At 34.7% G+C, this 144179-nt stretch overlaps 1 protein-coding gene across 1 annotated transcript; it reads left to right on the top strand.

Annotated features, from left to right (window-relative positions):
- Window positions 1–26214: 26214 nt before the first annotated feature.
- PCDH17 (protocadherin 17) lies at window positions 26215–132963 on the top strand. Its single transcript, XM_089899473.1, is given in 7 exon segments — window positions 26215–31288; window positions 63427–63485; window positions 63619–63791; window positions 127953–128631; window positions 128817–128832; window positions 128835–128877; window positions 128880–132963. Coding segments are annotated over 7 exon segments (3618 nt in total). The 5' UTR covers window positions 26215–28717; the 3' UTR covers window positions 128957–132963.
- The last annotated feature ends 11216 nt before the right edge of the window (window positions 132964–144179 follow it).

Here is a 144179-nt window from a genome sequence, read left to right as displayed (position 1 = left end):
TGTAAGTAACTTCTCCAAGGTCAGTATAGCTAGGAAGAGTAGACCCAGACTTTAACCAAGGCACTATCTCTGGAGTCCACGCTCATACCACTATGCCAAGAGGAGAAATCAGCAAAGAAAACTGGAAAAGAGTATCATCACAGGGACAGTAATTTGGAATGTTTAAAATATATATTACCAAACTGTATTTATGAATAGAACAATAAACACCAATTAGTCTGTTATTAACATAGTAAGTTTGTGGAAAGCAATTTTGAAGAAAAAATTAATATATGTAGCAAGGTTCTGTATCACTAAAAACACACATTAGAAATTATCCAGTCATACAACAGAAGGATCATGGAGCAACGATTTAGAAGATAATGTTTCTTTCTTTATTCCTCAGCGGTGACAACATCCACAGGTTGGAAGAGATCAGAAAAAGTCATGTGGACCATGTGGTAGCTTCAGCTACCACAGTTCTACATACACCTTTTTAGATAACTATTCTGAGGCAACCATCTAAGTAGTGGTTCTTTCCATTAGATGAGTCAACATCGTCTGAGCAACGTGTTTCAATGGCTGTCAAGATATTGAAAGATAGTCAAGAAGCTGTTCTTAAATTATAGCTTACTGGGCACATTTTCAGATAATTAATGTTCAGAACATTATGATTTAGCTAATTATTTCTGAAAATAGCACATTTTAATGTATAACATAATCTCATATCTTCTTGACATCACAGAACACTATAAAATCATATTGCTGACTTTTTTGAGTAGTTTTGAGAACAGTCAATTTGAAAAGAAAAAATCTGGGACTGAGAGTAAAATATAAAATAATATTTCATGCAGGATATTTTTGATCCATTAGTATTCAAGTTCTTGGTCCTACTATTCTTAGATGTCATGACCTTTTTGTTTCCTATTCGTCACATGCATTGTATTTAATATAATATATTATGACTTAATTTGAATTCATTAAACTATACAATTAACTGTATATATTAATATTTTTGGCTGCCTTTTTCCCCAAAATGATTCTCAGAGATTTACACATTAAAGGCAAATGAAATGTCCTTGAGAAAGATTCAGTAACTGGGCCTTAGTAAATATTATAAAAACAATAATTTCTTCATCAGTATGGGGAGCCAGTCTCAAAAAGCCTAAAGAATATGAATTAAATGTTCTCTGGGAGAAATGGAGAAGGTTAAAATTAATTTTAACTGATAGGCTTTCTATGGGAAAATAAGCGATGCAGAGAATACCAGATATAGTTTTACTTTTATAGTCTTCCCAAATATGTCTTCTAACGGGAAAGTAATTATTTCCATTGTTAACTAGCTTCTTATAATAGTTATTGATTTTATATTTAATTGTCCTTAATGAGATATATATGAGTTTAAAAAATATTAAATGAAAAAATCTAGCAGCTTTCTTTTAAATGCAGTACAACCCATGAATTGCAATGTTTTTTTTTTTTTTTTTTTCAGTACGCGGGCCCCTCACTGTTGTGGTCTCTCCCGATGCGGAGCAACAGGCTCCAGACGCGCAGGCTCAGCGGCCGTGGCTCACGGGCACAGCCGCTCCGCGGCACGTGGGATCCTCCCGGACCGGGGCACGAACCCATGTCCCCTGCATCGGCAGGCGGACTCTCAACCACTGCGCCACCAGGGAAGCCCATGAATTGCAGTTTTAACTCTTTCATGTTTGATGTGCTAAATCTTATGCTTCAGTTAGGTTTGAGCCTGTCTTTCATGGGTACAAGGAATAGAATTAAATCTTAAGCTTAAAATATCAGTCTTCTAGGGAGCATGAAATCAGATTTTTTTTAAACTTCAATTATTATTTTAGATTTTCTTTGTTTGTTGGGGAGTAAAGTAAGAGAAAGTTTAAGGTCATCATCAGTCTCCTGGTTTGATTAATAAAAAAGAGAAATAGTAAAATATGACACCAAGATAAAGAATTTTTCTTAGGTTCCAACCTTGGTCTGACTAATGCCATGCCAAAGATTGTTCCTGTCATAGAGAATCTCTGGCTTTATTCCCTTTACTTAGAACAGAAATAAAAAAGTCCTCACTCCAAGACTAAATATTGTACTATGGATTAGGTACAGACAAGAGGAGTCTGAGAATTGGTATACTGAATAGGCATTTCTATTGAGACTTTGCTCATCTTGTCTCTTAGTTTCTCAAGGTAGCGGTCAAGAGGACCTTGAAGAGGCCCATGAACTGTGTTTCTAAGCTCAGCAGAAGAACACAAATGTTCTGAAAATAGTTATGGAGAGGGATGTGACCTTATGGGGTACTAATGTAAAATCTTTGATTTTGTTTAAACAAGGGGAACGTGCTTTGGGAGCTTGTGAGACCTGGAGGAGGAATTGAGACAGCAGGATTGACATGAGTATACAAGGATATAGATAGAATTCCTTATGTTTCGGGGTCTATATTTAGCCAATTTGAGTTGTAGGATTATTTAAGGGTGAAAGAAGACCAAGAAGTTTGGCTTTTACAGAAGTATTTGTGTTTATGTGAGTGAGAGGAAGAGAGATTTGAGAGAACATACGTGATTCTGATACTTGGACAAAAGCCAAAGTGAATCCCAAGGGCTAAGGTTAGCCAGGAAGTACTGAAGCAAAGTTTGGGAAGGACAGATTATGCTTAAATACACAGGTGGATACTGAGGGGAGGAATCCTTGGTCTTACTTGTGGAACTTCAATGTAAAAACATTCCCCGTGCCTGTTTTATCCCCACATTTATTCTTCTTGCCCAATATTTTTCTATCTAGCCTTTCATATCTTCTGTGATATCTCAACGTTTAAGAGAAATGGAATCCACTTATTAAAATACCAAATGGAGCATTCAAACATAAACTTTTTCTAATCTTATTTTTAAACCTTAGATTTGTCTTCCAGATATGACTATGATTTAAATATTAACTAGTCCATTACGAACTGTGTCATCTTGGGAAGTTTTTTAGCCTCTCTGCATTTCTCATTTGTAAAATGGTGATAATCATCTATCTAAATTTTTTTGGGAGGACTAAATGACATTATACATAATTAACTGTCTAGTAAAAGTCAGCAATAAATAAATAATTATTATCAACAACTGTAAAGTTCTAGTTCTATTCTCTTAATTTTGCAGTTCTTTAATTCTGCAGCTTGCTAGGAAACCCAAGCTATAATTTCAGTTTTAGTGACATTTGGGGTATATAATCATGGCATAGTCAATTTTCCCATTTATCTTGGAAAATTTGGAACTGTAACTGCTGTCCTTAGCTGTGGTGCCAGATTATTTTATTCCAGTACTGGAGAAGATAGGAGTGAGGTGGATAAAATCTCCTCACCACCCTCAAGCTACTTACCATTATGAGCAATTAATTACCACTCTTGAATGTTTTCATATTAAGTCTCCATTGGACATGAAAATAGCATAAAATATGAACTGGAAGTGTTAGCTAATAAAAAGTCTAAATAAATATACATCTACAGGCAACATAGATTATCTCCTCCTATGAATTTATAATTTTTATTTTAATGGAAATTGAAGTGGCCTGAATTATTGATATTATTTAAGTAGTTTTTACTATTGTGAGAGATTATTATCTTTAAGTTACTTAAGTACAATTATATCAAACATAGCTTAGCTGACTAGCTTTTACGCATGGTCTAATAAAGGCAAAATTAATCACAACATGTTCCATGCTCAGTAGTGCATATCTTTTGTTCACACAACCATGTATTTATTTTTACTTTTTTATTTTTTGTGGTACACGGGCCTCTCACTGTTGTGGCCTCTCCCATTGCGGAGCACAGGCTCCGGACGCGCAGGCTCAGCGGCCATGGCTCACGGACCCAGCCGTTCCGCGGCATGTGGAATCTTCCCGGACCGGGGCACAAACCCGTGTCCCCTGCATCGACAGGCGGACTCTCAACCACCGCGCCACCAAGGAAGCCCCAACAATGTATTTTTAAAGTTCTGTTTTATTATTACCATGTCTATTTAACTTAGTTGGTTAGCGTGTACTGCTAATGAAGCTGAGGGCATGGGTGACATCCATGTTCAGGGCAATTAGTTTTACTCTGTCCACAGACCCTAATCCTAACCTAAGGCAAGTTGTACTAAAATTGAATGTCCTCCATTACAAGGCAGTCACCACAGGGAAATATGTGGTTCTCTTATCCCAACTGGAAAAATAATTTGGTTTCTATGTCTGAACAAGTCAAATCACTGTATCTTACATAAACACAGCACATCATTAGTTTTAAAATTACCTTTATACATATAAGTTCTTTTTTTCTCAAATTGTTTTAAAACAAATTAGTTCATTGATATTAAATCCTTTTATTTTGATTACCCCTTGCATATACTATACTCTGAATCACAGAGAGATGAATGTTGCACTTAGAGTCATCATCTTACAAAAATAGTCTCAACTTTCATTTTATTCTCCAAGAGTCTACAAATAAAAAATATCATTTGAACATTCTGTTTTAGCATTAAGTTTGATCAATGACCTTTATTCATTGCAGTGGTGTTTTTTGAGTTTGGTTTAAGTTTCCCATAAGGGTCTTGAGCTTTTAGAACTGCGCATATATCTCCTACCATTAGTTAGCCCCTAAAAGTGTGGCTGAATATTTTAAAAGAGCTTATAAATCATTACAATTAACAACTTTTCGAACTGTCCATCCAAAGCAAATGGCTTGACATGCCATCTGTTATTTTTCCTTTAACGCCCTCTAGTCTGTTTCTCGAAGGCAGCCATTTAACATTTAAAATGATGTTCCTTTTTAAGATGTGTGATGGGCTGAGGAAGACAAGCTTTTGTTTTAATTATCAACAATTTCTGTGATGCGATATAATTTTTTCAGTACTCAGGGCCCTTTACAAATCAAAAAGAATCCAAGTAAAACAGTAATTAATGTCAAATGACTAGTCACAAAAGGCCCTATTTAATTAAAAAGTTCTAATCTTTGATTAAACCTCATCACACATTCTCCTGATTGCAAACTGTTGTTTGAAAATGGAATGTAATTGCGTACACAGTCTATTGTCTCTCTAAAATGACACCTGCAAATTATATAAAATGACTATGGTTTGCTTAAAGTTTGAAAATTATTCTTAAGCTATATTTTTATATTGATTGTTTTTCTCCTTTTGCCACTATAATTGGAAGCCTTCTTTTTCATTGAATAACATACCAGCTAAAAAATAGAGTCAAGTAAATTTACCTATGATTTATTAAAAATCTGTTGACAAGGATATTTTGGACCAACTATTTTTTGAAGTTGAAATTAAAGAGAGTAACTTTATTCTTATAAATTCAATAGAAAAGCTGTGAGAAAAATGCAATTTTGGGTCAAATTACTATGACATATTTTGTGCTTATATCTAGAAATATTTAAAAACCTAAGTGATTTTTTAAAATTCCCACTTTTTTTAATACTTCTCATATTGTAAGACATAGTATCTGTTATTGCATATTGAAACCACTGATTGCTAATTCAGTTTTATATATGCTTTCCATTACATTTATTTATTTTGTGATCATAGTGTTAGATTTAATTACAGTTCTCCTAAGTTTGGACATAGAAAATGTATTATTTTAATTAGATCATTTAAAAATAGGTATAGGCAAATTCCCTGGCAGTCCAGAGGTTAAAACTTGGTGCTTTCACTTCTGGATCTGAATTTTATCCCCAGGTTCCATCCCTGGTCAATGAACTAAGGACCTGCAAGCCATGTGGTGCAGCCAAAAAATAAATAAATAAATAAGTGAATTTGGTAAAGTTGCAGGATACAAAATTAATACACAGAAATCTCTTGTATTCCTATACACTAATAACAAAAGATCAGAAAGAGAAATTAAGGAAACAATCCCATTACCATTGCATCAAAAGAATAAAATACCTAGGAATAAACCTACCTAAGGAGGCAAAAGACCTGTACTCAGAAAACTATAAGATACTGATGAAATAAACCAAAGATGACACGAACAGATGGAGAGATATAGCATGTTCTTGGATTGGAAGAATCAATATTGTGAAAATGACTATACTACCCAAAGCAATCTACAGATTCAATGCAATCCCCATCAACTCACCAATGGCATTTTTCACAGAATTAGAACATTATGGTTTAATCACAAGATAGTGAATATAGTCCCCTGCGTTATACAGTAGGACCTTGTTGTTTATCTATCCTATATACAATAGTTTTCATCTGCTAATCCCAAACTCCCAGTTTATCCCACCCCCACCCTCCCCACACTTGACAACCACCAATCTGTTCTCTGTATCTGTGAGTCTGTTTCTGTTTTGTAGATATGTTCGTTTGTGTCATATTTTAGATTCCACATATAGGTGATATCATATGATATATGTCTTCCTTTGTCTAACTTACTTCACTTAGTATGTTAATCAATAAGTCCATCCATGTTGCTGCAAATGGTATTATTTCATTATTTTTTATGGCTGAGTAATATTTCATTATATGTGTATATATATATATATATATATATATATATGAACACCACATCTTTACCTGTTCATCTGTTGATGGACACAGGTTGTTTCCATGTCTTGGCTATTGTAAATAGTGCTGCTATGAACATAGGGATGCATGTATCTTTCAAATTATAGTTTTGTCTGGATATATGACCAGGGGTGGGATTGCTGTATCATATGGCACCTCTATTTTTAGTTTTTTAAGGAACCTCCATATTCTTCTCCATAGTGGCTGCACCAATTTACACTCTCACTAACAGTGCAGGAGGGTTTCATTTTCTCCACACCCTCTCCAGCATTTATTTGTAGATTGTTTAATGATGGCCGTTCTGACAGGTGTGAGGTAATACATCATTGTAGTTTTGATTTGCATTTCTCTAATAATTAGTGACAACATCTACACTCTAAATAAAAACTTATTTTGTATAGTTACCACATGAATATAAAAATAGAATATGTAAATACTTTTTATTATATTGATTAAAACCATATAAATTGTAATTGAAACTTTAACAGCAAGCTGTTGTACTTATGATAGTTTGTTATCTCATAAATTATTTTTAATTCTAAGATCAAGCTAATGACTAAAGAAATAGAAATGCTGTCTTGAGTTTTCATCTTAAAGTAGAATTAAGTTCTTGATTATTATCATAACACATCTTAAACTATAGCATCAAGTCATTTATATGCATGATACATATGAGTGAAGCAGTTTGCTAAAATTTGTGGAGCTGACACTTCAGTAAAAAATGAAATTAACTTCATAAAGATAATTGAAACAGTAAAGCAAGCTGAAAGGCATATAAAATAATTCAAAAATTAATGCTGTCAAGTATTTAACATACGGTGTCAAAATTGATAACTATCTATGGAAAATGAAAATATAAATATAAATTCTTATTGAATTTTGATGGCTTTCTTCTTTGAAAACTTAACAGACTATTATAATTCTTTTATACATAATAATGTAATAAATTGTCTAATTCTGGAGACAGTTCCTGTGATAAGAAAAATTCTACTAGATCAGTTAAACCGGCAATGAGACTTTATTAAAGACCTTGCAATAAGGGAGAAAGACTGAACTCAACTCCACTGAAAAAGATTGCAGGAGAGTTTTTAAATGCTGGGATGAGCTGGTACAAAAGGACTAGAGGACATTAGTGGGGAGGTTTGGTCACCGAGGTTATCTGTATTTGCTCATTGTTACTATTGAAATTAGCTGGAAGGTAGGGGATTAATTACCTTTAAAAGAGATGACTACCAAGTCCTCCAGAAATGTATTCCTTGGTTGTCGAATATTTACATTTCAAAGAGGCAGAGAAAGAATTTACAGTTGCAAGTTTTTTAAGTAAATACCCTATGAAAAGTCAGAGGCCTGGAGTCAGGAACAAGTCTGTCTGCAGTTTAGTCAAGCTAAGGGGAATGTTAAGTCTTCTTGGTCAGATGATTTGTTTCACATTTTACTTAAAATGAACATTTTGTGAAGAGGTGGAGATGACACTAATAATAGTTTGTCAATTTTTTCTATTGCTCACTTTGGACTCCAATGTGTCCTTGTTAATTATTATATCTTAAATACCAGGATTTTAAAAAATATTAGGCTTCTTCCAAATGCGATTCCTATGACACCAGCACTGAACTGGATCATGTGTTATATCATCTGTCATAGACTCATTTAATGTCATTACAGCACCCTAAAGTAGATATTTCTATTATCTCCATTTTATAGTTGAGGAAATGGAAGTACAGAAACATTAAAGTAACTTGCTCAGGATCAAACACCTAGCACTTGCTTGAGCTGAGATACAAACGGGAGCAGTGTTATCTGAAAAACTGGTTCACCTTTTGGTGGGTGTAGAGTCAAGAGACACAACCAAGGCAAAGAGTAGAATGCTTGCAACAAGAAAGGAAAACACAGGGAATCTTTCCCGAAGCAGTGTCTCCCTGAACAGCAAAATTCGGGAAGTTTTAAGCTAAGGGCACATGCATATCAATGAATGGGCTTGAGCAGAAGAGAATTCAGCATAGAATTGGAGCAAATGTCGACAGAGCCCAAGCTTTAGCTTTAGTCCTGGGTTTCACATCCATGGATTCAACCAACCAAGAATGGAAAATATTACAAAAAATACTAGAAAATTCCAAACTGCAAAACTTGAATTTACTGCATGCCAGGAACTATTTACATGACATTTACATTGTGTTTACAACTACATGCATAACATTACATTGTATTAGGTATTATAATTTATCTAGAAATTAGTTAAGGAATACTGAAAGATGTGCATAGGTTATATGCAAATACTACTCCACTTTATGTAAGGGACTTGAGAATCCACTGATTCTGGTGTCTGTGGAGGTCCTGGAACCTATCCCCACTGGATACCAAGGGATGACTGTACAAGTAAACAAGTACATTTCTGGATTTAATTTGAAAAGCATCTTTCAAATGATGAAATTAACATCACCTGTGAAAAGAATTGGGACCTAGTTAAATGTAAAAGGTTTTTCACTGCAGAATAAACCATTGACAAAGTGAAAAGATAACCTACTAACTTGGAGAAAATATTTTGAAATGATATGACTGACAAGAGGTTAATAACGAAAATATATGAACAGCTCATACAACTCAATATCATAGAAAAAAGAACCCAATTAAAACATGGTCAGAAGATCTTAATAGACATTCTCCCAAAGAAGATATGCAGATGGCCAACAGGCACATGAATAACTACATTGCTAATCATCAGAGAGATGCAAATCAAAACCACAATGAGATATCTCCTCATACCTGTCAAAATGGTTATCATCAAAAAGCCTACAGATAACAAGTGTTGGGAGAATGTGGAGAAAGGGGAATACTATCCCACTGTTGGTGGGATTGTAAATTGGGACAGCCACTATGAAAAGCAGTATGGAGGTTCCTCAAAAATCTGAAAATAGAACTACTATATGATACAGCATTTCCACTGCTGAGTATATATCTGAAGAAAATGAAAAAAAAACTAACTCAAAAAGATACATTCACCCCAAAGTTCATACCAGCATTATTTACAATAGCTAAGATATGGAAGCAACTTATAGTGTCCATCAACAGAAGAGTGAATAAAGAAGATCATATATACAAAATGGAATATTACTCAGCCATAAAAATAATGAAATTCTACTATTTGCAACAACATGGCTGGACCTAGAAAGTATTATGTTTAGTGAAATAAGGCAGAAAGAGAAAGACAGACACTTTATGTTATCATTTATATATGGAATCTAAAAACAAAAATGAATGTATACAACAAAACAGTAATGGACTCACAGATATAGAGAACAAATTTGGGGTTACTAGTGGAGAGAGGGAAGTGGGGAGAGGTGAGATAGGAGTTTGGGATTAAAGAGACACAAACTACCATGTACAAAATAAATAAGAAACGAGTGTATATTATACAGAACAGGGAAATATAGCCATTATTTTGTAGTAACTTTAAATGGAGTGTAATCTAAAATATATTTAATCACTATGTTGTACACCCAAAAGTAATATAATATTGTAAATGAGCTATACTTCAATTAAAAAAAAAAAGAATTGGGGCTTTTTGTTTTTTGGCCTTGGAAAACAGAAAGTAGAAAAATCTAAATAGCACTCTGTGTATGTAAATTTTTCCTTTATATTGATTTGACATTTTACATTAGGCCATGTCATGTACCTTTTCCTTATAAGATGATTATGATTATGAAAATGATGATGATAAAAACTGAATTTATTATTATAACTCCTGGGCTAGGTAATTTGCATTCAGTAGCTGATTTAACATTGAAATATCATCAAGAGCTGTTTTTTTTCCCAATAGTGTTGATTTGATTTATTTCATTAGATCAATACCACTTAGTTTTATTTTATATTACAATAATAGTAATAATAAAAACATTTATTTGTCACTTATTACTTGTCAAGACTTGTATCAAACTTTTACATCTAATAGCTCATTAACTAATTAACACACAGTCACAGATAGAATAAGAAAATGGCCTGCAGTAACACAGCAAGTAAATGGTAGAAACAGGATTCAAATTGAGGAAACCTTGCTTTGTAACCTTCACCCTCAAATGCAAAGCTCAGCTGCCTCATCTAATATTCCCAGTTTTATGTTATTAATACACAGTGAGTAAAAATAAAATAGATTCAAAATGTCATGAATTCTTTCGTAATATATCTGATAGCTCTGTGACCCTGGGGAAGTTATTTGATGTCTCTGATCCTCAGTTTCATCTTTGAAAAATGAGAATGATAATTTCTGACATACCTATTTTAGGAGAGAATTGCATAATTAAAATAAGCATAAAAGTGTTTTATGAACTGAAAGATAGAATACAAGTTCTAGTTAATATCATATTTGTCATTACCTTCTCCTCCAAATGTAAATATATAAATAAAAATAAAAATGAGTCTGGTAGACCCAGAAAGTTACAATTTAACCCCCAATTTTCAATTGAGGAAGAAATGCTTCATTTTAGCCTTAAAAAGTGAATAAGTGCACTTAAACATATATTTAAGTTAAAAAACTTATTTTTGAACCCTTTAAACTTTTCCTACATTTATTTCATGTTTTTAAGCTCAATAGATTTATTTATTTAATGTAATATATTTATTGTTGTATAAGCAGAGCATTTGATTTAAGCTGTGGTTTGCTGCTTTAACAAGGTACTCAGTCTTACATAAACAAAAGGTTTTACTAATAAAAGAAAAGCTTCCTAAAAATCAAGCATACAATTAATCTTTGGAAGTGCATGCCTTTATAAATAAAAATATAAATTATACTAATTATCAAATTATTTCTAATTTGTCAGTTTGTCAACTGACAAAAATATTTGATAATATCCACTAATGGCAAGATCCACAGAAATAGACAGTGCATACTGGTGAGATTCTAATTTGGTCCTGCTTTATGTCTATAAATGTTGACAGTTTCAAATGTAAAGAATAACTGCAAAAATAATGCAAAGGACTTTCATGTATCCTTCATCCAGAAAGCCCAGGTTTCCCAGTAAAGTCCTTTGTAGATCCAATCTGGAATCATTATAAAACCCAGTTATGTGTCACTGTCTTTGAACTGGGAACAGTCCTTCAATTTCTCCTTCACTTTCCCAAGTTTGGCATGTTTGAATATTACAAGTCAGTCACTTCTTAGATTTATTTGTATGACTTTCTTATTGTCACTGTAACAAATTGCCACAAGCTTAATGGCTTAAAGAAACACAAATTTAAAATAGTATTTTACAGTACTAGAGGTCAGAACCAAATGGGTCTCCCTAGGCTAAAACCAAGGTGCCAACCTGACTGTGTTTCCTCCTAGAAGCTCTAGGAGAGAGTGCTTCTTTCCTTTTCCTTTTTTTTGAGTTAGAAGCCACATTCATTTCTTCTTGTTTATTTGTTTGTTTTTTCGGTACGCGGGCCTTTCACTGTTGCGGCCTCTCCCGTTGCCAAGCACAGGCTCCAGACGCGCAGGCTCAGCGGCCATGGCTCACGGGCCTAGCCGCTCCACGGCATGTGGGATCTTCCCGGACCGGGCCACGAACCCGTGTCCCCTGCATCGGCAGGCGGACTGTCAACCACTGCACCACAAGGGAAGCCCTGAAAGTAAGTTTTATATACCATAGCCATTTACTTCTAAATATTTTAATACATATTTTTTCAAAATAAGAATATTGCCTTACATAACCCCAAGTACAGTTATTGGCATGAAAACATGTAACATTGATACTTCTTTTACCTGATTGACTATGTGTATTCCAATTTTGTCACTTTATCCAGTAATGCCCTTTATGGCATTTTTTAAAAGAACAGGATTCCGTCTAGAATCAGATATTACAATTAATTGTCATGTTTCTTTAGTCTGCTTTAATCTGAATTATTTCCAAAGCCTTTCTTTGTCTTTTATGACATTGACATTTGTGAAGACTATAGTTCCCTTAACTTTCTAGTACATTATGTCTATTCATTATTAAAATATGCATTTCTTTGGACATAGCTAATTAACTTCTCATAAATTAATTTTATGTGAAAATATTTCCACATGTATAGAAAAATATGTTAATAATTGTGTAAATTTCAACATTTTAAAATAAAACATAAAAAGAAATCTATATCTCTATTAAGAGAGAATTAGTTATACACATGATTATGTGTCTACACAATGAAACTCTACATATTTATTCAAAAGCTTAATGTTTTAGTATGGAAAGATGTGCTTGATTTGTCATTACTGGGAGAAAAATAAATTATATAAAAGAGTGATTAGTACCGTAATTACATACATACCCTACCTATGTGGTATATCTTACCTATGTGGTAGGGTGCTGCTGCTTTTACAAATACTATGACTGAACCACATTTTGAAAAATTTTATATTACTATTATTTTGTACTAAAAACTGTTTCATATCAAATACACAAATGTAGAATATTTTTCAAATTATATTTTAATTCTAATCTAAATAATTAAAACCTCTCTTACTAAAAAAAATTTAGAAACTTTACTATTCAGCAGTTTTCTGACATTAGATATCTACAAGAATTTTAGTGAAATCTAAAAATACTATCAAAACCTCAAATATTTTATGCATCAGGGGATTTCTAATAGCAATTCTCTACAAATTCAGAAAAAACTGTATCCACTGGCGTTTTGGAATATGTAAGGTTATTATTAATTAATTTAACTGAAAAATTTTGGCAACATGTCCAGTATATAGTCCAAATTACATGCTAAAGATAAATGTCTATGTGTTAAATATCCAAATAATGTGTAGAAGTTATCTTTTGAATCAACTTGTAGACATTCAGCAGAGAAAGCCCCATGTAGAAATGCCCTCACACAATCAAGAAGCATGACAATTTCCCCCCCACACACACCAAAATCATGCAAGAGGCAACAGAATATTGCTGCTAATTGGTATATGTTTTTCTTCTAAAAGTGAAAATTCTAACCTTTTACTTGACAGATGTTTGGGTAAAATGCCTGTAACATTTTGAGAGCTTATCTGTGCTCTTTACAGTTGTGTTTATACTTCTACACATTCAGGAGCAAATAAATGAAAAAGTAAACAAAAGTAAAAATATGACCTAGTTAGCTATTTACCGATAAACATATAGATCAAAAGCCAGTTAATTTCAAATATGTAAAATATTTAGTAGATTAATCAAATAAAATAGCGACCTAGAAAGCACATTTCTAAACATCTGGAACATTTGAGAACAAATGGCATGTAGGATGGTCAAGAGATTAGTAATCGTAAATAAACAAAATTCTGTATTTTTAAAACAAATATAATTCTTTTTTTTTTAACATCTTTATAGGAGTATAATTGCCTTACAATGGTGTGTTAGTTTCTGCTTTATAACAAAGTGAATCAGCTATACATATACATATATCCCCATATCTCCCCCCTCTTGCGTCTCCCTCCCACCCTCCCTATCCCACCCCTCTAGGTGGTCACAAAGCACCGAGCTGGTCTCCCTGTGCTATATATGGCTGCTTCCCACTAGCTATCTGTTTTACGTTTGCTAGTGTATATATGTCCATGCCAGTCTCTCACTTTGTCACAGCTTACCCTTCCCCCTCCCCATATCCTCAAGTCCATTCTCTAGTAGGTCTGCATCTTTATTCCCGTCTTGCCCCTAGGTTCTTCATGAGCTTTTTTTTTTTTTAGATTCCATATACATGTGTTAGCATACAGTATTTTAAAACAAATATAATTCTTAAATGCTCACTATACCCTTTTTTTATAATTTAGCTACAAAATGGACTAATACTATAATAGTTGTGAGAACTGTTTTTTAGAGTTAGTAAAATCCTTCCCAAATATCATCTGGTCCTCAAAAATTTGGGAAGGAGGAACATCAGATATTTTACTACTATTTCTGAGACGATAAAATTTAGTCTCTGGGAAGTTAACTGCTTTGCATACTGGACCAGATGAAACCAAAATCTCCCAGCAACACTTTCAACATCATTAATGATGCAGCCTATGCTGAACAGCCCACCCCTACACCACACCAAGGATCTCAGAAACTTTTAGGCACATTTAAGACTGCCAATGATCCTATGTATTTTATTATTCACTTTGGTTATATTTATGAGTGTTTTGTTGAATAAAGTTATTTATTTATTTTTATTTATTTATTTTGTGGTACGCGGGCCTCTCACTGTTGTGGCCTCTCCCGTTGCGGAGCACAGGCTCCGGACGTGCAGGCTCAGCGGCCATGGCTCATGGGCCTAGCCGCACAGCGGCATGTGGGATCTTCCCGGACCAGGGCACGCACCCGTGTCCCCTGCATCGGCAGGCGGACTCTCAACCACTGCGCCACCAGGGAAGCCCAATAAATTTATCTATTAATGCTTTTGTTGAAAATGCTCACTAAGAGTACATCAAGCAATTAGCTTTGTTTAGTTCTTTTGTCATAGATATCTTAAACCCATGAAGATGAATGATAGGTGTATTTAATAGGGCAGAAATGAAGACAACTTTGAGTTTCAATAATTTAATCCGCACATTTATTTAAAAAATAGTATTTTATTAATGTGGCACTCATCTAATTGATTCATTAAAGAAACCTATCAAATATTGGACCTTACACATACAACAATATTGAGACATAGCAATTAGGATGCCTTATCTGAAGACTAAAGTCACAAAAATAAAAGTGGAAGGTACTAATAAATCTTTTCCCTTTGAAATATTATGTTACAGCATACCAAGTCAATGGCTTCTTATTTCATGTACCTATAAATTAATTCTTCTCTTTAATGTTGACTGGTTTCCCACAATACACTAAATTAAAATGGAATATTTGTCATGGACCTACCCCAAGGATGATGCTTTTCTACTTGAAGGATACATTATAAAGAATGTAACAATAGAAAACAAAAGAAAGTAATTACAAGCAATCAATTGTTTCTTGTGGAACTCCAGTGTTTTGGAAAACTGAGTGATCTCTATAAGTAAAAGACTTGCCAGGTGGGAAGAAGAGCAAAAGCAAACATGGAAATTAATATTGTGTATATGAGAGAGAATGAAGTGACTGAAATTAAGACACTGGTGAGGGGAAATGGTACTACTAGGTTATTAATGTATTTTCTTTAACATAAATTAGTATGTTTTCATAATAGAAAATTTATAAAATTGATGATAGTAAGAAGTCACCCACCACCCTACCACTCAGACAAAAATGCTTATCTCCCCACTTAATTTTATGTACAAATGTGTATATACAAGTTTTAAGAAAGTTGTAATATTATATATACTGCCTTATTAAATGCTGTTTAATGTAAGTTTTTGTGTTGTTCTATTTTATTACTTTTTCTTATACTAACTTTTGAGTAGAATGCTAACATACAGCTGTTCTGTAAATTATTTATCTAACCCCATTGTATAAATCCCTTTGGCAAAATGCTCTTCCCAAAGATGTTCACAACCTAATCCCTGGAGTCTGAAAATATGTTACAGTTTGTGAAAAAGGGGACTTCACAGGTGTAAATAAAGTTACAGACTTTAATTGGTAGAGATTGTCTGAATTATTTGAGTGGACTCAATCTAATATGAACCCTTAAAAGCAGAGGATTTTCTCCAGCTGGAGGCAAAAGAGATGCTGCACAAGAGGAAGTCAGAGAGATTCAAAGCTTGAGAAGAAGTTGGCTTTGCTACTTTGAAGATGGAGAGGGCAATTTGACAAGGAATACAGAGAGTCTCAGGGAACTGAGAAGAACTCTTGGCTGACACTAGCAAGGGAATGGAGACCTCATTCTCACAGTCACACAGAAGTGAATTTGCCCAACAACCCTAAATCATGGACAAAGGACTTTACTTGTCTGCCTTCTTCACTATTATGATTCCAGAACCTAAAATGTGCATCTCGTTTGCTAAATCAATGAATGATTATATTTCTGCATTTGTAGATTGTTCTTTAATATCACTTCTACAATTTGTTTTGGCCTCTTGTGAGATGATTCTTTTATATATATATATATATATATATATATATTTGAAGGAGCCAGAAGTTCTGTATTAAATATGTAGTATTGTTAGAATGAGAAATTTAGAAGAGGAATCTATTTTGTAGGAGGAAAGAAATGCAACAAAGTGGTTACTAGAAATAAAAAGAATTCATTTAGTAAAATCAGGAAAGCACTGTAGTGTTTAGCTAAACTTACAGAAAGAGAAACAAAATAGGGAGAAGAAACATGCAGACTGTGGAAATTGCCCATTTACTCTGGTACAGGAGGGAAGAAGCAAGAATGCAGAATGGCGAGTAAAAATATATGGAGTCAAGGTTTCATTCAAGACTGAAGAGTCACTCCTGGTTACAGGGAGGAGTGTAGAATGAGTCTGTGTAATAAAGGAAGTCACGAGGAGAGAAATGTATATCATTTGTAAAAACTTAAATTGCGTCCAAATGCTGAATAGCTTCTGGGATGCTGTAGAGCTGTGTTTTCTACTACCGTTGGGCTACAATATTTGCCTACAAGTCAAGGAATTCTGCTTTCCATGCTGTCTTGCTCCTCTTCCCATCAGCTTGCTCTCTGAAAATGTCACTTAACCTAGAAATAGCAGAAGCCCACCCTTATGTTGAGCAGTGGGTTTGGAACTTGAACAAATGTAGCAGCTGCTGCTCATTTGCTCTCTTAGCCCACAGGGTGGAGCCCACCCAGAGCAGCACGGGGGAACATCACTTGGAGATAACACTTAATATATTTTCATCATCCTTGAAATTCAAAAATTAAAGGACTATTTCTGTGTTGGCTTTTACATTTTGCTTGGTAGTCAATAAGCTATTTTAATTAACAAAACTGGGTCTTTGTTTACCCCCAAACTTTTTCCCTCATATTTTTATGGTTATAGATCTTCCTTGTTTTCCCATTCTATTCTGTTCTCTCTTTTACAAGTTCTGTTATTTATTATTGTGTTCTGTTAATGGATACCCTGCACCTGTCATTGTATTTAGTTTTCTCTGATTTTATTTCTCTCCATGGACCCCTTTTCTCTGAGTTACAGAAAAATATCTGATTTTTTTCATGTATTTCTTTACATTTTTCTGCAATATTCTTTCTGCTGTTGACTGCACCTACTGTAGTTTTACATTTTGCGGTTGTGACTTTTCAAATTTTATACTATTTCTCTTTCATGGCTACCTCTTCAAGTTTCTTGGATTCACTATCCCCAAAAACATTTTTGAGAATATGAACTAAAATTTTGGAAAGACTTTCTGCATTAATTCCACTTCACAAGAGAATATATGCTTCCTGAATGTGGTCCTGAAACTGCCCTCCTCAGTACCTATCTTTCAGGATGATACACTTACCCTGTTCACCTTCAAAGAGGGAGATGATTGAGGGTAAAGACAGTTTCCCCAAGAGAATGATCAGATTCTCAGATTTTGATCAGATCCAGAAAAAAGTAAAGGCTCAGTCATCTGCTGCACATCCCAGAACTACTGATAAAACAAAATATGCAGCCACCCTCTCCCCACAGCCTACTCTTTTGGCTTCTTCTCTCCAGTGTATAAGATATTTATATTTTTCCTAAATCTCTTCCTCTTACTCCCAGGGAAGTGGCTCTGGGGAGCTAAGATTTGAGAAGTTTCCTTCCATCTAGTTCCATCTCAACTGTATCCATAAAACACTCCTCATTATTCAAATATGTCATCATTGCCCTTTCCACATGATGCACAATTTTCTTTATTTTTCCTTTATTTTTCTAATGAATTTTCAATGACAATTTAGCAAGGTTTGAAGCAAGGGAGGGATAAGTGACATCTGCACATGTCACCAATTCACTTTGAAACTAATATTTCCAATTAAACAAGATTTTAGACTTGGATTAATCAGAATATTTATTTCTCTTAATGTATGTGTGCATTTCAAACAAAGTACTTTGATTACCTTTTCTTGAGTGTTTTCATTCTTAACCGAAACTACTTGGAGTGACACACTATGCTGTCCGCAGTGCTCAAGAGTCTTCTAATCTGGGGTCCATGGAGCACAAGGAATTCCATGGGTTGCTTATTCATAAATGCTCCCTTAAAAATTGTATTCTATTTTCAGTGCATGTTTTTTTATATACAAATGTACTGGAAATCAGTTCTAAAGCATTCAACAAATTCTTGGAAGGGCCCATGACTCAACAGTCTAGTGACCACTTTTGGAATATTGTTAATTTATACTTGTTGAAATGGCTGTCATAAAATAAACTTTTAAATCCTCACTATGTACATCCCCTTCTCTGACTGCTTTTGGCTGTTCACAGAAACAGTGCCTTTTACCTCTAACTAGACAGAATTATATGTCCATCTTTCACCAGTCAGAGTGAGAAAGATCTCTATATCTCAATGGCCTTTTGGTTGCTAAACCTGAGTAGTAAAATGAAGAGGCTGCTCCCTAGGCAACTTTTTACTTCCCTGCTGCTTGTGAGATTCAATTGTATCACAATAGTTATAATCAACTAAGCTTTCCACTGCAAATGAGGCTTCTGATCAAAGTACAGGAAGCTTTTTCTTTTAAAAAATGGATTTTTCAATTATTAAAATATATCTCATATAGTGCCGTGCATCACATACATTCATCTCATCTCTCTTAAAACTTTAATTTTAGCAGAGCAAAGCTGCTTTTGGATCTTTTTCCAAAACAGAATTATTTCAATATTTGTACACAGTGAGTTTGCTAATCACGTATGTAAAATTCCTACAAGTGTTTGTGAGAATATTTGTGCAAACCAAATTTATAGATCACCATCAAACTTATTGGAAAGGGGTTCTATAGCATTCAGCAGATTCTCGAAAGTATCCTTGTCACAAAAGAGTTTAAGTAACACTGTACTTTATTGATACACCTTCAGAATATAGTTGATTTATATTTGTATAAATGGCTGAACAGTGCAATCATTTTAAATTCTTTATTTTTTATGCTTTTCTCTGGTTCCTATGCCTCAATCAAATCATTTAGAAGGAAAAAAAAATAGATAATCTCAACTCAGCTAATTATTATAGCCAATACAGTCAAGAATTTAATCTGTACATTTTCTAAGATGAGTTGGCCAATATTTAAATAAGTACTCAAGCATTTAAATTCCTTTTGTTTAATACTATATTTATGTTTGTCACATAACAAACTTATACTGTGATAACCAACTTTAGTGAGAAATAAAGATATATTACTCATTTACTGCCAAAGTTGGATTTAAGTTGTTCAATGTTTAATTAAAATATTGCACATCATTATATTCCTATTTTAGTATTGGCAGTTTGTAAGTGACCATGGCCTTTTTTTCTCTCATCTTTTCTAGAAACAGTTAACACTGACTCAGAAAGATGTGGACACTCTCTGAGAATCTGAGGTTAGAAATTAGGTTTCAGCAGCTCCAAAAATCAACCCAGCCATGGTAATTTTAAAGATGATTCATCCCAGTGATTCCTCTTACTTAACGTTTAGCATGATTTCAGAAACACCGCTTGAGTAAGAGCAGAAATAATTTTATTGGATGTGTACTTGTTTATGTATATTTAGGAGGGAAAAACTAAACAAAGGTGCTCTACTTAAAGCAAAAGTCTGCTATTTCCAGGGTGACAGACAATAGCTTTTTAACAGTGCTTGATTTTCAATTGAACTGCTCAGAATATTTAAAAGATAAGAGGAAATAATATGCCTAGCTCACTGAAAAGAGGCATTTACATAAGTAGATCATAATTATCCAAGTAAGACCTTGTTGCTGAGACGTGGGAGGGTTAATGATTATGATGATAATTAAAATGCAGAGGATTTGTAGAGCACTTATTTGCTTTCTGAAGAGCTCAGGGTACTTCTCATATATTCTATTCTTCTCATTGATCTCTGTGTGATAGCTATACAACAGTATGTTTAAATACCTCAGAATAATGGAAGGAAACATCTGACCTGTTATAACCATAAATGATTATAATCTTTTGGGTTTTGTCTCACCTGAAAGGCAGGACCTCCAATGACATAGCGTTTTGAAATATCACTTCAGGTCATCACAGCAAAACTGACTCTGAGGAAAGAGTGCCACCTACTGAATCAAATTGCCCAGGTTCCCTCCAAGGGCTGGTCTCTCAGTTTTAGAATTGTCCTAACATGCTCAACTATAAGAAGTAATGGGATTGCTGCACCATGCATGAAATACTTATTATTTTTGTTTCCAGCTTCAGTCAGTTTATTTTAACAATCCACCCATCACATCTATAAATTAACCATTTCATTCAGAAACTTTCCATTTGTTTTGAAAACTAGTATACAAAGACTGAACAAATCTAACTTTGTTATTTAATGAAGGGAATTTCCAAAACAAATACCTGTCTTTTTTATTGTCGAAGTGGCCACAAGGGGGAGCTAGCATGCAACTTCTTATGGGGCAGGAGAGTTGAGGTTTCATAACTAATTGGACCCTTTTATTCCTGGCTAAGGCAGGAGAAGATACAAATATGCCATTTGAAATTTATGAAGCTCAAGATAATTTTTCTCAGAATTACATTTTGCACAATGCAATCCAACTCCCCCTTTTAATATATGCTAATACATTAGATATAATGTAACATTTTTTAGTCTGACAATTCCTGTTTCTGCATGGCCTAACTCTCAGGCACTCTACACACAATTACATGCACACAGTTTGTTTAAACCACACCAAATAATTTTCAACTGTAAAACTTAAATACAAAAATTTTAAATTACCTGAAATTTGTCTCAATATTTTATTTTATTTTTAATTTTTTTTTTTTACTCTAGTACTTGGTAGTTTTATTAGTTTATTTATTTTTTTGTTAAAAGACAACAAAAACAAAACAAATAGTGTATGCAATCAATTAAATTGTTGAAATCTTTAAGTGATTGCCTCACTGATTTTCCATCATTGGAAACACATACACAAACAAACACACAAAAAATGAGATGAGAATTAGTGATAAGAAAAGTCTGGAACATATTATCCGGCAGGAAAAAATATATATATGTTGCAAGCAGAAATATTTCTAGAATAACTTTTAATATTTTAAAATAAACATCCTGATATGTGTCCCAGTTCAAAAGTTGATCATTGGTGACTAATTTATGAGTGTTTCCTTCCGACTGACATATATTTATAATACATAGCACCAGTTGGAAATTTAGTTTATTTATTGTGTGAATTTCAAATTAATAGAACTTCCATGTTTTTGTAGGGCTAATTCTGTATTTAATTTTGACTGTTCATTGGGAACTCACTTCCTATGTGTGGGAGGAAGGAACATGTATATGAACATGTTATATTGTAACATAACATACATATCATATAGAAGGGACTTGAAATATATCATTTCCTGAGAAATATTTTTTAATAGCAAGATTTAATAATTTTAATAAAAATGAGAAAAAAATTAACATTTAATTTAATATACTATTTATTTATGGATATAGTTTACACTTTGTCTTAGTTGTTATATAGGAGAGATTTAGTTCTCAAAAATATTTTTAATTATAAACCATTTCTCCTGAAACTTAAAAATTATAGTTAATTTATATTACTTTATTAAAATTCATATTTATCATAAAGGGGAAAGATATGTTTTAGTGATTGTCCTGTTAGTAGTGTGAATTTGTCATTTGTTAAAAGGGGAATCTTTGATTAAAAGACAGCAGTTGGCTAATAGCTATGTGTTAGAAGTGAGCCTCAAATATCTCTGAAAGACAATGGAGACTAGAACTAGCTGTGAATGAAACGCTATCCTTCACCTGTGGATTTAAATATGATATGGCAATCTTTGATACTTATTACATCTAAAATGTTTAGCTGTTAAAGTTATTTTTGAAAATTCTCTGTTAAATAAAAATCTATGAAATCAAGTAGTGAAATAATGGTAAAAATGATGGAAAAGGAAATAGTGGAGAGAGAATTTTTCAGTCATATAAACAGTGGCTGTGTTGAAAATATCAGCAACAGAAATTTCTCTTAGGAACTGTATCTTATTGAATTCAACAATACAACAAACAGGACAAATTTTGGAAGAATGTTATAACTGCTACCATTTTGGCTACATACATAAACTCTCGGGGCTACATGCATGAACTCTTGGAACTACAACTACAGCTAGTCAATCTGAATTTTAAAGAGTCTCTCAGAGACAAAATTAAATACCTTATATAAAAAAAAGTCATAAAATAGCATTTTAAGATTATTAATGATATTCAATTATTGATTTAATGTAATAGCATTAATCAGCCTTTATCAGTCTATAAAAATAGACCTTAATAATTCTCTGTTTGAAACTGTTCCAACATAATCAGTTTATTTTAAAACTCACCTAGAATAGCATAATATCCTATTAATGAAATAATGTTATGTTTATATGAGTATTTCTCAGTACTTTTTCTCAATGAGTGTGCATATATTTATATTTTGATGGAATCACACAAGATTTTTGGATGTTCAATATATGTATAATAATAAAGGAATAATATAATTTTGGTTTAAGGTTGAGACTATCATTTGTAATTACAACTCATGATTATCAACCAGTCTTTTCTTAGAAATATGAGATTCTAGGTATCGTGAGCTACACTCAACTCTGTGGTCCTCTGGATTCCTCAGCTAGAACGCTTATGTCCATAGCCTTCTATGGTATAAAAAACAATAGGATCTTTGAACTGTTTAACAATATTTATATCATCTCTTTTTAAAAAAATTGAGCTCAATATTTTAAGGATAGTTTAAAAAAATTACTCAAAAATGGTATCTTAAACAGAAAAATTGTTTGGGGAAAAATAGAATATAAGAAAGGGTTACAAATTAGGAGCGATTACAGTTTTAAAAGTTGTATCTGGCTAAAGGGAAGTCAAACAATTGGAAGCTGATTTCATTTCCTTTAAAAATGAAATAGGGATGAGACATAAAGATTAAAATTAATTATTATGGGTACATGTCGATCTTTAACAACAGAACTCAATACTTCAAATTAATATATGAGTAAGGTATCTAATATGTAGTAGTAGTTCTGTTTTGCTCCCCTTGGCTGAAACCCTGGGGTATTCACCATAATCATGGTAGTTCTCTCTATATACACTAGGGGGAGGTGTTACAATTACTCTGGAGGGGTGGTGGGCAAATTGGTGTCTATCAGTATGTGTTTCATATCTCTCACTGGTCTCTTCTTAGACACTGTGGTTTTCCCCTCGTTTGCATAACAGCACTTCTAATTAAGAATAATCAATAAGCCATATTAACCTTTCCTTGGAAGTTTTTCATCCTTTTGTTTTTGCTTTATTGTAAACCTCAAGTAAGGATGTTTTATGACTTTCCTTGAATTAGTATGTATTGCAAAAATAAAAATCATAGATTTTTCATATTTAAAAAATAATGAGGAGCTTCCCTGGTTGCGCAGTGGTTAAGAATCTGCCTGCCAATGCAGGGGACACGGGTTCCAGCCCTCATCCAGGAAGATCCCACATGCCGCGGAGCAGCTAAGTCTGTACGCCACAACTACTGAGCCCGTGTGCCACAGCTACTGAAGCCCGAGGGCCTAGAGCCCGTGCTCTGCAGGAGAAGCTACCGCAATGAGAAGCCCCTGCTCCCGCAACTAGAGAAAGCCCACGCGCAGCAACGAAGACGCAACAGAGCCAAAAATAAATTTTAAAAATTTAAAAGTAATGATTAAAAATGAGTGTGCATTCTCTACTCTTGATTTAAGTTAACGGCTGCTTTTAAAGCCTCTACACTTCAGATTTCAAGGTACATGCATTAGAACAGAGATACTAACCCCTTCCTGAGAAATGTAACGGTGAGGTTTCATGCGACGTTGCGGTTAGGCACCCACTCAGCAAAATAATCCAGATGTCAACAAAGCTGTAGCTCCCCTGTTTAGCAAAAGTATGTGCATGACAAACTATTTAAAAAAATATAAAGACAGTTTAGGATTTGAAGGTCTGGCTGTAAAGAGCACTTCTTTGAATTTTTAAACTGTTAAAGATAGCCTCTTAAGGGAGTGGCGAATTTTGGATCCAGATCACACTGCAAATTCAGACTGTAGGTTATCTCATTGAATCCTCTGGGAAATAAATAGCTCCTTTACCTGAATCTTTAAGCAATTATCCCAACAACAATCATCAGAACTTTCTTGTAATTGGTCTGGATTTGATTTTCTTTGAATTTTGAATGATTTATGTTACAGACTTATACGTTAGTCATTCACAAGTTATAAATGGCAACTTTACTTCAGTATTTATGAATTGCGATCAATACTCTAGCAATCAAAACACTCACCTTTTCTATTTCAATGCTTCAATTTTCTTTGGCGTTCTTTCCCAGAACGGCTGGATCACGAACAAAGCAGTCATCACTTGTGGATGTTTGTGATAATAGTTTGGGGAGAAAGAATCTCTGAGATTAAGAACTGCAGAAGAAGTAGATGAATCAGGAGTCTCTCTCTCTCTCTCTCTCTCTCTTTGTGTGTATGTGTGTGCGTGAGTGTGTGTGTGCGTGTGGTGGTAGTGGTATTACTTAGAAAGCATAAATCTTTTTTTTTCTTTCTTTATTAAGGTGCATTATCAGTAACTACCAAGTTAGAAAGGATGAATCTTAGCAGATCTACCACTGATCGGTCTTCACGGTTATGGTTCAGTTTCTACGCAAAGAAGCTTTGGCAAACGTGGTCATCAACACTTATTTTGTCTTAAGGATATAACATTCAAATTTCCATATGGACCTTTAATAATAAGGTCGAGGTAAACAAAACCCCTCGAGAACTATTATGAGTGCGTGTATGGATGTCCGCTTTACTTTAAATCTGGGCTGAGAATGCTGGAGACTGAAAACGGTAAAGCTCTAAGTATTATTTAGCCAGATTTGAGTTTTAACAAGCTACAAAGCTTTAATTGACCGTAAGCCTTTCTCCTTAGAGGAGAGGCGCTTTTCCTCTGGGGAGACACGGTCTCTCTTTCACTGGGCTTTTGCTTTCTTCTGAAACACTATATAATCAAGTGACTTCCCTTGCCGCGGTGCCTGGGGACAGCTGATTTTTCTCCGAGGATAAAGAAAGTTACATATTGATTGCTGTTGCTCGCGGTGTAGCGCGGGGCAGAAGCGGGCGCGCTAGCCCTCGCATTTACACACACTCACTGAAATACACAACACACACACCCCGCCTCAGAAACACACACACACCCCACGTACATACACACACATCCCTCTGCACCTCATTTAGATGGGTCCGTGCGCAGGCAGAAGATCTGCGCCTCCCTTGGTGTGAATGAGTGTATGGTGCGCGCGTCTGTGTGTGTGTGTGTGTGTGTGTGTGTGTATACAGAAACCTATCAGGAAAACCGCAGCTACCCTATTCTGCAAGCTCGCTGCGATTCCGGTTTCCGTGTACACCGGATAAAACAATAAATAAATCGCTGCCAGACTTTTTTTTTTTTTTTTAATTCTCTCTTTTCCAGAGGAAGACGGTGGAGGCGTTTCTCCCGGTAGTTAAAGACTCAGGAGACCCTGCGGCGAGGCCCTGGGCAAAGCCGCCACAGGACACACGGGGCTCGGCTAGCCCGGCTGGTCTCCCACGTAACTGATCTAATCAATGGCTCTGAAGCTCTGAGGCTCCGGGCTCCGCCCCCGCCAGTCTCTCCTCCTCCTTCCATTGGGCGCGGGCCGAGGAGGCAGAGCCTTGCTCCTCGCGCGGATTGGCTGGCAGGAAATCAGTATCAATGTTTAAGCGGCGGCGTGAGGTGAATAGACTCAGTCAGCAAGAGACGCTGGGGAGAAAGCAGGGACTGCGAGCCCCGCGGATGCGGCAGCGCGGAGGGCGGCTGGGGAGACGCTACTCCAACTGTTGAATTTTCACCTTTCATTCCCACCGATGCTTTGCTTGCGGAGATGGATATATTTGCTTTGAAATCTGCACGTCTTTCGCAGGCTGTGAGCTGATCGTGACAGGCACCAGACTGAGAGACCACCCGTGACAAAAAAGGAGGACCCCCCAAAAAAAACACAAAAAAGCAAAAACCTCCACAACGGACTGCACATTTAACTACGCACACCGGTTTTGGACTTTTTGAATAGAGAACATTGAGAGGAAAATCGTGAAATATGATGCGGGACTAATCTGTGAACAGTCACTGTAATCCAGAATTTTTTTTTCTTTTTTTTCCCCCAAGACTCTGAAAGATTTGGGGGTTCCTTACGCCTAACAAAAAGGGAAGGTTTTTTTGTCGTTGTTTTGTTTTGTTTTTGTTTTTAAATAAATACACCTTGCAAAACAGACGCCTTGCTATCCAGAGCCTCGGACTCCGGCAGAAAGAGGTAGAGTAAAAGTGCTGCTGGATTCAGCTTCACCTCCTTCCTTCCTTCCCTCCCTTTCTCTCGCTTTTTCTTTTTCTCCAAAACATGAATCTGGCTTTTCTTTCTGTAGAGTGAGTCAGAGAAAGCGTTAGGAAGAAGCCACAACTAATGTCTGTGAAGGGAGGACGATGAGGCGAGAGTGAATACGATTCGTTCCGCTACTTCTGACTCATCCGGCAGATCGGAACACCTGCATTTCTGGATGTGTCATTCCCGTTTGTCGAGGCGCCTCGACAACCCGAAATAGTGTGTAGACAGACCCGTGCCTAGCATCCCCTGGGCGGTAGCTACCCGGGGAGGGCTCCCCTGGCTGGACCGCCACGGCCGCAGCTCCTCGCCCGCTGCCCTCGCTAGTCGCCCAGAGAGACTGCGAGAGCGAGACTGCAGAATGCATCACGCCAAACCTTGATGCGTTCCTTTCATCCAGCCCACTCCTCCTACTATAGAAAAAATTGAAGAAAGAAAAAAAAAAAAAGCCCGCACTTTATTCGCTTCAAATATTCACCACTTTTATTCCTCGCCAAGGTTTTCCTTTCTAGATGAAGAGACCTGGGAGGCAGGGCCATTGGAAGGAGATGCTGAATAGAAAGAAAAGAGAGGCACTTGACAGCCCAGCCCTGTGAATGCAGAGACTGTTTTCCTTCTAGCGAGAGACAGGGAGAGTGTGTGTGCGAGGACTGGGAGGGTGACTCCCCCTTCTTTTTTATTCCGCCTCTCCCTTCCCCTTCAAATCTGCACATCCAACCATGAGTTGCCTGTTGATTTCCTTTCTCCTGGGAAGAAAAGCAAACTGGAATTAAACTGCATCGAGAGAAGTCCTTGATTGTGGGGAGAGAATGGGATGGTAGCGGCGGCTACTGGCTCAGCGTAGAGAAATTAGAGTGTGTTCTACCAACAGAGGCGGAGATACATCTATACGTTTTTTCCCCTCCCAGTAGACTCAAACCGCAAATGCTGATCAGGCTGTGGCTTTCTTGACTTGGGGAAGAGCCTTTTCCGAGGAAGAGAGGGAGGAGCCTCGTGGAGGGAGGAAACTACAAATCGGGACACTAGTTCTTTGCGCTGCATTTCCTCCCCTCCCTTTGGCTGCTCGGAAAGGAGAGAGAGAGAGAGGAAAAAAATATATATCCTTGGCTGGGAGATGCAGTCTGCCGCCACCGCTTCCTCAGCCAGCAATGCAAGATTAGATCTCTAAATGCAGCAAAACACCGCCTGAAAACAGACCAACCCGCGAAGCAAGCAGACAATTCACAGGGCTCCGGCTATTTTGAAGCTTCAAATATATCTGACTGTCTCTTCGTTGTTCCTCATCCCCAACAATTTCATCACAAGAGAGGAGAAACAAGTAAGGATTTCACTTTCTGATCTGCCTAGAGACACACCTCCCCGCTCCCTCCCCCACCCGATGTGAAGAGTATTCCGGAGGCAAAAAGCTGGAGTGGATTTGCAGCGCCCTAGCGGGAGCGAGGAAAACCTACGGATTCTTTAGCTCATTATCATCCTTCCCAAACGCGATTTCTTTCTTATCGCTGGTCTCATCGCTCAAGTTTGAGTCGCCCGAAGTCCGGGCGGGAGAGACAAAGCTCCGGGCTCGCCCCCAGCTGCAGGGAGCCGCCGCCTTGCTCAGTGCCCCTGCAGCTCTGCTGCACCGCTGCTTCTCGCCCAGTGCGGATGCTGTAGATCAACAGGTTCAGGGAACTTGAGCGGAATAGAGACCGCCGGGTGCCGCAGCCCGGGAGCGGAAGGAAGGAAGGATCCATAGACTTGTGGCTTGGATCGGGGTCGCACGCTGCGCCTGGGCCCCAAGCTGGCGCGCACCCATCCACTTGCCCCTCCAGTCCGGCTGCTCCTGACAGCACCCCACCGGTCTGGGATGTACCTTTCCATCTGCTGCTGTTTCCTCCTATGGGCCCCTGCCCTGACGCTCAAAAACCTGAACTACTCCGTGCCCGAGGAGCAAGGGGCCGGCACGGTGATCGGCAACATCGGCAAGGATGCTCGACTGCAGCCGGGGCTTCCGCCCGCAGAGCGAGGCGGCGGTGGCGGCGGGCGAAGCAAGTCGGGTAGCTACCGGGTGCTGGAGAACTCGGCGCCGCACCTGCTGGACGTGGAAGCCGACAGCGGACTCCTCTACACGAAGCAGCGCATCGACCGCGAGTCCCTGTGCCGCCACAACGCCAAGTGCCAGCTGTCCCTCGAGGTGTTTGCCAACGACAAGGAGATCTGCATGATCAAGGTAGAGATCCAGGACATCAACGACAATGCTCCCTCCTTCCCGTCGGACCAGATTGAGATGGACATCTCAGAGAACGCGGCCCCCGGCACCCGCTTCCCCCTCACCAGTGCGCATGACCCCGACGCGGGCGAGAACGGGCTCCGCACCTACCTGCTTACGCGCGACGACCACGGCCTCTTCGCGCTGGACGTCAAGTCCCGCGGCGACGGCACCAAGTTCCCAGAGCTGGTTATCCAGAAGGCCCTGGACCGCGAGCAGCAGAACCACCACACGCTCGTGCTGACCGCTCTGGATGGCGGCGAGCCGCCGCGCTCGGCCACCGTGCAGATCAACGTGAAGGTGATTGACTCTAACGACAACAGCCCCGTCTTTGAGGCGCCGTCCTACCTGGTGGAGTTGCCCGAGAACGCCCCGCTGGGCACCGTGGTCATTGATCTGAATGCCACCGACGCCGACGAGGGTCCCAACGGCGAAGTGCTCTACTCTTTCAGCAGCTATGTGCCCGACCGCGTGCGGGAGCTCTTCTCCATCGACCCCAAGACCGGCCTGATCCGTGTCAAGGGCAACCTCGACTATGAGGAGAATGGGATGCTGGAGATCGACGTGCAGGCCCGAGACCTGGGTCCCAACCCCATCCCGGCCCACTGCAAGGTCACTGTCAAGCTCATCGACCGCAATGACAACGCTCCGTCCATTGGTTTTGTCTCCGTGCGCCAGGGGGCGCTGAGCGAGGCCGCTCCGCCCGGCACCGTCATCGCTCTGGTGCGGGTCACTGACCGAGACTCGGGCAAGAACGGGCAGCTGCAGTGCAGGGTCCTGGGCGGAGGAGGGACGGGCGGCGGCGGCGGCCTGGGCGGGCCGGGCGGTTCCGTGCCCTTCAAACTTGAGGAGAACTACGACAACTTCTACACGGTGGTGACTGACCGCCCGTTGGACCGCGAGACACAGGACGAGTACAACGTGACAATCGTGGCACGGGACGGGGGCTCGCCTCCACTCAACTCCACCAAGTCGTTCGCCGTCAAGATTCTGGACGAGAATGACAACCCGCCTCGCTTCACCAAGGGACTCTACGTGCTGCAGGTGCACGAGAACAACATCCCAGGAGAGTACCTGGGCTCGGTGCTTGCCCAGGACCCTGACCTGGGCCAAAACGGCACAGTGTCCTACTCCATCCTGCCCTCGCACATCGGCGACGTGTCCATCTACACCTATGTGTCTGTGAACCCCACCAACGGGGCCATCTACGCCCTGCGCTCCTTTAACTACGAGCAGACCAAGGCTTTTGAGTTCAAGGTGCTTGCTAAGGACTCCGGGGCGCCCGCGCACTTGGAGAGCAACGCCACTGTGAGGGTAACAGTGCTAGACGTGAATGACAACGCTCCGGTGATCGTGCTGCCAACGTTGCAGAACGACACGGCTGAACTGCAGGTGCCGCGCAACGCCGGGCTAGGCTACCTGGTGAGCACCGTACGCGCCCTTGACAGCGACTTCGGCGAGAGCGGACGCCTCACCTACGAGATCGTAGACGGTAACGACGACCACCTGTTTGAAATCGATCCATCCAGCGGCGAGATCCGCACGCTGCACCCTTTCTGGGAGGACGTGACGCCGGTGGTGGAGCTGGTAGTGAAGGTGACTGACCACGGCAAGCCCACTCTGTCGGCGGTGGCCAAGCTCATCATCCGCTCGGTGAGCGGCTCTTTGCCCGAGGGGGTTCCCCGGGTGAACGGCGAGCAGCACCACTGGGACATGTCGCTGCCGCTCATAGTGACTCTGAGCACTATCTCCATCATTCTCCTAGCGGCCATGATCACCATCGCCGTCAAGTGCAAGCGCGAGAACAAGGAGATACGCACTTACAACTGCCGCATCGCAGAGTACAGCCACCCGCAGCTGGGCGGGGGCAAGGGCAAGAAAAAGAAGATCAACAAAAATGATATCATGCTGGTACAGAGCGAGGTGGAAGAGAGGAACGCCATGAACGTCATGAACGTGGTGAGCAGCCCCTCCCTGGCTACCTCCCCCATGTACTTCGACTACCAGACCCGCCTGCCCCTCAGCTCGCCCCGGTCGGAGGTGATGTACCTCAAACCGTCCTCCAACAACCTGACTGTCCCTCAGGGACACGCGGGCTGCCACACCAGCTTCACCGGACAAGGGACTAATGCGAGCGAGACCCCGGCCACTCGGATGTCCATAATTCAGGTAGGAGACTCTTAGCATAACTGGGACTTTACATTTTGCTGGGTTTGGAGCTGTCCTGAAACCTTTGGAACAGGACTAGCCACACTGCTAGTAGCAGTGAGCAGGGAACTTTTTTAAATGAAAAGGATTTACACTTTTGCCACTGCGTGTACAACATATTCTATACATAACTCCTCCCATGTAAATAGTCAAAAATCTACAAGATGTAAATGTCTTATTTTTGCATTTTTAAAGTTTATTTTTATAGGTTTTAAAATGTTACCAGGGTTCAGTATTTCATAGTTTATTTTACTTTATTTGTTGGTCTACATTTCTCTCCACAACAGAGGATTACTAGAGAGAGAAAAAAATTGTTTCAGTTAATTGACTTTAATTGTCTTTTATTTCATTAAAAAAAAATCTGATGGCAAAAGAAAGAAATGTATACCCCAATATTAAGAAGTAAATTACCTGAAGCACAACATAGCAACCGGTCAGAATTCCAGAGCCTGAATCAATTTGATATAAGGTTTCACTCCCCACTCCCGGAAAAATATCAGTTTTTATATTTAAAAAGTGTTTTATATTTAAAAGTGCTCATGAATCTCATTTATTCTTCAGCTGAAACTGTAGCACAATGCATTAGTGTAGCTTAAGGTTTGGAACTGTGAATTATGCTCTGAAGATCTTTCAAAAGTTTGAAAAAATATAGGCTCTGGATAATGACTAGTATCTATCTATGAAAAGTTTATATTTATTTTGTCCTGTGATTTTTTTCCTGGTGTTCTTCCTTGGAGTCATTGAGGGAGGAACAGAGTACACTAGAGGGGTGTGCTCGCTCTGTGCTGTTGAAAACAGGAGGCAAAGTTGCACTAAAGACCCTTGTGCCAAAAAGAATTCAAGGATGCATTTAGTTTGCATACTATTTTCAGTATATCTAGGTGATATTTAATATATATTAGATAGTATAATTTAAGGTTATTGGCATATGAAAAAAACTGACCCAGCATGGACACTAAACTCTAACAACAGCAGGTGACTATACTGTGTCTAGTTACTACCTAGTTTCTTTTCTCCACATACTGAGTTGTGTTATGAAAAAAACTTAATTCTTGCTTATTATGAATGCATGTTGCTACGAATTACTCTGGATGAACAATACTTGAAATACAAAATTGAGTTTAACTAAAAGTGACATTTTGGGAGGAAGATTAGTCTGGGACAAATGAAAATAATTTGTTCACAGTTTTGTGCTTTGAAAAAGTAAATACTGTTTTTATTATTGAAACAGAGTAGTACGATTTCATAATCTTATACTTTTTAACATAAGTGTAACAAATACTAAAAATCAGTAGAACATTTTCTTATAATAGGTTAACGTCCTTGTAAAACAGACTCGTACTTGACGCTACCGAATACTAGAATATCCACTGTAGTATTAAATCACACTTTTTACAGTGTTTACTACACACCAGTAATCATGAATTTTTGGAGATCTATATAAAACTGAACAAGATATTCCTCCCATAAAAACTGTAGTTTCTATGAAAGTCTATGAGTGTGTAAAACTGGTATTTATGATAATTTATTTAGAGGGATATATGTTAAATATATATATATAGATCTTTTGCAGTCATTTTATAAATACACATTTGTTATATACCTTTCTTATATTTTTACCATTGACAGTTAAAAAGATATCACAGAAGGTTAATGCTTAATCTTTCACTTCAAGTACTATGAGTTGAATTCTTATTTAGGGTCCAGTAAAAATGAAGTTTGTGCAGTAGAATTCTCAGCAAGCCTGAATCCTGGTCAGATTAGTGAGGAACAATGTTGGATAGAAGTATCCAGGAGGTTTTGAGGGACAGGGGTCCCTATACAGTGTTTACACCTTACTGTTCTTGAAGCTGGTCATTGCCCAAGGGATGGATGATGATGATTCCTCTCATTAGCAGTAAAACTTGAGCCAAAGCAAATCTCACACACACACACACACACACACACACACACAAAGGGAGAGAGAGTTTAAACAGCAAACAAAGGAGACAAACTTCCTTGCTATTCCCTTTCTTCTGGAATCTTAATTCATGCCATAAAGACACAGAAAATAAGTTTAAGTTCTTGAAATTGTTTCCATAGTGGCTCAGTTGCCCATATTGCTTCTGCCCTGAAAATATCCTCAATATAAAATGTTAAAACAGGCTCTTTTTTTTTATTGAATTTTTGTTGTCCTATAAGGGATGCCTTTTAAATTCTTAGTATGTTAATTTCCTTTTAAATGTGTCAGGTTTTTCTCAGTGCCTATTATGGAGAAAAGAGTAAGCTGACTACAGTGACCTTGCTGTCTTTCTTTTTTTTTAAACTAGTGTGCTGCACTTTGTGTTGACGTGACATGCCCAAATTAAAATGTTCAGGTATCCCATATTCTTGTTTCAAGTGCATTTATTAGCATGTGTTTATTTAACACAGCCTGCTGAGGGAACACACTATTAATCTCGTGTATATTTCTGAAGGAAGAATTTTAATTCACAGTGCAACTGGGCTGGCAGCTACTAGGTCTGGTTTATCTTTATTTTCCAGCATCTTGGGTGCTGTTTAGAATATTCCCAGAGTATTTCTATTGATGGAATGCAAATAATATCATAATTGTTTTGAGATATAATGGTAAAGAGTGGTGATATGAAACAGGAACTTTAGGACTTAAAAGACTCATGTTACAGCTCAAGTTCAAATTTCTCAAAAGATTTTGTGTGAATCGCAGGGTCTAAAATTTTAAGATTAAGATATATAGGTTTGGGAGCATAAGAGTATTTTTATTGAAAATGGGTACAGAACAGTCATGTAAACTGGTGTAGAAGCAGTGGTTCAGGAGAAAGTATTTTATGGCAGATTTTCTTCAAGTTTCTCAGTCCAAGTAAAGTCAGTCTATGAAGTGTTTAAACAATTGACTAGTGATTAAAATATCCTCAGTGGTGTGAATCATAATATAGCATTGTTATAATGAGATATTTTATTTATTTTAAAGCTACAAAAGTGATTTGTGAAAAATAGGAACACAGATTTTGTGATAGGTAAGGCAAACATATTATTAAGCAAATTTATAAAAGCACTCTTCATAGGAGCAATTTCCATGTGAATTATTTCATAGGTTAATATGAGAATCTGAAATCAAGTAGAGGTCATTACTAATTGTCACGAGTAACTGCTAATCGTGGTTTATCAAGAATTATTTGTCCCGGGGTAACTTTTCAACAGGTGTTTTCAATGAAGGTCATGCTGCGAAGAGGGAGGAGGCTGGGGACTTCTCACTGGTGGGAGAAATTTCCAGTTTTGTTGGAACATCTGTATTTTCAGATTTTTTTTGGTAGCACGTAAAATGTAGTCATTTTAATATGCTGTCATAGAAGAAAATATATTGAGCCAGCAGAATAAGATCTATTGAAATACATTTTTAAAAGGTATACATTCTTACACAGTGTTTTACAGTTCAGTTTTAAAAGATTCACATTTTGGTTGACTTTAGATTTTTTATGCTGGAAGAGGAAATCCTTTTGATATAACTGGATGGCCTTTTCAATAAAAGCAAATTAAACACTTATAATCAATACAGATATATAAAAATGAGATTGAGGAATAGAGGGCTAAAGTATCATACTGTAGACAATAAACTCAGTATTTTAGAATGAAAAGGTGAAAGAAAAAGTCTTTCCTAGCAACATTAACCATTGTCTGCCTTGTTACTACTTCTCTAATACAAGAGATTCTTGGCTTGAAACTCAGATGAGTTTTCAAGGCCTTGATCTTCAAAAATTCATACTCTAGTATGTTAGTGATTTCAGTAACAAGCACAAAGTGTGTGAACAATTTTTTCATTTACGATTTTAAAGAGTTTTTACAGTGTTATTCCAATACGGCACAGTTTGATCAATTACATGCATTTATTTCCATAAACTTGATATACGTCTCTATTTCTAGGGGTTTGGTGGGCTGAGAAGGAAAGGGATAGCCCTTTCTTACTGCATGCCTCTAGTACTATCTTGTCCACTTTTCTTTTTTTTTAAAGTTTTTTAAAAGATAGGATTAATTTCTACTTCAAATTAACATGAGTACACAATCATAAAACATATATTTCTGTTTTACCATATATTAAAAGTAGCACAAATAAAGTGGAAGCAAGTTTAACTAAAAAGACAACGATTAAAGTGGTTTGAGTTTCTTTGGAGAAGAGTTTAAAATCCAAATTATTATAATCATTCTTAATATATTATTTTTATTCTTAGTTTTGTGTGCACCCATGAAAATCTCAGCTTCAACGTAAATCTCTGTACATTTCTCTATTTTATAATAATATGAAAACACAAAACACATAACTTTTTTACTATATGAATTAGAAACCTGAGAATCTCATTTTTAATATTAGTTGATCTAACTACTCATGAGGTATTAACTTCTTTACCGATTAGTTTTTAGTTTTCAATACAATTCTCAAAATATTAGCTAGGTAGTACTTTATCATCCTTACAGTCTTATCCTTACATTCTTATCAGTCTTTTAAAAATGTAAGAGTAAGATGATTTTTAATTTTACTTAAGGTCTTTTAGTGAGTTCTATAATTTTACTTGAATTCTATGACTGAATTTTATAATATCAATAAATATTGTCATATAGAAATCTGCACGTATGACTTTGAAGTTTTATTCTTGGCCTCATCACGTAATTTAAGGCTGTGTGCGATCATGAAAAATATCAGATCATAGAAAAGTATGCCCTAAAATTCCTATCTCAACTTCTTGAACATATTTTCTAGTCAAGAAAAAAATTGTACATGTTCTAAAACATTACCTATTGCCTATAACTATATTGGTCAAGCCGCACGCAAAAAATAAACTAAAAACATATTTTCTAGAAACTTTTCTTTATAAAGTTGATATTATAATGCATATTATTCTCTGTTTTATGGTACACAGATACACATTTATATATGAGGCTAAAATAAATGAATTATTCTTAAAAGAGTCCCAAATATCATCCCCTAAAGGACTAAGAAATATACATGTTTTAAAAGAAAAACTCCTTAAAAATCTCCAGATAAATATTTAATATTGTTGAAAAATACAGTGTTTATACTTTATCGTGTTTCACTACCATTGTCAGGTTTCAAATTTTACACTTATTGCTGCTTTTGTAATATAATGCAGTAAAAATATATCTATAAAAGATGTAAATTAAGAAAATATTTAAAAAATTTTAATATTAATAAAGGTTTACATGCATTTACTGCAGTAAAGGTCATCTCTGCCCATATTTATGAAAATGTGAGGAATCAAACTTCCTGGCAAAATTAACATATGCGTATATGTATATATATATGCCTTTATATTTTCAGTATAATATACATAAATACTCAAGTACAAATATTAGCCTATTTTTATACTTTTTTAGTTCAAAGGTAGTTCTCCTCTTATTAAGGATGAACTCAAACCTTTATTTTTCTTTGAAAATATTTTAAAACTTGATGACTCACTGTTTTAAAGCTTCAAACATTTTGAAGTTCCTTAAAGTAGAGCTAGTTATTCCAGAGCAATTAAGGAACACCTGGTCTTCAGTGAACAATAGGTTGGAGCTTATGTAGATTAAGAGAAAAAAAAAATCATGCAAGTTTCTGATTCTTTGGTGAGGATGGTGGGATGGCTGGAGGCACTGTGAGAATATATGCTGGGAGTCTGATGATGAAACAACAGGACGAAGGTGAAGCCACTAGAACTGGGTTCATGCCAGTCGGGAAGTGAAGCTTAACACCCCTATGCTGAGAAGTCTTGCAATACACTCAATTCTTACAGATGCACCTGCTAATTATGATATTAGTCATTGCTCCAGAATGTGTTCCCTTCAGTGATGCTTCTGTTTAATAAATCCCACAGGGCATTATCTTAAAGCCATATTTTAGTAAAGCCATTAGGGAATTTTTTTTTCTATTGAATTCCTTCAATCAATGACTCTATATTTGTTAGAGAATAGCGTCAAGGTAATTTTGCCTATCAATTTGAAGATAGTGTGACTTCTGCCACCCACCTACAAAACACTTTTAAATCTTCATCAGACCTACACTAATTTATTGTCAACCAGTTTAGAAGAGGAGACGCTGACAAGAATTTCCTTCAGTGGCACACAGTATTTTACAGTTAGTCATAGCTTTCACCAGTAGCTTTGATGGTGATATATTGCTTTCCTTTGGTCTCCTGAAATAAAGAATCTATAATAAAGGAGTCCTTAATGACATCAACATTCCCTACCGTGACTATGCAGAAGCCTGCTCTCACCTCCTTGCTACTGCAGAAGTATAAATTCAATATTTTTAAGGTAAAGCAAAAAAAAATGTAACAAAATACAAATGCAAAGTTGTGGCAGTGTAGGTGGCATTTTTCACTTGTGTGCCCCATGGTCTTCCAGTGATAGACTGTAAAATTGGTTTCAGACAGTGTTTGAGAAAATCTATTGATATACATGTGACACACTGCTATTTGTTCTGGTCCTAGTGACATTCTGATTACTGGTATTCGGAGGCTCTGCCCTGGATATATTCCAGGGAGCTTTATTGTATTGAAATGACTCTTACAGTTCATTGAGCATCTAGCATAAATGTACTAAATATGATTGGCACGTTTGCATATATTTATTCAAAAAATAAGGCAGTTAAGCAGCATAATTATGGGAAAACGAATCATAACAATAAAAGACCATTTAAGTTAACAAGCTTTGTGATCAAAGGATAAATACAGGTTGGATAAATTAGACTTTAGATGTAACTAATCTACATAAATAGACTTTGGTCTGATTAGGGGAAAGGAATATATTAAAATAATTTAATGGTATTAGAAATGCATTTTATTTCAGACATTATGAAATATTCAAAAATGAGTTATTTTCTTTATGTTTCTATTTGATGAAATGGTCATGAACCATATTTGTGTTGAATGAAAAATGGGCAAAGTAAAGATGACTATTATCTTGTAAGCTTCTGTTTGGTAGAATACACCCTGTCTGAACAATATTTATTGTCTTTTAGACTTTTAATGTTTTTGATTGATTTTTAATTAGTGGCACACATTAAAGGGACCATTTAAAAGACAGTTTCTTGTTTACTTCCTTTATCAGCTAAAAGCAACCTTTGTAAAATATGAAAGTGTGAGCATTAAAAGTCTATGTCAAGTTTTCAAAGCTATATATTCATAATTGTTTTGTAGGTATATACTGTTTTTAAGAACCACTAGATTCATGTTTGTAAATTATATTAGTACTTAATGTAGGCAATGACTTTATGTTCTCAAACTTTCTAATGCTATTTTGATGGCATATATATGTTTAAATAACAGATTTAACTTAGATGACTCAACTAATTTCTTTCCAACAACTGTGGTGCTTAGGTATGTTTTCTTCAGCTTCATTTAGTGGTAACTTTTTAAAAATGTAATTTAAGCATAAGTCATCAATTGGTATACTTCTTTACAATATTTCTACCTGAATCCTTAATAATCATTGCTAAGCAATGATTGGGTTGGACTTATACCCAGAATTTTTATGTCCTCCAATTCAATAAAACTCAAATTGAAATATACACATATATCCTAAATTTTGATATCTTTCTTTTATAAAGCAGAAACACAAGTATTTTATTGTAGGCAGACATGTTCACAGGGTCAAAACTTCTTTTTTTATTTTTATAATCCAATTTTAGACAATGTCTTAGAAAAATTCTTAAATTTTTATTTATTTGCAGTACAAACACTTGTATCAGTTTTGAAACCTAAAATTATAGTTTTCATTCTTAAGATATATTAATTCCTTTTCTCTTCACAGACCCCAATATAAATACCTTTGCTGAAAGCTCTTCACTTCATTTACCACAGAATATTTTACCAGAATATACTGAGATTATTTTAGGACTGCATATTTGGTAGACTTTTGTTATTTTTCCACAACACCAGAGCAATTGCATATACAGAGCTGATACTTATAAAGGCAGTTCACCTATAATTACCATGAGAAGGATTATCTAACCACAGTGTAAAGTGACCAAAATGCACTTTTACTGATGTCCCCATTTCAGTAGATGAGGTAACAGTAAGAAGTTAGAATGCTTGAGAAATAATATGTTTAAAATCTTAGCAAAACTTACTAAGAAAAAATGTTATCCTTTAGTATTTGGAAAAACAGGACTTAACTTTAAAACGGGATATTTTCCATTTCAAACTTGATAATTGCTTAGTGATACATCTTTATATAAATATGAGGCATAAAAGTTTTCTGAAATTTTGAAATTTGAAAAATAATTAGCTTTGATTTCAATAGTTCTATCAGCAAAAACCCAAAAGATTATCTAAATATTGGTGAATTCTATTACTGTGTCTTCTTGAGGCACAAAATTCTCTCTATTTTGCTTTAGCAGTTTTGCATCTATTTAAAAATAGTTTATCCAAAATTAACTTATTGAATTAAGAATGTGAATAAGAGGAGTTATAATTCATGCAAAATGAAAGAGAAATCAGCCATCTATCATTACTAACATCCCCATTAAGACAGAATTAAAGATTATATGCAAACTTGCCTTCACATAGTTTGAAGGCAAGACACTTGATTTCTTTATTTTTATTATTATTTTAGCTTTTCATGACCTTGTGTAACATTAATGAATTGCTTTTTCTTTTTATTTTAAGCCAACCCTTACTCTCTTATTTTAATCTTCATTGATTAAATCAGAAATTTCTGATTAATGAGAAATTTTGGAGGTACAGTTGACTCTTACTTGGCATGGTATATGCGTGGAATGCATTTGTAATTTTAGGAACTATGAAAATATTTTGGTGCTAATGCATGAACCTAAATGTAGATAAAGACAGGATGACTGAGAGCAGATATTGTATGAAAAATAGGAAATACTTTAATACAACACATATATTGAAAAAATAGTTTATAACCTTGCACTTTTAGTGTTGGCAGATGCACGGATAGTAATTATTAGCTAAATTTCAAGATCCTGAACTTTTAGAAAAGCCACTATTTATTCCTAGATAATAATAAGGCAGGAAATAAGAGAACTATCCTAAACAAAAGAGAACTATACTAAACAAATCTCACTCACAGGCAAGATAAGGGTTATTGACAAAAGCCTACTCTGCAGTGTGGCCCTGATATCAGATGTGCCAATACCAACAAATGAAGCAAAATGGCTAAGTTGGGAGAAACTAAATGACAAGAAATACATTTAAGGAGACATTTTTTTTTCTGATTTTGAGCAATAGACTTTCCATGATTTTTTTTTTTTTATAATTAAGGCAATTACATATTTATTTGGGTTAGAATGCATGCCCGGTTCCCTATCTCAAAACGCTATTTGTTACCACCTGTGGCTATTTCTATTTAAAAAAAGAAACATAATTACTATGAGTCTCAGCAGTCTTAGAGTAAATTTTTGCAATTACAATGCTTCCCTTGGGCAGATGTGTGAAAATGGCAGATTAATTCCTGCCAGGATCTTTCTGTTCCTCGTGCATTTTTAGGTTTGGTGTTGCCTGCTTATTAGAGTGGCTCTGTTTGCTCTGGTTAAAGGTTATGTCAGTGTTTCCATAGTAAATCTCTAGAAATGAAGATCCACAAGTCAGCCATTAAATTTTGCCTTAGGTGAAAAGTTGACATGTAACGTCTCAGCAAAGGAGTAGATAATATTTTCCATCGCACTCCTCTGTTGTCTGGTTAAGTTTGAAGTAAATGGTAGTAGGACCATTTGGCAGTGTCGAGAAAGCAGGACTTAGACTAGCAGGCAAAAAGTGCACTCTTTTGAACTATAAAATAATATCTAGTCAACAGTAGTGGATGGAAGTATTTTAATTCTGTGCTTGATCTTAAAGCTACTTAATGCATAAGAATTTTAAAGGGCCACAATAAAAATATTGAGGCTGGATAGCTAACGAGATTTAACATTCTATCAATTTCCATTCATTCCTTCTTTTGATTGTGATATGTTAACTCTATTCTTTTTTTTTTCTTTTTAATTGGGGTATAGTTGCTTTATAATGCTGTGTTAGTTTCTGCTGTACAACAAAGTGAATCAGCTATATGTATATATATATATATCCCCTCCCTCTTGAACCTCCCTCCCCCCACCATCCCACCCATCTAGGTCACCACAGAGCACAAACCTGAGCTCCCTGCGCTATACAGCAGGTTCCCACTAGCTATCTATTTTACACGTGGTAGTGTATATATATCAATCCCAATCTCCCAATTCATTCCACCCTCCCTTCCCCCTGCTGTGTCCACACGTCCATTCTCTATGTCTGCGTCCCTATTCTTAATAAAGATCTAATTGATCTACACACAAAATAATGTTATTAAGTCTGAACAGTTTTAAATCTCTGGGTCAGTGTTGTAACTCTTTATTAGTAAAGTTAATTTGTCACAAAGCAGTCTAGATAGGAGAATGCTTGAGGACAGTGACCACATCCACCTTGCTTGTCGTTATAGTTTAGAGAACCTAGCATGGTTTCTATTGCATAGTGGACACTTAAAATATGAATTATTTGTAATGTCTTGTGATCACTGATCAGATATGAGCAGGAGCTTGGATTCAGAATTAGAAATTACTAAGGTCAAACCTAAGATATTACATACAGAAACATGCTGAAATAAGGATCTGTTGCTAAATAATCTATATGAAGGTGGCCTATTTGACAATTTTTATTTATAGTTGTTACCTTTTTAATAACTACAATGAAAATTCCTATACAGTTCTATTGATAATATTACCAATTCATGGAAAAAAAACAGGTGATCAAGGTTCACAATTATGAGCAACAATCTTTTCAGAATGTGTTTATATTTATGCGTGTGTATGTTACTCCATATATATATCCATAAATATATTTACATTGTATCAAGAGAAATAGTGTTGGTAAGAGAGTACCTTTCATCATTTGTTCTGTTCCTTGGTATGGTTAATAAAATATTGAAACTATGCAATTCAGTTGTTATATTAAGGCTTTGAAAATCACACAGCTCTAGTAAATTAAGAAACTAATGTGATCCTTTTTTCTATGTTTTAATTAATTTTAAGGTAATTATATTTATAGAGAGCATAAAGTATACACTTATTTTCTACATGAATTTTTAATGAAATTATAGATAAACTGTAAATAGTAATTTTGATTACATTTATTTGTATTTGTTGACAAATACATTTATTTGTATTTCTTATGACTTAATCACTTTGGTACCAGCAATTTGCCATTTGATGACAGGAAAAGAAAATCACCATGGGCAGTTATCAAATGTATGTAATAATACAAACTCAACTTACGAAACTTTTCTTGAAATTTCAGAATCTATCTTGCATAGGTAATGTGAAATTTCAGTGCACATTTTGGGGAAACATAAACTACATGTTCATGTAAACAGTATTTTCCCATTTCAGTATTGTTATTTAAAATACATCCACAACCTGCAAAGTTGTTCAATCCATAATAATTAATTCAAGAATAAGTAATGAAATAATTTAAAGAGCACTTAACTGAAATACTTTACTACTTTTAAGCTACTGTAGGACTTAATTACTATTTATCTGAATTTTAAATTTTGATAGCAAAATTCAAGTCAAACAATAAGGAGGCTTGGTAGAATAAAGGCTTCAAGCAGAATGAGCTTTCAAACCATATTCAAAATTTAATTATCCTCATTTGCCAGAATAGCTGAGATTCAAAATGATGGGGAAAAAAAACAATAGAAAGGAGCATAGAAATATAAATTTAATAAGTTTAGGATTCATTGTCAATTACCATTTATAAAGAAGAGAAGGACTTTTGGAAAGCTTAAACTAATAGTGTCAAATATTATGTAAGATTAGCCTACAAATAACAAGTTCTCAATGGAGACATATATATCCACAATTATCTAAACATTATAGTTCAAGTCTATCTGTAAATTCACCCTGGAATATTTGGCATTTTGGGGAAAGAAGGCCCATCAGCAGTCAGAGCTGCTCTCTCCAGAAGGAAAACCAGGGTGGGTCTTGGTTTCCTGGCACTACAAGAGGCCTGTGTATCGGGGGAAGATATTCTTTTACACATAGTGGATCAGAAACTGGACCTGTAATACTTCATAATCTGTCTGAATTTTAATTCTTTCTCAGAATGTGCTTGTTCTTGAACTATCATACATGTGTTGTTTTTTTTTTTTTTTAGAAAAAGAATACAGCTGAGAAATCTTCTGGAAAGGTGGCTTCCAGATAATGTTGGTAGAATTTGAATGTTTCGCAAATATACTAGTTTTCATGAGTTTAGTCTTCACATAAAACCGTATAATCTAAACACATGTATCATCTGCTTAAATTTTTCAAAAGTTGTTTATATAACTGAAAAGTATCATCAAAACACATAATTTGAGTGAAGCAAATGGAAAGGAATTATTATTTTGTCTTATACTGACCTGTTCTAATTCTTTTCTTCCTATCTTTGCCGTCTGGTCTCTTTTCTGTGATATCCATCCAGAAAATTTATTTTTACAGGGATACCTTAAGAACGTTGCACATTAGTATATAGCTTAAATATTTTAAAAGAATGTAGATATATAGGTTGATGAGACCATGGTGGTATTTATCACCAGATTAATATTTAACTATAGAGTTTTCCCTCAGTATTTGTGAGGGATATGTTCTAGGACCTCCGTGGATTCCAAAATCCAAAGATGCTCAAGTCCCTTATGTAAAATGGCATAGTATTTGCATATAACCTACACACATCCTCATGTATACTTTCAATTATCTCTAGATTACTCACAATACCAAATGCAATGTACATGCTATGTAAATAGTTCTAAATACAATGTAAATGCTAGGTAAATAGTTGCCAGCTTGCAGCAAATTAAAGTGTTGCTTTTTGGAACTTTCTGGATTTTTTTTTCCCCAAATACTTTCTGTCTGAGATTGGTTGAATCTGAGGATGTGTAACCTGAGGATACGGAGAGCCTGACTACATATACATTTGGACTTGAGATTATATAGTTATTTTACATAGTGGAGCTATATGGGGTGGGTTGGATTTCAGATGGGTTGGATTGATAGTATTATGTTTAACATTATTAAAATGCATTTAATAGACAAGAAACATATTTATTTAGTTAAAACTAAAAAGCTTCTTGGATTTCCCTTAATCTAGACTTGAGTATATATTTTAAGAAGTAAATTATTGATGTTTTTTTTGTGTAAAAACAATAAAATAAACCTCTCCACATGACTCCCTCTTTTTGTTCTTCAGGCAAGAGTGTTCTCTATTGAGATAGAGTAGAGAAAGAATCCTCCATCTGCCACTCCCGAAAATAGAATGCTTAGTTTTTTACCTCTGGATAAATCTTCTTCATATATTTATGCCTATGCAGGTCAGAGAAATAGACTAACATATCAGTTCATAACATAAGGAAAGTAAATTTATAGTTAAACTTTGTCAACAAATTCATTAAAATTATTTTCATTTGAAATTTTCCATTAAGCCTCAGTGAACCTCATCTTTATTTAAATACTCATTGTTTAACTAGAGAAATTAAATCTCCAAGGACACATCTGTTTTTTAATGACATTATAGTTTGGGTTTTTTTGGTGAAAGCATGGGATGGTGATGGAAAGGCACTAGGGGTCGGAGAAGGAAAGGAGCTCTAATTCAATATCCCCAGGTAATATGATATAAATAATTGGAAAAAGGAGATATTATTTCAGTTGATTAATTGTAATAAACCTATCTTATTAGAGCAATAAGGTAGAATCAACATGTTGGGAAACAGATAAAAGGTGCATGAAAGCATTTAAAATTCAATCATTATGTTTTATTGCACCTATCTGCTCCCAGGAAATGTAATTGGAAATTTGATTCATTGACCTTTAGTTGCCATTTTGGATCACAGTTCCAAAGCCTAATGTTTTCAAGTTGGACATTTGAAGTTAATTTGATAGAACCATATTCAGTACATTTTTAACCCAATTATCTTTTTGAACAAAATTTCAAAAAATAAAATCAGGCTTAATGGGCTGGTGTGTATTTGACAAAGCCTAAGCACAGTTATTTAATCCTGAATCTGGTTAAAGCAACTAATGTTCAACTTAAGGTTTCTATTAACTAGAAGGACTGGCAAACTTTTTACTGTTGTTTTATTCACAAACTCCTGCTTCTCATTAATTATTTTCTGGATCTATATTACACTACATTTATAGTTACAACATCCAATTACACTAAAATTTCTTACCATGACATAAGAAAAAAGCAGTATTTAGTATTACAGGTGATTATCCTTAATTTCAAAAATTTGGGCACTCCCCCACCCCTTTCACCAACATAAGTATGATACCACAGGACCCTCCTAAAATATTTCTTATGTCTTCACTCAGAAAGGTGATATATGACAAAATTATATGCCTAACAGGAGAAATACATTATGTAAATTGACCATGATTTCTTGTCAGCGTTTGTGTACTTCTCTGCTCACTGAAGTCCATGTAACTTGGAAAAGAATCATGATTAGATGGGTGTTTCTTCAGCCTATGAGATCAGATTTCTGAAATGTTTATATAGTGATGAGCCAGATGTACACAGCTTAACCTTATAATCCCATTTCACAGCTTTTCCAAATACTTGGAAACTTGTTAAGTATGAAGTTGATTATTTTGGCAGCGTAGTTCCATTAATAGGATTCGGATCTTCCTTATTTACAATCCAGCACTGTTAAAATAATCTAGTATGTTAAATTGACATGGAAACTGAAAAAAGAATCCATTTAAGGGCTCATTGACAGGGCAACTTTTCTCTAAAGCTTTTTAATTTTTTTTTTTTTATTGACCATAATATTAGAACACACATGGTGCAGGTGAATGATGTAAAAGTTTTAGATACTGTGCTACCACCACTTTGATGTGAAGCAATTAGTACTCAGATTTCTCATAATTCTATCGTAATCTTGATAAGCCATATAAGACCATGGATCTGCCCTTTACAAATATTCCTTTCAGCATTATCTCAGTTGCAAGGCCTTGCATGTCATTTGACATGTGAACGTATTTTAAATGCACTCATCCTTTTTTTTTTTTTAATGAATAGAGGCAATACAGAATAATGTAATAATGTGTCATGATTTTCATTATGCTTATTTATAGGTTCTACAGTAATAGATGGAGAGCTTATTGTTATGCTTTCAGTTTGAGCTATTTATGCGCCATGCTACTAGGTGCACCATTTCATATTTTTGATGTTCTGTCCTCTCAAGAAAAAGAGTATCAGGATCTGTAAATCAAATTAGACTGGGAAGAGTTTCATACTTTGTCTTTTTTATATTAAGTTCATAGTTTTATAAACTACCTGACTCTGGTTGAATAAACTCATGCTCCTTCAGAGAAAGGAAAAAACTATTTTTCAAACTATATATTACAACCTGACCCTCTGTTTTGTAAAGAAGGAAAAAGAAAACAATCACTGATGAGAAAAATTCTTCTTTTTTGGGAGAATTATCTACTTTGTGTTTTATATTTACACAAAAATGTGTCTAATGGACCCAAAATAAGGAGACATAATATTCTTAACATCTCTAATCATTGGGGAAAGGCAAATCAAAACCGCAGTGAGGGGGCTTCCCTGGTGGCGCAGTGGTTGAGAGTCCGCCTGTCGATGCAGGGGACACGGGTTTGTGCCCCGGTCCGGCAGGATCCCACATGCCGCGCAGCGGCTGGGCCCATGAGCCATGGCCGCTGAGCCTGTGCGTCTGGAGCCTGTGCTCCGCAACGGGAGAAGCCACAACAGTGAGAGGCCCGCATACCGCAAAAAACAAAAAACAAAAACAAAAATACAATGAGATATCACCTCGCACCCGTCAGAATGGCTACAATCAAAAAGAACACAAATAACACATGTTGGCAAGAATGTGGGGAAAAGGGTACCCTTGTACACTATTAATGGGAGTGTAAATTGTTGGAGCCACTGTGAAAAGCAGTATGGAGGTTCTATGACCCAGCAATTCCACTCCTGGGTATATACCTGAAAAAAAAAAAACAACACTAATTTGAAAAGATATATGCACCCCAGTGTTAATAGCAGCATTATTTAAAATTGCCAAGATATGGAAGCAGCCTAAGTGTTCATTAACAGATGAGTGGATAAAGATGTGTTTTATATAAATATATATACACACACACATACAATGGAATACCACTCAGTCATAAAAAAAATGAAATTTTGCCATTTGCAGCAACATGGATGGACTTGGAAGGCATTATGCTAAGTGAAATAAGTCAGAGAAAGATAAATACTGTATGATGTCACTTATATGTGGAATCTAAAAAATATAACAAACTAGTGAATATAACAAAAACGAAGCAGACTCAGATACAGAGAACAAACTAGTGGTTACCAGTGGGTGGGTGGGGGCAGGATAAAGGTGGGAGTACAATCTATTGGGTGTAAATAGGCTCAAGAATGTATTGTACAACATGGGGAATATGGCCAATATTTTGTAGTAACTGTAAATGGAAAGTGACCTTTAAAAATTGTATTAAAAAAACAAACAAACCTTACAGGTCTAAAAATAATCAAAAGGACTTGGAAAAAAAAGAAAATCACTGTTTCTACCAGGAGAGGCACCTAACCATTCTTCATGGCCGAAGATACTGAAAATTAATTTCCATATTAATTGGCACAAGTCTGAAAACAGGTATTCTGAAAAGCTAAGGAACTTGTATTTGTCAAGGTAAACCAGAGAGTATTTGTCCAGAAAACCTGGCATACCCAGACATTATTCAGATAATGACATTAAATAAATTTGTAAGAATAATTATACATTTTAATAAAATACTCATGCAAATCCCTACCAAAAAACCCACATAGAATTAGGTAACCACTAAAGAAGAGCTCTTCAAGGACAATTGATATGTAAATATGTATTGAATAATAAGATTTTTGGACCCTTATTTTTTGTGTGTGACATATTTCAAAGATGAAGTTGCTCCACTGAGACTGTGCCTCAAGACCTGTGTGGTCATTGCTGGTCTAGTGTCTTTTGGATTTCAACTACTGTACTATCAAACTGGGAATTTATAGTCAGCCTCCAGGGATGAATTGGCTACATTTGACCACAGGGCCAGTTATTCCCTTCCTGCTTGATTTTAAGCAAGTTAACAGTTTTCTTAGAGGAAGATACTTTACCCTTGGGAAAAACAGTTATATACAAAAGCCTGATATGCAAAAATTGTTTTATTCATTAAAATAATTTCAAGTTATTTTCCAGTATATGTGACTTTGAGTTTCTCTTTTCATTTTTTTTTATACTGACTATATTTTTTCCCTAATTTTAAGAGGAATTCTTACTTATTGCAAAAATTCCACTAAAAAAGCCATACCTAAAACAGTGTCCAGTATATAGTTAGAACTCATTATACACTTGTGGACTGAAGATAAAGTTGAATTTAAAAAGTTATAATTGCTTATAATTTAGAACTCAGAGGTAGCTATTGCTAACTTTTTTGGTTCAGTCCACAATCCCTTCTCTAATTTTGAAATCTAAAGGACTCAGGCCTGAACAGATTTAAGGCTATTTAAATTTTTTATTTATTACACTTAGTGTTAATATCAATATTTTTTTTTTACTGGAGAAATATTAATATGTTTAATTTTGCAGTGTTATACCAGTCGCCGCTGGGATGAGTAATACGTGACATACACACACACACGCAAACACACACATAACTAGATTTTTACAGTAAGTGGCATATACTACACAACATTGTAGCCAACTATATTTCAATTTTAAAAAGTGGTACATACAGGGCTTCCCTGGTGGCGCAGTGGTTGGGAGTCCGCCTGCCGATGCAGGGTGCGCGGGTTCGTGCCCCAGTCCGGGAAGATCCTGCGTGCCGTGGAGCGGCTGGGCCCGTGAGCCATGGCCGCTGAACCTTCGCGTCCGGAGCCTGTGCTCTGCAACAGGAGAGGCCACAACAGTGAGAGGCCCGTGTACCGCAAAAAAAATAATAAAGTGGTACATACAAAACATAATATATTAAAGTTGCTTTTTCCTCAAAATTATATAAATGTAGCATAGATATCTTTCTATGTCAATGATGTAGTTTCATATAAATGGTGGAATTCTTGGCCAATTAATGGATATCTTATAGTTCATATAATTCATCCGTCTCTGACTGACAGATTTTTTACACTGAGATTCTGTTCCCAATGACTTGGTTTTAAAAAAAACAAAACAAAACTTGCTTTTCAGTCCAGAGCAAGTTGCTTAACTTCTTTTTTCTGTTTTCTTATCAGGTGTAATAATATTTGTTACTCATAGGGCTGTCATAAGTGTCAAGAATGAAATATGATTGTGCCTATAAATAATATTGATGATGCTAAATTCTGAAGAAATATTAACATATTATTATTTTGTTAACAGCAAAAGACAAAATATTCTGGAGCAGTTAAACTTTAGGGTGCTGATATGTAGACATATTCCCTGTAGAAACAAGATTTCAGTTGGCCTCAACGTTAACATTTGCACAAGAGTATAGTTTTATCCCAGATTACTTATGCTTATAAAAAAGTAATTTTCCTGGAATGCAAATGTATTTTACTGTACATTTCTATTTTGACTTCTCGGAACCAGAAGTGATCACTTTTGTTTTAATGTTAAATAGATATTTTAAAATGTGACTGATTTTTGATAGACTATCTTGTCAAAATTGATTTTTAGATGTCTAAACATTTTCCGGTACGCGGGCCTCTCACTGTTGTGGCCTCTCTCGTTGCGGAGCACAGGCTCCGGATGCGCAGGCTCAGCGGCCATGTCCCACGGGCCCAGCCGCTCCGCGGCATGTGGGATCCTCTCAGACCGGGTCACGAACCCGTATCCTCTGCATCGGCAGGCGGACTCTCAACCACTGCGCCACTAGGGAAGCCCCTAAACATTCTTAAACTACGAAAGTTAACTCTGAAGTTGTAAGATAGTTTTAAGTCTTCCTTAAGAACTGTGCATTTTATGCAGGGAGATCCTGTAGGAAGAGAAACTCACAGTAGGTAGAAACTGAAGAGAATTTTCCACAAAAGAACTGTTTTAAGGCAATGAATACTAGAAAGTTAGAGACATTTGACAGCTCCTGATTTCATTTACACTTCTTTTCATGTGAGAAAATTGAAGCACAGAAATGTTACCGCAGCTTGCCAGGAATAGAGAACTAATGTCATCTGACTCAGAGTTTAGGGTTTTTACTCCTACACCAGTTGGGATATCATATTTGACATTCATTTCTATTGAGGTATCTATAGATTATGGGAACATCTTATAGCATGAAAATTGCTGCAATAAAGTAATACAACTTAGTCCCTAGACTGCAGGTCAATTTAGAAGAAAATTCTTTAAGGCTTCCACATAGGAAGCGTCAAAAACTGCTGGAGCCTATGTACAACATGTTGTCACAGGTTCTTTCAAATGGGAAACCAGCAGTAGTGTCAAGAGGTTCTGTAGTTGTTCCTATAGTATTTTCATTTGTAGTGAAAATACTTCCAAATTTTGGAGACTCCAGAAGCAGCCATGGATTCTCAGATTTGATCACAGAACTGGTTTATGATTCTTTTATTCTAATCAAAATTGTCCAGTAGATGTCATTGCTTTTATTTGTGTTTAATTCAGAGCTGCCCATTTATGGGAATAAAGCTATTCAAGGGGCTGTGACCTGGTATTAGAATTCTGTAGGGAGTGTTGATTAACAAGCATGATTAGAATGAAAATAATCTGTAAAACACAACAGACAATTATAAATAGAATAAAATAGAAAGCAAAGGACAATACACACAAAAGCAAGATGAATCATATAGTACTTGCAGGTTTTTTATTTGAAAGAGTGCAAAATGTTGAGTCAAAGTAACTCGTTCATATTACTTACTCATATTGGAACCTCCGGCTAGCCTTTCATGAATTCCACAGGCCTCAGCTTCTCCATACATAAAATAGAAATAATTATAATGGCCCCATCCAGTGAGGCTGAAAGGAAATAATACATTTGAAAGAGTTGAAATCTGTGACGACATCAACCTCTAAAATATGTAAGGAAGCACAGCAGACAGAGTTCTCAGAACTGAAGAGTTCTTTTCTCTGGGAATGAATTAGTTACTCTTATTCTAAGTGCACTCTAGAGGAACTTGTAATACAATTCAGGAAACTTCATGCATCTGAGTGCATTTTGTTTTAGGTGTTCCCATGATGGTACTGTTTCCGCAGTTTTAAGTTGTTTGGAATTGAATATAAACATGCTATAAATCACCTAAAACCTAAATCACTTAAAAATATAAATCATTTTTCAATCAGGTACCTTCCAAGTGCATACTCTGTGAGGAAATCTGTGTCCTTCAGAGGATGAAAATGACGTGTTTTTTCCTAAACCATGACCTAATTAAGCCTAGTGCATATGTGAAAATGCCTCATTACTATTTTATCTACAGGAGTGAGTAGAGTAAAAAAAATATATATGGTTAAGAAGTGAGACTTCGTCTTTCTAAGTCAGGAGCCTGCAATTTTTTTTTTTTTTTTTTAAATGAAGGGTCAGGTAGTATATATTTTAAAGTTCGGGGATTGTATGGTCTCTGTCACAACTACTCAACTTTGCTATTGAAGCATGAAAGCAACCATAGACAACATATAAATGAAAGGGCATGGCTGAGTTCCAATAAAACTTTATTTTCAAATACAGAGAATGAGCCCCTTAGCCAGCCAGGGTTCACCAACCAATTTTGTAAGTCATTACTAACTGTTAATAATATTTAATTTTTTTCTATTTGAGTGTTTGCTAAAAAACTGCACTATGTAGACTTTAAATAGCTTCTAACAAATTCAAAATGATTATCTGTTATTTCAAAACCAGTTATTGGAAGAATGCTGGCTTATTGTCTCATGAAGTGATTCTCTAGATAACATTGCTTCTTTCACTAGAGGAGAAAAATTCTTAGAATTAAAGTCTTCAAGCAAAGAAAGAACTGGGGATTCTTGAATTAGGCATTAAGTGACAGTCTGATAAAGAGTGGAGATATTTCATTTCATTTTATGCTAATGTTTAAAAATATGTTAACATCAGTAAAGACACTTAACTTTATTTTAATTTCAGGTACGAACGCCAACCTGAAATAGCTATTTCCACTGAATCATGCATTTTAAATGTGATACTTATATTTCAGAGGGAAAATGAAAAATATTCTAGTAATCTAATACTTACAAATTTGATTAATAATTAATTTTTCCTCAAATTTAGGAATCTCTTTTTCTTTTTAATATTCATTTCTGAGGACAAGTCTTCTAAATTCCTTGTATGTTATCTCCTAAATCTTCATAACTGTGCTTTCAAAATACTCTTGTTTTTAAGACAGAAATTCAAATCTAAAGGGTTAATTTTTTAATTTATAATTTTATATAATTTTTATTTTTTGGAAGGGGTTAGTAAATTATCTTTGAAACTCATGCAAAACGTTGGGGACTCAAAATTCACCCAAACTATATACTAGTTATTGTAAAATATATTGGCTGTTTATCTGGTTGGCTGAATCGTTACTTATAAAGAGTTAAAAATTCTCTATGCTTATCAAGATTTAGAGGAAGGAAAACATTAGAAAGCTGCTGATTTATTCAATTTCACCTTGAATTCCTCCTATTTTTTCTCCTATTAAGAATTGGAATGCACCTGGACAGTTGATGACTTGAAAGGCTGATGCAAAATCAGATAAGAAACAGATCTTGTTGATCACTCTTTGTTGCATTTGCAAAATGTAATCATTATTTAAATAATAATTGACTATCTTCTGATCAACAATTTAATATTTTGAGCAGCAAGACTGGTGAATTGTGTTTACCAAAATCAGTGCATTCATAAAGTTTTTAATTTTAGTGTATTGTGAAAAAATAAACTGATGAAATGGATAGCAAGCATACAGTTTGATTTACTTTTTAAATTAGTTATTTGTCTTTTAGGAATTTCACATGATGATCGACTGAATGTAATACCTTAAATTTGCACTTTAAAAGTGAGTGTTCAGAAATGCCTATTTTGGCAATTGATAATATATGACTATAATTATTGTAATTATACAATTAAGCCGAATGTATGCATTAGTATATTTGATAATAAATGGCCATTATTACCTTTTTATATTATTGACCAAAGGAAAAATCTAGTCATTAGCGTTAAATATAATATTAAGCATATTAAAATAATTTAATGTGAAAGTATAAAAGGAAAGGTAGAGTGCATAAAGAGCCATTTTGTTATTAGGGGTATAGTAGTACTATTTTGCTTAGTATGTAACAATAATTTTTAAGATCATTTCAAGGCAATTCACATTAATTTCTCATTAACTTATTTTTGAAAATATTGATATGGATCATTATATTTCTCAGAGAGGCAGTATATCAACTGACTTGTCCTGGCAGTCTCTGGCAAGTGTTATTGTTCTACAATGAATTGGGTATATTACAAGCACTCCTATGAAAGTCAGCTGTAGTTTCTCTGTTTAAAAAAAATGTGGACAGTAATAGTATTGTGTCTCCTAGGGCAACTGAGAAAAATGAATAATAAATATCAATAATACCGCTTTGTAGATCCTAATGTAGGACAGCATACTCCAAATCTCCAAGTACAGTATAGACACAGTTATACCATTTACATGTATTTAGATTCAGTGAGGTATAGTGTGTCAAGGCATGTCCATATTAGCTAAGTGAATTGGACTAAAGCTGGCTTAAATCTAAATAATTCAATTTTTTAAAATTTCCATATGCTTAGTAGCAAGTTTCTTAAAATTAATAAAATAAGATTTTAAGGAAATATATTTTGCAGAAAGGAGCATTCAAAAGAATGTGTCACTAATTTGTCTCCCTCTTTTTTCACTCTTTCTCTTCATATGTGGAGTATTCCAGAAATTCAGGCTTGTAATGAATTTTTATTGGCAATGTATAATCTTTGAGTTGTTAGTCTTAGAGGCCCAAATGCAGAGAATGTAGTTTCAGATATTCCCTCCAGGGGGAAAATCCTTCTGCATTCTTAATAGAGATGGGAAAAGAATATGATAGGAGGAAAGCAGAGGAGAGTTTCCTAAGACTAAATGTCTGGCAAAGAGTTAGCAAGAAAACAGAAAACAACTCCAAACTTCCCCCGCCACTTGGAAGAAAAAGGGAGGACTGGGTATTGGATAGGGTTGAGATGGAGAGGCTTACCACCTTGAAGAGAATGGATTAATTAGGGATGTTGAAATTAGCAATCTTCTAGTAAGTTTGGATTCTTTTCCTAAAATATCCGCTCAAGGCATAATGTGCTGCTTTTGCTAGTGGGAAAGTACATTCAGTGCTGCCTCGGTGGCCTCTGGGCTCCACCCTTCAGCAAATATATAAAAAGAATGTGTAGCATTCTCTATTTTGTATGCTTTTATAGATAACAAATAGCTCTCATCTTACCTTTTGCGTACTTAGATTTTCTTCTTTCTTGTCAAAGATGATTTTCTTTAAGATTCACAGATTATGTAATTAAATTCTGGCACACCAGTTATTACTGAACTTATCAGTGCCATTTATAAAAGGGTTAACATTTGCAAGAGGTTTTCAGATACAGCCACGTCACTTAAAAAATGCATCTAAGTCATCCTAATTGGGCAGTAGACTTGCAATTCTCACTTAACAAGATATGGCTGTTCTTGTCCTCCCATTTTTAACTTAATGTCAGTTTTTGCTAAATGTGGTAAGAATTTCTCACTTTTTTTCTTATACCTTTAGTACATAAGTGTGGACCACACTATATTTGTATAAAATGTATCATTTTGAAAATCACTGATAAATACAGTTATTGCCATACCTCACGCACTATAGAAATTTCAGAGCTATAGGTGCTGTCAGATAATTTTATAAGTGGTGGCTTAAAATGCTGTTGGCTACTTCAGCAATGTGGAAAAAACCACACCATATATTCTGTTGAAGGCAGAGCTATCAGAAGCAATGTCGGTATGAAAAAGCTTAAAGTGAATTATTCACCTCTTAACACTCCCTTGTGTTCAGAGTGCTGCAAAGAGAATACTGTTATCAATGGGAAAAGCAGTGCCTTTGAATTAAGGGAAAAGTTCAACTTGTTTCGTTTTGTTTTCAACCCAGTGGCATCAATATATGCAATCAAACTTCTCTCCCTAATTCAAAGGAATTTTCAAAATTTCACTCCCCTGTTCCTCTGGATTAGGAAAACACTGATCATCTAAGTATAACTGAAGCTATAATGATGTGATTCAACACCATGACTACACATCCGACCCAAAATTAGTCTGTGAGAAGTTTTATCTTAATGATGACTTCAAAGAGTCAAATATACACTTTCATTTTGCTTCAATAATTCCAATTCTAGATCAATACCTCTAGAATGAAAGCTTTCTTCATATTTGTATTGCAACCTCTGGGAGAGCCTTTTTGTATTTGACATATCTGTCTGCTCTCTTATATATTACAAAATTATAAACAGAATGTTGACTCAAATATATAAAGCTTATACAGATAAACATAAAGTAGAAATTTAATATTAAATATATAATGTTGAGACAGGTGCTTCTAGAACTTGGTGCAAAATGCTACATCTTTTGTCCCTCATTGTCTAATCTGTTGTCAGTCTTATTCATTGTAATTTTTTTTTTTTTATTCGGTACGCAGGCCTCTCTCACTGTTGTGGCCTCTCCCGCTGCGGAGCACAGGCTCGGGACGTGCAGGCTCAGCGGCCATGGCTCACGGGCCCAGCCGCTCCGCAGCATGTGGGATCTTCCCAGACCGGGGCACGAACCCGTGTCCCCTGCATCGGCAGGCGGACTCTCAACCACTCTGCCACCAGGGAAGCCCTTATTCATTGTATTTTTAATTTCAAATATTATAGTTTTCACTTTTGGAAGTTTCATTTTGCGTCTTTTGGGCCATCTATTTCTCACCTTCAGGCCCAAGATTGGGATACTGCAAGGGAGGTTCTTGGGGCTCAAAATTTGAGGCACTTACTCTCAGGGTCATGCTTTTACATTCCTGATCATATTTTCAAAATTCTAATAGATTTTAAGGTCCTTATTGGTTAATTCTGTCATCTTTTTCATGCCTGGGTCTGTTTTTATATATTGATGGGTTTTATTGATTGATGGGCTATAACCTAGGTATGGGTTATGTTTTCCTGGTTTACTTCATGCCTTGTAATTCTTGATAGAATATCAGATACTGTGAATTTTACATTTGTGAATACTAGAATTTTTATATTGTGCATGGTTTGAACTAAATGTGTGTTTGTGGAATGAATTTACCTGCTGAGTCTCTGTCCCAAAAGTCTCCTCTTTGGTAAAGAAACAGATGTAGTAAAGCAAAATAATATCAAGAATGCCAGCTGTTTATAAACTACTGTCTTCTGTGTTTACACAACAATGATTCTGGAAATGCCAGAGATGTTTTGTTTGTCAAAATTGTTCTCTCCATAGGAAATTTCCTGACTGTCTCATGACTCTATAATGGGAAATATAAAATAATCCTGTTAAATAGAACCGAGGTATTGTGCATATATTTTTCACAGTTATTGCACTAACCACAGATTGAATTCTAGAAACATTTACTTAAACAGTATCTGTGATGGTGAAAAATAACTATAGAATCCAGTTTCCTAATGCTCACAATATTTTTCTCTGTTCCTTTTGCAGGGATACATTTGGAGAATAGTACTCTGATATTTTTCTTAGAAATTCTTTAGAAATGAGATTCAAAAAGATGAGGTCTTTGTTTTTGTCATCCCATAGTTATCTCATTTTTTAGAAATTCAAGTATTGTTTTACAATTTACCAGACTTTCATCCAGTTATTGTTATTTCATGATCATTACAGTGCTGCTTATAAGATTAAAAAATAATTTAAAAGTGGTAATTCCCTGGTGGTCCAGTGGTTAGGACTCTGTGCTTCTACTGCAGGGGTCCTGGGGTTTGATCCCTGGTTGGGGAACTAAATCCTGCAAGCTGTGTGGTGCAGACAAAAATTTAAAAAATAAAAAAGTAAAAAATTTAAAGTTATAACAGGAATTGTATTTTATAACTAAGAAATTTTCATATATTATCTCATATAAAATATAAAACCACACAACTTAAATAGTATTATCCTAATTTTACCATCAAAGTTGTAAAATTATTTTGACTATTCTGTATATGCTTTGGTGCATCTTAGATGCTAATAATTTCATATTCAATGTATTTAGTCTTTACAAGGATATTCTATTCACTTACTTACAAATGTAGAATCAATTTCATGAGGTATTCTCCAAATTAAAAAACTCACCATTTCTAAGGATGGTTCCCAGTTCTTCATGATATAGCCACATTTTTTCATGCATTGAAAGAAAAAACTACTTCTTTGCAATAAATGCAGTCTGAAATCTTTATTTAAAGTATCTATTTTATGGCTGGGTAAATGAGAACTGCACACAAGGAAAACATCTTTGAAAAAATATGAAAATTGAGCTAAATAATTCATATTTAAGACGACTGTCTTATAGAGTGTTGCTTGGGTTTGTTAGTGTGGCTAAATAGAGCTTTATATCTCAAATCCATTTGTAGTCTGTCCAAATGAATATGGGATTTCTAAATAGTGTTTTGAAAGTTGGCTCTGTATAATTTTAAAAGACAAAGTTCAGAAATACTCTTTATTGAGACTAATGAAAGAATTTGTAGTTTTATAAACCTCTGTGAGACAGAAAAAATCCTCAGTGTATATGAGATGCATATGATCACCTTATATGTATGTTTGGAATTAATTTTTATTAGCATCCAGTAAAATGAACCTTTTTTGGAATGTAGAATTCTGTGTTTTTTGTTTTTTGTGATTTTTTTCATATATATCTTCATGAAACTAATACCACAACCAGGACAGTTCTATCACCGTAAAAAGCTTCCTCAAGCTATATCTCTATAGTCAACCTTAACTCCTGGCATCTACTGATCTATTCTTTGTTGTAATAGTTTTTGCTTTTTTGAGAAATCTTATAAATGGAATCATACACTGTGCAACTTTTTTGAGACTGGCTTCTTTCACTCAACATAATGCTTCTGAGATTCATCCAAGTTGTTGCCTCAGTAGTTCATTATTTTATTGTTAAATAGTTTTTCACTGTGTGTATGTACCACAGTCTATCTGTTCACCTATTGAAAGATATCTGGGATGATTCCAGTTTTGGCAAATAGAGCTCTTGAAATACTCATGTACAAATCTCTGTGTGATCATAGTCTTCATTTATTTAAGGTAAATACCAAATTATTGGGTTAATTTTGGTCTTTTTTTTTTTTCCTATGAATGATACTTTTGGTATCATGTCTAAGAACTCTGCCTAACATTAGGTCACATAGATTTTCTGCAGGGTTTTCTTATAAACTTTTATAGTTTTATGTTTTTCATTTAGATCTATGGTCAATTTCAAATTTTTATGTTTTTGTTTTGTTTTGTTTTTACAAAGTGTTCATTTTTGTTGAATTGCCAAGTTTCATTTCTATTGAATTGCCTTCTGCAACTTTGTCAAAAATTAGTTGGCCATATTTCTGTGAGCTTCTGAACAGTCTCTCCTGTTCCATTGATCTATGTGTCTCTTCCATTGACAATACTACACTGTCTTGATTTATGTAGCTTCATAGTAATACTTTAAATAGGGTAGTGTGATTCCTTCAAATTTAATCTTCTTTTTCAAAATTATTTTGGCTATTACAGTTCTTTCTGTTTTAAGTTCTAGAGTCCTCTTGTCTATAACTATAGAAAATCATGCAGTGAATATGAATGGAATTATGTTACATGTATAGATTATTTGAGGAACATTGATGTCTTTACCATGTTGAATTTTTCAATCCATAAACATGATATACCTCTCCATTTATTTAGGCCTTCTTTGATTTATTCCATCAGTTTCTGTAACATTCAGTATACAGATTCTGTACTTATTTTTAAAAATTATCTATTTGCTTATGTATTTGACTCTTAGGGATATATTATAAATGTATTGCTTTGGATATTTAAGTTTCCAACTAGTTCATTGCTAGTATATAGAAATATGATTGATTTTTGTGTGATGACCTTGGAGTGGCAACATTGCTTAACTTATTTACTCATTCTGAGAAGTTTTGTTTGTTTGTTTTTGTTTGTCTTGATTCTTTCTTATTTTCTGTTTGAACAATACTATTATCTGAGAATACAATAGCATTGTGAAAATTTTTTTCCTCCTTTTCTAATTTGTATGTCCTTCCCTTATTTTTCTTGCCTTTTGAACATATTAGGACTTTCAGTGCAGTGGTGAATAGAAGTGGTGAAAGCTTTCAGTCTTTCAAGTGTGATGCTAGTTATACTCTTTTTTGATAGATGCTCTTTATGCAGTTGAAGAAGTGTCCTTCTATTCCTATTTACTTAGAATTTTTATCATTAATAGATGTTGAGTTTTGTCAAATGCTGGATATATTTTAAAATGTTCCATTTTTACTATTCTAAGAGTAAAAAAAAATCTATTTTGACTCTTTTTGCTATCCATTTTCAGATCAACTTCTCTAGATACATGTAAGTGGTCATGTCAAATTAATCTACTTCCACAAATAGAGCTTTCCCAATTTCAGGCAATGTGGTTCAGCTTCAGTAGGTGCTTTCTTTTGGTCTTTTTCAGAGACACTCGTTTTTAAAATCATGATTTTTTTTAGAGTCCTAATAGATGAGCAAGTAGTAGAAGATTGCACATCTTAGGAATAGTTTATTATTGACTACTGCTGATAAAAATTATGATTTCAATTATCATTTATAAATTTACTACAATTTGCTGAGTACTAGAAGAGAAGTGCATAAAGGTAAATAATCAAAGAAACCATATCATACAGACTTTTCCACTGTGTGTTTGTTTACTTGCTTACTTGTTTATTTATGTTTTCTGAACAAAAGAAAGAATATCTAAATTTTTATCTTCATCCAAAAACTAACCAAAAAAAATCAAACTAGGAAGGCCATTCAGTTTTATAAGTTAGTTCATATTTAAGTGATCATTATGAGCAAATGATCATTTAAAAAAACAGCAAAACATTTGTCTTTTTATTTCTGAGTGAAATAGATTAAAAAGATAATCATATCCTACAGTTTATTTCAAAGTGTCTGCTTTAGAACTTTTTTGTAACTAGCCATCAATTCCAGGGATCCATTTTTTTAAATAATAAACAAATGATATGTTTTAAAAATAAAAGTTAATAGTTCCTGTGTTCAAGTTGTGTTTGAAGGGAAAACATTCTAATTTTATCCTTGTATGAAAAAGGATAAAATTTTCAAAAGTTATATTTTAATTACTCATATGAATATTTTAATTACTCACATGAATATTTTAATTACTCTGCTGAGACCTAAAAATCTACAAGTGTCTGACATCAAATTTTACTTTCTTTCTAGACTTAATGGTTAAGAATTATAAATGTACAAGATAGAATTTGATTTTTAGAATACAGTGTTGGAAAATAGCTGAAAGCCCTTATATTTCTAAATTAAATGATGCTGTAATACATTCAGCTTTTTTGTCTATTTTCTGTTTGTTTTTCTATGTAAATACTGTTATTTTATTTCAGATTATTTGAAATGAGTTTTCAGACATCCTTGGAGCCTGGATAATGAAAATGTTATTTTCTATATTAAAACTAGTGTGTTTTTTATAGTGAATTAGTCATATGTTTATTAAAGGCCAAATGACTATTTCATTATGGTAATTATAAACAGACACAGCGTCTCACATTCCTACCTATTTTAATGAATGAATGCTGGCAGACATTATTAATAAACTCTTGATACTCTGCTACTGATTAAGTTGCAGACTTCTAAAATTGTACTTTGTGAAATTCTACAATAATAAACCAACTTTCTTTAGCCTGTTTTTACCACCCTCCACCCTCATTTCTCCTCCTTTGTATATCCTTTTGTTTTTCTCTTCCTCCTCTCTTTCTATTTTTCCCTTACCTTTCTCCCTGCCTTTCTTTCCTTTCCAAAATTCTTCTTTTCTAACTTCCTATTGTTTTCTTTCTTTCATCAGAACAATATTTGGTAGCATTACCATCACCCAGTGCTCATCAAACACACTGATACATACATAGAAACATGCATAGACACGTGTGCACACATACTCACATATAATTTAAAACAGCTCTTCACTCAATAGGAACTTAAAGTATCTTATTTTATAAGAACTGCCCAGAACTTTGATATTATGCAAAAAATTTTAGACACTGTCCCTATTAGAACAAGGGAAGAAAAGTTTTCCCAGTCAGTCTCCCTGTGTCTAACTGAATAGTGATCCACATCCTATGAGGTCCCACCTAATCAAAGCCATTAAATTCACAAGATTACTTATAATAGCCCTTATATTTTCTAACTAGAGTTTACACTTTCACTTTACATTTTACTTGCTCCTTAATACCCCGGATTCTGTTTTTCTGAAGTGTTCTAAGATACTCAGGCTTAGCTTTTAACTGACAGCAATAATGAGTTGATGCATGTTTTTGACCAATTCAAAAAATGAACTAGATGATTTTAAGTTTAAATGTGGAGTTTCTAAGTAATTTTAGTTTTTAAAATTGGCAAAACTCTTTTGCAAACATTTTTGCTCTTGGTGTTGGTTTCCATTATTACTTTTACTAGAAGATAAAGTTATCCTTAAAGATAGATAGTTTGTTATGGAAACAATTAATGTGCTTCACAGAATCTGGAAATTAGTAAAAACATGTTAATAAAAAATGTCTGCTACCAATTACTAGTTAAAGTGGATTAGAAGTGAGAAATTAATCTACCTTGTTTACCTTCATCTTTGCATTTATTTTGACAAAGGTCATTTGAACAACAGCAAGAAAAGATTATAGATTAAGAAATTTGTGAGGGTTTTTCCTGTCCCCCAACTTCTAAAAGACAGTGAAACTTAGACAGTAGTTTAAGCTATTACTCTTAACATGTTTTTTCCAATAATAGTTTAAAAAGCCAGATAATTTAAATTATTACATGGGATAAAAAAAAGAGTCCTGTTAGTTTAAATTAGCCTTATTTATAAGGAAAATACATACTGCTCTACATTAAACCTTACCTTGGTCCCTCTGCTTCATGAATTGTACGCTCCTGTGTCACTGATACTTGCATGCTGGATGATCTTGTAGGAACCCATAGCTGCTTCAGAGCACAATGGTGTGACATGAAGTGAGGCAGAAAACAGGAGAACCTTTGTCGCTGAGTCAGCTGCAAGAAGAAGTAACGTGTATGAATGTACAGTATAGGGAAACCTATGAAAGATCTACTCTCTTTTTCGCAAAAGACTCTGTTCTACGGTACAAGGAGAATTCAGTTCTATTTGGCAGACATCCATGTCAGTTTGGAAGCAGCAAAAACAGACACAAAAGCAAGCCTCGTTTCTCAGTGTCTACTCCCACTGCTTTAAGTAACATTTTAATTCTTATTTTTATTTTACTTTGTTTTTAATAACCAGGAAGTAATAGCCCTTTCCCTTGTATTGAGTACAATTTCCATAGTAGGGATACAGATAAGGATGCACTATAGAGATGAGTCTGACCATAGGTGCCATGCCTGTATTTGTTACTGGTAAAATTTGAAGGAAAGGTTTTATATCCCTTAATTGAGGAGTGGGTGACTTTAAATGATGTTATATCAAGAAAGGCAAAGAATCCCAGCAGATGATGTAATTATGCTTAAAAATGAGTATTATTAAATAATTCACACTTTTAATATGGAGAAATTAGGTCATTTTTCCACTCCTCCCACAAATATTCAATCTTAATATCTAAGTAATGAAACAACACAGACAGTGTTATCCATCCTGGTACTAACAGAGAATGCCAGTTATGACAGGCTCATTGTTTACTTTAACAGGTAATTTGTGGACCGGAATCATTTAATTGTTCTGAGTACATGATTACATGTCAGCAATTTCCAATTTAATTAAAATGTACAAATTTGAAGATTAAGGGAATTTTTGAATTATTAATCATTTTTCCACTAGGAAGTCTTGTTGCTCTGCAGGAGATTTGTCCAGTGTACAACTATACGTATTTTTTTCCTTCTCTTTCGCAGACAGACAATTTTCCCGCAGAGCCCAATTACATGGGCAGCAGGCAGCAGTTTGTTCAAAGGTAAGGCCTATTAAATAACTTTCTCAGCTTCCCCATTTACATTCATGTCAAAATTGCTTTGCTAGAGATTACACTTCAGATTCAAACTCGTAGAGACAACACTTTCTCTTCTTTTTCTTTATATGTATTTCAGTAGCTCCACGTTTAAGGACCCAGAAAGAGCCAGCCTGAGAGACAGTGGGCACGGGGACAGTGATCAGGCTGACAGTGACCAAGACACTAACAAAGGCTCCTGCTGTGACATGTCTGTTAGGGAGGCACTCAAGATGAAAACTACTTCAACTAAAAGCCAACCACTTGAACAAGGTGAGTGAAGTCTTCCAATGCTTACAAAGTGTAAAGCTTAAGCAATCATTTTAAACCTCATAGTACTAGAGTTGTAGTTTATCACCTTGGAATGGACCATTGACGATATAGCAAAAGGAGCAGCAAATTCTGAGGTTGCCCCAGACAGAAAGCAATTATTTAATACCTCAGTAACCACAGAAAAAGGAAGGCCATGGATTTTGGTCTGTAATCTTCTTAAGATGAGAGCTTGGCCAAAGTCACTAGATTGTACTTATCTTTATGAACATTTTCCAGCCTTTGCTATTTTGCATTTTATTAAAGGAAAATATAGCATATGTTAGCTAGATATGCACATTTTAATATACTAATATACAGATTAAGATGAATAAATTCAACGCTTTTAGGTGAAATGAAAACTCGATTGGGATTGTATAGCTCTTATCAGTGTTGATGTATTTTTAGTGTGGATTTTAGCTTCAAGATAGTTTTTCAAGAGTCAAATAACAGCTAAACCAGAGTTCTGGCTCCTTTTGATTTATGTCTAAGTCTTCCTGGATAGCAAATAAACATGAACTTGTTTACCCTGATAGAGTTAAAAAAGAAATACTTCTTCATAAATGCATATGTTTTTTGCTAAAAGCCTATCTTCAATTTATTAGTTTGATATGCCTTTTTAAATTAATTTTGATATTTTTATTGTTTCAAACACAATAGAATATTTACTAATGATTCACCCAAAGAGAATTAAGCTAGTCTTAAGTGTGAGACTTAGATGTTGTGAATAAGCTTTTTTTATGTCCAATTATAAGAAATGAAAAGAACTGTTGTATAAAGCGAATTTCAGAATTACAAATGCATATTATATTAGTTAATATTAGTTTTCAAAATATTAATAGTATTTAAATATGTTTAATATTTATTTAAATTTTTATGAGAGACTACATTTAAGCTATATGGACATATTTATGTATTCTTCTAAGTCATTTAATGATTGGTGATTCATAAAGAGTAAATTTTTGCCTCTAGTGCAGTCAGTCCTATCACATATACATCAGCAGATAGAATGCTTTTTAATTTCTCTATTCATGTTGAAATTTGAGTTCAAACACTCACACACATACATTCAATACAGAAATAAATTCATATATATATACATATATATAAAAGTTTCTGCACTAAATATAATTATGCTGGCTTAATTTTAAGGATAACCTCGCAAAAGCCTTCTTTTCTAAGTAATAAGTGCCAGATATGTCTTAGCAACTTTTTACATAACAATGCAATATTGTTTTAAAAATTATTTTAAACAAAAGCTATTTGAATACTTATCTAATATTCACAGTTCCTGCACAGTTGAATGTTTACTTGAAGTGAGTTAAGTGGTCTTGATGGGTTTGACTATGCAATATTATAATATATGAATATTTTAGGCACATTTTAAGTAATGGGTTATTGGATCTTGATATGTGAATGCATAGCCTAACAGACTAATCTATGTGTGTGATAAAGTGATTTACAGGTAATTCACTGGCCACTATTTGTAAAGCTGCATAGAGTAAGTAAAGAGTTTGCATTTTGTCCTATCTTCATGAGAAACTTTGTTAGTTAAAAAAGCCTGCTGCTCACTATTAACTTTTTAATTCCTTTCCATCTGCTGACTGAGCAATGTATTTGATAGGAATGAAAAAAAGACCCCTATAGAAAAGTGAAATATATGTCTGAAAATGTAGTTTATACTGAAAAGCTGTTTTTTCCTATTTTGATATCAAAAAGTAATATCATAGAAAGGTGGCTATTGTTCTTAAAAGAAAATGCGGTTGACACATATTTTAATTAATATTACACATAAAATAATTGCTAGTCTATAAGTGAGAATGCCAATAGATATATCTCCTGTAAAACAAGTAGTTTCCACATATCCTTATTAACAAACACGAGAAAGTTATGAATCTGAAAGCCATACTTAGAAAGTAATCTCTGAATTTATAGGAGAGAGACTGACTTCTACTTTAAAACATGATTTTGAAGGAGTATTTCATTGATTGATTGACAGATTTGATTCATCAATTCATTTATTTAATAAATGTTTATCAAATGCTTTCAATATGTAAGGAAAGTTAGATTCTTTGGGAACATCAAAAATAAATTTGACTTGAAGCCTGCCTTCAAGAAACCGTATGTAACTAGTTGAGATGGGAGACCTTTCTCTGTTTGGCTCTCTCTCTCTCTCATATCTCCTCTCTCATCTACCTTTATCTGCCATCTATCTCCCTATCTCTCTGTCTACCTCCAATCTGTCTTTCTCTCTCCATCATCTAGATAATCTTTTTGTCTCCCTCCTTCCCTCTCTCTCTCTTTCTTTCTCTTTCTTCTATGTATATTACGCATACATCTATCTATCTACCTATCTAGATTCAGAGGAGGAGACTAGTATTTATTGAGTTTTTCCTACTTACCATAACTGTGCCAACTTCATTTCAACATTAACATATTTAACCTGCAAACTCTAAGATAGTTATCATTTTTATCTTACATGTAAGAAAACTGAGCTTATGGGAAGTTTATTAACCTGCCAAGCAGGTTGGAATTTTATCTTAGGTCCAGATATGCCCAAAATTTGTGTCTTTTCTGTACAACTTTATCCCCAAATGGGAGAATTAGCTCAAATATATTTTCTGATTCATTGCTATGACTAGATATCAAATAAACATTGAAGGATAAGTTAAAACTTAAGTTCATGTATGCGAACCTTGAGGGAAAACATCAAAATAGGTTATATTCATTGAATTATTCAGTGGTTAAAACATAATATCCTATTTAGTTTTCATTGCACTTATAGATAGGTGACTACTGTTACTCTCACATTTAATAGTTGTTAAGAAATTTTCTCAATGTTCTGTGCTATAAGTAGTGAAGTCAGCATTAGAAATAAAATAGCATGCCTTCAGGGTCTGCCCTCTTAACCAACGCTTTATACTATTCACATAATGAATTGTTTACTCAGAAAAAAAAAATTAAAATGTTTGAAGAAGCAATCAGCCATTGTCTTGGTCAATGTCCTCTATTAATTTATTTGAAAAGCATCATGAGAGCCAATGCCAAATTAATTTAATGCACACCTACAAAGAATAATTTTCTTTACAGGTGAAAGAAGATGACAGCCATATTCAAACAATTATCTCATGTCCAAGTTTCATATGTTAACCCTAATTTTTAATGCCTTTTAAAATATCCTAAAAAACATAAATAAATTTCCTTTAAAACAAAAGCTAAACAAAAAGAAACTTGTTTATCAGTCTTTTGCTTGTCCTAAAAATTTATAGTAGTGCCTTAATAGTTTTCAATTAAAAAATCAGTAACATAATTATATTTTATATTTTTATTAGTATAATTGGCTTCTTTCCCTGTTTAAATTATCTCTATTAAGAAAAATAATGTTCTGTTTTAAATTAAAATACTTCTTTAAGTTAGAAATTAAAATAAACTTTAAAAATAGTCTTCATATTTTCAATGGAACTTTCTATGCTAATAATGATTTTCCTTTGCAAATAACTTAGTCCATTTGAGATTTTATTTTATTAGCTCAATTTTTACTGTTTTTCTTCTCTTTTGTGCTGATAGATTTTTTCCATTTGTTCTGTTCCTGATATTTGTGTATTTTTGCTATCATCAGTTTAAGCATCCCAAATATACAGCACTAGTATGTGTTGCCCATTATTTTAGAAAAAAATATTTTAAAGGATTCAGTAGTTAAATGAAGGTGTGATGTACTGCACTACAGCTGAAGATAGCTTTAAGGATTTTATATTAATAAAACCTATAATAGAAAGAGGTTATTTTAGCTTCTCTTAGTGTGATTAAAAAAAATCTCAAAGAATGTGCTTAGTATTTTCTTTTTCTATTTGAGTTCAGTTTTGTGCTCTGCCTCTCTGTTTGTCAATTAGATTTTTCCCCATACATTCCCCATCAAATATTAAATGTAGGTAGGTAGGTTAGTGGGGAGAGAGAGAGAGAGGGAGAGAGGGAGATAATAGGTAAAACAATCCATATGTTTTGGAATGTGTATGGTGCCATAGTAGCAAATTCCTTAGAAAGGCATATATATATATATATATATATATATATATATTTCTATTTAATAAGTCATTATTTATCAAAAAATGACAGAAAATTGACCAAAATGCATTTCATCTTATTCTTCTGATTTTGTATTTTGGAATGACAAAAACTAATTTATATCAAGAACTAATAAAAATACATAATGTTACTTCTGTAAAGAAGAGTCACATACAGTTTTATAAAGAACAAAAGTCTTTCAAAAATTTTTGCAGGTAAATTACTCTTTATACCTCAGAATACTATTTATACTTTGACTTCTTTATTTCTATCCATCAGAAACCTTGTAGAGTATTTTGATTGTTAGCAATAAGTGTTTTGTTTTTCTTTTAAAAGACTTAATAAGCTTTCCCCAAAATTCAGTAGTCTCTGTTGATTCCCAAATAATAAATGTGCAGTCTTTGTAAATGCTGACTGGTAATTTTTCTGAGCTTGTTATTGATAGCTGTGTGACTGTTCTCAATTTTCCAAGGATAATCAGTCTTCTGATATCTTTATAATTAATTGAAACCAAGTCTTTGAATTGAACTCTGAAGCTAGTGGAGTAGCATTGTACATCGTGAGTACTCACATCCTGTGCTAGAGATTGCAGTGGATGCATCACCAACACAGGATGTAATGCCCCGTGGGGGCCAGATATTGGTCCCTTCCCTGGTGACTGGATTCCAGGACATTTCTGAGCCTCAGGAGTTGCTCCAATCAAATTCTTTTTCATTTCTCATCTTATTTAATTGCCTTATAATTTGTTTTATTCTCTTCAATTTTGTGCCTCCCCCGTTCTCTCTACTGCTAGAAAAATCTGACTTCTTAAATTACATTCTGGGTCCAAGACATTTCGCAATGGAATCCCTGATTAAAATCTAATAAAACATAATCAATAGAAAGTTGAGAATAATGGAAATGACAAATAAACTAGGTTTGCTCCAGTGAATTCAGTTTTAAAAGTAAATTGTGTTCTTAAGGGGTGCCTTCACTCTTCCCAGAGGACATTCTAGAAAACTACAAAAAATAAAGCTAAAGAATTGTTTTTTGCTGTCGTTCCTTTTTTTCTTTAAGTCAGTGTTTGAATTTTGCTTGTGGGCTCCATATTCAAAACAGAATTAGGCTAGTTGGAACGACTTTAGTATTTGTTATAGGATTTCAGAGTTTGGCAAGGCTCTGAGCCCCACTTCTTCTAATTTTCCTCCTTAATTCACTGCATAATGACTGCAATTTCACCATATTTCTAATTATGTCTGGAAAGGAAACAGTTTAATGTTTGTACAACCTATACTTTACATGAAGGAGATATTTACGAAAGCAATAGTAGGGAAATGGGAGAATGGAAGTTGAGGTCCTTGTCCACTGAAGTGAGGGTGGAGCCATACATTCAGGATTTGGGAGGAGGTTATTGAGACAGAGGGCTGGGATGCTGAACACAAACTTGACCTACCTTGCAATTTCCCCTAGAACTGACCCTGAATAGAAAAGTACTAGCATAGTACTTTTATATTCTCAAGCTTCTGTTCTGTTTTCTCTTCTGCATTATGGTTACTGCAGTCTGAATCTTCCAATCAAGCAGTGTCTTTTCCCAGGCCTACCTGTAACAGGCAACAGCAAATCCACTTCTGTGGAAGCAAGAACATGAAGGAGGTGACCGTGTCCATCCTCTCAGCAGCCATCTGGCGATCTATGAAAATCATTTTTAAAATAAATTTTGCTATAAACTTACTAATAGGAAATTTGTCTTAGGAAGGAAATGGGAAATTACTGCCATATATTAGGGGTGGGAAGGAACTTTGAATATTTAATGCCAGAGAGGAATCATTTACAAATTTTTAGAAGCACTGCTGCTTTATGATTTGCATAAGTGGTATTTAAGAAATTGTATTATTTGCCAAGAATTCATATTATTTTCAAGTCCTGTAAGCTTTTATTAGGCTGCATCTATCCAAGAGCAGGGTAATATCAATTTTATCACCTCCCTGTGCTATCTTTTAGGGCATTCCCAATTCATCTGGCCTTACATTTTACTAGACAAAATATTTCTCAAACTGTGAGCAGTTTCACTTTGTTTTTGCTTACCAGGCTTTGCAACCGTCCCACAGTTCACCTAACTTTAAAAGTTTCAATGACATCTCTTTTCTCGTGTGCAAACATCTGCTTCCAGAATCCAGCATCTGGTATCATGAAAATAGAGAGATTTTATCACCCTCACATTTGTTGCTCATCGTAAAGCCTCTCTAACAAGTGTTGCATGATTTACTATAGACTCACTGTGATTTTGAGATTCTCTTGCTTTTAGTAAGCACAGCAATGACTTTTCCTGAAAGATTCCAATTAGGAAATGTTGGAACAGTATTTCCCAAACTTTTGACACTCATTTTGCCTTATACTTGGGGCAGGGGAACCCTCCCCAGCCTTAGAATTACACACTCTCTCAAATATTCCCAAAAAAAACAGAGGATTTTACTTTTTGTGTTTTTTATAATGTAAATAATGACAATTTCTTTTCATTTTTATAAATAAAATTCTATACTAATATTACATACATTTTTTATGAAAGCAGGAATGTGTCCATAAATTCTAAAAATATAAAATAGTTATCAGCTCATCTGTTAATTAAGAACTGTAAGAAAATAATGTTATTAGGTCTAAAACTTCTCCCAGCAATTTCCTGTTATTTCACTTTAATAGCATGTTTAATATTGCAGGTTCTCTATTCTTTTGAAAGCCATATTACAAAACATTAGGGTAAGAATCCTTGAAGTATAATTCCCCTATTGTGTAGATAAGAAAACAGATTAAGTGATTTCCATGGGGTCTTCAAGTTAGTGGCAGAGGTAGCACTAGTTCCAGGTTTATAATTTTCTGTCTAGAGCCCTTTCCATCCTTCCGTGTAATTTCTGTGACACATTAATAGAGACCTCGAAGCCTCTGAACAGGTACTTCAGATTTGTCGTCACACTTCTTTTCCTTATTAACTTGAAGATGTCAACTGCCAAGCTTCAGAGCTTCATTCTTGATTCTTTCATATATATTGAATAAGTATTTCACATATTCATATATTTAATATATATTGAATAAAAGCTCCAAAAGGTCAATTAAATGTATCATTCCAGAAGTTAGATACTGACACTACTGGATTATTTATCACTAAGCACTAGGATGTAAATATTTCTTCAATCTGGACACAGTACCTATACCTGTGCTACCTGTGAGTACCTGATACTTTCTTAGTGTGCTGAGGAATGGTGGTGCCAAGAGAGATTTTCAGTCATTCATTCGTTTATTCAATCACTTAAGTTTTCTTCTAATAAATGACTGTGCCCGGGATACAAAGATGCACTAAAGCACAGGCTGGGTCCTCAAGAAGCTCACACTGTATTAAATAAATTGGACATACAAACCATGAGTTTGGTGCAGTGAGAGAGAGATATGTCCTGAGTATTAATGGAGTCAGGAGAATGGAAACCCGGCCCAGATTTGGAGGCTCAAAGAACATTCCTGGAGAAGAACACATCTGAGCTGACTCTTCAAAAAATGTTTGGCTTACTTGGCAGAGTGAAGTTCGGAGAGGGAAGATGATGGGCACTCTCAGAAACATAGGTGAAAGGAAGCAGTGCATGGCAAGCTGCTGTTAGAGGCATGTGAGTAGTGATGTTAAGAGTGGGAATGGCAGGTAGAGACTGGGGAGGTAGGTAGAAGCCCAATGATGGGACCACTGAGAGGCAGCCCTTGGAGGTTCAGGAGGTGACAGTTCAAACTTTCATTTTAAAGGGATGATTTTTATGACAATGTCTTGGGGGATGGGAATACAATTAGGAAGCTGGGCAAGTAATACATGGCAAGGCAAAATGAGGCCTAGAGTGGTGAAGAGGTAGTAAGAATGGAACAAAGTGAAAGATTAAAAACTTCTTTTAATACACACCACTACTTTTATGATTCTAATGAATTGCTTAGAAAAAAATCATTTGATGCCCAAGTAAATGTAATAGCACTTGAATTATTTAATGCATTTAAGTAAGCTTTTATGTAATATATACCACATATATTAAGTTAACACATAAATATTTGAAACTTTTAGCATTTTCTCTAAATGACCAATGCTTATTTCTATATAGGAATCGATTTAATAAAGAAATTTACCATTCAAGTATGCTGGGGAAGAAAACAAACAAACAAGCCAAAAACTTCAGTTAACCAGATCTTTGAGAAAACTTTCAGAAAGCAGTAAGGTAGTATAAAACTTGCTGTGATAGACATTAGGATTGTGATTTGGATAACTGAGTTCAATTTACTAAATGGTAAAAACAGGGTGAGGTCATCATGGGGAAAACATTTGGGAAGTAAAAAGAGTTTAGATGAGTAACAGAAGAGCCAACTGAAAATTACAGTTTGGTAATGGGAAGAGAGGTGGGGGGTATAAACATAGAAGCCATTGATATGGGATCATACTTAAAGTAAACTGATGACAGGGATTATTGGGAGAAAAGAGAATAGAGTTCAGGACAGAATCCTTCAGAACACAACAGTAAGAAGTTGGAAAGGAGAAAAGTTCAACAATTGTTCAATTTGAATGAGACATAATCAGTATGTTGTGTGACAATCCAAAATCTGGAGACCAACTAGATGAAGTATTTGACTGAAGCCAAGAGTTTTCAGATTTCATTTCCAGACAACATAATTGAGAGCCAAATTAAATCAATTCGTTAAATCAATCTGGACAACTCTGTTTTTATTTAAAACAAAATGATACTGAGCTTGGTTCTGTTTTATGGTTCACAAACTAGTTCTGAGAACAGTCCCAAATATGTGATCTGGCATCACTGGCATTAAATGTATGACTTCCAGAGCTCACTACTTCAAAAAAAGGAACATTTACTTGGAATCATATATTTTTTTAAAATAAATCTATTTATTGCATTGGGTCTTCGTTGCTGTACGCGGGCTTTCTCTAGTTGTGGTGATCAGGGGCTATTCTTTGTTGCGGTGAGTGGGCTTCTCATTGCATTGACTTCTATTGTTGTGGAGCACGGGCTCTAGACGTGTGGGCTTCAGTAGTTGTGGCTTGTGGGCTCAGTAGTTGTGGCTTGTGGGCTGTAGAGCACAGGCTCAGTAGTTGTGGCACATGGGCTTAGTTACTCCGCGGCATGTGGGATCTTCCCGGACCAGGGCTCAAACCCGTGTCCCCTGCACTGGCAGGTGGATTCTTAACCACTGCACCACCAGGAAAGTTCAGCAATGTGATTTTCATTGGTGAATTGCAGTGCAAATTATTTCCTCTTATGTTAAAACTCTGTTTATGAATAAGAGAAAGAAAGGGGGAAAAAGTAGCTAAAGAAGGTGGTATTATAGATGGAAAATGCTTTAATTATTCAAGGTATCTGAGTATTAATATACTGAGGTAAATGATCCACCTAGAGGAATTATTGAAGGATTGGATGAGAGAGATGTTATTCCAGTATAATGGGGATGCTAGCTTTAAAGTGAAGATAAACTTTTTCTGTAAAGGAAAGAAAGGAGAAATAAATTTGAAAAGATAAACAGTGATGTGTAGGCAAAGGGAAAATAGTTGTAGGTTCTGAGCTTCTCTATCAAATGGAAAGCAAATTTCATCAATCTCATTATTTCACAAAAAACACGTATTATATAAATGACACTCAGATTTGCAAAAAGCCAGAGGAGCTCATACAATTACCAAGATAATCTATTGCAAGATGAACACCTGTCAAAAACAGATACGGCTATTATTTCGTATTTATATTTGTTAAAAAAATAAGAAATAGGAACATATAATGTATCAAACCAAATGCATTAACATATTTAAATTAACTCCTCTTGTACTTCTCAATTTTATAGCTCCCAAGGAGTCTTTAAAGCTGATGTTTTGATGTGTAGGCCTATAGTATAGATGTTTTCTAGAATTAAAAAAAATTTCAAATTTTAGAAAGATGATGTATTGCATATACCATGTATTATGTAACATCCCCACTGGGAGCTGTACCAGTACTCACAATGAAACACATGATCAGTTTTGTAGAGAAGAGTCTATATATTCACATTAAATTGAATAAATGAATAATATAGATAACCCATGTCAGTTCAAGTCAATTTTACCACTGAATGAATAGCAAAATAACTTCCAGACCTGAAAATTTTTGGATTTCAAAATGGACAAGAGGGCTTCCCTGGTGGCGCAAGTAGCTGGGAGTCCGCCTGCCGATACAGGGGACACAGGTTCATGCCCCGGTCCGGGAAGATCCCACATGCCGCGGAGTGGCTGGGCCCGTGAGCCATGGCCGCTGAGCCTGTGCGTCCAGAGCCTGTGCTCCATAACGGGAGAGGCCACAACAGTGAGAGGCCCGTGTACCACAAAAAAAAAAAAAAAAAGGACAAGAAATTTAAAATTTTACTTAATTTGCATATTGGAGCTTTTCCTTCCTTAAATTCTTGACAGTTAGTTATACTAATGATGATCCCAGCAGTAACATGATGAAAAAAAAATTATCTACCAACAAGAGAAATGATTTAATCCAGTTTCCTATTAAGTCATAATAGAAATCTGCAGTGGGGGATGTTTTATATCAAATATAGACAAAAATATTCTATCACCCCTGTAATCATTTTAATATGATAAATATTTACTTTGGGAAGATCACTCAAATGTTTCATCCTGGAACATTTAAATGTTTAATCATGTCATAAGAACATTTTGAGTAGTACTTTTGGGATTTGCAGACAGGGCACAAATGCACTCCCACCTCTGATACAGGGTATATTTTTGAAACAAAATACATATTTCATGGAGATTGATTCATCTGCCCTGGATTTTATTTTCTTTGAGGTTTTGAATATTTATACTGAGGGATGAAATTTTGTTTTGTTTTTGTCCCGGGCCATTTCCTTCCAATTTTAATTACTACGTTTATTACATAATGTCCTTTATATAGACATCTGAACTTTTTCCCCTCCAGGCTAACATTTTTAAAGATATTTAAAAGAAGGATGGCAAGAAAACTTCAGAAAATTTTAATACATGCAGAATGACTTCATGATGTACATAGGTATTACTCCACACTGTTGGAAAGCAATAGAAAATAGTTTGAATCTTAAGTAAATATATGTGATATTTTATTTTTTTTTTTACTCATGGAGTGTATTGTGACTCTTGCTCAGGAGTGACTCTCATTACCATTAAAATATGAATAAATTAATACAATGAATATTATTTCAGTACCCACGTATATGACTCTGCCTTCAAGGTGTTTGGTTTTTGAAACTGTCATTCCTCTATCCATCTAGCTATAGTTCCATTTGTTAAATACTGTAATATATGTAATAAATAAAAATAAAATTCTGCTAGAGAAAGGAATAAAGAATTACTTCATGAATTAGATGTGCCTTTAATAGGGTCTTGAAAGTAGAGTAGGACTTACAGGACACAGATGAATTGAGTATTTGAAGCTGAGATAATAGCATGATGACAAGTCATAGCATGATCCAGGACTGACAAATAAGTATGGATATTTTTATTGGAGTATGACATGTAGAGTTATAATGGAGAGAAATTGGACCAAATAAATGGACTAGGGTCAGATTATGAAATACCTTAAATTCCGTACTAAGAAGCTTGAATCTGATTACATAGGCCATTAAAAACTTTATTTTGAGTACAGTTAACTGATCAGAATTTTGTTTTAGAAGATTCAATTAATAATATACCATAGGAGCGCTGGAAATCAAAGGAGCCCAATGGCCAAGACGGATCATTCATCAAATTTCAAAAGGACAGTGGCGTGTTTAATATTTCCTAATTTTTGTATATTATAATGTAATTTAATTGCTGAGCCCAAGAGTTTTTATTGAAATCATTCTGAGCAATAAATGTAACACAAAAGAAAGATTACTCAGTTCAAAGTACCATCTATTTGTATTTGTCAAGTATGATCAAAGTTGATTTTTCTCTTTCATTTTTATTTACAGCAGAGCTGAAAACCCTACCTTAAATATGAATCCAATGAAACCCTTAAAAGATTATAAATATATAACAAACTGTGTGGACTTTATTCAATCGGATAACAAAAGAACAGCTAATAGTTACAGGCAATTAAAAAGAAAAAAAAAAATTGAATAGCTACTTTATGTCAAGTACCGCACCAAGCACCTTTAAGCAAATTTGTCCTCATGGCAAGCTGAGGAGATGGCTGTTATCTTTAATAGGTGAAAAACCTGAGCATAAAGAACTGATGTAACTTGCCCATAGTCTAGGCCCTCTGCGGTGTAGCAGTTGTCTGCCTGATGCCATGACTGTGCTCTCTTCATTCTAGTTCCATTTCCTTATTTACAGTCTTCAATACCAATGTGAAAAGGAGAGTTCACAGGGAAGTTATACTAATATTTCTAAATTGAAAATAGGGTTGAAATTAGAGTTGAATGAGATTATTTATGCCTAAGTGAACAGAGTTATGAACAGTTCTTCAGTACCATATATAGTCATCTCATTGCCATTATTTTATTATTATTATCTTTGTGACTTCCTCTGCAGCAGTATCTAATACTGAGACTATTATTTTTTGATCCATATATAGATGATTTGCCTTTACCTCAAATAACCTTTATTTCATTGCTACATATTGTGCAGTTAACCTAGGCACTGGACAGAAGGCACAAAACTTGCCATGCTAACTTGTTGATACCAATTGGAAAATACTTTAATTTCTATATACTTATAAAAGTCACCTTCATATGTGACGGTCATTTTATTAATGTGTGATCACTGTTAAACACAGAATATAACAAGGTAGTTCTAGATATATGTTCTATCTCACCATTCATTTCCATTAAGTTTGATAAAAAGGTACTTTTGCTATTTTTGAGTAATAAATAAAATACATTTTGTTTTTTGAATGCTGTCTGTATTAAACTTTAACATTAGTTTACTTTTAAACCTATGACAAACTACTTAGAGTTATGTTATATACACAAATTTAATCTCACTTTATTCATAATCTACATTTTGTAATACACTGTAGTCCGTATGTTTTTTTTTTTTTTTTTTTTTTTGCGGTACACCGGCCTCTGACTGTTGTGGCCTCTCCCGTTGCGGAGCACAGGCTCCGGACGCACAGGCTCAGCGGCCATGGCTCACGGGCCCAGCCGCTTCGCGGCATGTGGGATCTTCCCGGGCTGGGGCACGAACCCGCGTCCCCGGCATCGGCAGACGGACTCTCAACCACTGTGCCACCAGGGAAGACCCCGTATGTATTCTTAAGAAATGTCACAGTTCTCCAAGTATTTGATCAAAGTTTTTGTTCAATTGAAATGGAGCAGAAAAAAACTTGAATAAATTCCATTTACCTCATATTTTTCCACCCCAAAACTGCCAACACAATTTTTTCTACTTTCTCAAGCCCTCCCAACCAGACCTTATAATTCCAGTTATTGGTACCACCATCTACCTAGTCACTCCAGTCAGAAACAAAGGAACTCCTCTTATTTCCCTTCTCTTCCTCATCCCAGCATGTGCCATTAATTCCTATTGTTACCACAAGCCAAGTCTACTTCTTTGTTTCACCTCTAGTGTATTCCCCATCAGAGGCTGCCTCTTTTTCACACCACCATACCTTCCCAGGGTAGGTGGTCACCTGCTTCCCTTGCTGTCTTGTTTGAGATGTAAGTTCAAACATTTCACTCCAATTAAAACTCTTTAATGGCTTCCACAGCGTACTTGAAAAAAAAATTAGACTTTTAACCTTGGCCAGTAAACCCTCCCCTTTTGTCACTCTCTTACTAGCTCACTATACACCAGCCATGGAAGTCTTCTTGCAGTTTCTTCTTTTCTTACTCAAGAAAGAGGCTTCTAGTGTGGAAAGCTTTTTTGCATTAACTTGTCTCCCTCAAGAATCTGCTTGCTCTGTGTGCGATGGAGATACTTTTATTCTCCAATCTATTACCAATATTTGGTTTAAAAAAAAGGGTTATCAAGGATTAAAACTACAGATTAAGAAGAAGATTTTAAGGAACTCGAAGTCATTGGATAAATGTTAAAGGATCTTGATATGATAAATAACATGATATTGTATTAATCTTTAGAGAAGCCAGTTCTTCTATAGTTAGAAACAAATCCGACAGTTAATGACTTCCAGTAATTGAATTATGCACATTTAAATTGAATCATCTCATTTACCATGCACAATTTTAAATAATTTTATAAGATAGGCATTGCCATTTCCAGTTTGAATAGAGGAAATGACCAATCTAAGGTCATCGAACTTTTATGTGGCCAAGCCAAAATTTTAGCCTAGGGATCTGATTCTAATTTCATTGGTCTTTTCATTTTTTCACAGTAGCAATGGCCACATGAGAAGGAACAAGGTTGTAACCAGTCTAAGTGATAGTGAAAATAAGAGGGAGTCATTGGGATGAAAATGTTTGGAGAATAAAGATCCTAACATCTGGGTAGGGAGTAAGAGAGAGTCATCAAATTTTTCAATGTTAAAAGCTTCCATCATGTCTTAACAATATGGTTGGGCTATTTAATAGTATTGGCTGGCTAAAGCAGCATGCAAAGTACATGGTGCCATAGGAATGGGTGAAAAGAGAAATGAAAAAAGTGAGTACAATCTATTTGAAACATATGATTGCTGTATTTGAAATATGTGACTGCAGGCACTCAAAACATACTGTAATATTGAGGGAAAGATGGGTAAATTTGGGTTAGCTTTTGAGTGTCCATTATTGATATAGTATTATATATAGAAAAATTAGAGCAAGTAGATAAACTGACATGTTAAGGAAGATAGTAAAGCAAATTGCTACTTTGAAACACAGGAGACAAATCAGTAAAATGAAACCTTATCTTGTGAGTAAATTCAACAACAGAACCTTAGATGAGGCAGGTAAAGATTCCACAGGGCTCAGAAGTGTCCTTCATATTACTGGGCCCAGAGCTACATTTGCAATAAAATAATTAGATTTGAATCCCAGCAAATAGTGTTCATTTATTTGTGAAATACTGATACTGTTGTCCACATACATGTACTGATTTTTAAAATTTTCAATTTATATAAGTCCATCTAAAGTAATAGAGGTGTGATAAAAATAATAATGAAAATGAAAGCTTTGCCAAAATTGATAATAGACAATACTAGGTAAAGGAATAACTGAAAGTACTCATACATTGAATAGATTACTAAAAATAAGGATAAGTGTACTACTTCAGGGCATGATGTGAGATCCCCTTGAGTTTATACTTTAAGAAGAACATATATTTAAAATAATAAAGATTAAAGAACCAACACTCCAGAAGCCAAAGCTTTCCAGATTTCTTCCTTGAATTTTACTGAGAACACCAGTGCTATGTTTTTGTTCCCTCTTTTCTTCTATAACATATTGAGATTTAAAAAAAAAACTAGGCTACATAAAACTCCAGAGGTTAGGAAATACATCTCCTACTAGATTTGTTTTTGTGAGACATAACTCTGACTTTCTATATTTTGATTATTAAATTTATTTTCTGTTTTATACCCACACATATTTATATGAAAACATACATGAGTTTATATATTTGTATATATATTTTCAAAATTTGAATGACAAAAGCTTAAATTTTTTTAAAATTACACTTAGCCTATATCCACTAGAGTATCATTAACTTCTCCAATGTATTGTAATTGTGCCTGGAAATTGTACCAGGTTACTAGAAACTTGCCCTTGAAATTACAAAATGTATCAACAATATATAATAATGCATTTTCACATAGAGTTATTAGCACAAGAGTATTCAAAACCCATTAACAACTTAATTATTTCTATGCTCACGTGACAATATTTTATTAATCATCATTTTAAAACTTTTGAATGTTGAAAAGAATAAAAGAAGCAGCTTTTTAAAAAGCCATAATCCAAGTTATTTGTTTTTAGGTTATGGGTAATATGTTTTTATGAATAGAGGCTACCTATTTTGCCTAATTTGTTTTTGGAATTGTGTTATGAATATAAATATGTACATTCATTTCAGTATATTTATTACTTACATATCATCAGTTCATTTGAACACTCAATACATTTGTTAATACCATCAATGTTTGAGTGATTTGCTATCATTTTCTTCAGATGTAACCAATTTTTCTCCGATATCAATTCAATATTGTTAAACTACTCAATTTTTCTTTAATAATACAGCACAGTTATTAACTCTGTCTGGGGGAGAACCTATGTGCCTAACGAATTACTTTAAAAAGAATTCAGATTTCTATTTGGATTCAAAGACATACTGAAGTTCAAATGAGTCAATAGTATGTTGCCATATAAATCCTTATTAACATCTTCAAGGATAAATAGATATGATAGATAGTAATTAGTATGTTATCTATAATTTGCTTCTAATTTATTTAAGGGAGAGTAAAAGTAGTTTGTTCCCTTAGAACTGTTAAGTACCCCTTTATAATTGTGTTTATGCTCTTAATGTGCAATATCTATTAAAAATATTTGACAAGGTAGAAAACTCTACCTAGTAATAATTATACTGATATATAAAGCATTACTGATGATTCAAAGTGGCATATATGTTTTCTATCCTCTTAAATATAGTTTACATGAAAGGATTCAATATTTATTTGTGCCAGACATTGTACATGGCACTAGGGAAAGAAATTATTCATGAAACAGACCTAAGTCCTGATCTTTTGTTGTTTACCTCAGTGGATGTTTGTGTTATTCAAAGCTCTTGGAACATCTAATTTGACTTTTTGTTAATGAAGCATACAAACAAAAGTGTTTTGTTAGTCTGAAAACACACCTTAGATCTACCATATGAAAATCAATGAATATGTGAAAGTAAACTTTAAAAATTAGATGAGATAAAAATGTACCTATCTACAGCTGTGGAAGTTATAGGATGGAATTTTTATTCCCTTCATACAGATAAAAAATATTGAGGAATGATATCCTGCATGGAATCCTTGAACAGAAAAATAACATGAGCTAAAAACTAAGGAAATGCAAATAAAGTATGGGCTTTATTGTATCAATATTGTTTCACTAATTGTGACAAATGTACTATATGAATGTAAGATGTTAAAAATAGGCGAGCTGGGTGTGAGACATAGGGAACTCTGTAGTATCTTCTCAATTTTTCTGTAAATCTAAAACTGATCTAAAATTTTTAAGTTTATTTTAAAAATTAATAACTTTGGAAGAAATAAATTGAGGATACCAAATTGTGCAGAACTTTAGATGTTAACTCAAGTATTTGAGCATTTTTAATGATCAGTAGGAAGCCAAATATGTGGGCAGGAGCCTAACATAATTAATGTAGCTATTTAGGGACACCTTCTTCTACAACTGCACAAATTGTAGGATGGGAGTGGTGGCTTCCAGGAGAGCAATCTGATTCAGTAATTTCCCTATAAAGTGATAAAGGCAGAATTCATGTGGTGGTCAGTGTGAATGGAAAGATAAAGACTTGACACAATACAAATAAGTAATTAACAGTATTTGGCAGTTTATTGGATATGAAACCTAGCAGAGAAACAAAGTCTGGGTGATTTAGAGGAGAGATGTATAACATAATAAACTGAATATAGAATAAGAAAGTAATATGTAGTTTAGACTTAGAAATTACAGTTGCTGGTGTTGTATTAGTTAGGGTAAAAGAAGATATATTTGAGTTCCCAAGGTTAAAAGAAAGTTTAATCATTTCCTCCAGGAATGTCTTATGGTTAAATAATCTGAAATCTTTTGAGCAATGAACAAGGAATGTCTGGAGTTTTTGAGCCCAGAATGTCACTGTGGTCTGTTTCACAACCTCTTGTTTTGTTTGTTTGTTTGTTTTGCGGTACGCGGGCCTCTCACTGTTGTGGCCTCTCCCGTTGTGGAGCACAGGCTCCGGACGCGCAGGCTCAGCGGCCATGGCTCACGGGCCCAGCCGCTCCGCGGCATGTGGGATCTTCCTGGACCTGGGCACGAACCTGTGTCCCCTGCATCGGCAGGCGGACTCTCAACCACTGCGCCACCAGGGAAGCCCTCGCAACCTCTTTTTGTCATGATAATGATTGTGCTTTTATTTTAAATGTTAACATTTTCTCAGAAGCACATAGTGAACTGTAACCTCTTAATGGATAAACTAAGAATTAGAAGTAAAATAGGAAAATTTCCAGCTGCCAGATATCTCTTAATCAGTAATCTGTAATATGTATTCAGAATATTAATTAATGGTTATAATAGAAGTCTAAGCATGGCACATTGCTCCAATTCCAAATTCATTTGACAAAATGAAATTTTTGCTGGTTAACTTTTATTTTATTCTCATTTACATTTCTACCCTTGAATATTAAAGGTAATTTTATGTTCTGTATTTCATAAGTGGAAAATAAATTACTTCTGAAACTTTTAAAGAAGGGTAAATGGTTGGAATTATCAAATTTGAAAGTGACCCACAAAACACCAGTAATGACTTGAGAGAGAGCACTGAAACATATTCCCATTGTGTGGAACAGTCCCCTTGATGTCAATGAAGGCTCCTAGAATGTTTCTGTAGGCCTTTTGAAGTCTTCACATTAGAAATACCTGTTTGATTAAACACAATCTCAATTGGATTTAAATTTGCATTTTATAGACTTGACTGACTCTTTAGGGTCATTCTTATTGAAAGAAACCAACTCTTCATTAACAAAAATTCTAAAATTGTTTCATCGAAAGAATAGCTATGCAGTAGTTCTCTGGGTGCGGGAGGGGGCTCACATTCATTGTTGATGTGTATTGTGCTTTTCATTTGGATTCAGTAAAGTATGACATAATTTTATGATTAAAATGGATAAAAGATGTATACATTTGACTGCTACTTTGACCATGAATACCTGAAAAGAATAATGGGATTTTTGTCCACACAAGAGGATGGGTTACAGACTCTCTTGTGGTGCACTGTTCCCTTATATACCACCATTAGTATGTCTAAGGCTGAATCTGTGGAGGGAACCCCCTCAGGGAGGGAATCCTGGAGCATGATACATTATTTTCCCTAATCAGGTTAAATATAATCAGGATGGTTAGAATCCCATGAGAGTATTTGGTCAGGATAAGCTGTGTAGAGAGAGATTGTTCATTTAGATCACTTATAGTGCAGTGGGGTACAGACAGCTTTGGAAATTTTTCCTTTGCTGAAAAAGCTTAGTCCATTCACTCCCCTACCCCTTTTCCATTTTCTCTGAAATCTTAGAGGTCATGGGCTTCTCTTTTTGCACAATTAGGTAATTAGTGTATTTATTTATTTATATTTTCTCTTTTTTTAAATTTATTTTTTTATTGAAGTATAGTTCATTTACAATGTTGTGTTTAATTTCTGCTGTACAGCAAAGTGATTCAGTTATACATATATATGTATTTCATATTCTTTTCCATTATGTTTTATTATAGGATATTGAATATAGTTCCTTGTGCTATACAGTAGGACCTGTTGTTTATCCATTCTATATATATTAGTTTGAATCTGCTATTCCCAAATTTCCAATCCATCCCTCCCCCACTCCCCCTCCTTCTTGGCAACCAAGTCTTTTCTCTATGTCTGTGAGTCTGTTTCTGTTTCATAAATAACTTCATTTGTGTCATATTTTAGATTCCACATATAAGTAATATCATGGTATTTGCCTTTCTCTGTCTGACTTATTTCACTTAATATGATAATCTCTAGTTCCATCCATGTTGTTGCAAATGGCATTATTTCATTCTTTTTTATGGCTGAGTAGTTTTCCATTGTATATATATACCACATCATCTTTATCCATTTATCTGCCAATGGACATTTAGGTTGCTTCCATGTCTTGGCTATTGTAAATAGTACTGCTATGGACATAGAGGTGCATGTATCTTTTGGAATTATAGTTTGTCTGGATATATGCCCAGGAGTGGGATTTCAGGATCATATGGGGATTAGAGTTCTCTTCTACATTTTCACAGGGCAGGGACCAGGGTGAGGTCAGTGAGTCAGTTGCCTGAAGCATAGAATTCAAGAGGGCATCACAATTCTCAGGAATCCAGGTAAACTATATTCGAATGGAATACTTTTCAAGAATCAAGATTCAATACACAAACCATGATGAACAAAATATCAAAATTTTAGAGGTCAATGCCATGCTGAGGCATCTTAGAGCCTGAGGCTAAAGGAAAAAATATGCTCCTTTTAATAGACACAAACTCATCAGTAGTATTTTCAAAAGATACCTTTTTGCTTATTTCAATTTTTATTGAGAGAATTACCATATTTGACCATTTCTCCTGTCCAAGGGATAATTTTGAATTAGCTTAAGCTGATGTAAAATTATAATAAATTAGGTTTGGGTATAAATAAAACGTTTAAATTAAAAATAATACTGTGAATTTTTATACACCAAATTTTCAATTTTTCATTATTTTTTCAACTACCTTAATGTTCTGGGAAAATTCACCATTGAAAAAATACACAAAATCGTGTATATTGGGGTGCACAAGTTTTCCTTTCCTTTTGCCTCAGGCTTCAATATGGCTCATATTGAATATGGCTGATACTGCTTTTTCACTTGCTTAGTTCAGAATTTTATATTAGTTAACTATTCTTTTTTTTTTGAATTTTATTTTTTTTATACAGCAGGTTCTTATTAGTTATCTATTTTATACATATTAAGTAGTTAGTGCATTTAAAAGTTCTTTGGGAAAAGTGTTTTTATACAGCAAGTATAATAAACTTTCCATTTTTGTACTAATCAACACTTAATAACACAACTTTTATTTATCTATTTTTTGGTCAGGGAAAAGCAAGTTTAGTGACTATTATATCTGAGGCTGATCTTTCTCTTTAGTTCAAAATTTGTTTTTATTTTTTGCAAATACTACTGACATTTAATTATCAGTTACAGTTGCCTAAATATTTGCAGAAATGTTGTATATTATATAAAGTTGCTTTAATATATCATCAAATACACAGGAGACTTGAAACTTTCTACAACTTCGTAATGGATGTTAGGTCAGGAATCAGTATACTCTGTTCTAGTCTTGGTTCAGTAGTATACCAGGTGCATATATGTGTCTTTGACTCTGACCTTAACTTGCTGGTTCTTAAATGCCTTATCTATAAATGGAAGGACCAAACCAGATTATCTCTAATATACCTTACCACCATATAATGTTCTATTATACACAGACATAAGGAAACTGAAAAGTTTTGCCACTGTAAGACTGATTTTGCAGCCTCTACTTGAATTCTGATGATTATTTTCTCAGTATAGAAATATGATTAATTTTACATAGGAAATAGTAATAAGAATTCATTAGACAGAGAATTTATTTGTACCATCACAAATTCTCAGCAACCCTGTTGTTGCTAAATGGTAAGGACAATGACATATTAATAAATATTTCTGAGCAATAAGGTTCATTTACGTAACACGTTTTTACTGAGTATTTATAATAAGCCAGATACATTGTAGAAAGAGTAGACAGGAGTCCTCATGGAGAATATGGCTTTCTAGCCACCATACAAAAAAAATGGGGCAGTAGAGCCATGAAGAAAATGAGGAAGTACAGCCAGGTAGCTCTCTGGAGAAGAGTTCCAAGCAGAGAGAATGACCAGTGCAGTTCCTGCTAGTCTGATGTATTGAATAAAAAGCACAAATTCCAACACGGCTAGGGCAGAGGAGGTGAGTTTGAGGCAAAGGATGTGGCAGATAAGGAGGAGAGAAGATGGTAGATGGACAGTATTAGGACCATAATGGAGAGGACACAATTCCTGCTTATTTATCTTACTGATGATGCTTATGATCTGTTTATTGAAAGAATCATTGAAATAGGGTTCTCTTATAGTAAAATACGAAACTTTTGTGGGAATTATAGATTATAATGAAACTTGCCTGGAGATTAACTTTGTAAACATATTTGTATAGTTTCTCGTTAGGTGTCTTTGAATGTATCTGTCTATCTCTATTTCTGTCTATATCTGTATCTATACCTATATCCCTTAACACCTAGCAATATATATTGAACAAATCCCTGATCACTTAATTTCTTCAAAATAAGTAGTCTGATTCATCTCAGCATTTAAACTCAAAATTCAAAACTCTGGTTGAACAATTCTTTATTGAAGCATAATTCTATTTTGGGAAAATTTTACGTAACACACATACACACATATTTTATAAATATTTTAATAAATAATGGGCTATTTCAGTGATCTCACGGGCAACATACTGTTGAAGATATCTTTTACAATAATATCATTTATTATTTTCCTAAGAAGTGATCCTAGGAGCAAATTATTGTTTCAGAGAATATAAATGTTTCTTAAAGTTCTTGATAAAAAATGAAACTTTATAGAATTTAAAATAAAATTAATAAGCTATAGATTTCTCAAATTTTTCACATGCAAAACCTGCCCATTTTCGATGATATCCATAAAGGAAATAGTCTGAAGGAAATATAACTAGTTTTTCATATTTAACTAGGTTTCAAGAATCATGTATGAAAAAATAATTATTTTAATATTTAGACCAGCATCTTAACCATATTCCTGCTGTTTTTTTTTTATTATATTGTTTGTATTATTTGGGCAAAAATGTTTTCACAAATTAGTTTTAAGAATTATTATAATATCAGCTTAGTGTAATAGAATTTAGGGGATTGTGTTCAAAGGTTCTTTATCCAATTAGAATGTAAAGAGATCATTGAATGAAATAAGAGACTTTAATTTTTAGATACGGCAGTTTAGAAAACCTAAAATTGTTACCATAATATTCTTGAAGGAATATACCTTGTTTTATCAAATTATGCAACTGAAACTGAATGAAAAAAGTGAAGATGACTAAAATCATTAAGTTTTAGTAGGTGAGAAATATATTTAGTATGATGTATCTACGATCAGAGAATTTGACTTCTGAGTAAAACTGAAAATACTCCTTGGTAGACTAAAAAATGATTCAATGCATGAGCCATAATACAAATCCTTATAATACATATCCAAATAGCATCATTTATGTGTGATGTGTAAATTGTGAAGTCTTTACCTCTTACCAGATACAGTCTTCAAAATAATCTAACCAGAGCATGTTCACTAATTGCATTACTCTAACTAGCTATATTGTATGCCCTTCATTACAGGTATAGTATAACTATGTAACCTTTGAAAATGGTGTCCCTTGTGATTTTTAAATGCAGTATCAGTATTTTGGCAGAATCACTTTTTAGGCAGTTAAGTTCAATTCATTTGAGTTAAAAACTACATCTTCTGAAAAAATGTCTGCAATACCCTTTTAATTTTCATCTTCTCTTTCTTATTGGAGTTATAATAAATTAATTATTCTTTGGTGACTACTTGCCAAATCATTAATCAAAAATGTTTCTCAAATTGAATACTGAGAAATTATGGGCAAATATTTAAATATTACAGCAAAATTCTATTAAATGAATAAACTAGAAAGAACATGAAAAATATTTTGTTCATTTGAAATGAACTTCATTCACTCATTGATTCATAACCACTTTAATAGCACTTAGTGACAGAATTTAATGGGATGACCATACTATTTACTATCCAATATGGCTCATTTTTTCAGAATGAAAGGGGCATTTTTAATACTTTACTGAGAAGATTTTTCAGGACAAATATGAATTTATGGTCAGCCTAATATACAGGAATTTTTTAAATAATGGGATAAAAAGTGATTATGTAGGAAAATCAAAATATAAGTAGAATAGAGAGATAAAAAATTGAGAAGTAAAAATTGTTCTATTTTGCTCCTCTATGATTATTTTTTTAAATGTTGACGTTTTCAACATTTGCATTTTAATTTTTAATCAGAATAATAGCTTTTTCGTTACTCATAGATGTAGAATGTGTACACATCAATTAAAAGTTTAATAGCTTTACAAAAAGCTTTACACATTTCCCTATGTCTTTAGAAGTGAAAATGGGTGGTTTGAAAGGGAATCCATGAGAAAAAAAATTATTTAGAATTTAATTCATAGATAAAATGTCATGTCTAGAATAATTTTATCTGCTACCAAAGTGAAAGTATATTGTCCTTACATAGTTTGTCTTTGCCTAAGTCAATACACATATTAATATTATGCCAACTAATAAGGGTAATTTATTTTTGAATTAAAGGCAAACATTTATTTGAATGCATATGAGACTTTCTTTGAATATATGCTATAGTTTATTAAATTTTAATACAAATAAACCAATTTAAGGTGACTTATTGTTTAATAAATGCCAGTGAGAACAGGAAGTTAAAAGGCTTATAAAATTCAGGAAGATAATTTCAACTTGATAATATTTCATGATGAAGACTGATAAAATTTTCTCTTATGATTTTGCTTCATCCTCTATTTTATTGTATCCAGACATTGATATTTAGCATTTTTATGTTTTGAATAACAGTTTTATGCTTATTGCTAAATTGTCTGCAATTTTATGGATACATAAATGAGAGATCCTCCCTTTCTCTGCCATGCCCAGGAAGCATGCTGGCAGTTTTCATTTCCATACATCAATTGAATGTTTCTTTAACTAGCTGCTCTCTTGGTTTACCAGCAATTAAATTTCTTTGTATTAGTTTACTTTTAACTATTTTAGTATTATAATATCTTTTGAGGTTAACTAGGCTGATATTTGGTAATCTTATTTACATTGAAATAAGATGTTCAAAGCCTTTTATTAAAATGAGTTAAAATAAACCATGAACTGTTTCAGCTACTTCTAGAGTAACTTAAATATAACATTTTATTTAATATAAAAGAATTACTTCTGGGAATTCTAAAATGATGTATGTATTTCATACCTGTTTGGAACATCTCTAAAAATAGCAGTATTAGATGAAATAATCTAGAATGGAGGGGAAGAACACAGGTTAACTTGTATTTTAACATTCACTTATTCTAGATTATTACTTTTCTATTTTGTTTTATTTTTAGACCCCTTTTCAAAGAGGAGAAAAAAAACCTTTAATTTTTCCAACTCAGATTATAAAAGTAAATCTCACTTTCAAAATGACTATTTCAAATTGAAAAATATATATACATATATATATATATATATATATATAAACATATATTTGGCAGTAAGGTGATCTGTATGATGCAGTCTGAATTTACATGAACTTGTTTTACAGTCAAATTATTTTATGTTCATTTCTCTCATAAATAAACAGATATACGTTTAAGAACTTTAAGGATTTCTTCAGTTGAAGAAATAGTGTCATTCAAATGTATTAGCTTTCCCATAGCCAAAAAGAAATCCATGCTGCAGCTTGGATTGAGGCTACAGTTCCTGACGCTTCATCTCAAGGGATGTGTCTGTTGTCAGCACTTCCACTTTAAGATATTTCCACAATTTTCAGGTACCAAGAAAGCTAGTGCTCTTAAAGTAGTAAAGGTGAACACTGGAATTCAGATCGACATTTTCTTCTATTTCAATATGATAACTCATTGCTAACTGAAATAATATTTAAAGTAATTTTTTTTAAAAAGAAAACATACATTCACTTTCATATTTTCTCAAATAATATTCAAATTTCAAGATTCAGACCTACTAAAATTTTTGCATTGCTTTTTCATATTTTATTTTTTTAAGTTTCAGCATATTACTAGAGGAATTGCAGGTAGATCAGAGTGGATTCTGTGTATTGTATTCAGCAATAGTGAATGAAATCAAATTGCCCAAAAACACTTGGATTTATTACTTTAAATATGGTGAGGAACACAATACTTCAACATTGGTAATTGCTTTATTTAAAAATTTTCAGCTACACAGAAAAATCTTTTAAGAAGGGTTAAACTATTATATGGCACTTTATTCCAGTCAAATAGTACTTTTCTTAATTATATAAGGTATTTTATGCTGCTTTTCTCACATTTTGTGATCTCTTATTGTCTTTGGAAGGTGTACATGTCAGAGAAAAACTAACGCAGTTTTATATATCCCTGATTTAAGAAGAAAACCTAAAAAACTATTAAGTTTTTGCAGTTTTATATCCAATATTCTTTTATAACAATTCAAGCCTTGTCTTCAGAGACCAATTAAAGTCAAAATAGTCTGTAAGAATACTTCCAATTTATAAACTGTAGATACATAAATTTTAGAGATCATATTGCAGCATTCAGTGATTTTTTTTTTTTAGGCAATCTACATAAAGAATGGCATATCAGGGAGGTCCAGATAATTGATGGCAACAGGTCTTGGATATTTCTTTTTTTTTTTTTTTAGGAGTTTATTAATTATTTATTTTTGCTGTGTTGGGTCTTCGTTTCTGTGCAAGGGCTTTCTCTAGTTGTCGCAAGCGGGGGCCACTCTTCATCGCGGTGCGCGGGCCTCTCACTATCGCGGCCTCTCTTGTTGCAGGGCACAGGCTCCAAACGCGCAGGCTCAGTAGTTGTGGCTCACAGGCCTAGTTGCTCCGCGGCATGTGGGATCCTCCCAGACCAGGGCTCGAACCCGTGTCCCCTGCATTAGCAGGTAGATTCTCAACCACTGCACCAGGGAAGCCCTGGATATTTCATAGCCAAGTTTTAAGGTTTTTTTTCCAGATCAAGGTAGATGCAAAATTAAATCAATCCTACCTTGATGTGGCAAAAGTTGACTCAATTATTAAGATGGGAATGCTAGAAGTAGGTAACAAGTCCAAGTATATAAATCATATGCTATGTTGTCTCAGCAAAAGATGTTTGTTGTTAAAAATGCCTGAGGGAGAAGGGTTATTTCTGCAATAGATTTTAGGGCACAATCTAATTGCTACATTATAATAGCTACCTTCTTATCTGTAGAATTATGTCAGCAATGCCTTGCATCTTTACCATAGAGAACAATTGTTAGAATCCAATAAATAATGAATATGAAAATGTTTCGATGAGAATGAAGGACTTTCTTCCTGTTCAATCTTGCTCTTACATGCCAGGATTTATCGTTTGAAAAGTGTATGTCCAGTATTAGGAAAAGTGTTATGAAGCATTAGCTAACTCAGAATTTAGAAGCAAGTTTTTAACCTTCCAAAATGAAATCTGTGCAAATTCATGTATTGTTGAATAAACACACTTAATACTAATTTCAGTCCCTAAAATAAAATCTATAATGGTAAATTTATATTTTTACATGTCCTGAAATGAAATCTCTCCTCTTGAGATCAGCATTTGATTATTTAAAAATTTTTAACCTTTTAAAAAAAATTTTGCTGCAAACTGAAAAACAGTAACAATATATAGTAGTATAATTGCTCCATTTTAATAGAGTCTATTTTTCCACAGTCCTCAGAGAGCTCCTATATAGGCCATTGCCAGATGTATCATTCTAGAGTATATTAATCAAGGATCTGAATCAGGATGACAACTCCTGTGTGTTGAAAGAGCTGGGTCAGCATGTTTCTGTGATTCCCTGATGTGAAATAGAAAGATATTGGCCCTTTGTGCTATATAGACTTTAGTGTTTTCTATTTTATTAACCGCTTGATTACTGCTAAGTGTACCTGCTAAGTAGGACACATTTTTTTCCAGTAAGTGAAAGTCTTATTGTACAGTTGAATATAATTTTTAGAAAAGTTTTCCACTGGCTGCAAAAAAGTGAAATAAACTATGTTTTTCCTTTCCAAATACATTAAAATCAAGTGTATGGAAAGCAAGGGAAAGTTGAGTTCCCTTTTATCTATTATAGAATATCTGGTATAAAACAATGGCTCCAAGTATGTTGATAATTTACATCTTAAAAAATTAACTAACTCATAACAAAGAGGGACATGATGGGGTTTAGTTTGTTTGTAAGTCATTGCCTCTTATTAGCAATTCTAGCCTAATTCCTAGAATCTGACACGCTGCCAGAAGCAGAGCTTTTACGTAAAAACATACAAGATAAGGTTGAGATTACAAATAGAAGAAAAGTAAGAAAGAAAGAAATAAAAAAAAAGAAAGAAAGAAGAAAGAAGGAAGGAAGGAAGGAAGGAAAGAAGGAAGGAAGGGAGGGAGGGAGGGAAAGGAAGGGAAAATATTGGTTTCTAAAAGTAAATTATGTCTTCAGGGGAAATTGTATTTACTACAATTATTTTGAGGAAAATAACCCATTATTAAGTTATAGTCTGCTGATTATTATTTTTCCCATCAAAGTAATCTTCTCTGCAGTATGGTTAATTTTGGATAGAAAAATGAGGTTAAATTTAAGAATTATGGACCAGTGCATTGGAATACATATCTGCCATTTACCACCTTCTCTACTTTGTATCCAACCCTTTACATATATCAACACTGTCCTCACAGATAAATACCTCTGTAATTTAAATGTAAATCTCAGGTTACCAAAGAAGAGATTATGGCTCAGCAGTTATTCTTGTACTTAAGTCTGCTCAAGATATCTGTTTTGTTTCATGAAGAAATAGACATGAAGCAGAAAGCCTGGGTTCTGGCTTATTTTTGCCACTTGTCCCTTTAACTCTAGATTTCAGGGCTGTCTTTTGAAATTCAGAACTAATAACAACTGCCCCAACTTCTTTAAAGATGAAGTTTAATGTATTGATGTATGTAAACACAGTTTAAACTCTATACATATATGATGTTATTATAACAACTGTTCTTAGCAAGAAATAGGAATAGATGGTTGATTTTTATATTTTATTTTTAATTATTATTTTGGTTTTCCAGACCTGTTAGCATTTTATGAAAATACTATCTTGATTCTAGAATACAAAAAGAAGACCACAGATTGTATAAAATTATTTAAATCTTCAGTTTTAGAGGGCCAGATTCTCCTTACTTTATACATCTTCAAAACAGTAACTTTGCAATTTTATATAAACTAATTGTATTTAGTCCTAAAATTTTAAGAAATAAACCATAAAAACTGAACGGAGAAACATATGAAAATAGAATATCAATAGAAAATGTCAATGTTACTATATATAGATTATTTTAACAAAGGAAAATATACATATATACTTTTTGTAAACAAAAACATGAAAATAATTGGACTGTTTTTAATTGCCTTAGAATTATTTGTACTCTATCTTAAACTGTATCCACCAAAATACACTACATATTTCAAAGCATTAATAGTGACATTTAAATTTATTTTTCTCATTTACACTGGGTAATGGAAGCTAGCAGTTCTCTATCTTAAGCAAAGTATAAGATGTTACACATTTTGAGTATTAACAATAAAGATTAGATAGGAATTATAAATTGAAATTCATGATAAGGAAAAAAAATTCCTTCTACATGGCAGTGAAACTGCTAAAGTTTTTTATGTTGTTAGTATGAGAAAGGAATCAGATATGAAGGTTGGCAGTGTTTTTACCTACTTAAATTCCTCCCACATTCACAGTTGATTGACACTCTCAACAAACTGATAATTGCCCACTTTATTTGTTTAAATAATTCTTAATTTTTTTTGGATTTTAAAGTAGACTTGAAGAAATCATTAGGAAATACTTGCATCAAGTGTAATCATTTGTGTGTGATATTTTATCATTTATTTATCTATTTATTATTAAAATTCTACTTTTTTAGAGCAATAATTTGATTTTTTTTTTAAGATGGGAGAATCCATCTCTTAAGGAGACAGTCTCCCATTTTTTTAGGCACCTGCTTACATTTTCAGATGGCTCTCTCCCCATTGAGCTGTATGTACTTATTTTTATTAAGTGAAAACCCCATGAATACAGGCTCATTTTCCACTCTTTCTAGAATGTAATGGCTATACAGAGTAGTTCTTATTTATTCATGAAATAAAATGATTTTTATGCATATTAGCCATATTGCAGAACTGCAATTTAGCAAAATTTTGCATGAGTGTTTTGTGCTAGAAATCAAAGATACTTTTTTTATTCCTGAAGAGATGTGAGTTTTTTAACCTACCTTTTTAGATTTATGTTAGTTAACATGTTTAACATCTAATATATACAACTTATATAGAAAAAATGCAAAGATCTTGCCAAACAAGCAAAATAGGGAAAATCATGTTAAAAAGCTAGTTGTCTCGTATTTCTAACATGAATAGCTCTGTTATCTTCTATGCTATATATTTAGGTTTATTATAACATGTTCCTACCAAAAGTGAACTATGAAAAAGGTGTTACCAAATTACAAGATGATAAGAATGATTGCCTTTATATCCTCTTACATAGTATCAAAGTCAAATATTCTAGAATGTTGTTTTTTAAAAAAAGTCGTATAATACTAATAATGAAATGAAACACAGAGTCAATATGTTTAGCATCCTCATCCTATAGCTCAAAACAAAAGTGATTGTTTTTAAGTCTACAAAGAGAGTTGGAAAAGGGGTCAGAATCAACATAGAATCAAGACTCTAAGTCTGGGGTACTTCAGATTAAATGAATTTAAAATATCTTTTGTTATATGAAATCAAATAGATAATAATTCTACTTTGGATTTTCATCATTCTTTTAAGTATATTAAAATATAGTTTAGTATTCCATATATTCTTCAGTTTCTTCCATGGATAAATGAGTCACAGCAATGGAGCATCTAAATTCAATGACACTAAACACCCGTAATCTTGGTAAAGCAGTAAAATGTATATTTTGGGGTAACAGTGTACACAAAGATTTCATCAAGTGGATTTTTACCTTGACCTGATGTATTTTGTGACATCATAGACAGATAAAATGTTCTGAATTTATTGAATTATTGCATTTCTTATATAAAAATTGGAGAGACTATATAGAGGGAAACATATAAAAAGAGGAGAGGGTTTTTTGTTTATTTTATTTATTTTTTAATAACAGAAGATCCTTTGTTCATATGCTTATTTTCAGAACCATTACTGGGAGATAGATACTTGTGGGAACAAACTTTTCTTATTGACCCGTTAGAGAAATTGAGGCTACAGAGCATATAGATGTATAGAGTCACAGTTTTGAAGTGAAATCAAGGTTCAAATATTGGTCTTTAGTGGATTATAAATATCATACTGCTTTAATCTTCCTGATAAATTGATGCTGATTACAGGGTTCTGATAATTATTCCTGCTCACATTATTGAAAATACCAACAGCATATTATTTTCCACAATTTCAATTAGTAATTTTGAGCACTATGCAGTGAATTAAATTTATCTGTTTTACAGAAATCATTGAATAACGTGACCCTCTTGAAAAATATTACATATTCTCTTTCATTCGGAAGCTGATTCTTTTAGGTCATAGAGATAAAATTATCAGAGTTGTTGCCTTGCAGAAATGCCTTGAACACTGCCAAAGTCGGCTTTCAGAGCTAAAGATCTCAAATGAGAGGCCACCTTCATGTTGTAGAGCATATATTTCTGAGGATAAACAGTGATCTTTAGCACCTTGTAGAAAATCAGTATGAAATATGCCAGCTAACCATTTTATGCCAACAATCGAAAGGCAAAAAGAATAATTAGAAAAGCCTTGACATCTTTTTTCCCCCACTCTGATTCATTTCTATGTAAGCAGAGCTCCATTTTGACAATTGTTTAGCTCAAGGCACAGATTTGAAGTAGTAGAGATAATGGCAGATTTATTAGATTAACTTTTGCCGGGATATTTTAGTGTCCTAGATGATTACTGACCATCGTACATCTGAATGGTTTCAGCTTGTATAATTGTAATGTGTGCATTCCCTTGCAGGCATTGATGCTGTGTCAAAAGAGATATTAGAGGTCTATATTTAGTTATGTTTCATTGATTTGTATTTTTAAGGTTTGTGTCTGCGTGTGTGTATGTGTGTGTGTGTGTGTGTGGAATAATTCATATCTCTGGTTTGTTTCTTCCCCAAATTAATAAAAAAGGGCAAAAGTTTCTTCCTATTAATTTTCTAAATTTTAAAGAAACTATTCTCTTAGCTATCTTTCTAAATTTAATTATTGATCTGTCATTCTTTGATTACTCAAGTGAGCACCATCAGAGTTCCTTCATCAAATTTGCACTTTATAGTTCTCCCTTCATTTTGTATGATTAATTGACACCGTCTCTTTGCATACTTACATTTTTATTCTGGATCTGATGCCTTTTTATCCTTCTTTTATTTTTATATGTTGTTCTTTACTAGCTGCCTTCTCTATTAGATTTTTTACAAGACATGTTTTTATTACTACTTTTTATAACTTTTAATTTGATTTAAAGCTTTTTGATTAGTTTAATATTTGATACAGATTTTTTCAAACATTCCCCTGATTTTGTTCATGATGGTGCCTATTGTTTCTCACAAAAGCAATAAAGATTTTTCTACTGCGTTTTTCTGTGTACATGGATGACACATATTTTAATGCAATCAAAAAATGTACAATTATTTCCAATTTTACAGGATAAAGATTCATATTATTATCTAGACAAAATGTTGATTACAGATGTCAAATAAAATTTTTGTCATATTTTTAAATAACCTTCTTGGAACAAATCAAAGGATTCTAAACTTGTACTTTCTTTACTTTCTGGGTAGGTTATCATATGTCACGGTTTACTCAAAATAATCTCTGTCTATACCTGTTGTCCAGGCATAATTATTAATAGTGGACTCTATCACTTTCAGAGATACCCTAATGTGGGAAAAGAACTGTACTTGGGATCAGAAGAATAGTTTTTATTTTGTCACTACCTATTCTGGACCTCAGTTTTCTTGCCTGGAAAATGAAGACATTTTTTTGAATGATCTCTAGAATTCCTCTCATTCCTAAAATATAAATTATCACACATAATTACATCTCCTTTGAGATTTAAACTGCACAAAGATTGTGTATACATATAAACAATAGTTGCAACGAAAGAAGCTAAGATGAATATGCTTGATTTAAGAGATGGCCTGATTGTAGGAGTGAATATTTGCTTTCTTTTGCTTAGAGTTATGTTGATATTGTCCAAGTACCTTTGGAAAATATAAAATAAATTTATTAATGTAACTATCATTCTGTATGCGAGCAGTCAGTCATACACATGGAAACCTGAACTAGATCCGAGGAAAAGTTGAGGCCAAGCAATTCTATAAATAGAGTTCTTTCCACAATGTTCAATTAAGAGTTAAAGAGATGTAATTTTTTTGTGTCACCGTTTCTTTGAATGTCAATAAACCATAAGTAAACAATGAATAGAAGGCCAAACTAAAAATAAATCTCCCTCATTATTTAATTCCAGTATTAAAGATTTAGTGGAAAAGAATTGTTAAAATGGGATTTAGTTTACTAAAAAAAATCAAAGAAAGCAAAAGCTAGCATCACTTTTTCTGTAGTTTATTAAATTACCTTGTCACAGGTTTGCTTTATCTCTTTTGACTCCCTGATTTTTGTCATGTAAATCGTAAAAGTGGAGAGTGGGGGAAAAAAACCTGTATTGTAGACATGGGACATTCATTTTAACCTCCAGAAGGTCTGCTTCTAATTTGCATGTGGTCCATGTCAAATCCTTCACCTTTCTGGTATTTCTCAGATGTTTCCATTAAAGGATCTCTAAAGGCAGAGGAGAGTAAGGGCGGAGGACAGTAAATGTATAATTATGATTCATCGAATGACTGCTAGGGGTGTTTGATTCTCATGTTCTAATTTTAAAATACCTGTAATTTTGCCCTCTGTTTTATGATAATATTTGCTTTACAAAGAAGTAATGATTTAAATTATTTTGCATCTATTAATATTTTTCTTCAGGAACATGTATCTTGCCTATTTTTGGTTTTGCCTATCTTGAACACACTTTTCTGTTAGAGAAGCATAGAGATACATGATCAACAGCTCTGGAATTCTGATTCCATCATTACAAAAATCATCTACAGGGAAAGAATAGTGTGCATTTATGACCTTTTCACCTCAATTGTAAATTAATATCACCCTCACAAAATTATGTTTTATTTATTATATGCTTAAATTTAGGGTAAGGGTTATATTGAGCGTATTAAAGAAAAAAGCAACAACAACTATATGTTTTGCTTTGTGATGCTGAGAGTCCCCAAATGAGTAGCTTTTACTTGAAAGAGGCTCTGCATTCAAACTGAGGTGTACAAAGTGTATTGTACTTTCTTTGACTTGCCAATCCTGCCGTAGCGTTATAACCTAATCGTAGCACTCACAGAGTGGTTTTCGTGAACTAAGTGCTTTGCATGCATCTGCTCATTTAATCCCCACAATAACCCTATAAAGATATTTCCATTTTACAGATGAGGGAGTGAAACAATATAGAAGTTAAGAGATTTGACCTGGAACACATGTAGTAGTAAGTTCTCAGATCCAGCTATAGGATTTGCCAAATTCAAGTTCTGCCCTTCCTTAATGGTCCAGCTGCCAATCACGACTTATACTTGTAAGAATCCAGCTCTAGAGATTGAAATCTTCAAGTCCCCTAGGGATGGTATGACTGTGCTCTCTTAGCCTCCGTTATGCTCTCTGAGTACTGAATGCGCTCAGCGGTATATATGCAGCTGCGTGTAGCAAGACAGGCTGTCTCTGACTTATAAATGACCTGGGACAAAGTGAGAGATTCTCATGGACATCTATACACTACCAAACGTAAAATAGATGGCTAGTGGGAAGCAGCCGCATAGCACAGGGAGATCAGCTTGGTGCTTTGTGACCACCTAGAGGGGTGGGGTAGGGAGGGTGGGAGGGAGGGAGACACAAAAAGGAAGAGATATGGGGACATATGTATATGTATATCTGATTCACTTTGTTATAAAGCAGAAACTAACACACCATTGTAAAGCAATTATACTCCAATAAAGATGTTTAAAAAAAAATGACGCAAACACATGTAAGAACACCCTCCCTTTCTTATTGTCTTTGCCACACTCTGAACCCCTGCTGCTGACTGCATTCAGAAAGTGGGGAAAGGAAACAGGCACAACTAGGGCTGCTGGCAGACTCTCATGTGACATTGTCTTCTGTGTCTCTACAGAACTATGTATGCATGTGTGTGCAGGTGCACATGTGTATTTGTGTGTTCTGTATTGATTTTATTTTTATATCACCAGTTTACTTTTATTAAAATTTCACAATTGAGACATTTAAACTAGTTTTATAAGTGTTCTAATTTTTGTAAAGATGTAATCTCTTTGGCCAGGAAGCTGTTAAACAGTTAAGTAAAAGTGTCTTATTTTTTCCTAAATTTTGAGAGAATTAGAAGTTTATTAAGTCACATGAATTTGGATATAATTTAATTGTATTGCTTTTAGGTATAACATACATGAGGTATGAACTGTTTGGCATGAAAGGAATTCTCTTGAGGAAGGAAAAGTCTATAGGTAATTTGCGGGCATAGTGAACTAATGGGGAGAGTAAATTGGCCAAGGTGATATTTCCCAATTGGGAAAATAAAGGAAGTTTAATAAATTTAGGGACAAGAGAAAGAGTGTTCAGTGGAGGAATGATAAGGAGGGAGAGTAAAGGAGATTTGAATAAAACCAGCTTGTTTCATATATCTTCATGGAATCACTTCTGTGTATAGGAAGGAGGGAAATAGCTGTTCTTCCTCCACTTCCTATTATATTTTATTGTTCCCTATTGCTAGAACTTCAAATTAAAGCCGGAGTTAGCATTCATAGTACTATAGTTCAGCCACCCTGTGACTTTAGTAGGTTTTTGTAAACTAAACTAAAATCTATTTTATTATGACTTTTTAACATAGTAAAATACATTTTGAATTCCCAAAGTGAGAATAATGAATAAGCTTTCAGAACATAACTCATTTGCAATCGTGGAATATATATATATATATATATATATATATATATATATAAGCTCAGTATTTTCTATTGCATGGATATTCAGTAGTGATGTTTGCTTTCTGTCATAAGAATGCTGACTTATCTTTTTAATGTCATTGTTATTGTTTTTGAGTTAGGGAAATTCACAGAGAAATTTTCAGATAAGATTTATTCTGCTTTATTTAGATATTTTAATACTCTTAGATACCTGTCCTCTGTTTTCAAGACTAAATGAATGAGAATTCAGCCATGTAGGTTTGTGGTCTCTGAGATTTAATCACAACCCAGCCTGTACTTGTCAGTGTGCCATTTTGTTTTATCATCAAAGTAATATGAATTAAATGATTTCCCTTTTCCCTTTAGCCATCGTCAAGGATAATGATGATTATCTGGCCATTATGCCTTCCTGACTTTTTGGTAGGCATTACAGATTACAAAATCTACTCACTAAAGCAGTCCAGTAGTCAGCAGTTTGTAGGAAACCCAAAGTGTATTGAGCATTTTCCCCCTTTGATTATAGTTCTGATAATATAAGTCTGTTTTTAAAAACTAATTTTGCATTATATTTCCATGTCAGTATAAAGATTGAGAGCCAAATATCAGGGAAAAAAATAATTTAATAGCTGTTAGCTATTGTAAAGCCTGGTTTGGTGACTCAAATTCCTACTAAGAGCCCACTGAAACCTAAGATGTAGTCATGGTACTTGGAAGACATTATTTGAAGCAAAGTGACAGTGGGTAATTTGCTATGCTACAAAAAAGCATGCATTGATTTTTCATTGAAAGAAACTGAAATAACATGGCAGAAAGATTCTACTGTGAAAAATATCACAAACTGATGAGATATTTTCTTGCATTGTGTGTAAGATACTGATGTCACTTTTTACACATCCTTAGATTCAGTCACTTTGAGATATATTACATAACTTGGATGGATTGATACTTAGGCTTTGCACTTGCAAAGGACAGATAAATACCCGATAACTAACATATATATGCTCGTGTATATGTATATACATATTTATATGTATATATATAAAATGTGTCATTTTTTTTTTAATTCTTTGTTAGTTCCACAACAGACCAGTTGAAAAATTTACTCAGTTTCTTTTTAGAGGTATGACTTTTAGTCTTCACCCCAAAACATTTATGTTATTTCATGAAGTAGAATGCTGCTATGGACTGAATGTTTTTATGCCCCAAAAAACTTCCTGTATTGAAACCTAATCTCCAATGTGATGGTATTTGGAGGTGGGACCTTTAGGAGGTGTTAAGTCTTGAGGATAGAGCCCTCGTGAATGGGCTTAGTGTTCTTATAATGGAGGCCCCCTTCCTCCATGTGAGGACACAGGGGAAAAACAGCCTTCCATGAACCAGAAGGTGGGTCCTCTGCAAACTCTGAATCTGTAGGTACTTTGATCTTGAACCTTTTCTAAGCTTCCAGAACTGTGATAAATAAATTTCTGTTTTTTATAAGCTCCCAGTTTGTAGTAGTTTGTTGTAGCAGCCCAAACAGACTAAGATAAATGCCTTATAAAAATGATTTAGTTATTTATGTTTTAAAATTCTCCTTCATTTTAAAAATTGTTTTTGGCTGTTCCATGCAGCTTGTGGGACCTTAGTTTCCTGACCAGGGATGGAACCTGGGCCCATGGCAGTGAAAGTGCCAAGTCCTAACCACTGGACCGCCTGGGAATTCCCCAAAAAATGATTTAATATTAATATATTGGAACATAAAGCCCTAAAGAAACACAATATGCATGTGTGTACTGAATTAAAAAGAAATGCCTTTGCTAATAATGCATATACCTATTGCTGATGTACAGTATATTTTAGTGAAATTCAGTATCATATTTCTTAAAGGAAATATATTTCTGCCTTCTTTTTTCTATCTAGATGAAAAATGCAGTCAAATGTCTTTTGATAAATGTATAAAAATTGAATATTTTAATGTTTATATATTCATTTCCCAAAGAAGTAGAAAAATATATTAATATGTGGCTTGAGAGAATGCTGAGTATCTGTGGATTTGAATCACCTATTCATGCTATCCATAGTAAGTTCCTCACTAAAAATATGCATGGTTTTGAAACTACATTTACAAATATGGAGATATATTTTCTTGTAAGAGACTATTTCTTTTTTCATTGTTAATCCAAATGCTCATGCACATATGTGCACATATGTACAGTCACACATTTTGTTTAATAGTTCTCTAGTATACATAGAAATTTTAAACAAAGTTGCCATGCAGATGGTATTAAAATGTGATTATTATACATACAAATTAAAAGTAATGCAAATTGAGATGAGAAATTCTATCAATCTTAAGAAATAAGCACAAAGAGCTACTATTTTGCAAGCATTTTTAAAAAAAATTCTGTTTCAAAGATTTTGGTAAGATTTGGAACAATCTTACATACACACACACACACACACACACACACACACACACACACATTTTTCCTGGGTGATTTCAATTTAGTCTTATACTCCTGGCATCAGTTTTATTGACTTATGTACTTATCTCTTATGCTAAATTTACTTTATTTATGAGCCATAATATTGAAGACATTTTAATTTATTAATATCAATATTGTTTTACTTTTCTGGAATCTACATTTTAATTTGCCCCATTGTCATTCTCGACAGCTATCTGGGTACTTTATATTTTTGTTTGTTTTTGTGATGGTATGTATTAGTTCCCTAGGGTTCTTGTAACAAAATATACAAACTGGGTGGCTTACAACAGCAGAAATTAATTCTTTTACAGTTCTGGAGAGCAGAGTCCAAAATCAAGCTGTCAGCAGGGCTGTGCACTCTTACAGCTCTAGAGCAGGGACCTTTCTTGACTCTTGCTAGCTTCTTGTGGTTGCTGGCAATCCAAGACACATCACTCCCATGTCTGCCTCCATGGTCACATGGTGTTCTCCTTGTATGACTGTCTCTGTGTCTCTTTTTTTCTTCCTATAAGGACACTGTCACTGGATCAGAGTCATCTTGAGTAATTATATCTGCAAAGATTCTATTTTAAATAAAATTACATTCTGAGTTTCTAGGTGGACATGAATTTTGGGGGGATGATAATTTAACCCAGTCTACCCTCTGGCCCCCAGTTCATGTCCATCCCATTTACAAAATCCATTCACCCCCTTTCAACATCATCCCAATGTCTTAACCCTTTCCAGCATGAACTCTAAGTCCCAAATCTCTTCTAGGTATCAACTCAAGTAGTCCCAAATCTCAGCATCTAAATCAGGCATGGTATGGTGCATCCTGGAGCAGTATTCCTCTCTTTCCACAAACCTATCAAACTAGAAAACAAGTTATCTGCTTCTAAAATACAGTTGTGGAAGAGGCACAAACCTAGACATTCTCCTTCTGAAGGAGAAAATAGAGGGTATAAGGGGTTACTAGTCTAAAGGAAGTTGGGGGCACAGCAGAGCAATTTCCATTAGGTTTCAAGGCCTGAATTGTGTCTTGATGCTCTGTTCTTTAAGTCTTTCTGACCCTCCTCGCAGTAGCCCACCCTTCCTGGTCCCTGAATCTGTGACTGTGTTCTTGGAGTCATTGTTCTTTCATTTCATCCCATATCTGTCCCTTTCAGTTCAATTTGGCAATGTTTCTATTAGAATGAAATTCTCAAAAATTTTGTTCATCTCCTGTGGATGTTGAGGAGATCCATGCCATTTGATAAGCATCTACAGATTCTTCCTTGGTAATCCCATCCCATCTCTAATCCTGACTTCTCTTGAGATGGTTGATTGGATCCATAAACCATATACCAAATCTCTGTAGCAAATGACTGTCCACCCTTGTCCTTATTTCCAGAGCATGCTATTGGATAGGGAGTGAATTTTCTAAATCATGTGGTGATTCCTTTTTGCTTAAAATTTCATTCCACAGTTAATCTTTTTCCTTTCACATTTTATTATAACCGGCAAGGAGAAACCAGGCCACACCTACTATACTTTGCTTGGAAATCTCTTCAGCTAAATATCCAAGTTCATTGATTCTACTTTGCACACAATAATTTGGCCAGGTTTTCTGCCACTTATAACAAGGATTGCCTTTCAGAGTCCAATAACATTTCCGTCTGAGCTCTCACAAGAAGCAACTGTACTGTTTATATTCCTATCTACATTCTGTTCGTGATAACCATATAGGTATACTCTAAGCTGATAGATACTTTCTCTAGAGCTCTCCTGGCTTTTTTCTGAGCTCTCAGAAAAATCACCTTTAATGTCCATATTTCTTCCAATAGTTCCCTTAAGGTAATCTAGGCTTTTTAAAATACACGTATCTCAAAACTCTTCCATCTTCTATCCATCACCCAATTTCAAAGTCACTTTCACATTTTTAGGTATTTGTTACAGTAACACCTTACTTCTGGTACCAGAATCAGAAGTGGTTTCCAAAAGCTGCCATAACAAAACTAATAAACAAAGTGGCTTAAAATAATAGAAATTTATTATCTCCCATTTCTGGAGGCCAGAATTCTAAAATCAAGGTGTCAGCAGGGCCATGCCCTCTGATGGCTCTAGGAGAGGACTTTTCCTTTTCTCTAGCTAGTTTTTGTGGTCGCCAGCTATCTTAGACACAGTACTTCAACCTTAACTTCCACTTTCCCATGGTGTCCCCCCGTGTGACTGTCTCTGTATCTTTTTTCTCTTATAAGGACACCAGATTTTGGAGTAGGGCCCACTCTAATCCAGTATGGCCTCATCTTAAGTAATTACATCTGCAAGGACCATATTTCCAAGGTCATATGTTCTGGGTAAACATGAATATTTGAGGGACAATTTCCAACCTAGTGCACAACCTATAGCTGTTTTTTCTCCAGTTTGGATGAACTGTATTTTTATGAATAAAAAAATCCTACACCTTATATGTAGGTTATATGACTTTGGTTATACTATTTCAATAATATAAGATATATTTTGAATATACCTGAAAAGTGTTAGATATTGATTTCTGAGTTTAGATTATTATCAAGTGAATGTAAAGTGCCTTTTACATAGTAAATTGGTCAGTGGATAGAATAAAGTTCAGTTTATTGTAGGACTGAAAATTTAAGAGTCATGTCAAAAGCATAAAAGACAAATGAATCTGGTAACAAAATAAGAATAAATGAAAGCTGTAGACTAACTTTTTCTCATATGTCTTCGGCAAGAACCAGATTGTCTCTTCAGAATTTTAAATTGAATATAGTAACAAGATGACTTACAGATTAATTATTTTCTTTCCCCTAAACAAATTTTCTGTGTGTTCTGTGTTCTCTTTACTGTGTTAAATGTCACAATAGGCATTATTTAAACATGTGCAAGAGGCAGACTTATTTTCAGGTGTTTCCATCTGTTGTGGGAATATACTTTAAAAATAGGAGAGAAACATACACAAATTAAACAGGAAGCCAGGGGAGAAAAAGAAAAAAATGAAACATCGGCAGGGCAACAGTGTGAAAAAAATGTTTGAGCTGCCTGTTATTAACAACTCAACCTGTTTTACATTGGAATTCTGCATAATTACATTCCAGGGGAGGGGCAAATGACAGAGGTTGAATAAAGGCTAAAACTAAGAAAATGAGACTACTTAGAAAATAAGCAACGTTTGCTCACCAGCAGGCATTTTTTTGGCAGAACTTTTAGAAGGCAATTTGTTTCAAATATTCACTGCATATTTCAATAACATTAATGCCAGCCAAATGTTCTTTTTGTAGTGTAAGAAATTGATCAATTATACACTTCCATAATATACCTAAGTTAGTTAAAGGTTCAGAGAAAACAAAACCAAACCAAAAAAATGCCACATTTCCTTAATGTCATATTAAATAACTTCTTTTATGCTGTGTGGAAAAAGAGCAGAAATTGTTACAGAAATATATATAATTATCATTAATACTGTCAGCGCAGTTTTAAAAACTGAATGATTATAGGCAACTGAGTAAAGCGTTAAATAAATTACAAATAGTATGTTGTTTTCAAGTTCCAGACAATATACATTGTGTAACTAACATGAAGAAAAAAAATGCACTAAAATATTTATTAAAGCCTTGCTCTCTTGCAAGTTTAATTTTGGTCCTGCTTGTTTACATCTTCTACTCACTATTGAAGAAAAGTACTTTATTTAGGAAAAATGAATCCATCATCATCATGAGATTATTTTCCTCATTGACCTAGGCATTCATATAGTTAATTTGCATTGTTTCTATCTCACCTAAACAGAAATACTCCAAAAAAGTAATCTTCTTCCAATAAGACTAAGTCTTTTTATCTGGAGAAATGCCAAAAACCATATGTTTAGGGATTGATCAATCTAAAGAATTTTAATACAAAATTTGAAATCAATAGAGAAGGATTCATCATTCACTTGGTTTTTCTATTTGTTAACTAAAAATATATTATTTTTCAAGCATTCCTGACTTTGCTTTCATTTGCTATCCTCACCCTACACACCATCACAAGTAGACTTCAGTCGGTTGATCTGCTTCCTCCAAGTGAGCAATTTCTTCAACCTGCTAGCTTTCTTCTCTTTGATCTGAAGTTTACTTGTTAGATGATGGCACTCAGAGGGAGGACTATACACACATATATTTTATATATATACGAATATACATATACGTATATAAACATATATATGTACACATATATATCCATGCAGAACTTGTAAACTTTATTTTTAAAGGACAATAGCAGAGTAAATAAGTATTGATAATTTATCCTATTATATCTACATTGGTACTGTTAGTATATCAGGAAAAGCTGTGAAATATTAAGGGTTCAAAAGAGAATCTAAATATTTATTTATATATTTTTTATATTTATTATTGAATTTAAGTGGCTCAATTCTTAATTATTTAATATAAAAACCCTACACTTGTATTAATTTCACTTAGGAGATCGTGTAGGAAATGCTAAGGAAGAAATAGATGGAACGAAAAGTGGGCTGGGACAAGAAAGCAGAATTGATTTTTTTTCTTGGATGTTGTGGGTATAGAGCAAACTGCTTCACTGTTCAACAGCCTAAAGAACTGTGTTTCACCTGAGAAACTGGGTCCCCAAATTATTTTTTCCTTTTGAACAGGCAATTATACTTTGTATTAGATAAGTGTTATTTTGCAGAAATATTTTAAAGGCTGCTTTACACATTACTTTGTAAAATCTTTGCACATCACCCTAATATAGATTCACATATATATGTATATATATTTATACACATATATATTGCTGTGCTTGAAAAATATACAGGTATGTTATAGCAATCTAGCAATCACTGTTATATTTATTTATGTAGCTTTACTCATGCCAGAAAAAGAAGAGGTAGCATTATTTTTGTATGGAAATGAATGGAGATGGGAAAATAAAAGGAAAGACCTTAGATACATAGGAACAAAAACGTTTTATTTGTTCCTGATTTTGGAGGGTAAGCTGGGAAGTTTGACAATGTGGGCATGCACACAGGCATATACACACGCATATACACACACACACACACCTGTATACAATCTTTCTTATTACCCTTAAATAGTTGTGATTTCACATTCATTAAATTATAATCGGTTGGGAAAAAGTTTTATTTTTCAATTCTATAAAAATCAAATCAACATTTATCCCCATAGAGCATTTTAGCTTTTATAATGTAAATTTCTATCCATTATTTTGTGTATTCTTAAAAATTTCTCTCTCTTAATTTGAGATCCATTTTCTGTACATGTGCACGTGTTTGTTCCCTGTGTGTGTGTGTGTGTGTGTATACGTACATACATGTGCTTTATTATGGCCAGCTTGCAACTTGAAACACAGAGTCGTCTGGGTGCTGTGACTGAGCACCAGGAAAACTAGTAGGTATTGTGAGGTGGATTAAGCCTTTTTTGTTTAATATCCACTAAATAGTTCTTGAAGATTTTTGCCCTTAGGCTATGCTCCTTCTGTTTATTTCCATCTAGTACAAGAATGATGTGTTTTTTCATCATGTGTACAAAGGGTTCATGTATAAGTGTATGCAAGCTTGCTTTTTAGTTGTGTTTCTTTGTTGATAGTTATCTGGCATATTGGAGTTACCTTCCTATTTCAAACTTGTATAGTTTTTTAAAGTATCAAGCTAGTGAAGCTAGTGAATATTTTCCATTAACATTTATGCTGTCATAGAATTCTTCAATTTAGAACTCAGTTATTAGACCTTACTGAATGTAATCTTTTTCTATTTATATACATATATATATTTCCTTGATTATTATTATAATAGAATTATTATATATAATATAATCATTGTATATGTATGTTATAAAATAATCAGAATAACTATATCTTTCTGTTTAAATCACTATGTCCAAAATATGTGGTCTCTATAGCTACAGTTCTTACGTTTATGGTTCAGTGAGTTAATGTTAGACTGTGTACTTTTTTTTTTATATATAAATATATTTATTTATTTATTTTTGGCTGCATTGGGTCTTTGTTGTTGGGTCTTCATTGCTGCACACGGACTTTCTCTAGTTGCGGAAAGCGGGGGCTACTCTCTGTTGCGGTGCGCAGGCTTCTCATTGTGGTGGCTTCTCTTGTTGCAGAGCTCGGGCTCTAGAGCACAGGCTTCAGTAGTTATGGAGCACAGGCTTAGCTGCTCTGTGGCATGTGGGATCTTCCTGGACCAGGGCTTGAACCCGTGTCCCCTGCATTGGCAGGTGGATTCTCAACCACTGTGCCACCAGGGAAGTCCCAGACTGTGTACTTTTAAAATAAGTGCTTAATCTCACAATACATCATTTATATTTGGAATTTTATGTAAAATTATGTACAGAGATATATGTTTTTAATAATAAAAGAACCACCGAACAGATAGGAAATTTCTATTTTCCAAGTACTTCTAACTTAGTATTTTTTCCAGTATGCAGTAGTACTTACCACAATGACCATATTTACAGTAATAAGCTAGGTAATTTTCTTTTGTGATCATGTATATTTTTATCAATTCAATGAATAAACATTAAAATAAATATTTTATTAGAAATTTGCCAAATCAAGTAGTTTAATTTTAATTTAGCATGGAACTTGGATTTTAATACTAGATAATCTTAGATCAAGGAACACACTCATCTGAACCTCAAAAATTAAGTCACCTTGGGCTTCCCTGGTGGCGCAGTGGTTAAGAGTCCACCTGCCGATGCAGGGGACACGGGTTCGTGCCCCGGCCCGGGAAGATCCCGCATGCCGCAGAGCGGCTGGGCCCGTGAGCCATGGCCGCTGAGCCTGCGCGTCCAGAGCCTGTGCTCCGCAACGGGAGAGGCCACAACAGTGAGAGGCCCGCGTACGGCAAAAAAAAGTCACCTAAAAATTTAAGGTTAGGGTTATACTTTCTCAAAGTCAAGTTTTCTGTCCTTCGGGAAGACAAGTTATAATCCCAACTACGTTTCCAGTAACAGGTTCTGCATTCTCCAACTGACTTAAATCCTACAGTGCTCTAAAGGAATTTTAGACTTCAGTTACAAGATTGCTGCCATTTTCCTAAAGATTACAAAGAAATTTGCTGTGAAAGAATGTGTACAACTTTGACTTGTTAATTTTTTTTTTTAATAATAGTATTGTCTAGCAAATATCTTTGGGCCAGATTAAAAAGGCCCAAAGTAGTCCAGATTATGACTATTTTCATTATGATCATGGAAATGTTAAGCAGCTACTCAAAAATGACTTTCACAGCACAAAGGATCACTTCTTTCTGAGACTGAGCATACATATTTTTAAAGGGAAAAAACTCAAACAGAACATGCCTGAATTAGAAAGGACCGTCTCAATGAATTCTCCCTGTGATGTCAATATAGATTTTCTTTTAGATTAGTTTAGATTACAAGTCTGAAAATAAAATAAATTCTCATACACTTATGTTTATTTCCCTGTTGTTATTACTCATGGGAGATGCACTTTACTTTTATCATCTGTTCTTTACTTTGGGTATGGTTATCAGAGCTCAGAAAGTGCTCTCCAAGATAAGAAAGTATTTAGAACACCACTGTAGACACATTTTGACGTTTATACTGCATTATGTATGGGTAGACTTCATATTCTTTTAAAACACCTTTTAATCTTTGCTCTGATTCAAGGATAGCCTCCTCCAATAGTGTTTTGACCCTCGGTTACATTACATAGCAGGGTGTTACAGAAGGCCTTACATCCCCTCCTTCTATATATGAGTTTCATGGCCTTTTTTCCCCAATTTCTTCTATACTTGTGTGTGTTTTAATGATTACAAAATATTAAAGCTGTTAGTAGAAAAATGGCTTGTCATTGCCAGTAAAACCCATTACAACTTACATTTCTGTGTATTTACTCTAGGACATGGATATTGAGTATATTGATTTTGCTTACATGTTCATTCTTGAGATGACCCACTCTTAGAGGGTAAAAAGCACCAGCTTCTGATAAAATTACAGCACAGTAAAGGTAATAAGGACCAAATAGTTTTTGAGAAGTAATTTTGAAAACAGGTTTATTTAAAATGTCAATTAAAATGTCACTCTCTTGTTTCCTACTATTTATATATTTTTGAACTGTAATAATAGTAGCAACAATATGCTGTGGTAGGATTTGTTTTAGTAAGATGAAGGCCAAATTGTTTTTGTTCAAACAGTCTATATTTTATTCTAAAGTAACCTTTGGGACACTATCAATTTTAACAGTTCTCTCAGAAAGGTTTCATTTCACAGGAGGCATTTTTGGTGAAAATACATATTTATTATCATTTGTGCATGTGCGTAGATGCACACTGAGGATATTTAGATTCAGTTTATTTTTTAATTTTTTTAACACCTTTATTGGAGTATAATTGCTTTACAAAAGTGTGTTAGTTTCTGCTTTATAGCAAAGTGAATCAGCTATACATATACAAGTATACCCATATCTCCTGCCTTCTTTCATCTCCCTCCCACCCTCCCTAGCCCACCCCTCTAGGTGGTCACAAAGCACCAAGCTGATGTCCCCATGCTATGTGGCTGCTTCCCACTAACTATCTGTTTTGCATTTGGTAGTACCAAATGTAAACTCTCTTGCCACTCTCTCACTTTGTCCCAGCTTACCCTTCCCCCTCCCCGTGTCCTCAAATCCATTCTCTAGGTCTGAGTCTTTATTCCTGTCTTGCCCCTAGGTTCTTCACAACCAATTTTTTTTTAAGGTTCCATATATATGTGTTAGCATATGGTATTTGTTTTTCTCTTTCTGACTTACTTCACTCCGTATGACAGGGTCTAAGTCCATCCACCTCACTACAAATAACTCAATTTCATTTCTTTTTATGGCTGAGTAATATTCCATTGAATATATGTGCCACATCTTCTTTAACCATTCATCTGTTTATGGACACTAAGGTTGCTTCCATGTCCTGGCTATTGTAAATAGAGCTGAAATAAACATTGTGGTACATGACTCTTTTTGAATTATGGTTTTCCCAGGGAATATGCCCAGTAGTGGGATTGCTGGGTCATATGGTAGTTCTATTTTTAGTTTTTTAAGGAACCTCCATACTGTTCTCCATAGTGGCTGTATCAATTTACATTCCCACCAACACTGCAAGAGGGTTCACTTTCCACCACATCCTCTCCAGCATTTATTGTTTGTAGATTTTTTGATGATGGCCATTCTGAATGGTGTGAGATGATACCTCATTGTAGTTTCAATTTGCATTTCCCCAATGATTAGTGATGTTGAGCATTCTTTCACGTGTTTACTACTTGAAATCTGTATATCATCTTTGGTGAAATGTCTATTTAGGTCTTCTGCCCATTTTTGGATTGGGTTGTTTGATTTTTTTTTTTATATTGAGCTGCATGAGCTGCTTGTAAAATTTGGAGATTAATCCTTTGTCAGTTGCTTCATTTGCAAATATTTTCTCCCATTCTGAAGGTTGTCTTTTCATCTTGTTTAGGTTTTCTTTTGCTGTGAAAAAGCTTTTAAGTTTTATTAGGTCTCGTTTTTTTTTGTTTGTTTTGTTTTTCTTTCCATTTCTCTAGGAGGTTGGTCCAAAAGGTTGCTGTGATGTATGTCGTAGAGTGTTCTGCCTATGTTTTCCTCTAAGAGTTTTGAATAGTCTGGCCTTACATTTAGATCTTTAATCCATTTTGAGTTTATTTTGGTGTATGGTGTTAGGGAGTGTTCTAATTTCATTCTACCTGTAGCTGTCCAGTTTTCCCAGCACCACTTATTGAAGAGGCTGTCTTTTTGTCATTGTATATTCTTGCCTCCTTTATCAAAGGTAAGGTGACCATATGTGCATGTTTTTTTCCATCCTGTTCCACTGACCTATATTTCTGTTTTTGGGTCAGTTCCATACTGTCTTGATTACTGTAGCTTTGTAGTATAATCTGAAATCCAGAAGCCCAATTCCTCCAGCTCCATTTTTCTTTCTCAAGATTGCTTTGGCTTTTGGGGGGTCTTTTGTGTTTCCATGTAAATTGTGAAAATTTTTGTTCTAGTTTTTTGAAAAATGCCATTGGTAGTTTGATGGGGATTGCATTGAATCTGTAGATTGCTTTGGGTAGTATAGTCATTTTCACAAAGTTGATTCTTCCAATCCAAGAACATGGGATATCTCTCCATCTGTTTGTATCATCTTTAATTTCATCAGTGTCTTATAGCTTTCTGCATACAGGTCTTTTTTCTCCTTAGGTAGGTTTATTCCTAGGTATTTTATTCTGTTTGTTGCAATGGTAAATGGGAGTGTTTCTTTAATTTCTCTTTCAGATTTTTCATCATTAGTGTATAAGAATGCAAGAGATTTCTGTGCATTAATTTTGTATTCTGCTACTTTACCAAATTCATTGATTAGCTCTAGGAGTTTTCTGGTAGCATCTTTAGGATTCTCTATGTATAATATCATGTCATCTGCAAACAGTGACAGCTTTACTTCTTCTTTTCCAATTTGGATTCCTTTTATTTCTTGTTCTTATCTGATTGCTGTGGCTAAAACTTCCAAAACTATGTTGAAAAATAATGGTGAGAGTGGACAACCTTGTGTTGTACCTGATCTTAGAGAAATGGTTTCAGTTTTTCACCATTGAGAATGATGTTAGCTGTGGTTTTGTCATATATTGCCTTTATTATGTTGAGGTAAGTTCCCTCTATGCCTTCATTCTGGAGGGTTTTTTATCATAAATGGGTGTTGAATTTTGTTGAAACCTTTTTCTTCATCTATTGAGATGATCATATGGTTTTTCTCCTTCAATTTGTTAATATGGTTTATCACATTGATTGATTTGCATATATTGAAGAATTCTTGCATTCCTGGTTTAAATCCCACTTGATCATGCTGTATGATCCTTTTAAAGTGCTGTTGGATTCTGTGTGCTAGTATTTTGTTGAGGATTTTTGCATCTATGTTCATCAGTGATATTGGCCTGTAGTTTTCTTTCTTTTTAACATCTTTGTCTGGTTTTGGTATCAGGACGGTGTTGGCCTCGTAGAATAAGTTTGAGAGTGTTCCTCCCTCTGCTATATTTTGGAAGAGTTTGAGAAGGATAGGTGCTAGCTTTTCTCTTAATCTTTGATAGAATTTGCCTGTGAAGCCATCTGGTCCTGTGCTTTTGTTCGTTGGAAGATTTTTAATAACAGTCTTAATTAAAGTGCCTGTAATTGGTCTGCTTATATTTTCTGTTTCTTCCTGGTTCAGTCTCGGACAATTGTGCTTTTCTAAGAATTTGTCCATTTCTTCCAGGTTGTCCATTTTATTCACATATTGTTGCTTGTAGTAGTCTCTCACCATCCTTTTTATTTCTGCAGTGTCAGTTGTTACTTCTTTTTCATTTCTAATTCTATTGATTTGAGTATTCTGCCTATTTTTCTTAATGAGTCTGGCTAATGATTTATCAATTCTGTTTATCTTCTGTTGGTGTGTTTAATATTGTCCCAGAGGTCTCTAAAGCTGTCCTCAATTATTTTCATTTTTTTTTCTTTATTCTTCTCTGTGGTAGTTATTTCCACTATTTTATCTTCCAGGTACTTATCCATTCTTCTGCCTCAGTTATTCTGCTATTGATTCTTTCTAGAGAATTTTTAATTTCATTTATTGTGTTGTGCATCATTGTTTGTTTGCTCTTTAGTTATTCTAGGTCTTTGTGAAATGTTTCTTGTATTTTCTGCATTCTAGTTCCATGATTTTGAATCATCTTTACTATCATTACTCTGAATTTATTTTCAGGTAGACTGCCTATTTCCTCTTCATTTGTTTGGTCTGGTGGGTTTTTCCCTTTCTCCTTTGTCTGCTGTGTGTTTCTCTGTCTTCTCATTTTGCTTAACTTACTGTGTTTGGCGACTCCTTTTCACAGACTGCAGATTCGTATTTCCCATTGTTTTTGGTGTCTGCCCCCAGTGGCTAAGGTTGGTTCAGTGGCTTGTGTAGGCTTCCTGGTGGAGGGGACTGTGCCTGTGTTCTCGTGGATGAGGCTGGATCTTGTCTTTCTGGTGGGCAGGACCACAACTGGTTTTGTATTTTGGGGCACCTGTGACCTTATTATGATATTAGGGGGCCTCTCTGCTAATGGATGGGGTTGTGTTCCTGTCTTGCTAGTTGTTTGGCATAGGGTGTCCAGCACTGTAGCTTGCTGATCATTCAGTGGGGCTGGGTCTTAGCATTTAGATTGAGATCTCTGAGAGAGCTTTCACCATTTGATATTACATGGAGCCGGGAGGTCTCTGGTGGATCAATGTCCTGAACTCAGCTCTCCCCCCTCAGAGGCACAGGCCTGACACCAACACCCTGTCAGTCACACATCTCAGAAGAAAGTGGAGAAAAAAAGAAAGACAGAAATCATAATATAAAGTTTTTAAAGTAAGACATTTAAAAAAATTATTAAATATAAAAAAATAAAAAGTAATAAATAAAGGCAAAAAGAAAGAAGTGAGCAGCCAAACCAACAAAACAAATCCACCAATGATAACATGCGCTAAAAACTATAGTAAGAAAAATAAAATAAAATAAAATAAAATGGACAGGCAGAACCCTAAGACAAATGGTGAAAGCAAAGCTATACAGAAAAAAATCACACAAAGAAGCAAACACATACACACTCAGAAAAAGAGAAAAAGGGGAAAAATATATATCTATACATTAAAAGAAAGGAAGAGAGCAACCAAATCAATAAACAAATCTACCAATCATAATAAACTCTAAACTAAGACAAACATAAGATCAGAAGCAAATTAGATATAGAAAGCAAACCCCAAGTCTACAGTCGCTCCCACAGCCCACAGCCCACAGCCTCAATTTTGGGATGATTTGTTGTCTATTCAGGTATTCCAGAGATGCTGGGTACATCAAGTTGATTGTGGAGATTTAATCCACTGCTCCTGAGGCTGCTGGGAGAAATTTCCCTTTCTTTTCTTTGGTCACACAGCTCCTGGGGTTCAGCTTTGTATTTGGTCCCTCCTCTTCATGTATGTCCCTTGAGGGCATCTTTTCTTCGCTCACACACAATGGGGTTAAAGGAGCAGCTGATTAGGTGGCTCTGGCTCAATCAGGCTGGAGGGAGGGAGGGGTAAGTAATGTGGCACGAGCCTGCGGAGGCAGAAGCAGGCATGATATTTCAACCGCCTGAGGCACTCCGTGTGTTCTCCTGGGGAATTTGTCCCTGGATCACGGCACCCTGGCAGTGGTGGGATACACATGCTCCCAGGAGGGTAGTTGTGGATAGTGTCCTATGCTTGCACACAGGCTTCCTGGTGGCTGCAGTAGCAGCCTTAGCATTTCATGCCCGTCTCTGGTGTCCACGCTGATAGCTGCAGCTTGTGACAGCCTCTGGAGCTCATTTAGGTGGTGCTCTGAATCCCCTCTCCTTGGACACACCCAAACAATGCTCTCTTGCCTCTTAGGCAGTTCCAGACATTTTCTCAGACTCCCTCCTGGCTAGCTGTGGCACACTAGCCCGCTTCAGGCTGTGTTCATGCAACCAACCCCAGTCCTCTCCTTGGGATCTGACCTCTGAAGCCTGAGCCTCAGCCCCCAGTCCCCACCCGGCCTGGAGGGTGGGTAGACAAGGATCTCAGGCTGGTAAGTGCTGGTCGGCACTGATCCTCTGTATGGGAATTTCTCTGCTTTGCCCTCTGCACCCCTGTTGCTGCGCTCTCCTCCGTGTCTCGGAAGCTTCCTGCCCCCTGTCCCCCACTCCCCCCTCCCCACACCCCTGTCTCCGTCAGTGAAGGGGTTCCCTAGTGTGTGGAAACTTTTCCTCCGTCACACCTCCCTCCCCAAGGTGCAGGTCCCATCCCTATTCTTTTGTTTTGTTTTGTTTGTTTGTTTGTTTTGTGGTACACGGACCTCTCACTGTTGTGGCCTCTCCCGTTGCAGAGCACAGGCTCCGGACGCGCAGGCTCAGCAGCCATGGCTCACGGGCCCAGCCACTCCGTGGCATGTGGGATTTTCCCGGACTGGGGCACGAACTTGTGTCCCCTGCATTGGCAGGTGGACTCTCAACCACTGTGCCACCAGGGAAGCCCCCATCCCTATTCTTTTGTCTCTGTTTTTCCTTTTTCCTTTTGCCCTACCCAGGTACTTGGGGAGTTGCCTTTTGGAAAGTCTTAGGTCTTCTGCCAGCATTCAGCAGTTGTTCTATAGGAGTTGTTCCACATGTAGATGTATTTCTGACGTATTTGTGGGGAGGAAGGTGATCTCCACGTCTTTCTCCTCCACCATCTTGAAGGTCTCCCCCCAACACTGGTCATTTTGGGGATCACTGTTGTCATCTGGCTTTGGGAGAGGGGAAAGGGAGTGTCAGAACTACGTCTCTACCATTTACTTTCAGTCTCAAAGTAACTGAACATGGTGGGCTATTTGCTTAACAGTATATTGGTCCCTCTATATTTCTACCTCCCCTCCATGAATCATGTGGATAAATTTGTAAAACACAGAGTAGACCTTGGGGGAACAAGAATATTGCTTCAGACTCAGCTCCCACCCTCATCTATACTCTAGTACAATAATCCAGGTCATTTTCAAAGTGAATAAATGTAGAATATACCCACAGCCTTTCTAACTCTCCTTGGCATGCCCTTGTTTTTTTTTGCACAGAGAAGTCTTCAAAGAGATCTCCTTCTAGAATACTAGATCAGAAGGGGTGCCAACGTCCTCCATTAAATATCCTCTACTCTTCTCCTTCTCCCAATGTTTGGTCCCTAAGGATGAGATTGGAACAGTATAGTCACACTTAACTCCATCACCCTTAATGCTCCACAACACTTGGGCTACAAGCTTCATATTTCATTAAGCAATGACTTTCAAACATTTTCTAATTGATGTCGATATATGGTAAACCAGAACGTGTGTGTGTGCACGTGTGTTATCAAATTGAAACAAAGCTTTTATAAACAATCTTGCCTTTACTCTCTATTTTTATACCTTTGTCTATTTCACTTAAAAAAATTTAGTTACAACCAGAAAATTGATTTCAAGGTCTATTGATGAGTCTCTACCATGGTTTAGAAAGTCACACCATCCTACTACCATAGAGCAAGAAGGTTCATAGTTTAGCTCTAATTAGAACAAACTCTACTATATAATAGACCAGCAGATTTAGATCTTGGTTTGTATATGAGGTTTAAGGAAATTTTTTAAAATCATTCTTAAAAAATACTCAACACCTGGCTTTCACAGATATTATCTTGCTAAAAGAGGGAATATAAAAGTATTAAGATCCAGCTTGAGACTCAAAATATCTATCCCAAGTTAGTGGTCTACAAACTTTTTCTTAAAGGTCCAGATGTTAAATACTTTAGGCTTTGTAGGCCATACAATCTCTTTTGTAGCTATTCACTTCTGCCCTTGTATCATGAACATAGCCATAGACAGTATGTAAAAAAATGACTGTGGCCCCGTATTCTAATAAAACTGCATTTAACAAAATAAGTGGTAATTTGCCTATTACTGTTCTAAATAAAAGTATCTTATTTTTTTCTCTCATAACAGTATATTCTCCAGGAGTTGTTGCACATGTAGATGTATTTCTGATGTATCTGTGGGGAGGAAATTGATCCCCACATCTTACTCCTCCACCATCTTGAAGGTCTCTCCTCAGTTTATTTTTAAATTATTGTAATATAAGTAATTTTTGTAAGAATTATTTATGGAAAAGTATAGTTTCATATATTTTTCCCACAGCTTTAAATCTTGAAAGAAAACATGTTTTTTTTTACTTATTTCTTTTAAAAAATTACATTTTTAAAAATACTCATCTGAGCAAGGCACCCATCTGTTCTTTTGGAAGCATGTCCATCTAATTTAAGGTAACTTAATTGAAACTTTAGATCTATCTCTAGAGTATAGTTCTATGAATTTAATGAATAGACTTTGGAGACCAGAATATCATTAAAATATTATAATATTAAAATCTTTTTAAAAAATCCATCTTCTGGGACTCCCAAATCCTATTGACAAGCATTGATTACTAAATAATAAGTAAGAGAGGATTAGTTGCATCTGAATTAACTCTGTTTTCTGAGAATGCCAGAAATGATACTGATTCCGTTTACTTGTCTCTAGCAATTGAAAAAAAAAACAAAAAGCGGTAGAAACAAGGTGAACAGTAGGATTTAAACTAGTAAATAGAAATACATCCCAACAGAAACCAGATAGCAGGCAGGAGAGAAAAACTAATAAGACGATCTTGCTTCCTTTTTACAAAGAGTTCAGTTTAATAGGCATGTTTTCATTGACCTTCCTTAATAATTACCACTTTGCTAGGAGAATGACTTGAATTTTAGGTGTATTCATCCATGTCATCAAAAATGGTGTCATTATCAGAGATGGGGTTAGCTTACACAGGCGATAAAAGCATAAGGAAAACATCTCCTCCATAGTAGTATATTTAAATAGTTTTGGGTCTGAAACTCACAGTATTGTTTAAGTCGCTAGAATTTTAAATTTGCCCCTGTAAACCAAACAGTTTTTACAAACTACTGCATGCCAGAGCATAGGTTTCTCACTGCATATAAATCAGGCTTTTTTGGAAGCTGCATTAACCCTTTCAAGAATCTAAAATTACAAGGACTTATTAATTAATTCATATGTTGATGGTAGCTGTCAGATAAAGCATAAAATACGAGGCAACTACCTTAAAACAAAAGAGAGAAACTGGCACATTTGACCCACAATGCAGTAGAATCAAAAAAAAAAAAAAAAGGCCAAAAGGAGAAACCTAGGAGAGATGAAAGAAATTTAATAGATGCTGAGGTGTAGGTTTTTTAGAATACTCACTGTTTACATAATTTAAAATTATAAAGAGATGATTACTTAAACATAGATTTTAATTTCAATAACAGTGTCTCTGGTTTAAAAAATTCCCTTAAGGGGAAAATATTCTGACCTCCATGTTTCAGTGGATATATGTCAAGAAGGATTTATTTATTTTATTGAAAATGGTACCCTCAATAATAAATAGAAAGCTTCAGAATTTTATATCAATATGGTATTTAACAGATAGATCTGATGTTACTTTAAATACTGTGTATCTCATAGCAAAAGAGAGCTATTATGTATAACTTTGTTTAGGTCCTGGGATCATTCTGAAAACTGACGAGACACTCTCATAAATGAATTGAGTAATTTGTAAGGGGTGGTCATTCTTATTATAGCTTACCAATAGTATTTGATACCTTTTAAATTTCATCTTCCTTTATATCAATGGTAGCATTCTGTTCAAATTCAGAAGTGTGATTATTGAGTGTATTCTCAAGGAATAGAGCATGTAAGAATATACTAGGACCTCAGAGTCTTGATCCTCCAGGGGCATAAGGAACTTGATGAGGCAAACAGATTAAAAAATAAGAGTCAGGGAGCAACGCTAGAGTATATAATGCAATTGGAAAATTGTGGCATAATCTTTGTCCAAAATAGAAATGAGTATTTTGGAGAATATTTTCATTAATTATTTATTCTTCTTGAGATCCAGAATAAATTTTGAAAGGTTTCTGAGATTCAACATCTACCTACCTTATTTGTGGCCATGTTCCTTGCCTTGTAGGAGTGTTTATTACCTCTCTTCTAGATACATATAATGATCTTCTTTCTTCCAGACCTTCCCTCTTCTGGCCTTCTAGAATCCTTTAAGCTTTCTGATATGTCATCATATGCAATCTTATGGTTGGTTAATAATAATAGCAAATTTGAGAAAGCAGGAAGGGAGATAAAGTAGATGTAGGAAGAAAGAAAATAGTTTTCTAATGCAGAACTATAAAATTCAGGATTTATATTGTTAATATACAATATCAGTTGAATCAACATACATTAAGTCTTTCTTTAGTTTAGGAGAAGTGGAGTGAGACGCAAGCAGAATGGGGTAGGACTGGAGTTGGAATGATGGTGCCAGAGCTATGACAGGTCCTTTGTGCTCTGTTGGAGATAATCCTGGTTGGAGCCCAAACGCTAGATACCTGTACCAGAAGTAATGCTGATTTGAATACTACTTGCTCTGTGACCAAGCAGTTTTTTAGGCTCATAAATGTTGTTCAGTACTGCTCAGTCAAGCTCCTAAGTATTTCAAGAATCTTCTGAGATATACAATAAATTACTCAAATACCTATATTAGTGTTCCATTACCCGTTAAACTAAATTCGGTCTTTTATTCAGAGCTTTTCCATTTTCTTTTACATTCTAGCCAGTTTTTCCCTTGTTACTTTGTTTTTAGGCATTGCAATATACATCTTTTGACCTACAAATCTGCTCTCTTATCACCCTGTGAAACGCACATTTCTGTGTGGTAATCATTTCACTTTCTAATCTCTTTACCTAGATCACCCTATCCCTGCTCTCCACTGTCTGTTGAAACCCTGATCATCTCTTGAATTGCAAATCAAGCACCACTTCTTCTAAAAAGCCTTTCACCATGTTACAATCTACACTTTTCTCTGTATTTCTGTTGTTTGACATTCATATAACATAGTTCAAAATGTAACGAATCATGAATTATTTCTCTTATGGTGGTTTCAAATCAAGTTTCTAGTTTCTAATGAAACTGTAAACTCCTTGGTAAAGAGATACAGCCTTCCAGACTGGAGAATTTTAGAGGTGGGTAAACGTGGGTTCATTTACCACAAACCTTTACTTGAGACAACACCTGTTCCACAACATTCTTTCGAAGATGCCTTTGCTTGAAAACTTCCAGTTCACAAAGTTGATGCTTAGTTCATTCTTACCTTATGAATGATTGAGTATAATTCCTTTAACTGCTGAATTACACACATCTACTACTCCCAATGAATTTGAGCTGTCTTTACTCTGGTGGGGCATTTGAGTTATATTGTTTTTCCTTGATAGGTTATGTCAGAGTCCTTTTCTCAAAAAAGCAAAAATATAAACAAAAACAAAAACTTGTTCCATTTAGTATAGAATTGAGTTGCAGAGCCAGTTCTCCTGAGCGTACCTGTTAAGAAAGAGATGGCCCTATTTATCTGTGCCTTCACTTCTAAGCATCTGCTACTACCCCAGGGGATGGCTGCACCTACAGTATGGGACTGGGGAAGGGTGGCAGCTAAATTTTGAATGTTAATTTCAGGACACTGTGCCACAGGACACAATTATATTTGTGCCATAGGTTCTCAATATGTGGTTTAGATTCTCATTTTTTTTTTTCGGGTGCTTCCATATCAGATTTCCTTATATCCTTTTGCTTTCATTCCTTAACATATATTTCCCTTTAATTTCATTTTTCTTCATCTCAGAGCATTATCTGTGGTTGTCAGTATTTATGCCAGAAGATTCATTCTGGTAGACCTATTATTATGTCCAAAGGGTCACAAACACTTGAAACCATCCCCAAAGGTGTGCAGGTGCATTGAATAGTAAGTGCAAATGCTCCCAGCACTCCAAATACCCAGCTGCAGTTGGATTCAGTTGAATGTGATACAGGACAGTGGTTTCTGGTGCCTGAATGAAGTTGTGGCGATACATTCAGAAGCATTGTGTGATGTAATTGCACGCCAGAGGATTGGTACTTCTAAGCTGCCACGGTTTGACTATTTGATAGCATTATTATAACCTCCTTTTCAAAATGTGCTCTCTGCCTATCAAAAGCAGATAGAATGGCATTTCACAACTGAGGTAAATTCTGGAAGCCAGATCAGCAGTACATACACCTAAAAATATATACATTTCTCTCATAGTATTTTTATTCCATGAACTATGTTTCTAAATTATTATTTCTTATGACCAATTATTAGGAAATATTTTAAGTTCCTGGAGTCTAGTACCCAGTGTTTTATCATTATATCACTGCCAACACATGAACAAGCATGCTCACGAAATGAGCATATTGTAACAAGATACGTGATCTTACATTAAAAAATAAAAGAAGCAAAAACATATCCCACATCTGTGTATTTGTATATCAGTTATTTGATTAGTAGAACAGCCTAGATCACTGTGCACAAGTGAGAAACATGGGAAATACAAGGCAATAGATGAAAGATCACTTGGCTAAATAAAGTGATTGTACTCTGATGCAACATTTTCCCTTACCCTTCTCTTTTCTTCCCTGAATAAGGGATACACCAAGGTTATTAAAAATTGTGCTAAAATTAAGCCTGGAAGTCATGTGAATACTAGCAGAAGAAATAGCATGTGATAAAATTATAATATTAGGATACTTGTTTCTTTTTATTCCCCGACACAGAGAAAGACGTTTTGAGACAACTTTCCAATGCTGTCTCTAGAAGTAATATTGAAAGTGAAATTTTTACCCCCTCATAGTCAGATAGTGTGAAATCAGAAGGTTTAATTTTAACTAATATGCTAGTAAATGAGACATAGAAATCAAAAATGGAAATAATTTGAATGAATATAGATTGTTAAAGTGCCATTTATATGGAATGACTCACCCTATCATCATAACAAGTGTAAGGGGTTTATAGGATGGTAAAGGGAAGTAAGTGAATAATCATTAACATTGCCAAAAAAAGAGAGAACTGTATGTGGTAGAAAACTGTCAGTTTGCAGGATATTATGAATTATGTCAATTTACTGAAGAAACATTTTAGTAGAGGTTTGTTGGACTGTATTCTGACGAGATTTCTATTTTAATATTGGTGTTTTTTTCTCTGATATGTTAGAATATATTTGGATTAATTGTAATTTGCTGTGCTCATAGAGAAGTGTGTGTACATGTGTAAAATTGTGTGTGTGTGTTTGTGTGCACTGAAGAAAGAAAAAGGCAGTGAAGCAAGCTGTGGTTAAATCATTAAAAACTTTCAGTAGAAAACTGGTGTACACGAACTGTCAGTCTAAGGTCCTGGCTTGCCATTGTTTACTGGTAGATAATCTGTGATGGGCGTCAACTTTAAGTTTTGTAGAGTTAATCTCCAGAACATTTGGGCCAGCCATAAATATAGATGGGTGCCAGCTCTCTGCTTTCCCAGACAGCTAATTAGGTGTTATGAAAGCTTACACTGGTGAAAGAAGGTAAAATAGAAATACAAAAGAAAAGTGAGAACAAATAAAAAATGAACTTCATTTATAGAGCTCTCTACTTGGAAACAACTCCAATTTTAAGGTGCTGTTAGAAACAGGAGCAACCACCACACTAACAGAAGAGCACTATTCCTATTTAAAGCTATTTACAGAGCTGAAATAAAACCATTTTGTTGACAGTCATAAAGCACAGAAAACTCTCTCAAATAGCCTTCCCCACAACCACAACAATTTAGAACTTCCTCACTGATGTTCTGATTAATGGATTTTGGTTTTCAGATTTCTATGACACAGACGTTTATTTCTTCATTATAAAAATTAAATCAGATGCATATCTGAAACTCTTATTCTAGAAATAATAAGCATGTTTTCAGTTGTACAGATGTGTGGGCTCTGGAGGAAACAGGCAATGAAACTAAGGGGAGGAAATCCTTTTATGTTTTCTAATATTTCCCTAAGTGTTAACAAATTAGTTGCTAAGTATCTCTCTTTGGGTTATGTGGTATAATGCTTTGAAGACAGGGAAAATAAGCTTATCTTTTGAATTGTGATAAATTCCTTCCTGAGAGTGAGACAGATTGTAGTAAAGAGATAGATTTACTCTAAAGAAATTTCATGACGTGGCTCTTCGAACTGTGTTTCTTCGGCAGTGAACAGTTCCGAATCACAACACGCAAGGATTTTCTCCTGACTTTTCCCAAAATAACTATGTTCAATAGAGGCCCCTTAATCTTTGTTAATCTTTGATGGTTTAAATAGTGTTTTGGCTTCAAATTTTAATCTTCTACATTGTAATTATTGGCACCTCTTACCCATCTTGAAATGGTTGTGTACTCTTCATGATGTAGTGACATTACAAGGTTAAAATCACATTGTGGACATTAAGTTCTGGTAACCTTTGTGGAAGATCGCTAAAATACAATAATTTGGGAACAGATAATTTGATGTTTTACCTAAATATTTTTTTCCTCATATATATGTAACTTTCACAATGCCTGTTCCTTTGAAGGTATATTTTGGCAAAAAATGTTTGTTTGCCTAATATCTTTAAGTTATTAAACAGTTTAATCTAGGTTAAAAAAAAGAGAGAGAGCTTTCAGATTTGTTGGCTAATATGAATTTGCAGATTTCATACATCTTTATGTCTAAATCAACTTGAATTATATAAAATTCTAAAATCAGTAGTCAAGTTGTTTATCCAGTCAGAGGTTTCACACTCATAGTTGAAGGGCATAGGGAAAGATTAAAAGGTTGTTTATTGGTGATTTTAAATAAAAAGATTTATACATACATGTAAATTATATACAAGGTTTTATATTTATAAATATATTTATATATATGTTTTATATATATCTGCTATCCTTTATATTACAAATATATAACTTTCCTGTGTGTTTTATTCATTCATCTGTATTTCTCTTATGGTAGTTACTGATTTTTAATTTTCAGGAATGCATTGGACATGCGTTTGAGTTTTTAAATTTTGTTTGGACTATTTCCTGGAGAAAGCTCAATTTTATTACACACATGCAAATAAAGATCTATACGTGTGTGTGTGTGTGTGTGTGTGTGCATGTATAGTTTATGGTGGCAGCTGAACTGCAAGTACTTACAGTAATTTAAGTGATTATATCTTTTGAAAAAGATCATATAAATTAAGATGCAAAATTGAACTAATTAAGATGACTGTGTTTATATCCCTCCCCTTGGGAGCTTTTATAATAGTCAGAAGTGACTATAGTAGTATAGAAAATGATTCTTAATGTTAAACAAGTATTTAAATTTCTGATTGTCACATGATCCTTCAGGGAATTTTACACTTAAAAGATTAGACACTGTAAACTTTCTCTATAGACAGAACTGCCCAGATTTCTAGCTGTCGGACTTCAGAGTTGTTTTCACTTTGCAATATAAATATGCCTATCTCTCAGTTTCTCTCATCTATATACCATTTGGATTATCCCATCTTTCTTGGCAAGGGGTGCATTCTGTGAAAGGGTTATTATGTTATACTAAGGAAAGGACAAAAATGAGGGTAAATAATTTCTTTGTAATCCCAGATTGGTCCAGAAGAAAAAATGAATCTTGGATCAAGCATCTCTAAATTTGTTTTCTGTCCAGGATCCCTAAATTTGTTTTTTGATACAAATATGTAATCTATGCAAATAGTGGCTGTCTGTGTAATTTGCTTCTTTTTCATTTTTATAGTTCATAATTCAACATATCTGTTTCGGGATTCGTTTTCCCTAAGGTACAGAAAGAAGCTATTATCTACCTTTATAGTCCTAGGGCTTGAGAAAATCCTCCACACTATTATTCTTTATTATACACACTTAGTTTATTGAGTGGATTTTTAAAAATATAATAGAAGGTGTGCATAGCAGAAATCCTCCTAATACGACTCCCCTTCCTTTAAGCCCCTCCTCCCTCACTCCTCCCTCCATCCTTCCCTCTCTCCCCTCACTTTGGTTTCCTTCTCGCCTCTCTTTTTCTTTCATTTTTTTCCATTTTGTCTACTTTTTTGGTCTAGCTAGTAATTCATTATGTACTACCTATGTCTCTTTTATGTGTCTACCTAGTCATCTATTTATTTATGTCGCTTCAGAAATAATTCTACTCTCTCAAAAATTCTTATTTGACCCTTGGCAGTTATAGTTCATTTTATGTTCTTAGTTTCTGCAGCTTGTACAGAAGGGTCCATTTGATTTTCTTCACTGTCTGTGAAATGCTGCTGTCAAAATTACAGTCTAATGACAAAGTGAACAGCATATAATGTGTCGTAATCAATACTCAAAATTTGCTCCCTAGGATGTAACATGAAGTCAAGTAAAAAAAGCTGCAGCGTTTCAGTAGTGAAGTGCAAACAATAATTTTATGTTGATGGTTTCAAATTCAAGGTCAATTTACACTTTCATAAATCTGCATTATTCTGTCCTGTTCACTCTATTCTTAAATTCATAGTGAATTCATTCAAAGCTGGGCTATCGAAATTGCTGAAATTGAGGCCAGTCAATATTGAAAAATAAAATTTTGTTAGTGTCTTTCAAAGAGAGTGTATGAGTTGTAAATGAAGTTTTTAAAAATCACAAATCTAAAAGATACAAAAATATTAGCAAGTGAAATAGATAGTAAAGTTTTCTACTGTATTTTTGAAGGATAAGATTAGTTGAATGAAATGATATGTATTTTTTTTTCTAACACTTACTGACACAGGCATAATATTGAAGATTCACTTTCAGAATAGGTAATGAAAACAGATACCTGATAGTAAACTTTTCTGATATCCTGTTGTTTAAATTCTGCTCTACTTTAAATCTGCACAGGGAGGCTTCTAGAAAATTTTAAATGCCTAGATTCTTTTGCTTCTGTTGGTGTCCATCTGTCTGACAACCTTTCAAATCATAGATAGTATTTGAGTCTGTGTGTAGATAGTTCAGTTTGAGACTACATTTCAGCATTCTTGCCTGCATTACATAATAAACTTAACATATTTTATTCACTCCTAGGTAAATATATGTTTAAAAGTAAGACAAAATTAAAATAGAGACAAGCCATGTAGATACTTCTTTTTAACATTTCAAGTGTGAATAATGATACATGCTATGAAATACCACAGAATTTTTGTTCTGTCAAAACACCATTTTGATTCTTTTCTAAAAGAGTTTAGTTTCATAGGAAATTATTTTATCCTAAAACCTTTTGAGATAATTAAAGTGTGGTTTATTTTTTTTCTTTTTGTATAAGGAATTTTTTGTGTGTTTTAAGTACAGACTCAGATTTTGTATATGACTTTGAAAAGTAACTGTATAAATTTATCAGCACTATTAAATTTGCTGCTTTTTCCCTTGCACACAGGACACTATACATTATGGAGATCCTCTCGCATCAATTAAATGGCAATCCCAAGGGTTGCCAAATGAGTAAGGAATTCTATTCCCATCACATTGAGTTAAACTGTAAATATCCTCTCCTGAAAAAAAGGTCCCTGATTTAAAAAGGATCATTAAACATAAGGAAAATAATGATTTGTAGGTGAAAGGGACAACTGGGAAGATGTAGTTCAAAGTTATCTTTTAAAATATTGAGTTCATGGACATATGCAGCTGTTGTCATAATGAAGGAATTTTCTTTCATATTTTCTTGTTCAGCATCTTTGAAATAGTGATCGTTAAACAGTACTTTATTTAGATTATCTACATGCTTATCACAAAAGAGAGAAGCAAAAATTCTCACAGAAATCATTATCATTTAGAATTGAAATCATGATTCGTCATTCATTCTGAACTATATCTGTTTACAAAATACATTTTCACCTACTTACACCAAAAACAAAAAGCTGAAGTGAAGAAAACTGATTACATGATCCATACGCAAATCTACTACAATAGCAATGTGCACTTTTTGACAAGCTTATTCATAACACATTCAGATAGAAAATTCCATTTGCTACTCTTCAGTAGGAAAAGCAGGCTTTTAAAGGAAAACCTTATTTCATGACTGTCACCAAAATAACAATTACAAGCAAAATAGGGATAAAACATAAAAAAAAATAGCAGCTTAGGACTTTTTATGGAAGTTTGTGATTCAGTTTTTGCACTGTTATTTGATTTCAAAAATTAAACCTGGTAATCCTTTTTGAAGTTCCCTGTTTCCAGGATGGGTTATACAGAACAAAGACTAACTGATATCCCCAGGTGATTAGTTTACAGTGATATTCTACTCTACTGAGAATGATTCTCCAGTGGCCACTTTTACTTCTTCCCAGGCTATGGAAATTTGTTAATACCTAGAGAATAGACTTAAATAAAACCGTTGTCTCAACCAGCAGGTTTATGCAACCATCCTGAAATGTTTTAATTATTGTTTTCTTTTCCTTTTTAATTTAGAGATCAGAGGTCAAGCAAACCCAGGGAGAGCTGATCGCAGCCTTTGTAGAACTGTAAAGGCATCCCTAATGATTGGATTTGCTGTCCTCTCTTTTGTTTTGCAGAACCAGAAGAGTGTGTTAATTGCACAGATGAATGCCGAGTGCTTGGTCATTCTGACAGGTGTTGGATGCCACAGTTCCCTGCAACCAATCAGGCTGAAAACGCAGATTACCGCACAAATCTCTTTGTACCCACAGTTGAAGCTAATGTTGAGACTGAGACTTACGAAACTGTGAATCCCACTGGGAAAAAGACTTTTTGTACATTTGGAAAAGACAAGCGAGAGCACACGATTCTCATTGCCAATGTGAAACCTTATTTAAAAGCCAAACGTGCCCTGAGCCCTCTCCTCCAAGAGGTCCCCTCAGCATCAAGCAGCCCAACCAAGGCATGCATCGAGCCTTGCACCTCAACGAAAGGCTCCCTGGATGGTTGCGAAGCAAAGCCAGGGGCTCTGGCCGAGGCGAGCAGCCAGTACTTGCCCACTGACAGTCAGTATCTGTCCCCCAGCAAGCAACCGAGAGACCCTCCCTTCCTGGCTTCTGAGCAGATGGCAAGGGTCTTCGCCGATGTACATTCAAGAGCCAGCCGGGATTCCAGTGAAATGGGCGCTGTCCTGGAGCAGCTTGACCACTCTAACAGAGATCTGGCCAGAGAGCCGGTGGATGCAGAGGAAGTCGTGAGAGAAATCGACAAGCTTCTGCAGGACTGCCGGGGAAATGACCCTGTGGCTGTGAGAAAGTGAAAAAAAAAAAAAAAAAAAAAGCATTGGCATTTTCTTGTCTCTTCTGTTGATTTAAAAATGACCCCTCTTGGTGAAAACCCCATTTTACAGGGATAAAGAAAGACCGATGCTGCTTTAAGGCTTTTAGTGAACATCTGAAGTGCCCACAAGTATGTTCTTTTCACTGCTGTTTCTTTTTCAGAAATAACAATGGCTTTGTTTTGACCAAACTTATATTAGGACAGAATTAATGATGTTCAAAGAGGAAAGAAAAACAGAGAAGAAAAAAGAGAGAAGAAAAAGGAGGATGAGGAGGCAAGTTACCTTGTGACTATCTGTTAGGAAGGTATGCAGTGTGAGAATGGAAGTTTTTTTCTCATTGCTCTAAGACTGTACTCCGTGATTTATTCTGATGTAACTGTTTACCTATAAACCCCATACAAAGCAGGGTCATAATTTGTGATCTGTGGTAGGATTTCTAGCAGTCACCACAGGCTTCTACTGAAAGTCCTGAAACGACCTTGCAGTAGTCCAAGCTACACCAAACATTAACACATATTTGTGGTAAACATTTCTGTATAAAGTTACCTGCCACGCATAGAAACACAGAAAACATTCCATAACATTAGTCAAAAAAAATTAAAAACTGAGTCATTTGTAAAACACCTCATATCGTATAAAAGCTCAATGTAAAAAGGTATAGTCCATTTTGTCCTGCACACACGTAGACTAATTCACTTCATGAAAGGAGAAGAAAATTTAAAGGTTTAAAATGCCTCTTTAGCATTTTAGTGTCCAACAAACATAAATAATGATGGATATGTTTTAAATTTGACCTAGAAAAGTTCTGAAAAATAGTTACCATTGAGTAATGATATTCAGAGACAATTAACATGAATGATATGTTTTATTCATTTGTGGACACTAAAATAGCTCAGGAACGCGAAAACGTCTTAGACATACACAAATCACATGACCATTTAAATGTGCAAATGTAAGAAGATTCAATGTGTTTACATCAAATGACATATTTTTATTGATTTATTGCAGATTCAGTGCATATGAGCCAAATTGTTGAGTGTATAAGAGCTATATTGTGTATTTTATTAAATTAATATATAGTTGTGTTGCAAAAATATTTGGGCTTATATTGTAAATGGCAAGTGTTGCCTTGGTAGCTGTCGAACTCTATGAGTTTTGTTTTTTCCTGCTTCCATTTCCCCATGGAGTGTTGGAAGCAGTGCCTCAGAGCAAAGTCTCTTGTTTAATGTAAAGTCTACCAAGTACTACAGTACATAATCTGTTCAAAATGTGTTTGAGTGAGCTGATGGAGCTAACTGAAAGGTCAAAAAATACATCTGTCAGTCATGGTTATGTACAAGTCCTTCGTGGAAGCTTTTATTAAAGTCATGCTAAATTACAAGAATTACATTTGTACCAATACCTGAAACTTCTTCATGTTTTTTCAACAGCATACAGCTGCTACCTATGTAGATATCATATTGTTGATTGGTTCTCAAAAGTATCTTAAGTGGTTCAAGATGTGTGTCCCCATTATATTTCAAAACCATGCAAAATGCTTTAATGCATGTGTGGTACCACCACTGGTTACTTGCATTGTGTAGTGTTTTACAAGAGGTCTGGGTCTTAACAAAAAGTTTGCCTTTTTTTCCGCGCTCTTCTGCCTCTTTTTATTAGTGTCCCTTGAGAACAATACACCGTCTATTCCTTCATTTTCTTGCACCTTTCCTTGTGACATTTAGCGTGTTTCAAACTTACTTCCATATGAGGCTAGGAAACCTCAAATTTCAGGAATTGGGAAAAATAAAATTAGCGCTTGCTGAAGTAGCAGTAGATGGGAAAATGTCTTGATTGACATTTTCCTTCAGCGTTTAAAAATTTTTGCATTTTACAGCTTCATGACAAACAGTTTCCAGCCCATACCTTAGAAAATGTGGTGCTGAGTTAAATAAAGGTTGTTTGTGCATGGGAGCAGAAAAATGCATTATTTGCAAACTGGTGGAGAATTCTGTGCCTTCTTTCCTGGCCACCAAGCCAGTGTAGAAACAACATAAATGTCATAAAATCCTTATATTAAAAATAAAAAACAAAAGCAAAAACAAACACTGAAGTGAATTCAGCTTTGTAATTTTAAACCTCGAAAAATCCAACTGAAAATATTTCTATCAAACGCTGTCAAGATTTTAGACTGTACCTCGTTTGCAAAACTGCTTTGAAAGGGAAGAATGGACAACTCCCATCAGCCTTATTCTCTTGAGAACTGTATTTGGTTCCCAGTAACAGCCTTTCCAAAGCTCTACTCTTGGTTTTTATTATTTGTAAATGTTTAAGTCAGAAAAGAAGGGTTCTTGTACATGTGAAACTTAATTGACTCTCTATATTTTGGACAATTTATGTATATGAAATGTGTTGTCTCTATTATATGATGTTATTTTTTGCCAGGAGACTACAGGTTGATTTAGCTTGATAGCTGAAATTTGATGGAAAACTGATTTCCATTTAGTCTTACCAAGTGTTGCCTCTCTCTTACTAGACAGATAGCCAAGTAGTAAAATCTAAGGCAGTATGTAAATGAAATCAACAAAGAGAGTAGGATTTATTTTTAAAATGTTCTTAATGCTGAGTAACCAGTTGTTCAATTTATTATATGTGTCTGAAGACATTAAAACACTATCAGATTTTAAGAATTGGTTGTGCCAATGTGTGAGGGATTACCTTTAGGCTCTCTGTCACCAGTGATTTACTAGTGTTAGCTGTTTAACACATTATCTGTATTTAGTAGTGATTATTTATTTACAAGTTGGTGGTAATTCAGCAGTCAGGATGCTAAGCTTTTATAGTTGAGTTGAGGGAATCTTGCTTTTATTCATTTGGCTGGCAACTGCCTTTACCACAGACCTCTGGTGCTCAGCTTCCTTGGAAGTCTACGAGATACCAAAATTACCCCTTTGGGGAGCAGCTTGCTCTAAGGGGTGATGCATGATCAAACAGTAATATTTCAAGGTGTTTTTATCACAATTCAGAATGTGAAAAAATTATCTTTATTCACATCTTCCAATTACTAACCCCTCAAAAAAATCCCACACATTCAAAATGAATAATAATATTGAATACTTTGTCTTTTAGGCCCTTAAATAACTGAAGTTAAGCACAGAAAAAGAATTTATAGAAATTTTCATAAGAAAGTTAAAGTTCTAAAAACTGTTTACTGATGAACTAAAAACACAATATCAGTAACAAAACAATTTTTTCATTAAATGTTAATGATGAAAGATCTTTTCATCAAAATTAAAAGTTGTGAGAATCAGTTAGTTATACCTATACCAAAGTGAACATTAAAGAGACATATCATGCAATTTCAAAGAATGCTTTCACATTGTTTCTTAACCTGACATACTTATCCTTACTGCAGGCAATATGCAAATATTGGCTCACTACTTCATAAATTATTTGAATTCTGGTTTGGAAAATTGACTTGTTTTGTTTTTCAAAATTAGCTGAGATCTTGTAAAACATGACTTCCTTTTAAAGGATCTAGGTACTGCTCAATTTAAAAAATGACACCATAAAAAAAGTCATGTAGTAATAGAGCAGTATGCTTTATTACCACCAGGTTAAAAGCTGTTTGTTGCCTAATGGACTAGAAGCTGCTGAGGTCAACAAGTAGACTGAGGTTTGGCATAATATATGCCCACTCATTACTGCCTAATTATATTCTTTTGACAACACAGAGCATTTATCGGAGCACTAATTCAAATGAGAGTTTTGGCTATCAAGATGTGTTGATTCGAAACATAATTGAATGAGACCTGAATAAAGTCTGACTTTCCTGGCCCCAGTGTTTTGCAGGTTGGCTATTCCCATTTATCAGCCCCATCACTCCATAAGGTTCTTAGCTGCACCAAGTGATTGGTGAACAAGAATTCACAACAAAGCAGCATACATTGTATGGATTTATCTCAATGCTATTGTTTAATGGCTGTGTTTAATGTGACCTATCTGGAAAATGAGGACTCCGAATAAAAAGCTATTACTAATAGTGGCGTTGCCTTCCCTTGAATTCATTAATACACTGCGTACTTCAGGGACCCTGATCATAATTATTTTGGAAAGCAACTGTGGCATCACAACTGTTTGTGCTCTAGTTCTTTATTTGCCAGTAAAATAAACTTTTGGAAAAATTTATTTAACAATATTGTCGCTAGGTCCTCAGTGGGAATGGGTTACCTGGCTTTCAGATAGCTTAGATAAGTTGGTTAGTCAGATAATTACCATGGAGTCATAGCCTAATGATACTAGTGGCTTTTCATATTTATGATTAGTTTGAAGATAATTTGGTTCAAGACCCTAAAGGACTTCAGAAAAATAATTTTATAAGACCTCTCATAAGCTTACATGATTAATGAAACCACATATTTATAAATGGCATTTTAAAGTAAGTACATGTTTATTGTGGCATCTTAAAATAATAAGCCTCTCTTTCTACCCATTCAACAAATGTTTATTGAATTCCTACTGTGTATTTTCCCTGGGCTATTATGCCCAGGAGTAAACAGTAAACAAGGAATGGTACCTGGGTCACGGTCTGGAGGGAGAAACAAAGAGGTAAGTTCTAATACACATTACTCTTGCTTGTTTGCATTTTCCTTCAGCTACTCCACACATCCCATATCTCTGCCATCTCACACTCAGTAAGTGGCATCTCCTAAATTACAGACCAACATAATATTCTGCCCCTGTCAATCTGACCTTTTTTCTTTTAATTTTACTTTTCTTCTGACAATATAAATTAAATCAAGAAGAGTGCATTGCTTTTCCATATTTAAGAAGACCTTTATGGTTTAGACTTATTGGGGTATACTAAATGGCTTATCTATTCTTTATTTTGCTCATTTATTTGTTAACATGTCTTTCTTTTTCATTGAGCACCACTGAGGTGCCAGGTGGCGTTGAAGGATCTCAAGGGAAAAAGAACTAAGCCAATTACATTTTATCCTCAGAGAATTTATAGCTTGTGCCTAGGTGATATATGCTAACATAGAAATTGACCTTATATTGCCTGGATACTGTTACCTTTTTATAACAAAAATAATTTAACTTTTAAGAAGAGAAAAACCATATGCCTACCATGACATTCATTGCTTTCAAGTGTGAGAGTCAAACAAGCTGTTAATTGACTCACCTGAACCATCTGACCAGGGCTGAGAGATTAGGGAGTCATGCAAATGAACAACCCTACCTGGCCAGGCTGCAATGAGGATGAAGTCATGAGTGGAACATGTATCACAGGCTTACTCCATGTCAGTGAGCTATTAAATCCCCTCAAATTATGGTATTTTTTAAAATAGATATGCTCAAAAATACAATTATTTGACAATCACAGAGAACAATCATTTGTAGGATATGAAGAGAACAAATTCTTAAACATCACTATAGCATCAATACAGCACAGAGAAATAGATCATTAAGTTGATGGACCATCTTCAAACTCTTCATTAGATCCTTTTGGAGATGGTTGCACATGGTTCACCAAGGAAATATATCATTTTCTGTTCATGTTAGACATTAATAATGCTGGATAATCCACTATAAACTAGGGATTAAATTCTCAATATTTATAAAAGAGGGTGCAACTTCTTTCATTGTTCCCCCTTTTTAATATTTCAGAAAGTTATCAAAAAGTAACTTAGTTTTTTCAAACTATTTTAGATGTTAATGAGTATCTTATGTACAAAGTTTGATTAAAGGAGGGAAAATTTTAGTGAGATTTTACAAATTTTGTATCACGCAGGCTGACCTCCCCCATTAGACGGAATAAGTGTTCTATTTTTTGTCTTACAAATGAAACATTTCACTTTGAGAGGAACAACTTATAAGTGATCTATAGCATTCTAATGAACTATATTTTGATTGTGATATATATTTCAAAATCTAGTTTCCTGAAGTTACAATACTCAGTCAAATTACTTCATAATACTTTTCAAAGATTATCAAAAAACAAACAACCAAGTTTGGAATCCTCTTTTTGTTCAACTTACACAGATTATCATATTTTGTATAAAATATTGGTGTTCAACACTGCTTATATAAAAATTGTTCTTATTTCCCTAAGGGTTTATTGCATCAGGCAGGCCAAATAAAAGAATAATTACACAAGCCTAAATTAATACTGCTAAATTCTGTTTATAGAGAATTTTCCAATTCCCAGAAAACTTTCACAAATTTACAAGGCATTACAGAATTAAGGATCCTGAAGCTCAAGGAGGTCAATGGACTTTTATCCAAGGGCAATGAGCTTGGAAGCCTTAAGCCCACACTTGAACTTAATGACCAGTTCTTCTATTTGTTCCAGATTTTGTGAATTCTGCAATCTTGCCCTATCTAATATCTTGCCTCTCTAATATCTTAAATTTATCATCCCTAAAACATTAAATTATGCCAGTAATGTGCCTTCCCCTTTAAATTGACTGTCACATCATATAATTTAGATCCCCTCTATGTTAATAGTTCATAACAACATTAAATAATTTGAAAATAGAGAATAGGGATTGTAGTCTCCAAGTAAAGAAAAATACATCACAAGAATTGAGCCTCTCTTAAGATCGTCCTCAATTTTTTACTGTCATTTATAAAAATGTTTCACAGCATTGATGGTATGATCTCCAAAATATTCTGAAACAATATTATGGAAGATTTGTTTTTCCATTAACTTGGTATATTCTCACCTGGAAGAAATCCATAGACTTTATTTAATTCCTTTATATTATGAAATTTTGCATATATTAAACTAATAAGATTATTAATTGGCTTCTTAGAAATAATTACATAAACTCTAATAATATTGAAAAGACATTTAAATATTACATTCATATATATATGGATTCATATGCACACATAGAGGTGTGAGAGTCAAATCATTTCAAAAGCCAGTATCACAAAATAAAAGAATTTGAGTAGTAACAATGTGGCTAAGGGATGAAAAACATGTTGTTTTATTTATGACTTACCTCATCCTCATTTGATACCACTGCCGTCTTCAATGATCTGATGAAAAAGAGAGATAGCAATTGCTATCATTTTCAGGCTGGTTAATCAAAAGTGAAGTGTTCTGGGGCTTCCCTGGTGGCGCAGTGGTTGGGAGTCCGCCTGCCGTTGCAGGGGACACGGGTTCGTGCCCCGGTCTGGGAGGATCCAACGTGCCGTGGAGCGGCTGGGCCTGTGAGCCATGGCTGCTGGGCCTGCGCGTCGGGAGCCTGTGCTCCGCAGCGGGAGAGACCATAGCAGTGAGAGGTCCGCGAGCCGCCCCCCCCAAAAAAAAGTGAAGTGTTCTGCTTCTTCCTGAATTTTGCTTACTCATACATTTTTAAATATCTTTCTTTCCAATATACAGAAAACCGACTTGACTTTCAAGAGGTCCAGAAAAAAATTTTAATGTACCTGTAGCACTATTTTATGTTTTGAAAATTTAAATTCAAATAGATGATATGAGATATTCATTCATTCATTTTATTGATCAGCTGAATATCTCAACACTATCTCTTTAGCAATATTAAATCATATTTTGATATTATTCCTCCTTACTTTTGCAGTTGGAAGACAATGTCTTCAATATAATAATTTGCTTTGACGTAAGATTTTTGAATTTTTATTTTATTCTTTCCATTATAAATCAGATATATATATATATCTTTATAGCATTAATTTTTATAATATTATCTACTGACTTGCACGTGACTAGCCTCTTTATTCTAATCTTAATTTCATAATTTTATCTCAACATCAACTATTATATAGTCTTTCTCATCTATTTGCTTTTCCATTAATATGTTCATATAGATATAAGTATTTTACATATGTCTTCATATTTATGGATCAATTATGGAGGTAGTGATGTTTCACCCAATAGTCTCATCAAAATGTTCAAACTGCTTTTATTAACCTATAGGAAACTTAGCTATTTTTTAGGTGTAACCTACATGGAGTGTTAAAATTGACAAAATGCATAATAGAATATAACAGTATAAACAGTGGTAAATAAGTTAGGATGCAGGGTCTTAGTTAAAATCTTTATGCAAGAGTGCCTAGCTACTTCATTGAAAGGTTGAAAAAGTGAAAGTGAATTATCTTACTCTATTATTAGTAATTCCTATATGTTAAAAAATTCTCATTTTAAAATCTCATCCTGTGAAATGTTTGGCTTTGACTGAAGAAAAGAAAAGACCCTTACTTCTGAGATGTGCTTATGATTTCTCAATCTGCCTTTTTCCCCAAACACCTTGAAAATTCAACTATTGTACGTATTTTATCATTTCTTTCATTTTGGATAACTACTAAAATTTAATCTATGTTCATAATGCAAAGGAGAAAAAGAAATAAATGAATGGGTCAAAAGTAGCCTCTCTGGTGATTTTCCTTCCCGAGAATGTGACATTTCAATTCAATTCAACATTAATTTATGGAGCATGTATAGTGTTTTTGAATACAATGGAGCATACAGATATTAACAAAATGCAGTCCCTGTCTCTATAGAATTTAAAGTATATTGGGAAATGAAGTTATTTACACAAACACAGTTTGTAGTTGGTACTATGAAAGAAGTACAAGTTGCAGTGGGTAAAAAATGAGAGTGACAGAGAGAGAGAGCAAGTACTTTCAGCAGAGGAAATGAGAGGTGGGGAGGGAATCAGTAACAGCTTCTTGGAGAAGGCAGCATTTGAATTGAGCATTTAAGGTGGGACAGGATTTTGGCAGCGGAGATGTACAGGAAATGCATTCTGGAAGGAGAGAGAGGCAGTGTGTGCAAATACATTTAAATAAAGTCAAAGTATTTTCTGATTAGAAAGCTAGAAAGGATTGGGAAGGTGGGTTAGGTCAAGATGGGGATTGTACTGAATGCTGAGTTTATGACATGTCATGTGAATTTCTATTCCAAGGAAGAAGAAACTTGAGGATACCTGAATTAGGCTCACCAGCTGGGAGAGCTCTGTGAAAGGCTTGCCAAGCTGAATGTTGAATTCAGGAAAATAACACTAGGACAGCTTGCTGCTGCCTGGTGATCCATTCTTTATAAGATGCTGCCTAATAGCACCTTGTTCTTGGGTCGGGTCCAACCATCTAGGGGCAATGCCAACTTTGCTGAATCTTGCAATTCTCAGCTTCAAGCCCTCAGCAGAGTATTTATGTGTATGTTTCCAACTTCCCAGAAATAATTCTTCCTTTGAAATCTGTAATCATGTTCGAAGCTTTAGGAAGCAAAGAGAGACAAAAGAGAAAGGCGAAGACCAAGAGCATAGATGATTTTCATCCCATGGAAGAGTGGCTTTTTAACATTCCCAGATTTTCCAGTCTAGTATCTGTGTGAATTCTGTTAGGCAGAACAATTCTATTTCTAAATATTTTTGTCTGAGTCCACTCATCCAGGGCCCTCCAGGCTGATATAGGTGTGCTATCTTAATGCTTCTATAATGTTCCATTCCTATCAGAGAGGAGCTTTAAATTATTGATTATTTAGGCACTGAAATAAGGAATAATGGTCTTAGATTAGTGGTTCCCAACTGGGGGCAGTTGTGCCCCACAGGGATATTTGGCAGTATATAGAGGCAATTTGGGTTGTTAAGAGGTGGGGGAGTTGGGTTGCTACTGGCATCTGTAGCAACTAAACATCCTGCAGTGCACAATACAGTGCTTCCCCCAACTAACAAAGATTTATTTTGTCAAAAATATCACTAATGTCCAGGTTGAGAAATTCTGCCTTAGAAAGGAGGTGTTTAGGAAAAGAGCAGTGAATAATACTAGGTTTGGGGTAATGGACATTGACTATTAAATGGATTGACATGTTTTCTTCCTGAGTTTTGAGAGGAGTTCTGGAAATTCTCCTAAATTACTTAGCATAAGGACTTATTTCCAATTTCTTGTGCGTATATTCTGCTCTGGAGATTTCCAGGACAGTATCTCTTGCAGCTGGGAGTATTATCTCATACTCTAATCAGTACCAGTAACACATATATTTGAAGAATCTCCATGGAATGGAAAGGTGTTGCTTGGGATGGCTGTTTACTCCTCCTGAAGAAGTTGAAAGCTGATTTCCTAAGAAGGGAAGGTAAAACAAAATTCCCTAGCTGTAAAGGAGGGAAGAGTCTGCCTCTGGGACTATCTCAAAGGTCTGGTCTACTGCTGCCTTAGAGATCAAATGATATGATCAATTTATCTTTCAACCTCAAGTCACCTGTCCTTAACGTGTATGTGAAATCTGTCTCTCCCATGACATTGGGACTTTGTGGGGCCAGGTATTAAAAAATGTGTTGGTGGTAGGAGGTGTCAGATCAAGGAATGGCAATGTTTAAACAGAAGCTAGGTGACCATAAATATGTCTGGATGCTGCAGAATGACTGCCTCTATTGATTTCTTAGGCATCTTCCTACCTGAATCTTTCAGAGTAATACGTGGAATGCCAAAAAATTTCAGATTGACTTTCGAAATGAGGTGAGGGGAAGGTGAGTGCAAATGGTTTCTTAAAAGTTTTATTTCTCTTGACACATATTCTGTTTTACCATCTGTAAGGCAGGGTGGGCGGTTCCAATGCACATTTTATGAATTTGAACTTAAAATGACTCTGGTTTAAAAATAATAATGGTAATGTGTTAAAAGGGTGACAGGAACTCCGGTGGCAAAGTTAAAAGTCTGAACATTGACAGGATAATTAATATAAACAGCAGTTACCATAGCCAATCCACATTTGAGATTTTATTTGGTACAACTTGGCTAAATACGCACTAAGTGTGTTAAAACTAAAGTTAGTATACACTGTAGTGAATGCTGGTGTTACTAACAGGCCAGGAACATGTTGAAAAGCACTCGAGGGGTGGAAGTGAAAACCATAGCCTCAGCCTCTGAGGTGTTCTTTCCAGGGACACTCAGTCACCCCCTAGCACATACAGAAACTTGCTGGGTTTTATTTATGCTGGAATCTTTCTATATTAAAAAGCAATATAATCACTGAAATAACACTACTGTTCAAGTTAATTTACTTTCTAATGGTTTATTTGCATAGTGGAATTTGCATTTTATTCCACAGCAAATGTTATGACTCCACCTGCCCTATTTTAGATGAAACACAAAAACAAGAGAGAAATAGAAACAGTTAAAGAAAATAATGAATATAAGAAACTTCTCATCCACCCATCCTCACTCAGCAATACAGAACCCAGCAGTCTGGAGAGCATGAAAGACCCCGAAGCTTTCAACCCTCATGACTAGTGCACTGACTTTCTGTTTTGATCTTCTCTCTTCCTTTGCCTTTACAGTGCTTGCAGTTCAATAAAGGTAATTTCCACAGGTGATATTGAGCCCTACAAAGTTCATCGTGAGGGTATATTCATTTTGGGAAGTGTAGAAGACAAGTGAGACATAGAATGTCTTATCAACCTTCAACATCACTCCTGCTTATCTGACTGTTATTGGCCTCAGACAGATGGGGGTGCTAATTGCAGATCACAACCTAATGTAACAAAGCACTGCTTTCTGACCTCCTTCTGTGATCAAGAGCATGAAACTTGGCGATACACTTTCCTTTTTCATTGAAGCACATGCATTTTCTTTGGGGGCTTAAAGGTTCAAATCCTAGGGTGACAGCTGCCATTTTAAAGGTGACTCATTAGAGTCATTTAGAGAGTCCCCTAACAGGTGGATAGGACTTTGTTTCCCAGGAAACACTGACAGGTTACAAGTTGCAACAGTTTTTAATAATTTCAACCAACTTATACACATCTGTCAATCACCCTATTTGGTAAAGTTAATAATGCAGTAATCTGAGGGTGACAAAGTGATGGGTTTTTAGAAACAATTTATTCCATAACATTTTTACATAAAGAAAAGAAAATGTAGGTCAGATAAATTTGAAAGTTTATTTTTTACCCATAGGAAAAGACTCCTTTTATTTTTCAATAATAAATTTCATATTTAGGTTACTATTCAGAAGAATTCATAGATGCTTCATATAAAAAGCATTAGGGACAAAACTATGAAAATATAAAGAAAAAAATTTTAAGCACAGTTAAGCAGTCATTTTTCTCTTCGAAAGCTTTTATAATTACATAATAAAGTTTCCCAAATAAATTAAATTGCAAGTATTTCCATTTACAAAGTTACAGAGAGGAAGTATAGTGGTTAAAAGTCATAGACTCTTACCTCAGAGCCATAACTCTCACCTACCACCCTCTAGCAATGTGGCCTTATGTCATGAATGGGCAAACTATGGTCTTTGGATCAAATCCAACCCCCAGCTTATTTTTGTAAATAAATATTTATTGGAAGCCAGCCACACTATAATTTATATGTCTATGGCTGTTTTCTAGTACAACAGTATAGTTGAGTAGTTGGGACAAAACTGTATGTTTTGTACACAAAGTAAAACAAAATATTTACTATCTGGCTCTTTACAGAGGAAATTTGTGTTGTATAACTACTATATACTTCAGTTTTTCCATCTGCAAAATGTGTGCAAGAGTAACTTCTAAAGTAATTGTAAGGAATAAATGAAATAAGACATAAAAAGCTTAGAATCATTTTGGACACATAGAAAACTCTCAATGAACGCTATCCATTATTGCAAATGGACTCATCTGAGCAATACAAATCTATCTACACATAACCACAATACATCATTTCAAAATCTTGTTGAAGGTCATTGTCAGACAGAAAATTCTAAGCACAACAAAACAATGATAACAAAACAGTTCAAAGGTTTACTCAGTTTATTGTAGTTTCCCATTCATCACCAACAACTCTTCCTTGCACATTAATAGCTAATAAGTCATTTAAGCACTTACCACTATTTTACCGGAAACTGGGATGCCTTTACCTTGTTTGCTGCTAGTTTGTAGAAGTATGTAATCCATGGTCAAATGCTTCTCAGTAAAGTTAAACAAGTGGCAGCTGGCACCATACAGCTCTGTTATAATGAAAACATGGGGTAGCTGCCATTACACAGTCCCGCACTAATGAGAACAGTAGGAGTCTAGCATTACAATGGTCTAATGAAAACAGGAAATGGCTGGCATTAAATTGGTATAATAAAAACAGGGGGTGGCTAGCATTACACTGGTGGAATAAATAAATTAAGAGATGTCAGACCTCCCCAATCTCATCTCTGTTATATATGACCACAGTACCCACAATTTAGACTAGATCCATTCAAAGTCAACCAGTGTTGGATGAAAACAAGATTTTTTCGTACTGTACTTCAAGTTTCTTTTATTTCAATTTGTGTTTCCCTTAGGCCGAAGCAAGCATGCTGTAAAATAACAATGTAATTTACACTAAACTCTTTTTTCCCCCCTTAATTCAAAAAAAATAAAACAACATTATTTCCAACTCCAGAAGAAGATTGGCTGGAATAAGAGCCAGCAATTCAAAAAGAGTTTCTAATTTGGTCCTTTCCTTTTCCTCTCCTTTCTCTGTTAAGTATCCAATGGTGACTAAATACTCAGAGTGGCATAAAACAAACTAAAAAGGAACACAAAAAGGAAATAAAATGCCTCAGAGAAAAAAATTAAGCATAAAATCAATCATTTAACTAATGGATTTTTTTCTCTGAACAAAAGGTCAACGTTTCTCATATAGTGGTTTTATTTTTAAACTTATTAGTATAGATAGAAGACTTTTGTGTATACTTCTCAGACAATAAATTTACAAGAATATTATGTTTTATTGTAACTCACAGGGCCAGCTGTATCTGATTCACCGTGGTCTTTTTTTTTTTTTTTTTTTACATCTTCACTGGAGTATAATTGCTTTACAATGGTGTGTTAGTTTCTGCTTTATAAAAAAGTGAATCAGTTATACATATACATATGTTCCCATATCTCTTCCCTCTTGCATCTCCCTCCCTCCCACCCTCCCTATCCCACCCCTCTAGGTGGTCACAAAGCACCGAGCTGGTCTCCCTGTGCTATGCGGCTGCTTCCCACTAGTTATCTATTTTACGTTTTGTAGTGTATATATGTCCATGCCACTCTCTCGGTTTGTCACAGCTTACCCTTCCCCCAGCTTACCCTTCCCCCTCCCCATATCCTCAAGTCCATTCTCTAGTAGGTCTGTGTCTTTCTTCCTGTCTTATCCCTAGGTTCTTCATGACATTTTTTTTCTTAAATTCCATATATATGTGTTAGCATACGGTATTTGTCTTTCTCTTTCTGACTTACTTCACTCTGTATGACAGACTCTAGTCTAGCTGAAAACAGCGTAAGTTGACACAGTTCAAGGTCAAGGTCAGTACATTAATCCTATCACTCAGTAGCTCCAACTCCCATTTAAAAAAACAAAAACAAAAAACCTACATCAGTAACTTTATTATTTTTACATTAAAAATTTATTTATTTACAAATGACTTCAAACAAGAACAATACTAAAACTACTTCCATGGCTAGGGTCATGTTTCTGAAGGCTTATATACACTGACAGCTTTATTTTTCCAACGTAGAAAACAGACAGGAACATTCTGGTGAGGTCGCCAGATGATAAAACAGCAGTATGATTCAAATATGGTGAAAATACTGATAATCAAATAAAACTTTTTAATCCAGTTTTACACACTGACATTTAATTTTTTGTGCTCCACAGTTTTTATTAGTCTTCTCTAAGATGATTGAATTAGCTTAATGAACAAATCCACATTCATGAATACATTTCTGTCTAATATATACTAAAGAAAGTAAGTGGAAGGGGAAAATAATCTTATGCTACTCCTATCACATTTTTACATTTGTGTAAGATTAAATCTCTCTTCTTGAATGTGCGTTCTTAAGAAATGACCAAAATTGAGATTATTAAATTTTAAATAAGGAATCATGGACAAAAAGTCAATTAAAATTCCTTATTCATTTTTTTTCAAAGAGGTAGAATTTATTAGCCTAAAAGAAGTGCTTTCTCTTACATGTTTAAAGCCAGAATTAAATCTATGATGTGCTGAACACTAATATATATGTTACACAAAATGTGTTGCTGGGCTTGCATGGGATTCACAGACATGGCTTAATCGAGACACAAAGTGATGTGTGCCGTGCATTCAAAATTAGCATCTGGCCCAGGGCCACTCAATTTGGCATACTAAGAACTGATTCTATCCTCTGCCAAGTTTCTGCAGGGACTAGACTCACTGAATTCTGAATCACAGCCTCTAATTTTCCCTTCAACAGACTCTTTTTGAATTGTGGGACCAGAGAAACTTGCAAGTGAACATAAAAATTAAATGTGAAATATAGAACTCTCCAAAGAAAAATATTCTTCATAAAAGATGGATATAGAACATGAAATATTTCCAATTAATCACTTGTAATGTGGACCACTTACTAGCCAGCTCACCCTCCATTCAGTGTATTTGTTTCTTACACAAACAGAGAGCATGCTATAGGTTGCCCCTTCTGCCAAACTCCAAAGAAATTCTTGAGAGCTTATGAATTTGGCATATCATGAATTTACTTGACAGGTCTCATCATATAGTAGGCCGTATTTTTATTAGCCAACTTTGTGGAAGAAATGGCACTTT

This window comes from Delphinapterus leucas, chromosome 18, assembly GCF_059928025.1.
Source record: "Delphinapterus leucas isolate spDelLeu-1000000601 "Yukka" chromosome 18, BTC_Dleu_Yukka2, whole genome shotgun sequence".
Taxonomy (NCBI): domain Eukaryota; kingdom Metazoa; phylum Chordata; class Mammalia; order Artiodactyla; family Monodontidae; genus Delphinapterus; species Delphinapterus leucas.
The sequence above is the reverse complement of the archived record's forward strand: the minus strand, read 5'-3'. Positions and strand labels throughout refer to the sequence as shown.